Source organism: Simochromis diagramma, unplaced genomic scaffold (genome assembly GCF_900408965.1).
Source record: "Simochromis diagramma unplaced genomic scaffold, fSimDia1.1 OVJJ01000802.1, whole genome shotgun sequence".
In the NCBI taxonomy this organism is placed as follows: Eukaryota; Metazoa; Chordata; class Actinopteri; order Cichliformes; family Cichlidae; genus Simochromis; species Simochromis diagramma.
The window spans coordinates 21,097,454-21,238,187 of NW_024387492.1; the positions used below are offsets into that span (position 1 = coordinate 21,097,454).

General features: G+C 39.7%; 9 protein-coding genes across 15 annotated transcripts; 2 read left to right on the plus strand and 7 right to left on the minus strand.

Annotated features, from left to right (window-relative positions):
* Positions 1 to 12,850: 12,850 nt before the first annotated feature.
* LOC120724572 lies at positions 12,851 to 21,141 on the minus strand. Of its 3 annotated transcripts, XM_040016823.1 has the most exons (10): positions 21,037 to 21,141; positions 16,919 to 19,744; positions 16,356 to 16,452; positions 15,688 to 15,807; positions 15,148 to 15,237; positions 15,016 to 15,044; positions 14,830 to 14,877; positions 13,945 to 14,001; positions 13,338 to 13,397; positions 12,851 to 13,125 (listed from the first exon to the last, which is right to left on the minus strand). In XM_040016823.1, exons 3-10 carry the CDS (start codon positions 16,369 to 16,371, stop codon positions 13,000 to 13,002), a joined length of 546 nt encoding a protein of 181 aa, XP_039872757.1. In that variant the 5' UTR covers positions 16,372 to 16,452; positions 16,919 to 19,744; positions 21,037 to 21,141; the 3' UTR covers positions 12,851 to 12,999. The 3 variants fall into 3 exon arrangements, with proteins under 3 accessions (XP_039872757.1, XP_039872755.1, XP_039872756.1); XM_040016821.1 differs by lacking the exons at positions 16,919 to 19,744; positions 21,037 to 21,141 and having other exon boundaries at positions 16,356 to 16,890; XM_040016822.1 differs by lacking the exons at positions 13,945 to 14,001; positions 16,919 to 19,744; positions 21,037 to 21,141 and having other exon boundaries at positions 16,356 to 16,890.
* Positions 21,142 to 28,568: 7,427 nt separating this feature from the next.
* Positions 28,569 to 36,598, minus strand: LOC120725437. Of its 2 annotated transcripts, XM_040018343.1 has the most exons (5): positions 36,021 to 36,595; positions 35,796 to 35,883; positions 31,811 to 32,128; positions 31,167 to 31,436; positions 28,569 to 30,985 (listed from the first exon to the last, which is right to left on the minus strand). In XM_040018343.1, the coding sequence occupies exons 3-5, from the start codon at positions 31,983 to 31,985 to the stop codon at positions 30,870 to 30,872; spliced, it is 561 nt and encodes a 186-aa protein (XP_039874277.1). In that variant the 5' UTR covers positions 31,986 to 32,128; positions 35,796 to 35,883; positions 36,021 to 36,595; the 3' UTR covers positions 28,569 to 30,869. The 2 variants fall into 2 exon arrangements, with proteins under 2 accessions (XP_039874277.1, XP_039874276.1); XM_040018342.1 differs by lacking the exon at positions 35,796 to 35,883 and having other exon boundaries at positions 36,021 to 36,598.
* Positions 36,599 to 39,153: 2,555 nt separating this feature from the next.
* Positions 39,154 to 41,553, minus strand: LOC120724580. The gene is made up of 3 exons (XM_040016837.1): positions 41,032 to 41,553; positions 40,345 to 40,648; positions 39,154 to 39,343 (listed from the first exon to the last, which is right to left on the minus strand). Exons 1-3 carry the CDS (start codon positions 41,293 to 41,295, stop codon positions 39,192 to 39,194), a joined length of 720 nt encoding a protein of 239 aa, XP_039872771.1. The 5' UTR covers positions 41,296 to 41,553; the 3' UTR covers positions 39,154 to 39,191.
* Positions 41,554 to 41,628: 75 nt separating this feature from the next.
* On the minus strand, positions 41,629 to 48,747 carry LOC120725436. The gene is made up of 9 exons (XM_040018341.1): positions 48,006 to 48,747; positions 46,932 to 47,848; positions 46,269 to 46,577; positions 45,535 to 45,819; positions 45,283 to 45,396; positions 44,993 to 45,021; positions 44,758 to 44,799; positions 43,464 to 43,535; positions 41,629 to 43,243 (listed from the first exon to the last, which is right to left on the minus strand). The coding sequence occupies exons 2-9, from the start codon at positions 46,975 to 46,977 to the stop codon at positions 43,157 to 43,159; spliced, it is 984 nt and encodes a 327-aa protein (XP_039874275.1). The 5' UTR covers positions 46,978 to 47,848; positions 48,006 to 48,747; the 3' UTR covers positions 41,629 to 43,156.
* A 9,799-nt stretch (positions 48,748 to 58,546) lies between these two features.
* Positions 58,547 to 72,628, minus strand: flvcr1 (FLVCR heme transporter 1). Its single transcript, XM_040017710.1, has 10 exons — positions 71,592 to 72,628; positions 70,981 to 71,125; positions 70,097 to 70,237; positions 67,233 to 67,300; positions 65,076 to 65,185; positions 64,047 to 64,157; positions 63,542 to 63,647; positions 63,100 to 63,211; positions 62,917 to 62,984; positions 58,547 to 61,722 (listed from the first exon to the last, which is right to left on the minus strand). The coding sequence occupies exons 1-10, from the start codon at positions 72,288 to 72,290 to the stop codon at positions 61,624 to 61,626; spliced, it is 1,659 nt and encodes a 552-aa protein (XP_039873644.1). The 5' UTR covers positions 72,291 to 72,628; the 3' UTR covers positions 58,547 to 61,623.
* Positions 72,629 to 76,941: 4,313 nt separating this feature from the next.
* On the minus strand, positions 76,942 to 83,920 carry tatdn3 (TatD DNase domain containing 3). 2 transcript variants are annotated; one of them, XM_040017711.1, is made up of 10 exons: positions 83,765 to 83,920; positions 83,585 to 83,617; positions 83,289 to 83,362; positions 82,772 to 82,856; positions 81,650 to 81,712; positions 79,712 to 79,821; positions 77,709 to 77,764; positions 77,528 to 77,640; positions 77,357 to 77,437; positions 76,942 to 77,269 (listed from the first exon to the last, which is right to left on the minus strand). In XM_040017711.1, the coding sequence occupies exons 1-10, from the start codon at positions 83,819 to 83,821 to the stop codon at positions 77,135 to 77,137; spliced, it is 807 nt and encodes a 268-aa protein (XP_039873645.1). In that variant the 5' UTR covers positions 83,822 to 83,920; the 3' UTR covers positions 76,942 to 77,134. The 2 variants fall into 2 exon arrangements, with proteins under 2 accessions (XP_039873645.1, XP_039873646.1); XM_040017712.1 differs by having other exon boundaries at positions 77,152 to 77,269; positions 77,357 to 77,450.
* Positions 83,921 to 83,955: 35 nt separating this feature from the next.
* Positions 83,956 to 90,469, plus strand: nsl1 (NSL1 component of MIS12 kinetochore complex). 2 transcript variants are annotated; one of them, XM_040017713.1, is made up of 6 exons: positions 83,956 to 84,214; positions 87,341 to 87,413; positions 87,518 to 87,651; positions 87,908 to 87,962; positions 89,521 to 89,588; positions 89,685 to 90,469. In XM_040017713.1, the coding sequence occupies exons 1-6, from the start codon at positions 84,023 to 84,025 to the stop codon at positions 89,940 to 89,942; spliced, it is 780 nt and encodes a 259-aa protein (XP_039873647.1). In that variant the 5' UTR covers positions 83,956 to 84,022; the 3' UTR covers positions 89,943 to 90,469. The 2 variants fall into 2 exon arrangements, with proteins under 2 accessions (XP_039873647.1, XP_039873648.1); XM_040017714.1 differs by having other exon boundaries at positions 83,958 to 84,214; positions 87,521 to 87,651.
* Positions 90,470 to 91,118: 649 nt separating this feature from the next.
* batf3 (basic leucine zipper transcription factor, ATF-like 3) lies at positions 91,119 to 102,013 on the plus strand. 2 transcript variants are annotated; one of them, XM_040017716.1, is made up of 4 exons: positions 91,119 to 91,549; positions 91,867 to 91,971; positions 92,970 to 93,014; positions 101,154 to 102,013. In XM_040017716.1, exons 1-4 carry the CDS (start codon positions 91,475 to 91,477, stop codon positions 101,157 to 101,159), a joined length of 231 nt encoding a protein of 76 aa, XP_039873650.1. In that variant the 5' UTR covers positions 91,119 to 91,474; the 3' UTR covers positions 101,160 to 102,013. The 2 variants fall into 2 exon arrangements, with proteins under 2 accessions (XP_039873650.1, XP_039873649.1); XM_040017715.1 differs by lacking the exon at positions 101,154 to 102,013 and adding an exon at positions 93,191 to 97,326.
* Positions 102,014 to 111,890: 9,877 nt separating this feature from the next.
* atf3 (activating transcription factor 3) lies at positions 111,891 to 116,134 on the minus strand. Its single transcript, XM_040017896.1, has 4 exons — positions 116,000 to 116,134; positions 114,553 to 114,811; positions 114,287 to 114,394; positions 111,891 to 114,115 (listed from the first exon to the last, which is right to left on the minus strand). Exons 2-4 carry the CDS (start codon positions 114,808 to 114,810, stop codon positions 113,813 to 113,815), a joined length of 669 nt encoding a protein of 222 aa, XP_039873830.1. The 5' UTR covers position 114,811; positions 116,000 to 116,134; the 3' UTR covers positions 111,891 to 113,812.
* Between the last annotated feature and the right edge of the window lie 24,600 nt (positions 116,135 to 140,734).

Below are 140,734 nucleotides of genomic sequence, written 5' to 3' on the forward strand. Positions count from 1 at the left end.
TTTGCTTTGTTTTAAATAGCATAACAGTAAACAGCTGCGTCAAGACAATAATTAGAAATGACTTTTTCTAATTATTGAAAGCTGATATTATCAGTTCCAAGAGTAAGTTTGGGTGTGTTTTTGTGTGCACTGGTTAGATTAACTAAGGTCGATTCAGAGGATGGTGAGAATGTAGGTAGAAGAGCAGCAGGCCTGTGGTTTTAGTCTCTAACAAAGGCCACATGACTCATTCATGGACATTTGAGGCCAGTCGGTCAGTATAATACACCTTCCTATAATTCACAGCATCTGTGATGTGTGTTTGTTTCTTTGTCCACTAACTCTGGTGCACAACTGGGAGCTGAGAGACAAACTTTGCAGGTACACCAAGACCTCTTAGCGTCCCTGTCTAAATTATACACTGTGATGCCATCATGTTGTCCACAGACTACCTTGCAACACGCTAAATAAAGCTATTTTTAGCATATACTGTACCCACATATACTATGCCTATATGTTTTTCACATTAATGGATTTTACTGATGTTACCAGCTTCATTTTAATTAATATTGTAGTGTCCCTCCAACAGAAGACAGTATTAGGTATTCCGTTTACTGGCTGTTTATTAAGAACAGTAACACAGTCAACTGCGGACCGTAGCCAATGCCAAAACAACAGGGAAAACGCTCTCTCCAGAATCAAAACAAAACAAACAAGTCGCTCTCTCTTCACCTTTTCATGATCCTTTTCCCTGCATAGACCAAAGGCACACTCTAACACCCACCCCCCAAACACTCTCAGCCAACCACACGCATGCTATCCTACAGACTCTCTCTCACGATCTGATTGACAGGCCCAACGGCCTCTAGATTAATCACCCCTGCTGAGATTTTCACAGGTCATCAGCTCGTTTCTCCTCCAGCTTTTGTTGTGCAAACCACCCATTATCCTTGAGGCCTGGCACATTTGCGGAAGAATCATTTCTTGTTCACATTTCTGAGAACGCACATCAGGATAGCCTCCGTATCACTGCCACGCAGGAAGAACCTCTCTGCGCAACAGGCTTTGGCCTTGCTTCAGGAAATGGACGAAGCAGATCTTGATGGAGGAGAGGTTTCATTTGTCCAGCAGGCCACTGATACCTCCTCAGAAGAATCTGAAAAGGAGACGGAACAAGAACCCAACATGCCTCCATGGAAGAGGCACCGTGGTACTGGAAAGCCCTATTTGAGCCACACGGCAAAAGATGGCACTGTGTGGGTGAGGAGGACATTGGAATGCCCAGTGCAGTAGCAAATCGCTCGTGCTTCACTGCGCAAGCTGGACCCACAGAGTCTGCTAAGGTTTGTCACTGCACAGCAAATCCAGCATGTCCAAATTAACACTGTCAGATTAGATTTCAAAACTATTAAAGTGTCTATATGGGTCCACACCAGAGAGTGTAAATTTAACTCTTTTTGGAGAGTTGGTACGTTAACTCTGATTTAGTGTTAAACACCAAATCTATCTGGAGTTGATAATTTAACACTTACTAATGCCAACTAGGTGGTAAGAGTTTATATATTAACTCTCAAAGAGTATTTTAGTTTAACTACATAAGAGTTATCTTCTAATTAATTCTAAAAAGTGGAAATTTTACTGTTCTGAACTTCTAGAAATTCCTTTGGAAATAAACAGTTATTAAAAAGATGCAATGGTTTTTGAAAAACATTTATTCTGAACTGTGCACCACAATTTCAAAACATTTTCTGAAAGATGTAACAGTATACATGTTCTCACTTTCATTAGAATTTTGTTTATCAAAAGGTTTGACATAGATGAGCTGGTAAATGCAAATAACAGCATTCTCATCACTTATTTCTTCAATACAATATGCATGTCCTCCATTCATCACTTTGTGGAACTTCAACGCACTTCTGCTGTCCCCCATATTCCATCTTCATATTCACAGCATATTCTGTGTGGAGATTGATTAAAAATTGATTAAAAATTAGTTGACACTAATTAATTGCACAAATAATCGCAAATAATCATAGTAAAAAAAAAAGGAATAATTTTTGAGCCATTACTTGTGTAAAGTATTTTCCCAAAATACAAGGACACAGACAACAGGTAATACTGAACTAAATTTAAAACCTCAACCTTTTTCATTTTTACCTAAACCGTGTGCACAAAACTCTGGAGGGATCTAGATGCTAACGTAGAATCCAGTCAGGACGTCAGCTACTGCTGTTTGCTCATTTTTTTATGGGAGATCGTTTTCAGGCTTCAAGTAGCACCATTATACCAACATTTCACATTCTAGACATTGTTTTAGGTGTATTTAAGTTGACCAAAAATTTGACTGAAAATTCACATGTAAGCTTTTTTTCAAGGCTGTAGTATTTGCCCGCAAACAATACCTTTCAGCTAGCTAAAACAGAATATTATGCTATCAGCGAGCAACATGGCTAATGCCTTTCACACAGCGTTGTCTAAACTCCAAAGAGCCACAGAAGTAAAAGCTAATAATAATAACTGAAACAATCTTTGAAAGAATGGCTTATCAAGCATGGCAAACAACTCAAATATGTAGAGCAAAATGTTCTGAAACGGCTGAAAACAGACAAATTTGCGGCGATCTCCGACATCTGGACATGCTTCAACAAGAACTGTGCTAAGAGTTTCACTCCAGGAGAACATATGACCATAGATAAACAGCTGTTCCCTACCAAGGTTCGGTGTCCATTCACACAGTGTATCGCAACCAAGCCAGAGAGATTTGGAATCGAGTTCTGGATGGCCACGGATTTGGAGACCAAATATGTCTGCAACGCATATCCTTACTTGGGAAAGGACGCCAGTCGTCAGAAGGGAGAGAGGCTGGCAGAGAACGTGGTCATGAAACTGATGGAGCCGTTTTTGGATGATGGGAGAAACGTCACAACGGACAATTTCTTTACTTCACTGTCACTGTCGCACAGACTACTTCAGCGCAAAACAACATTACTGGGCACGTGAATAAAGTCCGGCGTGAACTTCCTCAACTTGCAAAAGATACTGCAAAGCGAGAGATATTCTCGACTTCAGGGCTTAGAAGTGGCCTGTTTACCTGTGCAACATGTCACAAATTCACCTGTGCCAAATGCAGGGATGATGGACACTGGGTCTGCCAATGCTGTAAAGTTTGAAACACTTTGAAATAAAACAGACTTGTGTACCCATATATTGTGAATGTGTGTCTTTTGTATCGATACAGCAGGAATTTCTGAAGGTTGTAACACAGAGGTTTGGCCTGCCTTGGATCTGAGTAAACAAATGCCAATGTTGCACACACACACACACACACTGCTCTTGCTCTTGACGAAGGCGGTCGCACAGAAGATCTTGGAGAACGCACAGCTGCCTTGAATACTCAGAACAAGACCTCTGAGTGAAAAACTGGATTACATCTGGAGGGGCTAGCTCGAATAACACCTTTGAGCGCAAATTCGATCAGATCTTGGGGAAGTGCACTGCGGTCGTGAGTTCTCAGAACCTGCTCTTTGAGCAAAAAGAAGGAAAACATCACAGAACGTAAGTTTGGATAACATCATAGAAAGCTCACGGCTCTCCAACGGGAGATTGAGAGACCAGTGTTTGACTGTTAGAACAGCTTTGAAATTCATAAGAGTTGTTCGCACTAAAGTAAAAACCATCATCACTTCATGCGGAGACCCCTTCGGCGCCAGCTGTGGTCTCAAGGCTGGAGCTGAACAAAACACCCTAAAAACGACTGTGTTTAGACTGTTCCCCCCATTCCATGCAAGGCCACCTGGGTTGGCTGGAAGACTGTTTACTTAGCCTGGCGGGGCGAAGGACACTGTCTCAGCTGAACTCTGGACACACACACACACACACATACACTGATATGCACACACTGATCCCCCTCCCTTTCCAAACGCCTTCGATGCTTGTGCCCTACCGGGGAAGATGGCAGTCGACTGGACCAGCTCAGACATGCTGCAGGACCGGATGCGCTGTCTACACCGGCTCTCTCTTACCCTTTACCCGCCCCTGTTGCTTGTCTTGTGTTTCTATGGTGTATTGATAGTCATGTGCTTTTTGTGCTGAGGTGTTTTTTCTGTTATCAAACTGTTCTCCCACTAGGAGCTCAGTCTGAGTGAAGTTTTTTTTCTCCTCCTCTTACCTCATGTTATGTATTTTCGTTGTTTTTTTCCTATCAGCCTACCTTTCTGACATGTCTCCCCAATGTGATGTTTGTGTAAAGTTGGTCAGAAGGTTCCTTTGTAAGTGCGCATGCGCCATTAGCGTGCTGCCTGCTGTAACCCTAATTTCCTTCGGGATTAATAAAGTATTCTGATTCTGATTCTGATTGCCTTCTCTTTCTCTTGTCTGTTGTGGTGAAACTTATAAGGCTCAAATTTTCTGTTCACATCCGTTATAAGGCTTGTGCGTAGTATCTGCGTCATTTGAATAATATCGAATCTTGACCAACATCTGCCGTCATGTTAAATGTTGTTGTGTGTTTTTGTCTCCACCCACGCTTATCCTGAGTACTAATGCCATAATATATTATCCTGATTACCTCATCCTCACTTACCAGCTGCAGATACATAAACGACGATTTTATGCCGTTATAAAGATTGTGTTCCTGCTTTGAAATGTAACCCATGGTCTCTATGGCTATTGTTTGAAACTGTATTAAATCAACTTCTTGGTGGTGGTGGTGGTGGGGGGGGGGGGGGGTGTCCTCTGTTGTTTAGATGATGTTTTTTGGGGGCAATATTTTTGTTTGATGTTTCCAGGATGTGCTTCATCATCAGAGAAAAACATAGATAAGCTATTTTAATTGTGTGAGACGTGATGTAATTTTCCCGAGAACTGAGTAAGCGATCGTTCATAAGAACGTAATGACAAAAGAAGCAGAACTTTGTACGTTTCTGCCTGATGTCGGGTTTGATTCATGCCACTTCTTACTATATGGAAACCCATGCGCATTAGACACAAGTGTAGCCGGATGGGCTACTCGCCTTTCTTTTTCTCTCTCTCCCTCGCTCGCTCTCCCGCCCTCGCTCTCTCCTGCATTCGCAACTAGGTTAATTGGGAACCCACCTGCATATTGATTGCAGGGTGGCATCAGTCCATATAAAGTGAAGCCGGTCTTCTCCTGGTTTATTCCTCCCGTGCCTTTCGCGAAAAGCAGCAGTAAATGCTGGCACACCGCTACGGATTGATCAACAATTGAGCAGATCATGTGACAGCTACAGTGCGGCAGGTTCTGTTTTACTCCAGCGTTGCGGAGAGAGGTGCTAGAGTTATCTCCACCAGTGCAGTATAGCGCCTCCGGTCCAGGGGGTTTGATTGCTGCCTTCACCTCTCCGTGGCAAATCGCCCAACCTTAATTGGAGAATCAAGACGCCTGCCTAGTCGCTGGTTGAGGGCTCCTCCTCAGTGCAGCTGCTGTCTTGTCTTGTCTGGTGTCATCTTTTATTTTCCTGGAACTGTTTTTATTAAGTGGGCTTACCTTTCTTTGGTCCACCTGGTTTTATTCTATTTTATTCTGGATTGCTGCTTGTCCCCACGCCTCTGTGATCGGGCTAGAGCGATCCTCTGCCCGAGTGTCGTGTTGGGAACTTTAAACTTTTTTTAACTCCAAAACACATGCAAACTCCAAAACACTTGCAAATTCCAAAACACAACGGAAGTGCTCCAGGATGCTAGGGGCAGTGTTGAGCTTTTGTTACCTAGTAACTACACAAGCCAGGAAGTACCAATGACCAGATTTAGGCTGTATCCCAATTCAGGGTCTGCGGCCTTGAAGGCCGCATTTTAAGGCCGATTACATCACAGCGACACGACGAAGGCTGTCCCAACTCAAAGGCTGCTTGAAATGTGGCCCCCAAATGCGTCCTTAATTTCCCTGAATTTTAAGGATGGGTCGGTGTAGCCTTCATGGCCCAACATATCCCAGATTTCATAGCGCGGCAGTGGTGTGGATAATTTTGCCGAAAAAAATGGCGGAAGCGGAGGCCTGGACAATTACCACCAACACAAGCTGTGGTTTGACTCGTGGGATGTAAGCCGTGTGTGTGTGTGATTTCTTTTATTAAAGCTATTAAAGATGATATGTAGCGAGCCTGATGCTCAGCGTCCTTTTATTCTTTTAACGTGTTGTTCTGTGTTTTATTTCAGTGAACAGAGGACGTGCCAGTGGTCCAGGGACCTCAGGTGGTGGATCGTTTTCACACTTCCTTTTGTACAACACTGGGTGCCAGCTGTAGGGATTTTCTTTTTGTGTGATTTTGTTTTGGGTCCACGGCTGCTGGTTAGTCCAAGTTCCATGATTGTTTTATTGTACTTTTAGGACACTGTCAACTACGATGCTACATTAATGTATTAATTTTATTCTTTATTTTAACTATAAATAAAACTGTATTAATATTGGAGCCAACCTGCCTCGGTGTGCATCCTTGAATATGTGCGGCCTCTTTTATTTATGTTTCTTAAATATATATATTTCCTGGAGGTGAAATTCCTCTTGGTAGCGTTGTCATGTTATTACTACAGTGGGGCAAAAAAGTATTTAGTCAGCCACCGATTGTGCAAGTTCCCCCACTTAAAATGATGACAGAGGTCAGTAATTTGCACCAGAGGTACACTTCAACTGTGAGAGACAGAATGTGAAAAAAAAATCCATGAATTCACATGGTAGGATTTGTAAAGAATTTATTCGTAAATCAGGGTGGAAAATAAGTATTTGGTCACCTCAAACAAGGAAAATCTCTGGCTCTCACAGACCTGTAACGTCTTCTGTAAGAAGCTTTTCTGTCCCCCACTCGTTACCTGTATGAATGGCACCTGTTTGAACTCATCATCTGCATAAAAGACACCTGTCCACAGCCTCAAACAGTCAGACTCCAAACTCCGCCATGGCCAAGACCAAAGAGCTTTCGAAGGACACCAGGAAAAGTATTGTAGACCTGCACCAGACTGGGAAGAGTGAATCTACAATAGGCAAGCAGCTTGGTGTGAAAAAATCAACTGTGGGAGCAATCATCAGAAAATGGAAGACATACAAGACCACTGATAATCTCCCTCGATCTGGGGCTCCACGCAAGATCTCATCCCGTGGGGTCAAAATGATCATGAGAACGGTGAGCAAAGATCCCAGAACCACACGGGGGGACCTGGTGAATGACCTGCAGAGAGCTGGGACCAAAGTAACAAAGGTCACCATCAGTAACACACTACAACGGCAGGGAATCAAATCCCGCAGTGCCAGACGTGTTCCGCTGCTGAAGCCAGTGCATGTCCAGGCCTGTCTGAAGTTTGCCAGAGAGCACATGGATAATACAGCAGAGGATTGGGAGAATGTCATGTGGTCAGATGAAACCAAAGTAGAACTTTTTGGTATAAACTCAACTCGTCGTGTTTGGAGGACGAAGAATACTGAGTTGCATCCCAAGAACACCATACCTACTGTGAAGCATGGGGGTGGAAACATCATGCTATGGGGCTGTTTTTCTGCCAAGGGGACAGGACGACTGATCCGTGTTAAGGACAGAATGAATGGGGCCATGTATCGTGAGATTTTGAGCCAAAACCTCCTTCCATCAGTGAGAACTTTGAAGACGAAACGAGGCTGGGTCTTCCAACATGACAATGATCCAAAACACACCGCCCGAGCAAAAAAAGAGTGGCTCCGTAAGAAGCATTTGAAAGTCCTGGAGTGGCCTAGCCAGTCTCCAGACCTCAACCCCATAGAAAATCTGTGGCGGGAGTTGAAAGTCCGTGTTGCTCGGCGACAGCCCCAAAACATCACTGCTCTCGAGAAGATCTGCATGGAGGAATGGGCCAAAATACCAGCTACTGTGTGTGCAAACCTGGTAAAGACCTATAGTAAACGTTTGACCTCTGTTATTGCCAACAAAGGTTATGTTACAAAGTATTGAGTTGTATTTTTGTTATTGACCAAATACTTATTTTCCACCCTGATTTACGAATAAATTCTTTACAAATCCTACCATGTGGATTCATGGATTTTTTTTTCACATTCTGTCTCTCACAGTTGAAGTGTACCTCTGGTGCAAATTACTGACCTCTGTCATCATTTTAGGTGGGGGAACTTGCACAATCGGTGGCTGACTAAATACTTTTTTGCCCCACTGTATTTCTTTTATAACCCCGCCGACCACTTGGTCACACAAGCATTGCCCTATATGAAATTTTTTTTATCACTCTTTTTTTTTTCATTAGTCAATTCAGTTGTGGTTGTTATGTCTTAGAATTTGCACAATCCAATAGCAGAATTCGCTAAGAATCAGAAAGGCCCAAAAAAGAAAGCATGGAGCATGAAAAATGCAGACAGTGGTGGCAGAGCACACTTTTCATTATTTTGAACACTGGTTTTCACTTCAGCTCTTTGTGTGTTATAGCTTCACTCTTCTTCAACAATAGGGTGATGGATCAACAACAGCACAAACAAGAGTACCCCACAGACCATTGGTATCCCTGGCAGACTGCCTCCACTGGCAGCAGAACTCTCTGTAGGTACATTTGCCATCATTAGATTACCAGCAGACCTCTTCTGTCACCCCTGAACCATAAATTCTAAATATGGTCATGCTTACGACTGCCTGTCAAGAGTTGGGCTGCAGCATCTGAACAAACTGAAGATGAGAGATCAGAGCCTGGCTGATACCAAAATGAAGACTATTACAGTACTCAACCCTGGATTAAATAAATGCACGTATCACTTTCTCGAAGTTAGCAAATGATAAGAATGTTCTTAGTTTTTGCAAGAGCCCTGAACTGGAAGAAGCTGGCTTTTACAACAGAGTTTCTTTGTGTCTTAAATGAAAAAAGATGAAGGACACAATAAGATTTTTTTGAAATGGGAGTTCTGGACTTTTCCAGAGCCTAGGTCACCGTTAAGAGAAAAATGAGGGTCAGAAGGTCCAAATAGTACAATCTCAGTTTTTTGATCGTTTACATTCAAAAAATGTAATGCAAACCACGATTTAATATCAACAAGGCAGTCTAGCAGAACATTTTTAGAGAGTCTTTAGAATTCTTTTTAAGAGGAAAGTAGGTTTGATAGACATTGGCATAACAATGAAATGAGATTTCATGTTTCCTGAAAATAAAGCCTAATGGGAGCATGCAAAGTGAAAAGAGTACTGGGCCACAGATAGATCCTTGGGGGGTACCCCACATGTAAGGGGGTGGATGTGGATAAAGAGCTACCGGACCTGACTGAAAAATTTCTATCAGTTAAATAGGATCGAAACCAGTCAAGTGCAGTTCCTTTAATACCCACACAGACCAGGTCACTTCTTCACATTTGTTATGTCTACTTGAAATATGTCAGATGATAGAAGCTCAACAAATACACACATAAAGAAAAAATATACGAGTGACGAGACATTAGATATCACAAATATACACACCAAATTTTAATCACTATTTTAAAGAGATAGTAAAATGATAATAGGACAGCTTGAGAAAATAAATTTCAGCCATAAATGTCTTTTAAATTTGCATTTGAAAGTTTTTGTTTTCTTGAAATATGCATTAAACTCACCCTATTTAAAGATAAATACCATCAGTAATATCAAAACACATTACTGATCTCTGTGTAAATATGTTTCTTTGACTGGAACACCATGATACAGACAGACCATGAACTCAATGTTAAGAACATCCACCTGAGAGTCTGTAACTGATTGTCCTGATCTGAATCATGGTGTAAGGACCATGATCCTCTGATGTGACCTTTATAACCAGAGAACAGTGTGCTGTAACACTCAGTGTCTGATTTAGATCCAGCTTCTTTCTGAACCGTACTACATTTACGTTGGTAATTGAATTCTTATCTATCTCAGGCAAAGTAACTCCATCTCCAGCTCTAACAGAGAAGCTGGAACTGGATGGTTGAGATGGAACTGCTGAGAAAAAATAAATAAATAAGGAGAGAGAGAGAGAGAGAGCGAGAGAGAGAAATGTAACACCTTTATAGGTTTTTGATAGGTTACTGGTCTGAAAAATACACTAAATTTGCCATGTTAAAAGAATAGGAAGAAAGAAAAGAAAAGGTTCATGCATAATATCAATGATATTCAGCTAGAAATTTACTGGAAGCAATACTGTGTTAAAACCTTTTCTTGCACCTTTTCTTCACTCACCCAGACCCAGCTTAGCCTTCCTCCTCTCACAAACCTCCACCTGCCATTAGGGATGGGTACCGGTATCCGCTGCGTTCTGACATAAACGGTAGTAACCAGACCGAGTTGTCACACACTTTGGATTCTAGCCAATCATTTTACCTTTGCAAGGATAGTAGGCGGGCCCAGGTACGTACGTTCTTTTAGAGCAGACCTACAGATAAAAAATGCCCAAGGCGAAGCGGTCAAAAGTCTGGCTGTACTTCACAGCAAAAGATGCAAACTCAGCAGCCTGCAACAAGTGCTTTAAGGTGATACTGTGCAAAGGAGGTAACACCTCGAATCTGATGAAACACCTGGCGACGCATAGCGTTTTTTTAAAAGCCGAGAAATGCACCGTATTTGATAGCTTGCTGCGAGACCTCACACCGGCACATCTACTGCGGGTGTGGTGCCTGTTATCGAGCCGGAGTTAGCAACATCCCCCAAGACCCGAAGAGGAGAGTCCTGGCCCCTAGCCCTGCCAGTGTAGCAGAATTGATGACGGATGATGATGGCAGCAGCAGCCGTTCTTTTCTGGGTGAGTAGCTTAATGTTGTTCGTGTGTAATTTACATTGAGTAGGCTAACCACGTTATTACATTAATACACGTAAGGTGAACTAGCAAACACCGTCATAGTTACATGTGGCTGTCTTCTTGTTTGATGGCAGATACTCCCTTCACCCTGGCCAAAAAGGCTAAAATGACCAAAGAAAAAGTGGGAAACAGCTAAACATGAGAGGTTTTTGGACAAAGTTGGTGTTTTTTCCAGTGTTTAAGCACTGCTTCCAGCCAAGAGTGATACAATATATGCCCTATAACTGCAAGGCTAATATTGTTATCTTTTTACAAAAAAAAAAAAAACAGCTAACTATGAGAGGTTTTTGGACAAAGTTTGTGTTCTCCATTCTTTAAACACCAGTTCGAGCACTGTTTAAGCACCGGCACCGTTTCAAAAGTACCGGTTTGGTACTGGTATCGGATAAAACCTAAACAATACCCATCCCTACCTGCCATCAATGACCCTGTCCACCAGCTCATTACCTCTGTCCCCTCAGGTTCTAACTCTGTCTCTAGCCCACAGCCTCCATTCCCAGCCCTGATGTAGATGTAGTTTTGTTTCCTATTCAGGGTTATAGTCATAGCGTGTGTATATAGCACTTCATGTTCCTTGTAATAGTGTGTGTAAATAGTGCCTCAATCGTTCTCAGCCATTGATCCCCATGTATTTGTTTATTCTCTAGTTTTGTTCACTGTTGTACTTCCTGTCACATTCTTGTAAATATCTCCACAGTCTCTCACTGTTGTAAATAGTCGCATGTTGCAATCTTCCACTGTTTACCTTGGTATTGTAAATAAACGCTGTGCACATCAACTGCATCTCGGTCTTTATCTGCTTTCTAGGTCCATCTTGGGGTTCAGCTCTTTCAGTCATGGCACAGGGAGCCTATGCTGCCCTCCCTCTTTGTATCTAAACCAGTTTATCCAGTTAACTAAACAACTCTCAGACTGAGAAGTTTGTGCTGCTGTTCTTCCATCATGTATTATAAGCACCCTGCTGTACCATGTGCTCTCTCACTTCTAGTGAGCCCCACCGTTTTACTCCCTGCTTCAATAGGGTGGAAGTATTTCACAAAAAAATAAGGGTTCTCTGAATATATTGCTTGGGCCATGGCATACAGAGGCCATGATAGTACCATTGCCTAGCCCAGGGGTGGGCAACCTGCGGCTCTTTAGTCTTTATGCTGTGGCCCTGTGGTTAGGAAGAATAAATTGTAAAAGTATTTAGCTGAATTGTATTTTATTTGTGTTAGTTCTTTTTTAACTTGTAGTTCTAAATTGAAAGATTATCATGATCTTGAAATATAAAAATAAAATTATATTTTATTATTTTTCGTTGCTCAAAATAAGAGTCACACTCGTGGAAGCCGGTATACCAGCCGAAACCCGCCGTGCATTTATCGAGCCTTTCAACCCCAGGTAGGCCAAGTATGGAGAAATGTAAAAAAAAGAAAAGAAAAATATCTGAAGAAAATAGAAGATGTAATGATGCCTGTGCAGATTTATTTACTTCTGACGAGAGCGGCCTAACAGTATGCCTAATTTGTGGATTGTCGATCTTCGGATCCACATACGTATTTGAGCAGCTATTCCCCACCATGAACAATGATAAAAACAAAAACTGCTCATGCCTTACAGACAACAGCTTACAGTCCTGCGTAAAGATGAAAGTGACATTGTACAGCCCCAGTCTGCAGAAGCTGTGCGCAGAGGTTCAGGAGCAGAAGTCCTATTGTAAAGATATCACGGCAGACCCAACGATGTTTACATGAACATGTTTTACAGCTTCTCTTTGTTGATCAATTTCACACACGTTGCTGTACACATGCAGCTGGGTTTAGCTTTCCAGCACACAGCCCGACACATAACACAACAGCAGAGACAGCACAGACTTTAAGGCAGCGAGGCGTGATTGCGGATGACGCTCAGGTGTGACCACCTCTCTTGCAGCGGCACTGCAGGCCACGCCCCGCCACTGATTAATATAAATATTTATTCAAAATATAGCAAAAAAATTAAAAGTGTAAAATGTTTTGACTGTTAGCAAAGTTTGGAATTCAGATCACGCAAAGTAAATTGACAGATAATATCTCATTTTTTTTTATTAAACATAAGATGTCCGAAAAAGAAAAAATGTTACAATTATAAGTTGTTGTTTTTTGTTTTGATTTTTGAAATTTGTCTTTATGAATCATTTAGGGAAAAAAAGGATTTATGTAGGTTACTAAATGATCATCACAGTAATATCAAATAATATAAAGCATATTCTGATCATTAAAAATAACTGCCCCTGGCTTTTTGTATGCTTTTCATGTTCATGTAGATCCTGTTATCATTATTGGAGGCTTTGCCAAAGGTGGAGAAAGTCAGTGCATCATCTTTATGGTCATTACTCTGAACCTGTAAAATATAGGAAAGCAGCACACACACACACACACACACACACACACACACACACACACACACACACACACACACACACACACTAACATAAATACATAATAAATACACACATAAAAAAACTGCATAATTTTTCAGTCATTGGAAATCAAAAAATATCTATACAAAATTTTTGCTGCTGTGATTTGTTCTTGACCAATACTGGTACTTACCCGGGTTTTATTCCTGGTCTTTTTGATGGAGGAATAAGAAACATCAGCTGCAGGATTAGCCTAGACATTAAAAATAACCAGAGGTGATATGTTAATATTTTTGATATCAAATTTCTTGTGATTAACCTGTGCCTTCTTTTAGTATTTCCTAGTGTGCAGATTCAGAAAGATTTCTAGATTGAATTTACAGACATTTAAATCTCAAAAGTAATGATTGCAGATATATATATATATATATACATATTTATTTATTTTAGAGGGACATACTTAAAAAATTTGGATTTTTTTTTGAGACAATAAACTAGTCTAGTTGAATAGTTGAATAGACCAGACTGGTGAAGTCATTACTTTTTATACTTTTTTTGTTCTTCATGAATTTCAAACATGTGTGAGATGTGTTATTTTTGTTCATTGCACCCTTGCTGCTTTGATTTAATCTTCTGTAGGGGTTTTACACACACACACACACACACACACACACACACACACAACGCATAATGTAAGTTTTTTTTTCATTCAACACAATTATACACAGCAAATTCTAATTGTTGAAATTTGTCTTCATGCAACAAAACTAACATTAAGTATAACCAATGAGACAGCATACTGGGGCTTTGTAGGTCTTGTTTCTGTTACCAATGGTATGATAGTAAGCAGGATCAGCCTACGCAGTAAAGTCAGAAAAATATAGAAAATGAACATAAATACTCAAATACACCTCATTACTCAATTACTAGAGGTACATTTATAGTATATACTTTTTTACCATTTTCAAACTATTTTGTACTTTTACTCCAACACCATTCAAAAAAGGTGACACATTTTTTTAATCATTTGCATTTTTTGTGAAGTTGCATTTAGGCAACAGGAAACTTTTTTTTAAAAAATATATTTGTTCCTAAAGAGTATAGTTCAGTCAAATATAATCTGAGAAAAAATGTCTTTTGATGTCAGTTTTATATAGATTTCAAATTCCTTATAAACATTTATAAGGAATTTGTAAGGAGCGACCGTGGCTCAGGGGGTTGGGAAGCGCATCTGTAACCGGAAGGTCGCTGGTTTGATGCCCGGGCTCTCTATCCTGGTCGTTGTGTCCTTGAGCAAGACACTTTACCCTACCGCCTACTGGTGTTGGCCAGAGGCACCTCTGGTGTCAATCTGCCAGATTCTGTCAATCTGCCCCAGGGCAGCTGTGGCTACAGCTGTAGCTTGACTCCACCAGTGTGTGAATGAATAGTGGCATTGTAAAGCGCTTTGGGTGCCTTGAAAAGCGCTTTATATAAATCCAATCCATTATTATTATACTTTGTATCTGGACACCCAACCATCTACCCCTGACACTAAGGAAAATGGAAATGTAATGAGTACCATTACTTTTAATAATTGGTTCAGTGTATAGTGTGTGTATGTGTGTGTGTGTGTGTGTTAGAGGATAAATATATCATAAGTAAAATATGAAACAGGTGTAATTTGCACTGGTGTGTGATCTCACCCCCTTCTGACTGGTTTGTGGTATACCGCAGTAATTCATGCTCAGTTCCTGAACAAATAGAGGTTGTTAGATATTTTTCATTTAAACCACTGATACTTAAAATAAAGTGATGTTATAGCCACAGAGAAATTAACTATAGAAATCCTCGCTGTATAAACATCTTTGACTATTCAGTTTAAAACTCACAATTTCATCACTCTTCTGTGTTTTGTTCCCTAAAAAGACAAAATAGGGAATTCCAACAACAACAATTTAAGTCCAACAACTTTATTTAAAAAAAATATTTGTGTTTCTCAAATATAAATGGGGTGTTCTCACTTTTATTTCTCTTCCATCCAATGAGTGCCAGGATTATAAAGAGTACTAGAAAACCACCCGCTAAAATGATCAGCATGTGTTTGGTTTGAACTGGAAAAAAAATTTTATTCAGAAATTAACAAAATATAGCTATTAATTATACTATGTATTTAATGAACCAGTTATCAACATGGTAAATGATTTATATCCAGTGTATTTTCACTAAATGGGAGAGCGAGAGAGATACCCTTTCTTATTGCTCTAATTGCACCTGTGCAATATGGCAGCACGTGGCACTGCCTGTCAGTATTTCATAAGATTTGACAAGTGTTGATAGGGCTTGCTGAAAAAAAGACTGCTACTTCCAGCCTATGTAAATTGTGGAAATAATTTATATATTTTTAGTTTTTTTAAAAACATTTTGCCTGATTGAGACAATGTGTTACCAGAGTAATGTTAACCCTGTTTTTGGTGATGGTTTGATCTGTATTATTTACTCAGAAACAGCTTTTTTATTAAATAAACACATACAGTTTTAATTTTTAGATGCTCACACTGTACCTGTTTTTGAGGGTTTCTCTGGTTCTGTGGTTGATGTAGCGCTTTTAGATTTAGGGGCATTTGCTGATATTGCAGTTTTGGTTGTTGTTGATGTAATTATTCCTTTTGTTGTGTCCCCTTCTGAAATGTTAAAAAATCCAGTGAGAAAATATACACATTTACTATCTACAGTCATTAAACAAAACACAATGGGTCTAAAAATTACAAATCTATCAATATAAAAACAAAACAATTCAGTATGAAATCTCTTCAAACTTTTTATCATATTCTCACTTGTATGCAACAGCACTACTGTACTATAAGATATGCAATACTTTGTATATACTGTAAATCACTCAAACAGAACAAATAGACCAAACTGGTGAAATCATCACATTTTTTATTTTAAATCATTTGTAAAGAATAAAAACTAATGTTTTATCTTTATACTGAATCATGGAGGGGAACATATTGAGCTTAATTAGATCAGAAAACTTATCCATGATTATAAATGAGCTATTAGATCCACTCACTGTAGGCGTTAATGTTCAGATTTTTCCTTGATTTTTTTAAGCTCTCATTAAATATACAGGTGTCAGCATAGGCCAAGATAATGTACTTATTTACTGTACTTTGAGTGCGCTGTAACAAAGCAGTTAAAGGTAAAAACAGTAATACTCAATACTCACTGTTAATAACAGACATGTAAACCAAAGAGTCTGTAAATTGCTCTCCTGATTTGAACTGTCTGCAGGTGTAATGACCATCATCCTCTGATGTGACCTGCTTTATAATCAGAGAATAGTCCGGTGTAACACTCAGCCTGTGTGATTTAGCTCTGAGACCACCGTTAAACTGCCCATGTTCAAACAGTGACACTGTTTCATTGCTTCCTGAACCACTGAAGAGCCAAGTAGTACTGTTATAGCTATTGTGAAAATCTTTTCCATTTACACAAGGCAACGTGACTTCACCTCCAACTTTAGAGCTTAATTTGGTCATTTGAGTAACTGCTGGTGACAAAAGTAGATAAATGAAAATGATAACGTTAGACTCAAACACAGCTTTTATATTGTATGTAGGGCATAATTTTATATTCATATATATAAAATGCACATGGTTCAAGAATTTCCTAAACTCATCGTGTTAACTAAAAATAGTAAACAGTTTCAGTTACATGACTATTACGTCCTGAACCATCATTAGCAATGTCAGTATAGGTTTGATACATATTTTAAATATGTTTCTTTACCTGTAAATAGAAGCATCAAAATAAGAAGAATTTTAAATATTGCAAATTCAACCATTGTGCTTCTTTGTCTTCTTCTTTATTATAACCTCAAGTCTCAATGTCGCTGTACTTGTGTCTCAAGACAAGTGTAGAATCCAGCCTACTTCCTGTCTCCACCTCATTGTGACTGGTGGTTTTCAGTCTAGGCAGATCACATTAACGTCTTCATTTTGTTCAGTTTAAACTTATATCCTGTTTAAATCGAGTTCACACTGTATTTTTTTAGCATAATATTGATGAATGAATACATTTTAAGAATATAAATGTTTTGTTTCAGAACTAGTCTCTAATGAATCGACCATGCATTACTTTTATATTTCAAAATTAGCATTACAACACAATATAATGAGGGTATTTTTATCCTTTAACCATATATACTCAACCAGCTAGTACAAAAGCGTGTCACTATACAGTATGTGTGCTTCTTTGGGAAAATTGACATTTGTGCTTTTTAAACAGCAGGATTCATGGCATGATGGACAGCACACGTAACTATGAGGGAGTTGAACTTCTAAACCATATTTGACTCCTGCTGTCCTAGATGTAACACATTAATGTTTTATAGAGGATAACACGGACGAGATATTTTAGTGGTCTGAGAACTGTGGTCATGAGATTATTTTTTTCTGAGAACTAGGGTAGGAGGTGTTTTGATGACATTGTGGTTAATGTCAGCTCTGTTTGCGTGCCATACACATGACAAAAATAAGCATCAGGTTCAACCACACTGTCATATCTAACTCATTTTAAATTGCGTGTAAGTCACAAACCCACAATCCTACTTATTGGAAATGTAAAATGCTATCCCTCTATCTTTTAGCTACAACGGCTTACTTCGTCCCACCTGGGTTATTGCTGGGCAGGGAAGACTTTCCACTATCATTGCTTCAGGAACCTCCTAGAATTTGTCCCTCTACGATCTAACATTTAGCAGATAACATATTGAAACATCATTAAGCATAGCTAAGCATTTTTCACCAGGACATATTGACACACACACACATCCTTCATCTAAGAAATAACTAATTTGTATCCATCAGGGACACCTCTAGGGACGCCTATAGCATCTATATAAGTTGGAGAGTTTTTAGTCAAATCAGAATCTTCTGACATGGTTCTACCAGTTCTACTCACAACAGTCTCTGCAGTAGCATGAGATCCCATTAACACTATAGGGAGCACTAATCTCACAATAGTACAAGTTCCTGACCAACCACTGGGCAGAGTGTCTCTCATGGTCTTGTCTCCACACCACCAGGAGCGGTCAGCACGAGCAACATTAATGCTGCTCATATTTTCCCATTCAGTGACATCTATGACCTCATTGCACCATGCAGCGTCTGAGTTTCCTATAGGGGTGACACTTACCCTGGTTAAACAGGTGTAATTTCCGGCCCTTGGGGAAAACAGAGGAGGAGTGACACCCTTCCTGACTACTGGGAAAAGTGCACTTAAAATTTGGTAGTCATGACCCAACTCCTCCTTCATGTGGAGCTGTAACATGCAGTCAAATCCTGGCCTGTCCTCCCTGAACAATAAAGGGGCAGTCACAGTGAACAGTGTGGGGCGCGCTGTAGAGCAGGCCACACACTCTATAATGTTGTTTGTACTGGCTGTGTATGTTATCCAATCTAGCCAGGTGTTTTTATCTATGTACCCTGTTTCTACTTGTATCATGTCCTCTGGTGAGGATATGTTTACATACCTCACAAATAGGTCTCTGGAGGTCTCGTAGGCCAAATCCATGACATTCACCCCTTAGTCTTTGTGGTGCTGAAGTGCCGTTGACTGGAATGTAACCCCCACCGACAGTTTCCGCCTTAGAGTGAAGAACTACCTTAATTATCCCCATGCTATCTGTGCCTGCCTGGTCTACTCTGATAATCATGTAAAATGAGTCTTCAGACGGATCATAACATCATCCTGAATATGCAATAGACCAGAGATTTTGTTTCAGACCATTTATGGTCAATAGCAAGGGGTTGGATCTGGTCCCAGTCCCAACCCGGCCTCTCTTTAATGAGAAAAGCGCAGATTTCGTACCTTGTTTGGGCCCCAATAATTCGGTTGCAAGTGAGACCACACATCGTCCCAGCTACTGCACCAGCTTCGGTCTCCAGGTTCGGGCCATCCCCTTGGTGGCCTACACAAATACAAATCATACCCTCTCCAACTGTCACCCTTTCCCTTACAATTAATCACATTACACAGATCAAAACTGAAATCTTGAGTGGTTGAGTATACATAGTGTAGTTCAAGGCATCCGCCATACTTAGACATTTGTCTCTCTGCTTGTTGGCAGTTCCTCCTATTGTACGGATGTCTCTGGGCTTTGGCATGGTCTTCAGCTGCAGGTCTTCAGCTGCAGGTCTCCCCAGATGCTCGACCACAAGGCAGCCCTGTGAATAGCACAAGGGCTACCCTGGCAATGAGCTGCTTCTCGGTTTGGCACATCATTGCAGGTAGAGGGTAGCCTACTACCTGGATGAGGTGCAGGGATTATTCTGCCCCATGTGTTTTGTCTGGTTGTACTTTCTGTGTCACAGGCAATTCTCCTGTGAAGAGCTTACAATGGCTGACGTCGATCAACTTGCCTCTTTCCGCGACCTTCACTGCTGTCTGTGTGGTCAGCAGGAATTGGAATGGGCCCAACCAGCGTTTTGCCTTCGAGTGTTTCCTTCTTACGCCTTTCACCAGCAACCAGTCACCTGATTTGAAAGGGTGCAGGGGTTCTTCTGCCATTCTGGGAGGGACTGCCTTCGCTGTCTGGTGTATCTGCGAGAGAGTCTTGGGGAGATTTTGACAATACACAATCAGTTCACTGTTACATAGCTCTGTAGACACGCCTGTCCACTTTGGGGGTTCAGCCCCCATTCTGGCAGCTCATCCATACAACTCTTCATAGGGACTGAGGTGTGCTGGAGGTTTTCAAGGAGTCTTTCGCTATTTCTACAGCCCCTCCATGCACAATGTGTTTGTAATCTAAACCCCACTCTCACACTGATTTCTTTCAGTGCCTGATTTACAAAATGGGTGCCATCATCACTTGTGATTTTCTCCAGGATACCCCATCTGGAAATGATCTCTGATAGGAGGGCTTTTGCCACTGCGCTGCCATCTGCATGCTTATATCTAAATATGAGGATAAACCAAAATTTTCCCCATTACAAAGGTCAACTTAATAATTTATTGGTTGAAAATTGCCAAACAGCCTTATAAACTCAGAAACTAAGATTGTTACTTAGTGTTGTATGTATTAACAACACAATGGAAGTACTATGTGAAGATTTAAAATATCATGTCATGTCACTACTTCTTCAGTCACCTTTCTCACTCACTGTGTTAATAGACCTTTCTGCATTGAATCATACTTGTTATTAATCTCTCCCTATTTTCCACAGCATGTCTTTCATCCTGTCTTCCTTCTCTCATTCCAACCAGTCGCAGCAGATGGCCGCCCCTCCCTGGTTCTGGTTTCTTCGTGTTAAAAGGGAGTTTTTCCTTCCCACTGTCACCAAAGTGCTTGCTCATAAGGGGTCATATGATTGTTGGGTTTCTCTCTGTAAGTGTTATTGTAGGGTCTACCTTACAATATAAAGCGCCTTGAGGCGACTGTTGTTGTGATTTGGCGCTGTATAAATAAAATTAAATTAAATGTTGACCTCTGACCTGATGGTCTGATGACTGTCTGTAGTCATAATGACCATCATCTTCACCTTTGTCCTTTTATAACGTGAGAAAGGTTTTCTGTAACACTCGCGCTGCTTTATTTAGCTCTTTGGCAGCCGGTGCTAAATTCCTGTGTTACAGCAGCATTATTGTTTTATTGTTTCTCTAATCAATTAGAGCCAGGTATTATTGTGACATCTTTCATGAACATCTTTTCCATTTTCACAAGGTAAAGTGACTTCACCTCCAACTATGACAATAAATTTACTTATATCTTCCAGGTGCTGCTGTTGAGGAAACAGCAAACACAGCACTTTCTGTCAGTAATTAATACTTTACAAAGTAAACTGTAATATAAATACAAGTTTTTGATTGTTGTTTAAATATATGTTATATATTTGTTTCCTTACCTTTGAGTAAAAAAAAAATCTAAAATAGAAAGATATTAAAAATCTTTGCTCCAAATTATGAACTTTTTCTTCTTTTATCTCCTGTCCTCAGTCTAGCATCTCTCAAAGGTTTCTGTTGCACTCTGTCATGAGCAGAAATGTGGTATCTACTTCCTGTGGTTAATGTCTCCTCCCCATGAGACTATAGTGTTGTTTATTTTAAGGTAGGTAAGCTCATAGTATCTCTTTCAGATTTGATTCATAACCAAAGACAAAAACAACATTTTTATTTAAAATGTTCTGAAACATAGTACATCCATATGCACTTACGTAATGTGTCGACAGTTGACTTTAGGAGATGGGAATCATGCATATTTTGTGTGGACATATTGCAATTATATTTGCAGCCTCAGACTATGAACACACAGATTCTGATAATTAGACAGCATTACAAAACTGTGCTTCTGCTGTAAGAGTCTATGTCAGTCATATTATTTTACTTCATTGTTTAGTTACCATTTTTTGGATGTTTGATACTTGGCAATGCTGATACTATTTTAGAGGTGTGACAAATGATGCCGCTTCTGTTTTTCTGAGAACTGAGAAGCACTCAGGCAAGTGTGGTCACAAATCACAAGATATTCATCAGGTGTGATCAAAACAATGATGTCAGTCCTAACTGATCTATTATTATTTTGTGAGACTTATTAAATTTAAATGCAAAAAAAATGTTGCTAAACTGTAAATATAATATTTGCTAGAGGCTTTGTACATGTTTATTTGTGTGTGTGTGTGTGTATTGTGTTTAGACATTGGTACAAGGATCCACAACAGCAGAATATCCTTGTCATCTGATCTGGTCTCACACTCGATGTCTGTACAGGGAGTGCAGAATTATTAGGCAAATGAGTATTTTGTCCACATCATCCCCTCCATGCATGTTGTCTTACTCCAAGCTGTATAGGCTCAAAAGCCTACTACCAATTAAGCATATTAGGTGATGTGCATCTCTGTAATGAGAAGGGGTGTGGTCTAATGACATCAACACCCTATATCAGGTGTGCATAATTATTAGGCAACGTCCTTTCCTTTGGCAAAATGGGTCAAAAGAAGGACTTGACAGGCTCAGAAAAGTCAAAAATAGTGAGATATCTTGCAGAGGGATGCAGCAGTCTCAAAATTGCAAAGCTTCTGAAGCTTGATCATCGACCAATCAAGCGTTTCATTCAAAATAGTCAACAGCGTCGCAAGAAGTGTGTGGAAAAACCAAGGCGCAAAATAACTGCCCATGAACTGAGAAAAGTCAAGCGTGCAGCTGCCAAGATGCCACTTGCCACCAGTTTGGCCATATTTCAGAGCTGCAACATCACTGGAGTGCCCAAAAGCACAAGGTGTGCAATACTCAGAGACATGGCCAAGGTAAGAAAGGCTGAAAGACGACCACCACTGAACAAGACACACAAGCTGAAACGTCAAGACTGGGCCAAGAAATATCTCAAGACTGATTTTTCTAAGGTTTTACGGACTGATGAAATGAGAGTGAGTCTTGATGGGCCAGATGGATGGGCCCGTGGCTGGATTGGTAAAGGGCAGAGAGCTCCAGTCCAACTCAGACGCCAGCAAGGTGGAGGTGGAGTACTGGTTTGGGCTGGTATCATCAAAGATGAGCTTGTGGGGCCTTTTCGGGTTGAGGATGGAGTCAAGCTCAACTCCCAGTCCTACTGCCAGTTTCTGGAAGACACCTTCTTCAAGCAGTGGTACAGGAAGAAGTCTGCATCCTTCAAGAAAAACATGATTTTCATGCAGGACAATGCTCCATCACACGCATCCAAGTACTCCACAGCGTGGCTGGCAAGAAAGGGTATAAAAGAAGAAAAACTAATGACATGGCCTCCTTGTTCACCTGATCTGAACCCCATTGAGAACCTGTGGTCCATCATCAAATGGGAGATTTACAAGGAGGGAAAACAGTACACCTCTCTGAACAGTGTCTGGGAGGCTGTGGTTGCTGCTGCACACAATGTTGATGGTGAACAGATCAAAACACTGACAGAATCCATGGATGGCAGGCTTTTGAGTGTCCTTGCAAAGAAAGGTGGCTATATTGGTGGCTGATTTGTTTTTGTTTTGTTTTTGAATGTCAGAAATGTATATTTGTGAATGTGGAGATGTTATATTGGTGTCACTGGTAAAAATAAATAATTGAAATGGGTATATATTTGTTTTTTGTTAAGTTGCCTGATAGTTATGCACAGTAATAGTCACCTGCACACACAGATATCCCCCTAAAATAACTAAAACTAAAAACAAACTAAAAACTACTTCCAAAAACATTCAGCTTTGATATTAATGAGTTTTTTGGGTTCATTGAGAACATGGTTGTTGTTCAATAATAACATTATTCCTCAAAAATACAACTTGCCTAATAATTCTGCACTCCCTGTATAATACTGTTCATGTCAGTTTTATGTATATAGTGCCAATTCACAACAGTCACCTGAAGATAAAGACCCTACAATATCAAAAGAAAACCTTAATAATCAGATGACCCCCTATAAGCAAACACTTAGCGACAGTGGGAAGGGAAAAGCATCCTTTTAACAGTCTTGATGAATGCTCAATCATCCAGGCAAGTAAATCACCAAAAGGTTGATTCTGATCATCTGGACCCTCCAGCCGATCCTCCAGCAGAACCAGTCTCAGGGACGGGCAGCTAGTGGTGGGCAAATGAAGCTTTCTGAAGGATTGAAGTGTGTATTCAAAAGGGGCTCATTACTCTAAACCATAGGTGTCAAACTCTGGCCCGCGGGCCAAATTTGGCCCGCAGCCTACTTACATTTGGCCCGCGAAGCCATACCAAATTACTATTAGAGCTGGCTTACTGGTATTATACAGCTAATATATATATATTGTTTAGTATTAAGCTTTGCTTGTTCCATATTCAGTTTTTCAGCAAAACGTGTTTGAGTCCATAAGAAAAGCTTCATTCTTATATCTGGAGGAATAAATATATTTCAATAAATATTAACGTTAGCCCGCGACTTTGTTCCAGTTTTGAATTTTGGCCCACTGTGTATTTGAGTTTGACACCCCTGCTCTAAACCTTTTAACACAGTCTTCTTTAGTAGCATCTGGTGGTCAGAAATATGAAGTGCGGCTTGCGTCTATAAATTAAAATCAACTTTTTCATTATGATTGTTCACTCTACAAATCTAAGTTGACAGCTTCTTTTAAAATATCACATATAAACAAAATAATGTTATGTCTATTTGAATATTAATTAATAAACCTTCCTTGTTTAAACATGTAAAATGATGTGGTCTCATTTGTACTGTGACTACTTGACATTTGTAAACATGATAAATTAAAAATCAATCAATCAATGATGTATAATAATACACAACACAGTCATATACTAGGTTGGGAGTATGTTTGTGGTGTGAGGTCTCTGCCCCCACATGGTTATGTGATTAACCAGTGGACAGATACATTTATATATAAAATACTATAACTTACATGTATAATGTATTTCTAATTTATTTTTTTGATCTGGGTAAAATAAAAAGTTCAAGTTCAAATTTATTCGCCACATGCAGGTTGCCCTGCAGTGAAATGAACCCGCCCCCCGACCTTACACATACAACACAGACATCACATGGGGATACAAGTCAGAGAACGGTTGCATTGCAGAAAAAAACACTGAAATGTACACTACAATGGGAAAAGTACAAGAGGAAAAAAAGAGACCTCTACTCATGCTGGACTACAGGAGGACAGCATGAGAACAGGAAACAAAAAAACACCTCTGCACAGAAAGCACATAAATGTCCACAGTACAACATTATAGAGCACGTGACCAGCAACAGGGTTGGGTAGGGGATAAGGAGTAATCCCAGGCAACACAGCAGCCATCCTGCCACTGCGCCGACTCACCAGCGCGGGCCCAGACCCGCCTCGTGTTCCCACGAGGCAACAAGCATCGAAGGCATTGGAAGGGGAGGGGGGATGTGTGAGTGCTTATCAGTGTAAGTGTATGTGTGTGCGTGTCCGTAGTTCAGCTGAGACAGTGTCCTTCACCCTATCAGGCTAAGTAAACAGTCTACTAGCCAACCCAGGTGGCCTTGCATGGGATGGGAAGAATAGTCATCACACAGTCGTTATCAGGGAGTTTTTGTTCGGCTCCAGCCTTGGACCCGTGCAGCTGGCGCCGTGGTGTCCGCATGTTGATGTTATTGATTTTTCTTTTATGCGAGCAGCTCAGGAGAATTTCAAAGCTGTTCTTTAACACTCCGACACTGGTCTCTCAATCTCCCGTTGGAGAACCGCGAGCCTCCCCATGATGGTATCAAACTTCTGTCCCATGGTGTTGTCATTCTTGTACAGATACAAACATAACAGATATAAGGTTATTATTTTTGTTGTTTATTTATGAACAGGCCGAAAGTCCTCACTGGCTCCATGTCATTAAGTCACACACTGGTTCGCTATCTCTGGATGGACATACCTAAACACATCACAAATCCGCCAATGATTCACTTCCTCGTAAACCATTGAATCAGGTACTGAAGCAGTGACATACTGAATTGAGCTTTGGATGTCACTGATCACGTGACTTTGACCAGACGAACCGAGCTTCGGCACTGTGCTTCTGAAGTTCGGTGTTGGGTTGTTGTTTTTTGTGGTTGTTTTTTCTGATACCTGGGACAGAAATAATGGGTTTTATGCCTGATCTAAAATGTAGAGATGGTCTGTCTCCTGAATCCTAAAATGGCAGGGGTCTTTTAAAAACTCTAGGAACAGCAAGTAAACCTACAGTCTGAGAGCAAAGTGCTCTACTGGGATAAAAAGGTAGTACCTCCATTGCTGAGGTTGCTGCACTCAGCTGTGGCTGCAAAGTGGTTGGTGCCTGTGGTGGTGCTAAAATCCGAACCAGCATGGGTAGATAGCACTGACATTATAAGAGGTTTTATTCCCTCTGATTTAATTTTGGTAAGCTTAGGAGATGTTACTGTAGATGCTCCTGGGGTCAATTTCTGCCTTCGTCTTCACAGCAGAATAAGTCACCGCCTCCTCGTTTTTGACCTGCTTCACACAACATTTACATAAGTCAGATCGCTACAACGATTTTGCTGTTGAGTTCAGTTTTTTTATTCAGTTTTTAAATAACTCACTGATTGAAATCAGAGGAGTTGAAGAAAAATATATGCTTTGTAATACATCCTATTATATAGCGCTGCAAAGAAAATTTAAGATAAGATCATAATTATTGTAGGAAAAAACTGACAAACTTACCTTTTACTTCAGAGTTTTTTGATTAGAGTGGTCAATTGTGGCGTAGATGATATTCTCCTCTGGCTCGTCCTGATTAGAAACACAGTGGTTTAGATTGCATAAATATCAATACACAGAACTCCGCTCTTGGGCGAGAACTTTGACATCATAAATTCCATTTTAGGTCAACAAAAATACTTTCAGAAACTACAATATGTTGCATTTCTAACAATTATCAGTTTGTGCATTTTCTCTTTACCCTTTTTCTGTTAAAAAAAAACTTTGGGGAATCTATAAAGGTGAAAATTCAATATGAAAGGATCAATGTGAACATAACCATAACCCTCATTTGTCTTTCTGACAGGTCAATGGGTCACTGTCTCCTGGTGGATCTTAATAGGTTAATTTAACTTTAATCTTAATTTGGCTGTACTTTAACAAGTATGATCAGATTATTGCAGTTCAATAATCTGCCACATTAAATAATCAAGAGAATTTTCTTTAAATAGTTATGAGGAGAATCCTGGAAGCATGGTAAGGTGTTGTAAACTAAATCAGAAACTAAATCAATGTCAAAAAACAAGAATTAGAGGTGGGCAAATGCCATTTAATCTTAGAAAATTTCTAGAGTATAGCACTTTTTTTTTTCTCGATGTACATTTTTTTCCAAAAATTTGGAGTTTATCCTCAAAATGATCCATCATATTTTTTAAATACAGATTAATCAGATTAATGTTGATATCTATCTAATATAGATATTACCTAACTAGCTAATATCTACTACAGGGAGTGCAGAATTATTAGGCAAGTTGTATTTTTGAGGAATAATTTTATTATTGAACAACAACCATGTTCTCAATGAACCCAAAAAACTCATTAATATCAAAGCTGAATGTTTTTGGAAGTAGTTTTTAGTTTGTTTTTAGTTTTAGCTATTTTAGGGGGATATCTGTGTGTGCAGGTGACTATTACTGTGCATAATTATTAGGCAACTTAACAAAAAACAAATATATACCCATTTCAATTATTTATTTTTACCAGTGACACCAATATAACATCTCCACATTCACAAATATACATTTCTGACATTCAAAAACAAAACAAAAACAAATCAGCCACCAATATAGCCACCTTTCTTTGCAAGGACACTCAAAAGCCTGCCATCCATGGATTCTGTCAGTGTTTTGATCTGTTCACCATCAACATTGCGTGCAGCAGCAACCACAGCCTCCCAGACACTGTTCAGAGAGGTGTACTGTTTTCCCTCCTTGTAAATCTCCCATTTGATGATGGACCACAGGTTCTCAATGGGGTTCAGATCAGGTGAACAAGGTGGCCATGTCATTAGTTTTTCTTCTTTTATACCCTTTCTTGCCAGCCACGCTGTGGAGTACTTGGACGCGTGTGATGGAGCATTGTCCTGCATGAAAATCATGTTTTTCTTGAAGGATGCAGACTTCTTCCTGTACCACTGCTTGAAGAAGGTGTCTTCCAGAAACTGGCAGTAGGACTGGGAGTTGAGCTTGACTCCATCCTCAACCCAAAAAGGCCCCACAAGCTCATCTTTGATGATACCAGCCCAAACCAGTACTCCACCTCCACCTTGCTGGCGTCTGAGTCGGACTGGAGCTCTCTGCCCTTTACCAATCCAGCCACGGGCCCATCCATCTGGCCCATCAAGACTCACTCTCATTTCATCAGTCCGTAAAACCTTAGAAAAATCAGTCTTGAGATATTTCTTGGCCCAGTCTTGACGTTTCAGCTTGTGTGTCTTGTTCAGTGGTGGTCGTCTTTCAGCCTTTCTTACCTTGGCCATGTCTCTGAGTATTGCACACCTTGTGCTTTTGGGCACTCCAGTGATGTTGTAGCTCTGAAATATGGCCAAACTGGTGGCAAGTGGCATCTTGGCAGCTGCACGCTTGACTTTTCTCAGTTCATGGGCAGTTATTTTGCGCCTTGGTTTTTCCACACACTTCTTGCGACCCTGTTGACTATTTTGAATGAAACGCTTGATTGGTCGGGGATCACGCTTCAGAAGCTTTGCAATTTTGAGACTGCTGCATCCCTCTGCAAGATATCTCACTATTTTTGACTTTTCTGAGCCTGTCAAGTCCTTCTTTTGACCCATTTTGCCAAAGGAAAGGACGTTGCCTAATAATTATGCACACCTGATATAGGGTGTTGATGTCATTAGACCACACCCCTTCTCATTACAGAGATGCACATCACCTAATATGCTTAATTGGTAGTAGGCTTTCGAGCCTATACAGCTTGGAGTAAGACAACATGCATGGAGGGGATGATGTGGACAAAATACTCATTTGCCTAATAATTCTGCACTCCCTGTATATGTTAATTGTAAATTTGATATTTCAAAGCCATAACGTAAAGATTTATCAAGGTAGCAATGTTACCTCACAGCAAGAAGATCCAGGGGAATTATTATGAATTACTTTGCTCAAGTGATGACAAATATTAAAGCTTAAGAATCATAACTTGGCTTTATTGAGTACCGCTGTACTTTTCAGTGCTTTTATTCTACCAACAGCTACTTAATGGGAAACACCTATACTTTAAGCAAGGCAGCCCTAGCAGAAACTAATAGACAGCATATGTGGACTCATTTGAAAACAAGATGTTACACTATAGTCTATAGGTTTAGCCACTAATAATAAACTAATAATTAAATGCAATCATAAATAAACCTGTAGAGCCGGAAAAGGGAGATTTTCTTTTTCATTTTCACCAAGTGTTTAATTGTTGGGGTCTCTGTGTATTTCTAAATGGAAATTATTCAGACATTACAAAAGAAAAAGAACCTAATGATGAAATCAGTATTGCGTTAAAGCTTATGTTCATTGGGCCGCCTACAGTCTTCTATAAAAGGTTGGTGAAGACATTTGTCACTGGATTTCTGTAAACAAGCTTTACATCAGAAAAGGTGACATTTCCTATTTCTTATGAATTAAAAGGCAGAATTTCAGAGGAAGTTATGTAGTTACTATTGCCCAATTACCATTTAAATAACACAAGATCCCAAAATTAGTCATAACATTTTAATTCCTTAATTTGGTATCTTTTGTGTAGATGTTGTTACGAAATCAGTTTCACCCCGGTTCTTTTATTCCTCGGGCATCCAGAGACGGCACCGGACTCAGTAGTCATTTTCACAAAAACCTTTATTCATCTTTATTCATCTTCATTTAAGCATGCACTTCTAGAAGGGGAGATGTGCAAGGCCGGTGTCCCTCTGCAAATCTTCCCTCCTTTGTCTGTGAAACACAGTTTTGTAGAAGCGACCCTATCATAAAACCCCCATGGTGTGCTGCAAACTTGTGTCTGTGTGTGTATACACGAACACGCGAGTGCCTGTGTGTGCGCATACCCGTGTGTCCATGTGAGTGCACGTGAGTGAGTGTGCATGTAGGTGTGGGTGTGTCGTAACAGCCAAAGCACAGTGTGTGTGTCTCTGTGTACGTGACTTCCTGCCGGTCATAAAAGTAATCTCCTCACCCAAGCTAAACCAAATTCCTTTAGACAACATACAAAACAGAGTTAACAGATTACAAACACTGAGACCCCCACCCTGCATCCACTGGGCCATTGGCCCCTTGTTGTCTTACAGTTACAGATAAGCGTGTGGAGAGTCTCCTGCAAACCTACTTCTAAGTTTATAACAATTATGAGTTTTTATTAAAGGTACAAGCATCAGCAATCCCCAACTGTAGCTTCCTGTCTCCTTTTATGACAGGCAGACCCTCAGTGTCCATAAATTCCTGTCCCTCTAAACAATTACACACTCTCAGGCCTACAGCTAAGCCAAACTAAAACACACAGACAAATCCTTCCCTGTTCCTCTCATCTACTGCTGGACCCTCTTATCTAAGCAAATTTAACACATTATATTCTAATAATTATTTTCTTGTACTCACAATGTGCAATGCTGCTACATTTTATTCAGCAAGAAGAACTGAAACTGCAGTGAACAAAAGCCCATATCCTTATCATTGTGGCAGTCCAAAGGCAGGTAACAATACAGGGGTGAATGACTGGATAATTTACCACAGATGGGGAAGAAATGTGGGGGATTATTAAAATGGAAATTCTTATATAGTGAAGCAAGGTCAGGTTTATTTGTCTTAGATGGGTGGGCAAAACCAAAAATCCAAGTCAGAAATAACAGGGATTGAGCATGGTTATTATCTTTATCTGCTAACCCAGGCTCTCAGGCCCTCAGGCTCTGCTCTCATACAAAAGAGCATTTCATCATTTCATTTTCTGACCAGGTGAGTGCAACTCAGTCCTAGTTCAGGGATTATCTGAGAAGTATGATTATCACATTAGAGACAAACAATCTCTAATTTAACTCTGACACAAATAGTAAAGTGCTCATATTGACACAAAGATGTCGTTTGGTGTCCAAAGCTTACTTTGAAATAAGAACACGTGATATAAATTTCAAATTTTTTGAGTTGTTTTTAATTCACTCTTATGTCTTCAAGTGGCTTTTTGCATCCTGAAAAGGCAGAGAGCACAGCAATTAGATTCAAATGTCAGATTGTTTATCAGTGCTCTATCAGGATCTAAATCGTCTCATCTCTGTCTCTGAGGACAAAAACAGTGATTGCAGTCATTAGGATCACTGCTCCAATGCGAAGAGTCCACATGATGTAGCTCACAGGAAACTGATCTGTGTACTCTATGAAAAACAGTACAAAAAAATGTCATGCTTTTGTAACTTTATTATTAAAATCTGGCCAAATTAATGTTTGAACATTTGGAAACTACAGTAAATTACTTCTACAAATAAAACCAAAGCTTTATTTATTGAAGTGCATAATTCAGATTATTTTGAAATTCATTTAAGCTTCTTATCATACCTATAGGTGTGTAGTGAGTTTCTATCTTCACACTGTTGTTCTTGATATACTGGCAGGTGTATGTTTTGTTGTGGGCCATCTGAGGTTTCACAGTCAAAAGAGAAACGCACATCGGTCCAATGTCCCTCGCATCACTGCCGAGCAGCACAGTTCCTGTTTCGTTCAACCAGACGATGCTGTTCTCGCCACACAATTGGGAGTCAGAGTATTTGAAGAGAGTGCACGTTAATGTGATGTATCCATCCCAGTTTTGCGTCTGAGATGCTGCAACTGAGAGAAAACAGGTGAAAAAAGAAATCTAAAACTCTGTAACAGGTCCTCAGAATTTTTCCCACATTTCAAACAAATTTCACTGGATTCACTGGTGAGATTTCACTTTTAATCTGTTGTTTCAGAGGTCGGCATGAATCTGAAACCTTTTAAATTCCCAAACTAAAACTGTTATACGATGTTTAGTCAAATCTTCACCTCTTTCACAGTTTGTTAGTCTGCAGTTACTGCTTGCTGAATGTTCTGTGTACGCAGTTAATTTATTAAGACAAAAATGTAGTGAACATAACTGTAGTGTTTGGGAGGAGAGTCAAAGTGAAGAAAAGGATATGAGATTTGTCCAAGCTCAGAATCATTACAGTCTAAGTACTCACTGTTCAAAATATGCAGACCCACAATTGTATCCTGGGCTGTAGTGTTCCCAGACCAACACCAGTAAAGGCCAGCATCTTCAGCAACAATGTTCCTGATGCCCAGGGAGCAGTTACTGTACAGACTCAGTCTGGCTGCTTGAGCTGAGTTCTCCATAATAGCGCCATTCCAAACCATTTCTATTGTCTCAGAGTTATCTCTGTTATAAAACCACGTAATGATGGAGCATGATGAGTTCAATGAGGATGTGTTATCACAGGGGAGAACGACATCATTTCCTGGTGTGTAATAAACATCGATGTAGGTTTCACTGATGCATGCTGCAAAGAAATAAACATGTTTATTCTACTTTCTTTTTTCTTTGAATCCATGTATTTACCTATCAATCAATATCAAGAAACAGGAAACTTAAATGTTCATTTTTTTGCCCACAGCCTATAAGACTAATAGGAACCTCTCATACTCATGCTAATTTGAACTTTCATTTTTTTTTTTCATAATCATTTCTGTGATGTAGGTTACGTTCCTTCACTTATTTTTCTGACTTTTATTTGAAGGCTTAAGTTAGGGTGGCATGATATTGTGATCATCAGCAATTGCTACATTTCAAATGATGTTATATTGCTAAATTATTTTCAGCCCCTGAAAATAAGGGGACCATGTATATAAAACCTGTATGATGTTGGTATATCTCATAGCAAGAAAGTCCTGGGTTTGAATCTGCTGGCCAGCTCAGGTATTTCTCTGTAGAATTTAAGAATTACAGCCATTTATAAATATGGTCCCCTTATTTTGAGTTAGCGAAAATAATTGAGCAAACTAACATAATTTGAAATATAGCACTTGTTTTTAACATTTAAAAATTCTTTGCAGTCAATGGCTGTCTGAAGTCTAAAGCCCATGGACATCAACAAATGCAGTTTTTGTCACGGTTTGCGGGGCAAGCCGTGTGGATTTGTAGTAAGGACCCAAAAGGCGGCAGCTCTGGTGCAGGTGAGTGTTTATTTACAGCAGTGGGTACAAACAGCAACGGGGTGTGAACATGAAACCGAAAACCTAAACTGGGTAAACTAACAACACAAACCAGGAATGACGGTGCAGGGAGATCCGGGGAAATACACATGAAGAGACGCAGGGAGACCGAGGGGAAACAACACAGACGAACCAGCAACTACCATAACAGAAGACATAACTTAAATACACTCAGAGAACACAGGGAGATTACACACAGGTGGGGAACACAGGTGACACTGATAAACATAACGAGACAGGGCAGGAGTGAACACAACATGACGCATACTGACGAGAGACTGTCAAAGTAAAACAGGAAGTACACAGAGGTTCAGACAGGAGGAGAGAGAGCACAGGGAGAACACAGACATAACAGGCTGGGGGAAACATGGAATAAACACAAAGAGAGATGAGAGCTCATAAATACACAGAGGGGCACACAGGGGGTAAGAGTCACAAAGGGAAAACACTTAGGGAACACCACAACAGGACACCTCAGAAAACATGGCCTAAATAAGGAGCGAAAATACAAGGAACCAAGAATACTGGGCCAACATGGCCCAGGACCATGACAGTTTTTCCTCCTTTGAGATCCTCTGCTAGTCCAGCCTTCAGTTGCTGTTTGTTTGTGGGTCTCTCTGCATTCAGCTTTGTTTTTAATAATGGAAAAATATGCTCTGTTGGGTTGAGATCAGATGGCTGACTTGGCAAATGAATAACGCTACTGTGGCAGGATGTGGTTTGCAGCTCAGCTGCAGGGGAGGGGTGGAGTAGTGCGTTCAATGGACAGTGCCAGGGAAGGCCTGCTGGCGCAGTTGATTTTCATCATCCTAACCACACCTTCCCTATTTCTAGTAGTTGCTGGGGCCTAGAGGAAGAGGCCCCAGAAACTGCTGGGGTTCTGGTAACGAGTGTTACAGTGGTGCCCAACTTCCAGGTGTGACATGTCAAACCCACAGGTACCGCAGCCAGTTCAGGTGGCCCAGATGATGGGCAGATGCAGGCAGCTAGAGGACCTGTAGGTCAAGACTGGGCGTGGACACTTCCACCAGGAGTGCCCATTCATGGAAGCCAGCCAGGTGTTTGGTGTTGCTGAAGTCCCAACAGACTCCCTGGCTCAGGAGGCACGTACAGGGATCCAGTAAGGTCCCAAGGGGGTACACGCCAGGCTATTGTTGACACGGGCTGTACACAGACCCTTGTCTAACAAACGCTGGTTCAGCCAGGGAGGTTGGAGGCTGAGTTGGTGGAAGTTAGATGTGTGACATACCCAAATATCCCATAGTGCCACTGCAAATTAAACATAAGGGCAAAATGCATAGAGGAAAGACTGTGCATCCCTTAATTCTGGGGACAGACTGGCCAGGGTTTAATAACCTGCTGGGGCAGTGTGCAGGGATGCATGACCTTTAACAGTATGTAGCAGCTGTGCTGCACCCAGCAGTGACACGGGCTCGTCCGGGAGAGGAGACAGCAAGGCCCTGCTCGCCCCAGGATTTCACTCCACAGGAGATTTCCTACTAGAACAATTTCATGATGACACCCTGCACTCAGCCTTTGACCAATGGATAAAAATTGATGGTCACATCTCGGTACCTCAGCAGAGCTGGCAATATCATCAAGGACTACTCTCACCCCAGCAATCAACTGTTTGAACTATTACCGTCAGGCCGACGGTACAGGTCACATAAAACCAGGACAAACAGATTCAGGGATAGCTTCTTTCCCAGAGCCATCACCGTAGTAAATAAGCACAAAAACAATTGAACCTGCTTAGCTATACCATACCGTCACTGTCATTATATTAATGCTGCTATCCTGTATATATTGTACTTACTATTGTTTGAGTACTTGTGATTGTTTTATTGTACTTTTTATATTTTGCATTTATATTTATTATTGAATCTTGCACCAAGGGAGTGGCACTCCAATTTCGTTGTACTCTGTACAATGACAATAAAGGCTATTCTATTCTATTCTATTCTATTCTAAAAATTGATGGTCACATGGTACACCCTGATGCAGCGCTGACCTACCAGCATTTTGTACTGATCAGAGATAGACTTCATAGAGTGAGTCATGACACTCCCAGTTGTTGGTTTCTAAAAGCCGTCAGAAAATGATATCGCCGTCGGCTCTAAAACTCCATGGCAAGGCATATGGGATATGAAAAAACTCAGGTGGACTGGCATCTCTACTGCATGTTTTACCATAATTTTGGGTTGGCGCGAGTAATGTACATAAGTTTAAGGATATAATGGTTTCATCTGTTGAAAGGCTTTTTTTTCTGAACTGTGCTTGCCCTTGAAGTTTTTACCAGCTCTCTGACAGGTTTCTGTTTTTCTGCCTAATGATGTCCTCCATCACTTCCATTCTTCTATTTGGGTCTTATATTTAGAAATCCAGTGGAAAGCAACAGTTTGAATCAAATTCATATATATTATCTGTTTTATTTGTCATGAGATACAAAAGAAAGAAAAAAGTCTCCCCCGGCCATGAAACCACTTGCCAGTCAATTGTACAATTGCCTCTACAAAGCCTCTGAAAGTGTAAAACAGCTGTGATTTCTGAACAGTTAATGCACAATTTTTATAAGATGCCTTTAAATTTAAGCCAAAAGTCAGCATTGCAATCACATCTTGATTGTTTGAATTAAAATCCACTGGTACTGATGTACAGAGGCAAAACAACAAAAATCTTATCTGTCCATAAAGTTCTTAACTCTATATCGTCCCTATCAAGACCTGTGAAAAGATCAGTGTTTTTCTAGTAGCTTCTATCCTGTCATTTGCACCTCTCAGCCAACTGAAGATGTAAACATTATTCTAACAATGATACGCAGATTTCATTCTATAATTAATAATTAATAAACAATAGAAAAAAACAGTAATAAACAAGAGAAATATGCTGTATATTCATCTAGAATGAACACTTAATTGATTGCTATGTGCATAGCAGAATCTACAGTAGCCTAACCTGCTTTGTGTGAAGCGCTGGATCATAACCTTTTCAGTTTTCTGTTGCGGTTAAAGTCAATGGAATTGATCAAATTAAGGTCCAAAATCTAAGAATACAAAGATGTTGTCATTTTGTGTTGGCAACTGATGATAATTTTCCTCATGGCTACAACAATTTAAATGTTCATATTTCATAGCAACATAGTCAAGCACAAAAGTAAGAAAAGAAAATCTGAATAATTACCTTCAAACTGAAGCATAAAAATCAGGATTGTTAAAAGTGAAGAAATGTGTTGTTGCATCTCTCTCTACAGGCTCAAATTAGGCTCTCTGGCACAGAAGAACAGAAGTGATAACATTTCCTGTTCCTGGTTTCAGAGAAAAACTTGTGAAATAGTCCCATTCGTCACCCAATGTATCTGCAGTTTGACAGGGTATGTATGAATCTGAATGTGGGTCACAGTCCCTGGCATTGGGCACTTTTTTGTTTGATTTTACTGCTGTTCTTGTGCTCTACATTCATTTATTTTTTTTATTGTTTGAGTTTTGAATTCCCATTTTGATTTTGTTATTTTTGTAAGAGTAATTTCTAATGATACTGTTGAGTCTTTGTCTGTTTTACTGTCCATGTTTTACTCTTCCTGCTCTCTGCCTCATCTTTCTCTGTTCTGTAAAATTAGCTTTGTGTCTCTTTCTTGGTAATGATAACTGGACTTGCTCTCATACTGCTTTTTACTACAAGCCACCAAGGGCGATCGTGGCTCAAGAGTTGGGTGTTCGTCTTGTAGGAAGGTTGCCGGTTCGAGCCCCGGCTCGGACAGTCTCGGTTGTTGTGTCCTTGGGCAAGACACTTCACCTACCGCCTACTGGTGATGGCCAGAGGGGCTGATGGCGCGATATGGCAGCCTCGCCTCTGTCAATCTGCCCCAGGGCAGCTGTGGCTACAACTGTAGCCTGCCTTCAATGTGAGAGTGAATGAATAGTGGTATTGTAAAGCGCTTTGAGGGGTCCTGAAAAGTGCTATATAAATGCAATCTATTATTATTAATTCAAATAGGACTTCAAGCACTTTTTCTAGCAGTCACACGCACTCACGGCTACATCCAGGACAATTAGGAGATCAAGCCTAGTCAAGAAGAGCAGATGGAACCTGGGACTGAACTACTAATCTTAGAGGTCTCTAATTGTTAGAGAACAGGTTCTACTGCCTGAAATCAACAGGTATGTGTGGCGGCGGTGTGATCGCTGGCTAAGCTGCAGGGGAGGACTGGGGCAGTTAAGCTCAAGTGGGTGGTGCAAAGGAGGCTGGAGGGACAGGTGGCGATGATTTGCCTAACAAGGTTTCTCCCTTTTTATATAGTGAAGCTAGAGGGAGGAGTGTTCGCAGATGACTGACTCAAAAGTTGGTAAACAGCGTGCCGAAACATAAAGCCACATGTATGGTGCTTCAATAAACACTCCTCAAGTGAACAGCATCACAGTGTGTCGGGTCAATCTTTACAGTATGATGTCATTACCTACTGACCAATCAGTTATCTGGAAAACAATGTGACCATTCCTGTGAGTACTAGAGTTTGGGGTGGGGGGTTGATGGTATTATAATATCTTTTGTAGCTATTTTCTGTATTCACACAGGGATATGATAGTTTATTAAATAAATTAAAAAATAATCTGTGAATGCTAAAAAAAAATGAGGGCTCATCTCCTGCACTAACATCCTGAGATAACGTCATCAGAGCAAACTTATGTTAAATTGGCTCAACCAAAAAAGCACCCAACACTGGACACACTTAGACAAAGCTACCTCTAAATGCAGAGCATGCCGATGGTAAAAGTGGGATAGCAACCTCCTTATTCATGGGGGTCAAAGAAATGTGATTCAGAAGGAGGTACATTTTTGGATTATTCAATCCTATCTTTAGGGTTTTTTTCTAATTTGCGCAGCTTCATCGCCTTGTTCTACCAGTGACATGGAGATCAGTTTCAGTATCTGTTGTGAATGATATCTCAATTGCTAAAATACATCTGGAGGACAAAGAAGACTGGAGGCTTGCCAGAAAAGCTGTGTTCAATGATGGAGAGGTGCACCCAAGTGTTTTTGCTTTCAGCATATAGCATATTGATTAATGATCTTTGATCAGTGGTTGTTGATCAATCGTCATGGCAATTTGCATATTAATGATCAAGGAACTGACCTCACAACCCATTGTTTATTTAGTTGGCTGGTTTCAGTTATTGTACAAATGCACTGTTTATAAGGTCTCAGCTGAGAGTGATGAGTGACGAAACGTTTCTCCCATTGAAAAGGCTACGTCCACGTGAACAGAATCAACCGTTTGAGATTCAGCATTTAGAGTTTCCAAAAGAAGAATGTGAGGCAGCGCTTTTAGCTGTTGGCCTCTTCTCCTGTGCTGCCAGTTGGGATTTCAGAAGTCAGACGCCATCGCTGCTTTAGGATTAGACTCCTAATTTTCATTTTTGATAAATCTCATAGGGATGATTCAGATGACTCTGAATTATCCTTTAGTTATGCTGCTACAGGCTAAGGCTGCTAATGCACTGAGCATTTCTTCTCCATTCACAGTTTTCAGCTTTATTTATCTTCAGGAATCCAAAGTTATATAAGCAAGAAGCAGCATAACTTCATTCAGGATCACTCTATTACTGCAGTTTCAGTAGGTAGAAAGTAAGATTTGACCGAAAAAGACTAAACCTGGTTACAGGTCTATTTTTTTAGTTGGATGGTGTACATTACATTATTGTTAATATACAAAAGACTTAAAGAGAATCTAAGTAGTTGCAAACGGATTAAGAAAATGTTGAGCTGAAGTATGTGCTCTGAAGTTCAATGCAGTTCAGAGTCAGCCAGACTTGCCACATTTTCATAGATCACTGTGCCATCATCGCAGTCACCAACATAATGGACCTGTAAAAAGCACACAAGCAGATGTTTAAGGGAAACTCAGGTGGCCACTGAAGTAATAACTTGAGGATTCATTATACTTCACATAATTGTTACCAAGGATCTGGCAGGTTAAAGATTAAAGTCCAGTCTAACTGTTTAGGACATTTATGTTTTCACATGCATCTTTATCAGGTAAGTCCTAGAAAAATTCAGTACTGCCATGCAGGTGTGAAAACAGCTTTATATTAATGGCAACTCACGGTGAACCAACTTTCTCATCATCTGTCTTACAAGCTATTTTAGTTCCTCCTAGGTTTCAAACTACCCAGTTCACACTGACAAATTGTGTATACATGAAATCTGCTTATCAGAGCCACTTACTGTGTACTGTTTATTGAAAAAATCCTACATAACATTTAAAACAAGATCGTTTTAAACTCACGTTGCTCTCTTCAAGAAGCTTTTTGTTTCCTTAAAAAAAGAGCAGCAATTTAATTCAAACGTATACTTTCAGTAATTATAGTTATTATGTATAATCTGAATTGGCTCACCTCTGTATCTGATGACTAAAATAGTGATGACAATCATTAGGATCAGTGCTGCCATGCGAAGATGCCACATGGCATAGCTCAGCGGAGACTGGTCCATGGACTCTCTGAAGTCTGCACAAAGCACATGGTTCACAGTATTTCTTCATGCATTTCAGCGTTTGAATATTTGGAAACTAAAGTAGTTATTGTATGCCTTTATTTTCTGTAAGAGTGGAGACTACACTGTAGTCCAGGGGTACATTATAACAGTCAATTTTTCTTGAATGTTCCTAACTGGAATGTGATTATTAGAGCTATTCTATCAATCTGTTTTCTTATCCAAGTCATCATTGTGGCGGGGTTTGAGCCTATCCTAGCTGCCATAGGGTGAGAGGCGGGGTTCATCCTGGACAGGTTAAAAGCTATTTGAATTCTTCAAATACTAAGGAAAGAAGTCTTAAATGCTTTTTTTTAATCACCTCCTATAGCAAGGGATTCACCAGACCAAAACATTAATTAGAGTTTGATTCCGACCTGGTCCTGTATGTTGGTAAGATCTGCCAATGACGTTACAAATTCTTTGAAAATTAGGACACCCTGGAAGGTAAAAAGAAGAGCGTTGTAGAGTTTAGAAGCAGCTGCTTTGAAACCTTGGTTTCAGCTGTGGACCAAAACACTACTATCGTTTTAACCTGGTCTGGCTTCTACTGTCTTTTTGTCTTTTTCTTTGAATCACAATTTTAGTGGTGGCCCACCTGATGGAAGGCAGCAGGCTTGGGTGGGAAAAGACTGACAGTTACACTCCCAGGTCGGAGCATGGAGCCCACTACCACAAGACCTATGACAACCCTGAGTGTGGTGTCCTTGAGCCCTGAACTGGCCAGACTTACATTTCCAACCCACAAGTTACCATGGTGGTTTTCCCCTCGTCACCGATAGAACTTATTGTCTTTTCAAATCTAAGGCAATTTGCCTTTTTAAAAATGTATTTATAGCAGCGACTTGCACATATTAGGTAGAATTAACCAGCTTATTTATTCTACCTAGAGGTGTGTAATGAGCTATGGAATCTGTGGACTCTGTTCATTAGTGTTTAATGGGTAAAAATCATCTAATCGTTATATATAACCTACCTATGAAGACTGGTGTGTAGTGAGTTTCCATCTTCACATTGTTTTCCTCAACAATCTGGCAGGTGTATCGTTTGTTGTGGTCACTGTGAAGCTTCACAGTTAGAAGTGAAATGTATGTGCGTCCAGTGTATCTGACTTTATTAAGCAACACAGTTCCTGTGTCATCCACCCAGCGGATGCTTATCTCGTCACAAGGGAGGCTACTGAGTCTGAACAAAGAGCACTTTAATGTGATGTTTCCATTCATCTGTAGGTCGGGGTTTGATGGAGATGCTGAAACTGAAAATGAGTGACGACAGTTACCTCAGCATTAAGAAAAAAGTGGAATGTGAATTTAAATGCAAGTTCTGTCATTTCTTCTTACTGTCACAGGTTTACTGAGTGATTGTCCTGTAGAAAAAGTACTTTTGCACATTTAATATATGTACCTTTCATCCAGATGTTACTGTAAAATTTTGCTCCTTTTATTGCATAGGCATATCGAGTTAAAGCTCAGACTCCACCAAAACGGATTCATTCAGTTACTCCAAATATGCCTAATTATGGATTAAAATCAAGGCTGGATCCCTCACAGAGCCTGTGGGGATGATGGATGTTTAATCCTTAGTGCGGAGTGTCATGCACAAATTTGTTTTTGAGGGAAAGGGCCTCAGAGATTTTTTATTTTTAAAAAAAGGATATTAATGACCATGATACTCTGCAAAGACCCAAATCATTTATGTCCAAGTACTCACTAGTCAAAATATTTAGATAGACAGTTGTGTCCTGGCCAGTGGTCCCCTCAGGCCGACAGTTGTAAACACCAGCATCCTCAGTAGTGATGTTGTTGATGCACAGAGAGCAGTCACTGTGAAGACTTAGTCTGGCAGCTTGGGTTGAGTTCTTAACATCTCCATGATAAACCACCTGTGTTGTCTGAGATGGCTCTCTGTTGTAAAACCAGGTAACCATGGAGCACGTATCAGGCGCCTTGTCACAGGGCAAAATGACATAATTTCCTGGTCTGTGATAGAGAAAGTATGGTTCACCACTGATTCCTGCTGCAAAGGAAAGGAAAGTTTCTGTGATGAATAACACGCATCATTCATCCTCTTCCCCGCTCACCCGTCCTTTTCAGGGTAGCAGGAGCCCATCCCAGCTGTCTTAGGGTGAGAGGCAGGGTACACCCTGGAGAGGTCACCATCAGGGTTAACACAGAGAGACAGACAACCATTCACACCTATGAGCAATTTAAAGTGACCAGTTAACCTAACTGCATGTCTATGGACTGTGGGAGGAAGCCAGAGTATTCAAACTCCACACAGAAAGACCCCAGCCTGATGGTGGAATTGAACTCAGAACCTTCTTGCTGTGAGGCAACAATGCAAATGCAACTAAACAAATAATGAACGTAGACCTTAACATTTGCAACATGCATACATAGTGCATGAGTTCTTATATGAAGAACTTTCAATGATATCTAACTTTACTGTACATCTCATGTAATCCAAAATCAAGACTAATTAAAAATAAATTCTACATAAAATTGAGAATCACTCCAAATATAACTCAGTCATAATTACTATTCTTTTTTTTCTCCCAAATACTGGCTACTTTTTAAAAACTGTTACTGAAGCTTATGAAAGTGGCATCTCTTTATCATTTCTGCAAAATTATTCAAAGAAATTTAACATAAACTGTCATGGCATTGCAGGATAGAGGACCCAAATGCAGACCCACGGTGACAAACTGAAGAAACACAAAACAACCTTTATTTTTGGCCTAGCATCATGAAAAAAAAGCAGATTTACCTTCAAACTGAAGCACAAAAACCAGAAATAATTTCCAAAGAGCCATTCTGCACCATTCCCTGTCAGCAGGCACACACTGTGAGGTATTTCTCTATCTTTATGTTGCTGCTGTTTTGTCTTTGAGCCCATCACACGCCACCCATTCTGTCATGAGTTTGGATTTCTTCACATCCGTGTTTGCAAATAGACTACACGCAAGTGCTTTAAATGAAAGACACTGCTAACAGGCTGTTTGATTCATTTGCCCTGACAGTCTTCCAAAATTAAAATATACATCAGTATCATTTACCCAGCTGAGTACTGTGTTGTGGCTCAGTTGTGAGGAACTGTTGCTAGTGCGAAGTTTTTCTTTGCATAGTTTGTTATTTCTGTTTCCTTTGTTTATTGCCATTTTGGGACTGCCATCTCCCCTTTTTCTTTTTCCTATATATTTTTATCAGCACCTTAAGCTTAACCTAAAAATAAAATCAGTTGTTTTGAATCTGGACTTGTTGACTTGTTTCCCCATTTGGACATCTAATTGTTATTCCTCCTCATAGTCCTATAATTCTGACATGACTGACTACACACTGTGGACGCTGAGGAGGACAACCCGAGTAAAGACGGAGAGGGAATTAATTTAAACAGGAACTAAGAACTAGAACTTAAGTAACAGAGGCACTCTACACTGAACATCGGAAACTCAATATTCTGCAAAAATCAAGAACAAGTCAACCAAGCTCAAACACCTAGGTCAAATACCCAGGACCATGAGGAGAACAATTTAATTTATGGATGACTTAAACTAAAAAATTAAATAACATGTCAAAAACACTCACACACACAATTATACAAAAAATTTTTTTTACTTCTTTAGTTGAATGAACTCGTGTATTTTACGGTAATGCTGCCATATTTCATGTTTGTATGTATTTGAAGCTGACAAAGATGTAGGGTTATGTTTATCTCTGACAACAGCAAGCTTAAATAAAAGCAGTGACATTATGAGAAGTTTTATTTCCTCTGATTTATTTTTGGTAAGTTTAGCTGATGATACTGTAGAAGCCGCTGGGGTCACTTTCTACCTTTGTCTTCACTGCAGAATAAGTCACCGCTTCCTCCTTTTTAACCTGTATAACAGAAAATTAAAGGCTTTAAATAATTCAGACCATAACAAACACTAGAGAGTAGTTTTTTTTTTTTTTTGCTTATTTTGTTTCTCAAAAAATTCACTGATTCAAATCAAATGGGTTAATGAATAAAATATGAATCTACAACTGTTATATAGCCCAAAAGTAATTTTAAAATGGAATATAAGTAAAAAACAAAAAACAAAAAAACAATAGTTACAGTTTTCCTCAGTGAGGCATTTTGATCAGTGTGGTCAATAGTAGCATAGGTGATGCTGCTCTCTGGCTCATCCTGAAAGCAAACACAGTGGTTCAAAAAGCAAAGACATGAATGAAAACTACTTTAGGTTCTATTTCAGACACATGATGATCAAACATAGTCTCAAAAACTGAATGTTAACTTTCAAATAAAGACTTGATTTTGGCTTTACTCTTATTTTAGTAAAATTCTGTATAAAAGGGTGAAACTAACCAAAAAACCCTTTTAAAACGTCCACTAAAACCAGTGAAGTCAGAGAAGAGGAATTACAAGCAGGCTGAGGTTATTATGCCATTGTGCCAAAAAAAAAGTAATTGTTGTTCCTCAGTTACTCATTGCATCTCAAACCAGCTTTAAACTGCTGCAAAGTGCACCTGTAGTCACAGGTATGTATTTTTCCCCTCTCTATCCATACAGACTTTAAATAACAGATGGATGTAGTGTCCTGGTTTTAATAATTTAATATAATGAAGACAGTACCAAGAGAGGATGCTTTAAATGCATGTGATTATGCATAGCAGATGTTGACAGATGTTTGATATATCTGCCTCTGTCGATTTGACTTTTGCACACATTACATATCGCTTTGGTTTCACCTACAGTACTGACTGTAAAATGTTTCCACAAATGCATAAAATTCGACACAACTACACAAGCATTGTTCTAACCTTTTAACCGAACGTTAACGTTACTCTGTCAACAGCCTATTTGTAAATTACCGGGCTAACAGAGCTACGTAAACAGAACGAAGACTGCAGTCGTCAGTAATGCAGCGTAATGGAATAGTCTCCCAATCTTCGCTAAAGTTATAAACAGCGTCCGGAACCCAGTTAAGGTACAAAAAAATCTATTCAACAAAAATAGTGATGCAGTTCAGTCTTTTTTCGCTCAGCCGAACTGTCTCTGCAGTTGTGTGGAGCAGCCTGTGTCAGTCACCTCTTTCACACGTCACTCACTCATCCAGTCATGCACAGCGGTTTCATAAGGAAACTCAGCTTTTTGATATAAAGTTTTTCTTGTTCCCGAATACAAATATATTTTTAAAGTATTTGTTCGAAATAAGTATTCGTAAAAAACACGTTATTTGTGCCTCTCCGAATACCGTATTCGGGTTCAGCGTACACAGTAATCTGATGAATCCAGGTTTAACTGGAATACTTTAGACAGCAAATTAAGCCAATGAATTATATAACTAATAATTAAATTTATTACTATGTTCATTACTGTATTTATTATAGATACATGAACTATTTACCGAGATTAACTGGCCCAAGACTCCTTGAAGTATTTCCTCATTCTAAACAAGAAAAGGGAAGAACACATTGTCATCATATACTGTGGCACGGTCAGCATGTTGCAATTTTCCGAGTGATCAGTGGCAATAATGTGCAAGAAACAAGTTCATTTGTAAAGGTTATATTAATATTAAACAAAGGTATTTCTGTTATATCTGAAAACATATCATATATAGTGTGTATCAATATACTTACATGTTTGGGTTGGGTGGGTTTTTGAATGTCTGGAAGAAAAAGTAGAATCAATAATCACAATGTAGAGCTTCTTAAATCAATTTTCCAGTGCAAAGTATATTAGACTGAAGTAACCGCAGTGAAAATGTAGCATTTTCACAAGTTAACATTAAGCTGCAATTATTGCAGATTGCTCAAAATGGGATAGAGCTCTTGTAATAATATATAATAGCAATAATAATATTAGATGAACTAGATGATAAGTAGATGACCCAGGAATGACCACATTTATATGTACTATAATTACTAACCCTCTGTCACTTTAGCACGCCTCCTGTATTTGATGAAAACAGCAGCGATGACGGCAACCACCAGCACCAGCATCACAGCACCAATGATGATGAAAGCCTTGTTTGGGGTGGAATCTGTCAGAGGATTCAAAGTAGTCAGCATTAAAAGTCTTTCAAAAGTCATTAAAAAGTATGTAATTCACTTTTTAAAAAGTGACTCACTCTTATATCCCATCTTATCTTAATTTACTTTTCTTATTGATGTTATCCTACCTATGAGGACAGGTGTGTAGTGAGCTTCTATCTTCACAGTATTGTTATCTTCAAACTGGCAGGTGTATTTTTTCTTGTTGCCACTCTGAAGCTTCACAGTCAGAAGAGAAACACACGTGCGTCCAATGTTCTTGACATCTCTGTCCCACAGCACACTTCCTGTCTCATCTAACCAACGCATACTGTTTTGTTTACAAAGAGAGGGAGTATAGTATCTAAACAGAGCACACTCTAACGTGACGTTTCCATCCTCCTTTGGATCAGCGTCTGATGGAAATGCTGAAACTGAGCAGAGAACACGAGTGACAACAGTTATGCAAGTTCAAAACATCTGGATTATCTTCCTAAAAGTGAGAAACCTTATGAGACATTACAAATAAGTTCTATTTTTCTCCTGGTATTTTAATAGCTTAAACAAGTGATTATCTAATAGTAGTTTTACTAATTTAGAATATAAAATTTGAAATGAATACATAAGCCATGGCCAGATTTACTGCTCTCATCCAATGAAATAAAAACTCTTTTCATTTAAAGACCTGTCTCCATGTTTCAACACGAGAATTTTAGTTCCCCAAGAAGGTGATACATTCAGTTACATGACACGTGTAGAGGGAAATCAATGCTGTATCCCTCATAATAGTAAGTGTGGTGATAACGGGTGTGTTTAATGCTTAATGTACGGTGTCATTCACAGATATGGATATATGGAAGTCCATGGAAGTCTAAATACTCACTGGTCAAAATATTTAGGTGCACATTTGTGTCCTGATCAGCGTTCCTCTCAGGCCGACAGAAGTAATGACCGGCATCCTCTGCAGTGATGTTGTTAATACTCAGTGAACAGTTACTGTGCAGACTCAGTCTGGCAGCTTGAGCTGAGTTCTTCTCAACAATTCCATTATGAACCATATTTATTGTCTGAGACCCGTGTTTGCTGTAAGCCCAGATAACCATGGAGCATGTATCAGGCACATTGTCACAGGGCATAATGACATCATTTCCAGGTGTTAGATACAAGACGTGTTTGGTTTCACTGACCCCCACTGCAAAGAAAAGAGCACATTCTGAAAAATGTGTATATAGCATACATGGTCATCTTCAAACAAAAAAAATGAATAAACTGAGTGCAAGAGGTTTGTTTTCTCTCTCCCCCCCCCCTCCTTTTTTTTTTTAGAATTATTCAATGTCCAATGATTTCTTTGTATTATACAGAAATGGCTTTGGATTTGTTAGAAGATCACAAATCAAGTTTAAATTTGTTTCCAAACTGAACTCACGCTCATGCCACAATTCTGTCTTCCGAAATATTGACTAATTTTAACAAGTAACAAAAAAACCTTGTATGAAGCTATCAAAGTGGTTATCAAAGTAAGCAATAAAAATAAAGGAGGCTTTACCTTCACACTGAAGCACAAGAATTAGAATAAATGTAAGCAGGACCATTCTGTGCCGTTCTGTCAGCGCGCAAACGTTATGAGGCTTTTCTCTGCTGACGGTCTGTCTGATGCTTCCGTTTCCTCTTTGACATCATCACAAACCACCAACATTATTTTAAAAGAACTTGGATTATGTCACATCTGTGCCTGCAAACACAGCTTAAAAAATTCACCTTAATTAGATGGATGAAAACTGTACTGGTTTGGCCTTAGATCGGAATAATGTTGAAATAAAAAGTATTGCAATTTCCATTTATTAATGTCAAAAAGAGGAAATGTGATGATTTGGAACTAAAATGCCGATCTAGCAGAAGACAGAAATGACATGATTCAGTTGCTGGTAGCAACAAACAGCTGTTTTGGGGGGGGGGGGGTGTCCCGTTTTTAAGCTGTGGCTGTTGTAAATCAACCTGTCACATAAAACATGTGGCAAACAGGATTATATGGAGGAGATTTCAGATGAGCAACTCTGTGATTAAACTGTCTGACACTGTGTGTATGTGTGTGTGTACCTGTTTAGACATCTTTATGGGGACCAAAAAAAGGGAGTGTTACTACACTTGTGGGGACCAACAGTCACTTGTGAGGACAAAAGTGCCTGTCCTCACGAGTTTCAAGGCATTTTTGAGACTTCAAATGTGGTTTTAGTGTCAGGGTTGCAATTAGGTAATGATTAGGTTTAGGCTGAGGGTTAGGCTTAGGCATTCAGTTTTAATGGTTACCGTTAGGATAAGTGGCTAGGGAAAGCATCATGTCAATTAGACAATATGAGATATCAACACGAGAGTGTGTGTGTGTGTGTGTGTGTGTGTGTGTGTGTGTGTGTGTGTGCGCGCGCACGCGCGCGCAGTTGAGAGGAGGAGACTGATCTGGGGTACCTAGAGAACACACAGTTCAAAATATTTCTTTATAAATTTGATATCTTTTAGTTAAAGTGTTTAAATAATTTAACTGCTGTGAAAATCCAAATGATTATTTATAATAGGAGTTCAAATGTCATGGGTCAAACTGATCTAACTGTTATACAAATCCTACCTATGAGGACAGGTGTGTAGTGAGCTTCTATCTTCACAGTATTGTTATCGTCAAACTGGCAGGTGTATCTTTTCTTGTTGCCACTCTGAAGCTTCACAGTCAGAAGAGAAACACACGTGCGTCCAGTGTTCTTCACATCTCTGTCCCACAAAACACACTTCCTGTCTCATCCACCCAACGCATACCGTTTTGTTTGCAAGGAGGGAGAGTACAGTAGAGATAGAAGTAAAGCATTATTGTAATCTGATTACTTTTTTCAAGTAACTTGACCAACACTGATTAGGACCCAAGATGCAGGCTTCTGCTTCTGATGCAAGATTCATTTTTATGGTGAGGGTAGAAACAGCAGTGGTGATGGCATGTGCAGAACGTAGCCTGGCTAAATTAACCAGCCCAGAACACAGATTATCCTCGGGGTTCTTTTAATCTGAATGATAAAGTAAGCGCTGGAAATAAAAAGGTTGTAAAAATAAATGCATTTATTTCTTATCCAGTAACAGCTTTGTGCACTGGTAACCCACTGCTATTGCAGGTTATTTTCTCAACTTTGTCAGCGTCTGTAACTCAAAGATGTCTAGCGTCAATGTGTTGCTGATATAAACCCATCCAGAAACAAAATCTCAGCAGTGCAAAAATAATTGTAGTGGCTTCTCCTGCTGAAAGACAGAGCCAAGATTAAACAGTTAACAAAGGTACATTTTCCCTCTTACCCACGGAGATATTATAATACAAGTGTGAACTCAAATACATACAGTGCATTAATCCAGTAGAAAAACGGAATACAGATCCCTCTGAGATGAATGGTTGAAGTCGGTTGCAGACACTTCTGGTGCTTTAACTGTTCCACACTTTGCGTTTCAAACAGATCACGCAGCGAAAAACCGTCGTGATTACATTGTGGGCATTACACACCCACATTACACCAATGCAAGCTAGCACTTCCGTGAATGTCTCTGTAGATCCCCATCATCATCTCTTGCGCTCTCAGAGGTACCCCAAAAGAAACAGCGCCATCCAGTGGCATGTCCCATAATACTGACCTTCCACCTGGCTACACTAAGATAACCTAAACTGGAAAAACTAACAAAAACATACCAGAAACCTTTAAACAGAGACGCAGGGAGACTTGGGGAAACAACACAGACGAACCAGCAATGAGCACAAGATGACACACACTGAATACACAGACAGGAACATGAGGGAATGAGGAACAGGTGGCAACACAGCTAGAACTGATTGGGCACAAAGAGACAAGGAAGCAAAGCAGAATACACTAACGTAAGACACAGACTTTCAAAGTAAAACAGGAAATACACAGAGAGGCAGACTGGAGGGGGAGAGAGAACACGGAGGAGCACGAGGGAGAACACAGACATGACGGGTTGGGGAAACATGGAATAAAACACAAGGAGGGAAAATAAGGCACCAGAACTCCAATACACAGAGGGAGACACAGGGGGTAAAGACACAAGGGGAAATCCAATCAACTAAACCGAACAACAAAGAATAACTCCTTAGAATGACAAATGATCTTAGCATGATACAGAAACGCAACAAAACTGAGAGTGCTAGGTCAAAATGACCCAGGACCCCAACATACTCATTGCCATTCATTTACCATGTTACCTGAAGTGTTTCACCCACAAGGTCAATCTTATGTCACAGTAGATGCTAAATCAGCTATGGGGACAGTGCGGTGTATAACTGGCTTTTCAATAGAAGCCCAGGGGCAAGTAAAACAAACAAAAGAAAAAACAGGTCTCGGTTAATTTAACCTGGTAGAGTTTCTAAAAGTCTGTAAAATACATGTCACAAAAGAAGGACAAGAAGGCCAAATTATGTATACTTACTCCTTGTATAGCCCCTTTTTATCTTTTGTCTGACAGAAAACGTCTTCATTTATACCTTTATAAGCTTTCTTCTGATTGGCTGCTCCTCATCAACACATGTACCAAAAGTTGAACGAACAACTGTTGTCACATCCAGAGCTGTGTGCCTGAGGTGAGCTTTGCACATACTCATTATTTCAAACTCTGGGCTGCAATTAAATACATATACAGGATAAGACACAAGGAAAGGCAAAATATGCTGAGAACTCTGTTATTCTCTGTATTAAATTAGATTAAAGTTCTTCCCTGGAAATGCAATACGCCAAACGCATGCATATGCATTTGATAAATTTAATTAATAAATTATCTAAAAAGAAGAGAAAAAAAACACACTAGTGGCACTATAGGTCAGAGCAATGCTTCAGTGATCCTTTGGGATTACTGGTGTTATGTGGGCCACTGATTTATTCATCATCCTTTTATTGTCTTCTTGCCATCTCATTAACCAGCTCTGTTGGTCGCAGAATACTCGTCCACGTATATAAAGCCAGAGAAGTCAGAGCGTGGAAGTTTGCAGTTGACATCTTGTTCCCTTTCTCTTCCTCCCTCACCACGGGTATTACCTTTTTGTTTTATTTGTGTATTTTAATTACAAGTTAATCACAATCTAGTTTTGGTTTTGTTTCCATTAGTTTAGCTAGAAACCTGATTTTGTTGACTGTCTCCCTCCCGTCTCGTTTGGCCCTTTGGGCCATGAATTTAGCAGCTATAACAGTTGTTTAATAGACTCTTTTTTTAGAAGAAAAACAAGCGTGTGAATGGTTGTCTGTCTCTCTGTGTTAGCCCTGTGACAGACTGGTGACCTCTCTAGAGTATACCCGGCCTCTTGCCCTATTGCAGCTGGCACAGGCTTCTGGTGCCCCTGTGACCCTGAATTGGATGAGCAGAAAAGAATAGATAGAATTCTGAACGTTTAAATCTGATCTATTTAAAAAGGTTATTCTTAGTAATAAATGGCCTTCAAATAGACTGTTTAGTTCAGCAGTGTAGTTTGCAGCAAATTAAGTCCAAGGAAAAAATGCAGGTTCTGCCTTATGTCATTTAAGCTTGTTGGAGTGAAAATGCTTTAATGACACAAAAAGCCTCTGACTATATTTTACTTGTGTTATTGGTGGAAAAAACGATTTAGCTGGCCAATGATGTGTTTACATTTTTAAAATTTTTTTTTTTTTAAGTTATTTAAAATTTGACTTGCACCTAGTTTTACTCAAATTAGAGACACATGGTTTTTCAGTGACCATGTGTGCATATGTGTTGATCACTTGTCAACACATATGCACAAGCAGGATCCTGAGGTCTTAACTCTGAGATGGAAATTTCAGAAAGTTTGGTTTCAGAAAAGCTGATCAGGGCATAATTAATGAAAAAAGACTTCCAATATCACTGTTCACCATGAAAAAGGAGCATAAAAAGCACCAAGCCCCCATTTTTTTATCCAGTTGACTGTAGAATACAAATACATATCTCACTGTGAGCAACAAAAATTGCCCTAAAAAAGCAGAGGGAGAAAATTATCCACTTCATTTACCAACCTCATTTTAACATCGGCTACGGGTAACCTCTTCCACATTGTAAACATTTAAAATTTTACTGTGAAGCACAGCAGAAGATGAAGCATTTTCCATTAGATTATTTAATTTTTCTAGAAGTTACACATTGTACAGTGTGTTTCAGTCTTGTTCAGTATCCAAAGGTTTCATGATGTATTTGTGCAGGAACTGAGAAGCCACAAAGCACAAGAAAGAGAAAGTAAACATGATCTTTCTGAAGAATACAAATTATTTATAAAATGATAAAGAACTAAAAAGAATTATGATGACTCTTTGTTCCTGGTGAGATAAAGTTGGTGCTCTGAGCTCAGCACTGCTTTTCAGGGTCACCAAAATCAGCACGTTCACCATCAACCTGTTAAGTACACCGCAAGTAAATCTTCAAAAACAGGTGGTGTATTAGATATTACAGACACATAAAAAATAATGCCTGTGTTGTTAATTTAGACGGTTGCTATGTTTGAACTGATATGCTTTGCTTGTTTTCTGCAAACATGATGATATTCATTGGTGTGTTCAAGTACTACTTTATAAACCTAAACTGTGCTGCCATATTCCTTTAAGAGACAAGAGGCTTTCTCTCCTGGCAGAACCTCCAGTGAAAGCTGTGCTTTTTCATGTTTGCTTATGCAGTTTTGTTTCATTTTTGTTAAATAAAAATGACACAGTATCAATGGCATATGTTGCTGTTCATCTGAGGTTGCACTTATCTAACTTGAAGGCCTTTTAAAGACCAGATTAGTATGCTGCAACAGTCAGTCATGTAAATATACTGCAGTACTGAATGATGCCACAAGGTGGTGCCTCCTCCTTATAGCAAATCCTGCAATAAGACAGGTTTGCATGTCTTTCCTGTACTAACTCATGAGAGTGTTCCTGTAACAGCAAAACTGTGAAATAAAGTCCTAGTTTCATCCAGTATTATGTTTATAGGTTTTCAAAAACTACCAAATTGTTCAAGAGGCACTTTAGATGACTCATACTGCTAACTGCTAACTTAAACTGTAAGCGTTAGCTACATTTTTAAATCGAAAAGCCTACATATTTCAAGCTTCAACTCACTTTGGTGTTTTCAAGCTTTTAAAGTAGCTGGAAAAAGTAACAGAACAGCAATTAAACTGAAACTTCTGATTATTTTTGATCAGCGAACTTTATATGACGCAAATACTGAAATAAATGCTTGATATAGGTAAAAAACATCCAAATCAAAAGGAAAGCCTTCCAAATTGATCCTGTGCTTGAAATTCTGCAGTAAAACTTATATCCTGCAGCTCTGTTATCATTTAAATTGTCTAACCTCTGTTTCTCATAAGAGCAATGATAGCAATTATTAGGATCAGTCCTGCAATACAAAGGGCCAACATGATGTAGCTCAGAGGACACGGATCTGTGGAATCTGTGAAAAACACACGAAGGAAAATATTAATTCCTAAATTTCTTAAATTTCCTTCTTGTAACCTTATAGTCAATGTCCAGCAACATCAATGTTTTGAACATTTAGAAGCTACAGTAACAAACCAAAGCTATATGCCAAAATCAATCTGTTCTTTATCCTACCTGTGAAGACAGGTGTGTACTGAGCTTCTATCTTCACGCTGTTTTCCTTAAAAAACTGGCAGGTGTATGTTTTTCTGTGGCCTCGCTGATGTTTCACGGTCAGAAGTGAAACACACGTCCGTCCAGTGTTTGTGACACCTCTGTCAAGCAGCATCTTTCCCGTCTCGTCCAGCCAGCGGATGCTGTTCTCTTCACAAGGATGGAGGTCAGAGTATCTGAACAGAGCGCACTTTAATGTGAAGTCTCCATCCCCATTTAGTGTCTGAGATGCTGAAACTGAGAGAAATAGGTGATAAACAAAGTAAATGTAATTAGGTCATCACAGCTGCTCCCACATCTCAAACTAATTCTAATGTTTAACAGCTTTATGCACATTTCATTGGATTCATCAGTGAGACTTTATTCTTAAGTTGTTGTTTCTAAGGTCAGCATGAATCTGAAGTGTTAAAATCACTCAAACAAAAGCCTTTAATACATTTCATCATCCATGTTTAGTCAAAACATTGTTTTTTTAGTTTGCTACTTTCCAGTTACTGCATGCTAAAAGTTTTCAATCCATCCAGTTTATTCCACTTTAGGGTCATGGGGACTAAAGCCCATACAATTTTTAATACACTTCAATGTATGCAGCTTCTAACTCTAAATGTTAAACGCTCCACGGCCCATCCCGAGGAAATATTGGACAAATATTGGACAAAGGCTGTTGATTATAGAGCGGCCAGGCTGGAGAAAAAGAGGAAGACCACAGAGAAGATTCATGGATATAGTGAAGGTGGACATGCAGATTGCTGGTATGACAGAGGAGGATGGTAGGGAAAGGGTGAGGCAGATGATTCACTTAGGCAACCCAATTAAGGAATTAAAAGAAAGAAGAAGACACAAATACATGTAGTGTGTTTTACAGCAGAGTGTAAGTACCCACTATTCAAAATATGTAGATACACAACTGTGTCCTGGTCAGTGTTCTTGCCAGGCCGACAGCAGTAACCACCAGCGTCCTCAGCAGTGATGTTCTGGATGCCCAGGTGGCATTTACTGTGCAGACTGAGCCGGGCAGCTCGGGATGAGTTCTTCTCCATGGCCCCATTGTAAACTATGGCAGCAGTCCCAGATCGATCTTTGCTGTAAAGCCAGTGAACGACGGAGCAGCTTGAGTCAAGTGGGGCTGCGTTGTCACAGGGGAGAATGGCATCATGCCCCGATTTGTAATAAAGGTAGAAGTATCTTACACCAATGCCCGCTGTGAAGAAATAAACATGTTTACCTTTCTACTCATTTCTTTTATACTTTAATTCTAATGGAATAATCCATGTAACCTATTCAACCTAATGCTTTGAAACATGTATAATAATCATAAATCAAATTATATTGTGTTCTGTATTTTCGCTATATTTTTATCATTTGGGTTATTTTTTCCTTTTAATTTTAAATGAACAGCCAAATGCCTCAAACTGAATTCTCTACACCAATAAATCATGCTCATATCCTTCTAATGATCTGTCATAATGAAACTGTTTTAAATAAAAACAATAATAATCTTCATATTTTGGCCTAGAAAATTGTTAGAGAATCACACAGACATAAATATGGAGTGTGTTTCATAGGATCAGTTTGGGAAAGAATCAGTCAGTAGGAGGTTCTAAATATCACTAGCAAATCAAGTTCGCTCAGGTCAGTGTACTCACTTGTCAGGATATTTAGATACACAGTTGTAAGCAGTGCATTGTTGTCCCCAGGCCGACAGTAGTAAACACCAGAGTCCTTCAAAGTGATGCTTTTGATGCCCAGGAAGCAGTTACTGTACAGACTCAGCCTGGCGGCTTGGGCTGTTTTCTCAATGATGTTTCCATTGTGAACCACCTCTGTAGTCCAAGGTAGCTCTCGGCTGTGAAACCAGCTAACGATGGAGCATGTTGAATCCAAAGGGGGTGCGTTGTCACAGGGGAGAATGGCATCATCTCCAAGTCGGTAATTAAGAGTGATGTATGCTTGAATGCTTGATGTACTGATGCATACTGCAAAGAAAAAAGATGTGTTTATTCTAGTCTACCCAATTATCAAGATGAGGAAGGCACCATGACTCAATAGTAACGGGACAAAGGAACATAATTTAAAATATATTTTTAACAGTTTCATGAAAGAATTTTGCAGACAGTGACTGGAAAACATGGACATCAGCAAACGTTGTGATTCCCCCCTTGAAGTGTTCTGCTACGTCTTTAATGCAGCTACCTTCAGTTGTGGGTCTCCGCATTCACTTTTGAATTTAATAACTTGAAAATATGCTCTTTTGTGGCTCTTGGCTTTTGAAGAATACTACATTTCTTTGATTTGAGAAACTCTGGGGTTTCCTAAACTTGCACTGAGCCTTATATTTAAGAAAATACGAAAATAAAATACAAATGAATTCATCGGTGTTGGAGTACAGAGCCATAAGTACTAACTTTTTTGTGTCTTTTTCTAAAAAATTGTGAACGAACTGTATTTCTCTCTTAACCTCCTAGAACCTGGCGTCCACATATGTGGACATCACTATTTGGGTTATTTAGACCAAAATACTCAATTTTGCTCTACAAGGGCCTGATATCCACTTACAAGGACATTATACTGCTACTGTTCTATTGAAATTTTAAACGAATATCCTCATATGTGGCTCTCATTTTTCTTAGAAAAAAAAAAATCTGGTAATTCTTGTTTTTACATTCATCGGGTCCCAATCAGCCCAAATATCAAAGAGAAATTAAAAAGCATGCCGTGGAAGAGTTCGGGTCTTAGGAAGTTAAAACAACGTTTAAAAGATCAAAGCTTTGAGTTTTTCTAATAGTTTTTCTTCCTTCAGCTGCTTTATATTCAGCTGGAATGAACAGTCAGTGAAAGAATATGCACTGTAAGATCCAGGGTAAGATCCCTAGTGCACTTTATGCTTTGGGTCAAGTGATCTATGATGGTTTATATGATATCTAAAAACCCTTTACATTCTATTGTCAACCGAATTCAATGGAATTCTTCTAATTATGACCCAAAACCTAAAAATATACTTTACATGTTGGTATTTCTTTTTTTCCACATGGCAACAACAATCAATTAAAATGTATATATTTCACCACAACATAGATAACAGAACCAAGAAAAGAAAATCTGAATAATTACCTTCAAACTGAAGCATAAAAATCAGGATTATTACAGGTTCTTGCATCTCGCAGACTCGAAATGGGCTTCCTGGTACACAAGTGATTGTGTTTCCTGTTGATGGTTGTATTTATGAGTAAAGAATTGTGTAACAGCACCAACTCATCAGCCAAAAATAGGTTGAAAGGGCATGTTATAAGACCACTGACATTGGTCACTTTGGAGTTTTTGGATGCGTTTCCTGTCTTGGTTTGACTTTTATACCTTTCTTGGTAAATACTGATACTGCAAGCCACATTCACCAATACATAAACCAACACCCTCTTTGGAAAATGTACACACATACACAAGGATAGCCCTTCCCAGCTATCGTAGGATGGGGGCCAGGACAGGTCGCCACTCTGACGCAGGGCTATCACAGAGACAGACAACTATTCACGCCTATGGCCTTTTTAAGATCCCCAATTAGCCAAGTACCCAGAGAGAACCCACACAAACATGAGGAGAACAAGTAAACTGCACACAGAAACCAGTGCTAACCACTGCACCACTGTGCTGTTATATGCACCTAATTCTTATTTATTAAAGTCATTAAAGGCTTACGTACTACAATCATGGCATCCTGGAAAGAGAGGAGTTCAAAGAAATTGTTAAAAGTCCAGAATTATCAGGAAATTCTTGCTCAGGATGAGTTTTTATAAACTTGTGACCGCAGCTGTAACCATCTATGGTATAACACAGGTACAAAGTCACCGCCTACTGATCAGTTCTCTGGAAAACAGTGTCACAGTTCCTGGAAGAACCCTCCTACCTCAGTATGCTATTTTTATACAGTATCTTATAAAGTATTTGTCTTTCTCTGGTAAATATCCGTAATACATTCTTACAACCTCATACTATCAAACTGCCCACAGCTTCAAACAACAACTTTCCTCTGTCGCTCGCACGCAACTTTTTTTGTCTGTTACTTTCAGTCTAACTCACTTTCAGGTAAATGAACTTATAGGTAGATCAGCTTGATTGTTCAGTTCTGAGTTTACTTATTGAGTCGAGAAAAAGTCTGTAAGAACAAATATGTTACAGTAAAATGCTTTTATTGAAAGTGAAGAAAAACAAGATATTTTCTTGGTGTTTCTTATTTTAAGTTTCTCTTGTCTGGATAACAAGTTCTTTGAAAATAAAAGCTACTTTCGGCTACTGTGCTATTTCTTTGAAAATATTCAACAATAATTGGCATTGAGATTTACAATATACATCCTTGTTTCACGGGTAAGTGACATTATTCATATTTTTGTTACAGTCAAAACAGAATTCTCTACAAAGACCCAAAACAAGAAAAAATCCAGTTAAAAGTTTTACGTACATCTCTTGTATCCATCCACAGATAAAAAAAATAGTCCTCCACATTTGCAAAAATTCAATTTTTTAACCAGTTTTCTTTATTTTTAACTTTTGGCTGACCATTTGAGAGAATACCAGTGAGCTAGGGGCTCAATGCAGTGCGATGTGCAGCAGCTTGTTTTGGTCTATTTAGCCTTTAAAGATTAAACTTGTGTGGGAGAACAAAAAGTCGCAAACTACCCTCAACTACTTGATTTTTACATGTCAGAAAACAGAAACTGTCAATCATGCAAAAGCATTAAAAACATTTGCTGCATAAAAACTGTTTCTAATGCTGATATAAAATAGCCACTAAATCCAGTGACCCAGTTAATCCAAACAGTATCCCCAAGACAAAGGAAGCATATAATGCTTTACTGATTTCACATAATTTATTTCCATGAAGAAATGTTCAAAACTGGATGTTGACAGTGTAAAATATGGCTGACAAAATATGAAATATTTTTACCCCAGAGGCTGAAGTCATTTCAGACTACAAGGCCATGTTATTCACCACCTCATCATTGTAATTGTTAAGTGCTGTTTTCTGTAACATACTCACAGGAAAATAAATAGACTGAAAATATATTATATTCCAGATAAAACCTTTTAGTAGTTTATAAAAATTACAAACATCAGTGAGTCAGAAAAAGTAAAAAAACAAAACATATCTTGATTAACAAGAAGCCAGAAAACAGGAAAAATGCATAAAATATTCCTAAATGTTTTACACATAAAGTATTTTAAAGATTCTGAGAGAAAAAAAAAGGTTTAACGGAGGATTTAACAGTTGTTTGGAGAAATACCCTACCATCTCAAAGGTAAGGGTAAAAGTAAAATGTTTGAGGTTGTGGTATCAATATGTAATTGTCAATCAATATTTATTTACTTACAAATTCCAGAAAAACAAAGAGACCCTGTCAACTGACATGAATCCTCTTGGAGTGAAGAGTTGGTGAGATTGCAGCAGAAAGCAGAAAAATAAATGTTTATACCAAAAAATCTTGCACAGAGGAAAACAAACGCTCTCTTTCTACATCTTTTCAGTTCTTAGCTGAATTAAAAGAACACAAGAATGGACAGGTAAATGTCTGTGATGGTGAGCCCGATTTTTTTAAGCCCTCCTACCGATCAAGTATGAGGAGTAGCCATAACAAATTAGCCCTAAGGTTGACAAGTGCGGCACATCTACTGAAGAGGCCACCTGGTGCATATGATTTGTTGTGCTTTGTTTCATCCTATTTAGTACATTTGTAATGAAACTTACTCAATAAGTCTGTTATTTATTCTAATTTACAGTTTTTAAGTAAAAATAGAATTGAAGTCTGACCTCATGCATTTCACATTATAGACCAGGACTTATGAGGTCAAAATAAGTGAAAACAAATGTGTTTCTTACAAGGTTTACGAGCTTGGACACAAACATGAAACAAGGCTACGTGTCAGCTAAGACCAAAGTATCTGCGTTTATGCAAGACTTTAAAAGGAAAAAGAAAAACTTTTATGGATACAGTAGGAATATTAAACTGAGAATATTCAGATGTCAAACTTTTGTGCTTCTCCTGTCCACTCTGCTTTCCTCGTCCCACAAACAGCAGCTCGACCAGCCATGACATGCATAACGGACAGAGTTAAAACTGAAATCATGTATTTCAGAAAAAGGCCTAAAGTTGTGCCTGTGTTTAAAATTGTGCGCTGAACTCAGAAAATCTTTACATTCTGTTTGGTCCAAATTTGGAAAACACTGCAGCACATTCCACTTATACACATATTTCCACATTCCACATATTTATGAGTTCCACAATCTGTTTTATTGAGCGATATTACCGCCGAGTTACCATGTCATCAGCTTTCGCCTTCCCTCCAAATGATAACTAAACTATTTGCTCTTTGTGACTGCATGTGTTCACATTAGGATATGATTGTGTGCGTCTCTATAAAAAGAGCTTCTAAGATCAAGTGTTCTGATCCTACACTATCTTTGTGTGTAAACAGAAGAAAGAAGGTACAATGCTCAGGGATTATTCATTTCCTTAACTATTGAACCTTTTTGGGGGGGACGTAGCAAGTAGGTGCATTCAGTCACCATGAAATGTCACTGGAGCTTTAAATGTGTCCAGCAAAACAGCACACATCTATACACAATGCTGCGGTAAAAAGAAACTACAGTTAAACACAATGAGGTCTTCATGGTGATTTTTAGACATCATCTAGCAAAGAAGTGCAATTCCTTGATTGGCCACTTGCCATTGGCGCAAAAAACGAGTCATTTCCCAGAGACGCCCATGTTGAAATGCCCAAATTCAGCACGACATGAAAATAACATATTTACAAGAAACAGCTGGGCGAAGCTAATTTCTCCCACCATGACAACTAAACTAGAGCTGATTTTCTTTTTAGCTATAACCATCCATCTGGATAAAGTTAAAGGCTTAAAGTGAGGGTGTGGTTCCTTTATTTCACAGGTGTGCCACACAGGCATGTAACTTTCTGCCAGGCCCCTCGACTATGGAACCAGCTCTAGTTTGGATTCGGGAGACAGACACTATCTCTACTTTTAAGATCAGGTTTAAAACTCTCCTTTTTGCTAAAGCATATAGTTAGGACTGGACCAGGTGACCCTGAATCCTTACTTACTTATGCTAAAATAGGCATAGGCTACTGGGGGATTCCCATGATGCATTGAGTGTTTCTTCTTCAGTCACCTTTCTCAGTCACTATGTGTTAATAGACTTCTCTGCATTATACTAGTCATCATACTAGTTATTAATCTCTGGCTCGCTTCCACAACATGCTTTTTACCCTGTCTTCCTTCTCTCTCCCCAACCAGCCGCAGCAGATGGCCCCGCCCCTCCTGAGCTTGGTTCTGCTGGAGGTTTCTTCCTGTTAAAAGCAAGTTTTTCCTTCCCACTATCGCCAAAGTGCTTGCTCATAGAGGGTCATATGATTGTTGGGTTTCGCTTTGTATGTATAAATTTAGGGTCTACCTCATAATATAAAGCGCCTTGAGGCGACTGTTGTTGTGATTTAGCACTGTATAAATAAAATGTCATTGAACTGAATCTTTTAAACCAACTTCCCTAAATTGACGTCTCCATTGTGCCGATGCTTTGTGAAAGACTTTTAATGGCTGTCTGTGTGGAAAAGCCCATCCAAGCTGTCCGTGAAGCTTAAATATTCATTATTATTTTCAGAATTTGAAGTCTTTTACTTGGAACTATTTAGGATCAGTGTTTGTGGACCTGTGCACTTTATGGATGCAGTTTGCTAACGAAAGTTAGCTGAGCCCTAGCTAGCACCCCACCCTCTCATCTAAATATGGTCACTTCTGACTCCAAAAGAAACATGGTGTGGCAGCTTCCAAATTGCTAATGCTGAGGTTTCAAACTGTGGGTTGGTGATGTCACAGTACCTACATCCATCCTTTATATACAGTCAATTCATGCTGCTTTATAGAAAACAGTAAACATGTTCCGTATTCTTTGCTGAAGCAGGTTTGAAACAGATTCCAGGAGTTAATCTGAGTCAAAGGACCTTTTGATTACTGCCATGTAAAAAAATGTAATAGATATTTACAGTGAGATTCACATCTAGAGTAGAGCATCAAAGAATAATTCAAGTAAACTCAGGAAATGGTGGCCTAATATCTGTGGCAGTATAAAACTGAACAAGATTGCTCTGCTCGCTTTCTCTTGCAGTGTTACAGGAACCAGTGTCACAGTCGTCTGGGACTGGGGGGGGGGGGTTCCAGCCAGTTTTCCTTCACTAACCAGCTAAGAGTGCCAACCTTTACCTACAGCCAAGTAAAGTGCAATGGAGTGTCTTCTGCATGTCAGTGTACAACAATCTTTCCAGGAGCTTTGAAAGGAGTCAGGCAGCTTGGTTACAACATTAACCAATCCCATCCATGAGACACCTGTCCTAAATCACCTGTAGATTGTGGCTGTCTTTAATTAGACCTGGCTCACGCCCGGCGCCTTCAACTTTCCAAGTTTTAAGGAGGAGATTTTTGGCAACAAAAAGCAGGTACTGCTGTAGGTATTTGATGCCAACTTGTTTCCCACGGGAGCAGGGAGATAGTCTCACTTGTTTGTGATTGTGTGACTTGGCAGGTCACAGTGAGGTTTCACGAGAGAAGCTGACTGAGGGCTCCATCTTGGCTCCATTGGATTTCTTTTCTGAAGGGCAGTCTCCAGGACAATCAGTAGTAAACTGGGACACAAACAAGAAATCAAAATGAACTGTAATGTAATTAATCAGACTTGATGCACACATCTCTTTTTGGGCTTTTTCTAGTAACTGCCAAATAACCCACAAAAGAACAACTCCTGTGACTCTTGTAACTATAAGATATTTCCTTATTTACATCTCTTCTCGTCATGGTTTTAGGTTTTTCTGAGCTGTGGATTTCAGAAATGTGGCAATTCAGGGTTTTATCCAAATCCAGCATTACTCTTTATGTAATTTATTATCTACTATTTGTAGATTTTGTGTGATTAAATCTCTGTTCTGATTGAAGCTGGCACAGTCCTGTGCTCTATTTAGCACCTACTAAAACGTTATTCTTAACACTGCCACCAGATGGCACCAATAAAAACATGCAGGCATTACTTGTGACCCCTGAAGCAAAGGAACAGTTGGACAAATTATTTTTGCTATTTTATTTTTTGCATTTATTAAATTGTGGTAACCTCATAACCTACAAAAGATTGTGTGAACCATTTTTTTTAAAAAACTTCAAACGTGATAAAAGCAACGAAGGAGAGCCTGAATAAACTCGGGTCTCTAAAGGGCGCTTCAACTGTGACTCAGCAGGATGGTGGGAAGGTGGTTTATCAACTGAATGGAGAGTCCTTAAACAGATTTAAAGGCCTGGCTTGTCTAAAGGGTTTTAAGCAAAATCATTAGAAACAACCAGCTGGCAGCAAGATAATGTGCGAAAGATAGGGTTTTAAAGCCTTGTCTGCTTAGAGGACAATTTGCAAGGCTAAATGCCAGAACAGAAACAAAAAGAGACTCAATGTTCAGGGAAAGTAGAGAAAGGTTCAAGAATCTGTCACCTCTGAAGGTCACATTAAAATATCACACAAAGAGACACTCAAACTAAATACAGTCAGCTGTACAGGACACAGAAAGCCAACAACATAATGTAAAAGAGATATTTTGAAAGGTGCCTGTGAATGGTTTCCATTTACTATCAATTATTGCTACTTTTCTGCCATTACAATAAAAATATAATTTTTATTTTCTGTAAGCGTGTGAATTTACATTTGTTTGTTTCCGGATAAAGACTCTACTTTCAAGAGGCAAAGAACTTTATTAGGTTAAATTTTATAATACTAATATTTTATTTTACTGTTTAGCTAAACTGTTTAATCTAGTTGAAACATTCCTGGGAGGACTTACGGCTTGCAGGTGATTGCCGTCTGCTCCCATGTTCACATTGTGTCTTTTCAGTTCTGATTTGATTAAGGCTGAAAACAAAACATCATAAAATATTAGAAATCTAATATTTCATTTAATGAACACATGAACACATAGTGACATCCATATAACCCCCCCCCCCACACACACACACACACTGCTTACCTGTAAGAATTATTCCCAGGAAGATCCAGGCACAGAGAAAGAGATTTCCAGACAGTGGGCCATGGTCTGTGGTCAGTTTTCCCTGAATCAGAGTGAAAATAATCCCAAATATCTGCAAGATAAGTAAACACCCACATAGCATGTTAGCAACAATTGCTAATAAAGTACATTACATCCTTAAAAAACATTCCAGTCTCTGATCACTGGCAAAGTGATAAGAAGATGCGGAAAATTTGTAGCCAAAAGGTATAAAATGAAAAATAATATTTAGCTTCTTTAAATAAATGCTTCAGATAAAAAAAAATGTTTTATTATTAGAGGAATCAAAAGCTGTTTGGAGAAAGAGGTCCAATCTTATGTTTTCTTACTGCAGATGTGGCCCATAGTGCAAATAGAAGGCACTCCTTAAGTATGAGAAAGTGTTGCACAGCTTCTGGAGTACCTGAGCAAAGGCATTGAGGAGTCCTGATGATGTTCCCTCAGACTCAGGGTAGGTGATCTCCACTCCAAACTCAAAGCCCAGTGGCAAGTAACCTGTCATGAAGAACCTGAAACACAGAAGTCACAGAAACAAGGTTTAGAGTCAAAACAAAATCCAATGACCTGATCTACATAATGTGCAAGAATATGTATTTTCATTTGGTATTTACATGTAAACATCGACACTGTATCTCCCTAGGGGTGGGGTGTGTTTCAACAAAAAACACTGAAAGATGTGTGGCCTGCAAACAAGCTAATTTAACGTACTAGCATCAGCAACAGAGCCTGCAAAATGAAAAGCAGCTGATCAGTTTGTAACTGAGATCTGTATACTCAGTTTAAAAGGAAGGTAAAGCCTGTTCTCTGTTGGTTTGTTTGTTGTTGTTATTAAATAATATAACTATAACACTAAATATATTCTATGTATATATATTTCTTTAATGCTTCTTAAGAACAGCTGGACCTACCCCAGGACTCCAGCAGTGACAAAGACCAAGTGGATGTTTTTGAGGTCCAGAGTGAAGGTGAAGACCAACATGCCCACAAACGACAGGATGTACACGATCAGTGTGGTGATCCTGTGAAAAAGCAACAGCGCGAACATGAGAGCCCCCGTACTCATTTGATTATGGTCACCAAGCACAAACACAGCCTTCATACTTCTCAACATATCAAACTGTTTTTCTCCCACACAGACCAAAACAAACTGACAAAAACTATGAGAAAACATTAAAATAGAGCTTTAATTGCAGAAACTGAATCATGGCCAAAGTGGCAGGTGTTTGACCGCTTTAATTTACTGTACCTGCCCTCCTGGCTGAGGGATTACCACTCTTTGTGTCAGACATATGAAACAACTCTGATATCCCTCTATATGATCAAAAGTATGCAGGCTGGTCTTAGCTGTCATGAAGGGGAATCTTACTGCTACAGTTCACAATAATATTTTAGTAATGGTATGTCAGCTCTCTGGGGAGGGTTTTTTCCTGTCTCAACCTTAAAATGCTCCCTCCGTTGGTTCAGAGCCTGTTCTCAAACACATTCAAAAGTGCTGAATGTGAAATAGACCTTATAATTCAAGCAAATGCTGCTGTGGCAGTGTCCAGTGAGCAGAGGAGGCTGCCATAGCATGCCATAGCGGTTATTATACACTGCAGTGTATAATAACCGCTGAAAAAACACTTTTCACTTTTCAGCAATATGTCTCAGTTTTTCTTAAATCAATCAACCTTTTGTAATATCCCTCAGAAACACACTGGCACAGCTCCTCGGTTTAACAGTCTTACTTCAGTGTCCTTTGGCAGACCAAAGGTAATGTCTTTGTTATTAGGAAGTCTTTCTGCCTTTAATGGATCACCGTTCTTAAAGATGTGCAAAATACACTAATATTTCTGCCATCCAGAAACCATCCTGCAGGCTGATGGGTCATATTTTTGACACCAGCCTATAACATAAACTATATCTATAGCTTGTGTAAGTGTGTAAGTGTCGCTTACTTGTACAACTTTGTGCGGTCCAGCCAAAGGCCACAGAGGATAGATCCAACCATCCCAGCAACAACCAAAGTCAAACCGATTCTACCAGCATTCAACTCCTGGTTCTGGTTCTGAGGAGAGGAGAGGAGAGGAGAGGAGAGGTTACACTAAGAGCCACAGTGCAGACAGCTGATTCAAAGGCATTAGCCTCCGTTTAAACTGAGCATATAGTATCTCAGTTGCAGGTGGAGATTAAAAAAAAGTCACATGTTTTGTCAGTATGATGGCTGTTAATTGGAGGCTGGGGGGAGGGGGGTCAGAGGTTTAAAATGCTTCTGGTGGGAGAGGGCTGCAAAGTCATCTAACAGTTTAGCCAAGAGACGGAGAGTTTTTTAAGGTCATGTAAGGTTGAGGATCTCTGTGTGTGTGTGTGTGTGTGTGTGTGTGTGTGTGTGTGTGTGTGTGTGTGTGTGTGTGTGTGTGTGTGTGTGTGTGTGTGTGTGTTTGTATTGCTGAGACAAGCAGCAGCTGAATGAGCATCAGCTTTTCCATCACTCAGTGTGTGTACAGTGTCTGATGGCGACAGAGAAAAAAAGACATGAGTCTTTCAAAGTGACTGAATCAGCCCGCTCTCTGTTGATTTAGCTTTGTGTGTGTGTGTGTGTGTGTGTGTGTGTGTGTGTGTGTGTGTGTGTGTGTGTGTGTGTTATGGTGGGATGCAGGCATGCATGAAAGCAGCTAATGAACTCAGAGCCATAGACAATAACCTCGTGTCTCATCGCAGCCGTCACAAGTTGCTCTGTTCTTTGCTTTCTCAATAACCTCTCTGTATATTTCTCCCTCTCAGCCTCTCCATCCACTCTGCAGTTTTCTAACACCTGTTTTATCTGCATTTTACATTCACCAGAGTAACATAAATGACACAAACATGGTTTACAGTGGTCGAAGTGGAGCAGCTGGTGCACATATGTGCTGACAGAGTAACAATTTTCCACTATGATGACAGTATTTTACCCACATTGCGTCCACACTCACGCTCTTTTCATCATAACCTTTAAGAACATGAGGGTCAAATTAAAGAGAAACAGTGAACTGAAGGCTTCACTTTGCCCTTTGGCTCAAAATACAGTACACACAGAACTGCAGCTGCTGATATTAAAGTGCAATATCAGATGGTTTTATGCGTAATTTAAGCGTTTTTTTATGCTTAAAGAGTCTATTGAGTTCTGTGTTGTAGAGGTTGGAAATCGGTATATATATTAGACACTTGTATGCAAGGAGGAGAGATGTTTAGCTTTGTTGACTGTCACCAGTTATTGTTTGGGTTATTTTTAAAAGCATTTATGTCTCACATTCATGACTCGCCAACTTTGGTCTCTTGGTGGCTTTTACTTGTTTCTTGAAGTCTCAAAAGCATCAAAACAAAAACAGATGCATCACAGTTATTAGCCTAAGTAAAAAAGCCAGATAAACATGAATAAAGTTAGTAGGTTATGTGGTATTACTTAACATCTTGCTATATAAGAAAACTGAGTTATCTTACCAATAAGTAAGTAAGCATGTTGATTGCAAGTTTCCAGCGCTTTTACCAAACGAAAGAGCTTCTTAACATCAAAAGTATCAGAATAAGTAAGATGGAAATTTCAAACCAGTGGGTTTCCAGAGTTATTGGGCTTGATCTTGTGCAAACATTTTGATGTTTGCACAAGATGTATTAATATGTTTATTAGTATATCAAACTAGTGAGCAATCCATTGACCAGTTTAATGACACCAGAACCAATCAACCTGATCAAAATTACAAAACTGTGAATATCGTCATGAGCTAAGAGCTCAGAATAACGATTACTATGTTAATTATTAATAACAACCTCGTCGCAATCAAATCAACTTGATTGTGATGAGTGTTTGTAGTCATGGATGTCTGCTACATTATTGTACTGTAATGTGTAACAGCGGTTAGCACTAACTGCCTCACATGCTCTGTGGGGCCTCTCTGTGTGGAGTCTGTTTGTTCTCCCTATTCCTGCTTTGGTTTGCCTCCGGGTGCTATGGATAACTCCCAGTCCCAAAATATGCATGTTATGTTAACTGGCATTTCTAAAATGACCTCGTGATACTCATAACTTCTCCAGAGTCATCTTGCCCAGTCTCAGCTGGGATGGATGGATGATTTTACCTCATAACAGACCATGATCATCTGGTTGAGAAGTGTTGAGACAGAGTAGAAGGAGCCAGTCATTATACCTGCAGACAGACAGCAAAGGCAAAGGTGAGCACAGTTTTGCATTTATCTTAAAATTGAAATAATCCATGAGGATTATGACTGAGCTAGAATTGGATGTTTATAATTATAAATAATATATAATAAGTATAATTCTGAATGCAAACACCCAAAGCAGACATTAAAATAAGAACCAAACAGTAAAAGTAGCATTAGTAGTAGTGATGTACTGTAAATTGATGTTATAGCTCTTCTTTCATTGAACCTCTGAGACCCAAAACAAAAAGCAAAATATCAAAGTTTTTGATATTTATTTTTTTTATATAATATAAGTATTGTGGTTGAAAGAAATATGTGACAGTAAAATAAAAGAAATATTTATTTTTAGTCCTATGTAAAGGACATCTGGTCTTGCTTGACTGCAGAATGGTTTAATGTAATGATATCGTTTTCATTTTTGTGTGGATTTCTGGTAAAATGTATTTTTATTTCACGGACATCAACAGTTAGGGGAAGGTAACATGTCTGAAGACTAAAACATGATTTTAACAAAGACGTTTTAGCTTAAACTTTGTTCTGCACACCTGATTATCACTAGGGTTGTTAGGTCATATCTCCCACTGATCATGTGTGACATGACAGAGTGATATGAGTGACGCAGAAAGGATTTCACTCAGAATTGTGAAAGGGGACTCAGACTTAGTGCTGTCAGGAGACGAGGTAGAGAAGGGCCAGACAGCAAAACAGGAAAGCTCAGAGGAAATAACTTTTGAGGAAATGACTATACCTGAAGTTTATTACTGATATGAAGTGTTGTGTATGTTAGGCTGAAGTTGTGGGATTTGGTTTCTCTGGCACAAAGTGGAGAACAGGACATCTCCTCAGCTACTGATGTAGCACTGATGTAGTCCTGTTGCAGTCAGTTTAAGAGAGGTCTCACCTTCCAGAGGGCATTATTGTTTTCCCCTTAGAGCCAACCTTTAATGTACTTTTAGCAAATGTATTACTAATGACAGAAATCAAAAAAAGTTTTTAATGTAAGCTAAATTTTAGCTCATTATGCATTCTACATTTATGTGTGTGTGTGTGTGTGTGTGTGTGTGTGTGTGTGTGTGTGTGTGTGTGTGTGTGTGTGTGTGTGTGTGGGTTACAAATTGCTTCTTACCCATAACGGTGCTGTCACTTTTTCTCTGCTCAGGCTCTGCAATAACTTGTACAGCCTCCTCTGCACTTTCACCATCTTGCTCTAATTCCTACCCTCCTCCACTTCCTCTCCTGACTACAATAGCTCTGATTCTCCTTCTACAATTCTGAGCAAAATCCTTTCTACCTCAATCTTTCCTCAGCTTCCTGAAGGAGGGACGTAGGTTGACACCAAGAGTTAGCAAGTCATTTATCCACGTACACTGCCAAGGACACGGAATAAAAGGTTTGTTTTAAAAGGGTAAAACTGATGTATATTTCTGAAATCCTAATAAACTAAACCTACTAAACTTAATTAAGGCACCCCATATCGAAGAAACAATCTGATATGATTTTAGAAAATATGTGATCTGTTAGCCTAACCCTCAGATAGGATGCATCACTACAAAGCCCACAATGTCCTCTTGCCAGTGCAGTAGGACTCATGTAGGGTGCATAATTTGTGCTTGGTGCAGAGGCCTCAGACTGATTTCACTCACAGAGCACAAGAATGAATTGCTGCGACATTAGAAGTTAATGTTTATTTGATGGAAAATTACTAAATGCACAGCTCTGTTTGTCTGCATTGTAATTACTTCCAGTGTGTGTGTGTGTGTGTGTGTGTGTGTGTGTGTGTGTGTGTGTGTGTGTGTGTGTGTATTAGATTAGATTAGCCTTTATTGTCTCCTTGAGGGGAAAACTGTCTTGGACAAATGAGGAAAACACGTCATGTAAGATAACACACAAGTACAAGCACTGATTTATAATTTCACCTGTTACTATGAAAGAATTTGATTAAGAAAGGCACTGAAACATTTTTATCTATTTATGAAAATTCGATCTATTTAAAAGGTACAGTTTGATACCCTGTACCTTTTTCTTGAGGGTTTCAACTCATACTCTTTATAAAGGATGTGATTTATACCCTCAGTGATTTTCAGACAATGTTTTATTAATGACTCTTCAAATATCACCTGGAGAGAAGATGAAGTGAGCATCCCAGTTATCATTAGCATATCCAGTTATTATTATTTAAGTATCCCAGTGCTGCTCTCTTTAGAACAAATCGCCCCAAGCATCTTGAAATTTACACACTAGCAAAAAAAGGTTATGAAATTCAACCTTGGTGCCACAGTGTTTGTTTAATGGAGCTTATCAAAGGTGAGACAGCGGTCAGCTGTTTTCTAAGAATGCAGAAACAGAGGTGTGCATAGAGGAGTAATTCTAGCATAAAAAGAAAGCATACTAAATGAAAGAAAATATGTGTAGCAGTACTGTGGGTAATGCTGCTATCTGGAGTAACTTTATAGTGATAAGGTTGTGACATTGTAATGATAATCTGTATAGGTGATAATGGTGGGTGAGAAGAAGTTGCTACTATTCATCATGATGATAACAGCATAGGCCGTAAGTCAGGATAACATAGGTAATGATCGTAGTATTATGCAATCTTTACTGGACTCCTGCTTCATATCATATCAAATAATTGGAGGAAATATCAGGGCTGAATATGCTGAGTGTGGCCAGGGTTTGTTTTGACTAATGGTAATGTATTAGATCTGCTGACCTGAAAGAGTCTCCAAAATGTTACCAAAAATAAAGACAAACAATGTAAAAGTCAGGTGTTTTACACTTGCCATAGGTGATGAGGAGCAGGACAAAGGCTTTATTCTTCACCAGGTTGAGGATGGACTGTTTGTAAGAGTAATCTTCAGGAGGGGAGTCTGGTAAGACAGCCTGTGCTTGACTGGGAGGGAGAGGAGGTCTGTCTTTTATGACTGTGGAAAAGGCAGAAACAGTGAAGTGATGGACCTTTTATGCGAGAAGAAAATAAATCAGAGCCTCTGTGAGCATACAAGAACCAGAAAAGTTAGGAAATTATTGATATGTGGTATCAAATGTAAATAATACACATCTGCATACATACAGCCCACATTTTGAATTATAAACTATTTATTTAGATTATTTTTGACTCAATTCAAATATGAGGTTAAATCAGAGATTTGTTATAGAGTCTGAGGTAGTTTCAGGAAGTCAGCTGCCAAAACCAGGAGTTCCTGAAATTACTGCAATGGAACTTTGATAATATGTCAACTCTTGATTGGCTCGTTTTAAACCAGCTGCAGTTTCAACACTGTGTGTTTACATACGGTGTCATAGCTATTTAAAGACACCTACTATTAACCCCACTTTACAGAATGATGCAGAATCTTAATCTCAAACCCAATTCATGATCCTGAACTGGATGCTTAGTGTTTTTTAGAATATTTATAATAATCTTAGTCTCAAGAAGACAACCTGGCCCTTAAATGCGCAAAAGCATACTTGCACACCTGTGTACCTGGAAGCAGAGGTGTGCCAGTGTTCTTTGTACCTGCAGGCCTCTGTACACATGTACACAACAGAAGTCTGAGTTTGAGCACCACTCCCTGGCAACTGAAACATTTGGCAGTACCAAGAAAACGTATGCTGCTTTGCATAATGTAAGCCAGCGTGCGACTGTGTGACATTAAATGTGTACCTATCACTGCCAGGACGAAGAGGACCGTGGAGACGGCAGCTGTACCGTAGAACATAATCATGATGTTGTGACCTGTGAGTTCAACATTATCAGGGGTGTTAGGAACCAAAACAGGAGGCAACAAGAAGCCAATGGCTGTCCCCAACTACAAACAAAAGGCACAGGAAGAGAGAGAAGAAGAGATTATTTACTTACACAAATATTACTATTGCTAAACTGAGCATATAAAGAGCTGATAATCTGGTGATGATAGTTTTGTCCATTAGTTGGCTGTGGCTAAGAAATTATTTTTCATCTACTATAGGCCTATTCTTAGGTTTTATTAGTCCTAGTATGTTCCACTGGTCCCAAGTTTTTCTAATTTCTCTATTTCTAGTAAGGAAAATGTTGGAATTTAGACTGTTCGTTCGTGGGTACAATAATTTCTGGGGGGTCAATAATTGTCAGTGAGTTCTTGGCTGTTATTATTGTATTTGTTGTTCATTTGCTGTAAAAACTGTGAATGATCACTAAAATAGAATCACGTCTCTCTTCCCCCCTGACTCGGTCTGCTCACTAAACTCCACACAAACCTAACCTATCAATAATCTGTGACACGCGCACGCGCTGACCTGATTTCCGAGCACTGCCGTGGCGCACGCAGTGGAAACCTCTCGGGGTCCGAACCACACCGAAGCCACGCGGGAAGGCAGGCCGAGGATGAACACCTGCGCCACGGAGCAGATGACCTGCGCGGTGACGGTGACTGCGAACAGCTGGGGGTTCACGCTCGCGCATTTCAGCCAGGCGCCGGCGCAGTTGAGGCCGGCGCCCAGCAGGGCCGTTAAGCGCAGACCCTTTCGGTCCAGCAGCCAGGTGGCGGGGAAGATGAGCGGCACGTAGGCCACCATGTAGACGATGGAGAGCCAGTCCACCTTGTCGTTGGTCACCCCGTAGTACTGCGTGAACACGTTGGTGATAATGCTGTACTGGATCCACTGGAAGGCGTTCACGAGGGAGTACAGGCTGAAAACGGCCAGCACGGCGAACCGGCGGGCGTACACCCTGGTCTCCAGCCTTTTCTCTTCCTCCTCCTCGCCTTCTCCTCCTCCTCCTCCGTTGGGTAGCATCACCTCTCTTTCATCAGGCGGAGCTTCCTTGTCCTCCTCCAGCTCCTGCGCGCGCTTTGAGATTGTCTCCCCGGCCCCGCCCGCGTGCACCGCTTCGTTTGGCCGTTCCTCGTCCTCTGGCTCCTTCCTGCCGACCGTGATGTCGTCAGGTGCGCCGGTACCCGCGCGCAGATGCTCCTGCACGAGCTCACCGGCGACCATGATGCGTGTTCGCAGCCTTTTGCTCTTTTTGCGCGATGCTGAGTCCAGAGATGATCGACTGAGGCGAGCTGAGCAGGAAACAGAGAGGTTTCCTCATTTGGTTACCGGTGAAAAAGAAGGCTGAGCTGCAGATGACTGAAATATGAACAACTGCTGACTACACATCCCTAAATATGAAAATACTCGAACACTCAACACTCCTTAGAAAACAATACCCGGCTTCTGTCAAACAGCGTGCTGCTCCCGGTCTGACACACTTGATTCTCTCTCTCTCTCTCTCCCTGTCTGGTGGTTTCAATACGTCTCTCTACCTTTTAAACCGACTCTGACACAAAGCCTTTCGATAGCGATGAGCCAATAGCAGAGCAGCATGAGCTTGTAGTATCTAGTAGTGCTGCCTGTCTGGGCGTATGTGTGAATGGTAACCGTGGAAGCTCTGATGCACACGTAAAGAAAAGTCTCTGCTAGGAAGTCAAAACGAGTCAGTTTCGTCACTAAATCATCTTCTCTTTAATCTGCTTTCTAATACCAAAAAAGTAACGCGAGATCATTTAAATGTTTGTGGATGTTAGACTGTTTCTAATTTCTACCAAATTAGATGAGTGAGTTATTTTCATATGTAATCTGTGCTTCTTGTGAGATCTCTCGGTACCATAGTCAGTGGTTCCTAGAAACACGGCCTTAAACTGTCAGACTACTCTCCCGTGGAAACAGCTCAGTTTGGGAGCAATAGACACACCCTCTACTTTTAGAGCCCTGCTTTAAACAAAGTAGAGGCTGCTTTGTTTAAAGCAGGGCTGGAGCAGGCACGCTTGACTCACCTGATATTTATGCTGTTGTATGCCCAGGGTGCTGGGAGACTTCCCATGATGCACTGAGCATTTCCTTCTTTTTCTTTTTACTCCTGCTGCTAATATGCCACTACTGTATGCGACTAATGTTTGGCCACTCTCTCGTGGATTTTATGTTTTATCTACACTCCTCTTTCTTTGGTCACAACAGATGGTTGTGCCTCCCTGAGCCTATGGGAGACTTTGATAAAACAGTGTTCTTCCTCACCACAGTCGCCAAGCCCTACCTTAATGGGGATTATCAGATTGCAGGGGTTCTTCCTCTAATACTGTAAATGGTATACAAGTAAAGATGAACAGAACTGATAGAAAAAATATAAAACTAATCAGTACTAATCAAAAACTAATCAGTGTTCCTTTAGTCTGTAGCTACGCTGCCTGTTCCATATACTCAAAGTAGCCTGTCCATATGCTGAGCATTATCTGCTCTAATCCTAGTGTGACCCAGTGAGACTGGATGCCGCAGCAAGTCTGATCCTACAGGTGATTCACACCTACAGTAAAATCTACACGCATCTGATCTCTTTACTGGACTTTAAAATGCAAAGCAAGCAACATTTCACAGCCCTTTCTGTGTTTCTTTTCCAATGAATGGCAGTGCAGTGTTGTTTGACTTCACTGAACAATGTGTAAATATTCAGCTTGCAATCATTTATAAATCTCCAGCTTCTAAATATCCCAGTTATTATTATTAGGTCCTTTTTCAGTGGGCTCAATCAAACTTCTGTCCACTCCGGACGTCACAACTATGTTAATTATACACAGTGGTTGGTTTTATTTATTTTGTTTTTATGCAGCTGGCTTTACAGGTTCTGCAGACTGTAGAATACCTGAGATTGAATATCGTACAAGGCTTGTTTTCTCATATATCAGTGTTTTGTGAAAGCCTGACAACTAAAGAATAAAACAAAACCAAAGGAAACTAAGATCACACCTCGACTAAATTTGAAATTTAATATCTGATGTGGGATTCTTACTCCACATTCTAGTAATCTCGAGGCGAGGGATGTTCTACTTTCGCTCGCACAGAGTGGCTCATCTCCCTTAATAAATTATCTTTGAGACCCCTCTTCCGGTTTCTTGTTGCCCAGGTAACAAGTGCATTCTCACAGCTTACCTTTGGATAATTTATGAAAGGAAATCTAGTCCACATTAGTACTTCCTACAAAGATAAAAAGTGATGTCCGGGTATGAGGATCGGGCTCTGCTGGAGCTGAATCAGAGCAGGGAGACGTGGTGTCAGGTGGAGATGAACCCCCGGCAGGGCTGGGAGAGATCACAGAGGAGACATTACCGGAGTCACTTGAAGACCAGCTCGGTTCTCCTTACAGCTCTGACCGGCGGACCGCAGCGCAGAGAAGCCTGCACCCAGCGGCCTGCCCCCGTCAAGCTCCCGGAGAGAAGGCACTTCGAGGAGGGCTGTAAGAAGGCTTCTCTGAAGATTTTACAGAAATGTTTCTGTAGATCTGATATGGACACAAGAAACTGTGTGTCTGTCCCAAATACTTTAAAGATATTAATATTTAATTAGGTAATTAAATTCTAAAAGGCTGAAAGATTCAATATTTTAAAACTACAGCAAACCTGTATCCACAGTTATTTAGTTTATCAAAGAATCCCACTTTCCAGATATTCCAATTTCCCGTATTACGTTATTAAGGATGAAATTTGTTTAGTACCTTCATTTGCTCCACAGTACAGAGAAATGAAATGTCAGTGATGAGAGTTTGCACACATGCCATTACATTAGGACCCTACAGGTCACCTGTTTTATGACTGCTGTTGTCAAACATGTGGCCCACATGTTTTTGCTGACAGACCCAGCCTCAGTAGGTCCTTTCCACCTCATTGGGTGGTTTTGCAGAAAAGGAGAGCATGGCTGTTTAACGTGCTAAATCTGAGCCTCAAACCTGAATCATGGTCAGTTTCTCAGCCTTCTCATTAAAAGACTTTACCCACAACGTGTCATACAACACCTTACTAATCCACTTACACCTAGGAGCCACGCTGATGCCTTTAACAGTAGACGGGAAAAGTAAAAAACGAGGCGTATTATTATTAGCTTGATGTTAAAAACTTGATGCAGTGGTCTTACCAGTCCAGTCTACTTAAGGTTAAATTGACGGTATGTGGCCCACAAAGTAAAATGAGTTTCACATCACTTACCCAGGCAATCATCTAATGCAAATTTACCACTTGTACTGTAGTTAACTGGCTTAAAGTTTAAAATCTGTAGTGCACCACTTAATTTCTGCATGTCTTGATCAGGCTGACATAAACATACTTATCAAAAACATGAGGTGGAACTATGCTGTATCAATGATTTATGGAGGAAAACAAAACTGATGCTATTCTTCTTGCTTTTATTTAACTGAAATTCTACTTAAGTATTGTTTTGTTAATGTTCAATAGAACTTGTTTGAAAAACAAGTTTGAGAACAGCCGTATTATTTGATTTTCTATAAAGTGATCAAAAAGAAAATGAGCAGCTGTTGACTCCTGAGATCTGTCTCTTCTCTTCCAGATAAAACTCACCTGGTCTAGAGAGCTGCAGCCTTAGAAGATGACCTGAGCTCATACTGCAGATACACCAGGGACCCAGACGTGGGGCAACTTTCAATATTTTATTTTCACAACTAATGACGTGATACAAAACCCCAAATACGCTGGAGATCATGGCACATGAGGTCTTAAAACATTTGATTGTACTTGTTATTGACAGTACTGAAATTAAAAACTCATTTTTAAAAAATAGTTTCCATGCATCACTCGCTTTGGTCAAGAAAGACACATCTCATTAATTATTAAAATTATCTGCAAGACTTTGCAGAAAGCTTCTAGCTTGTGTGAAACTTAAAAAAAACCCTCAAAAGTAAAGAAAAACCTTTCTGATATTCAAACGTTAGCAGTGTTCATCACGTGTTTAAAAAAGTTCACAGCCTCGCAGTGAAACACTGAGGGGCGGACAGTAGTAATAGGGCTGGGTATCGTCACTGATTTCTAGAATCGATTAGATTCCGATTCACAAGGTCCCGAATCGATTCGATTCAATTCGATTCGATTTGAATCTGGGAAATTTTGCCTCAGACAGTCAGAAATATTATATATAGGTGTGCGCATCAGGGCAGATGGCTTTGTGTCAAAGTAGCTGAAGATAAAACACAGAAAAACATGAAGGTGATTTTCCTGGCCTGGGATTTTATAAAAATATTCTGCAGTAGATCAAAAATGAAAGAAAAACATTAATCAACATATGAACATTACCTCTGAAGTTACAGAGGTTTTATTAGAGACACGGCTAAGCGTTTTGCATTTTGCATAATTTAAAAAGTTTAAATTTGTTCAGAAGCCTATTGAACAGCAGAAATTACGTTTTCTTTTCGGAAGTAATTAAAGGGGGAGGGGACATCGGCCGACAGCGCTGTAAACAACGGTAGACTTGTGCATAACAAGCAAGCGACTAATGCAGAAAACAGTACAGAGAGAGAGAGAGAGAGAGCTGTGCATGAAGTGTGATTTTATCGTGGTGGAAGCAAAACAGCAAAAGTCAGAGTGAATTCATGACACTGTTTATGTGTAGGGTAGTTTGGATCTTCTTTTGCTGCAGGTTCAGTCAATATATTTGGAGAGAGATAAAACTAACAGCTTTAGAATCAGCGCAAAAAGGGCGTAAACACAAAGCGCGGACCGCTTTCAGCCCCGACCGTGTCCGTGCAGTCGGGTGAGAAAGGCGACATCTCACTGATTCGTCAGCAGGTCCGCGCTTTGTGTTTATGTCTTTGTGCAGAATCCCTGTTCCTGCTCGCATTTACTGTTTTAGCTGTTTGGTGGTTCTTGAAATTTTGTGAGGTTTAACCTGAGATTCTGGCGTTTTGGGCAAAATAAATTTATATTAAAAAATTGATTCACCCCTAAGTAGTAAAGGGAGTTATCTTTTCCATGACGTCACACACTGGGTGAGCCTTGGATTTCGAAATCACGCTCATGTCACTGTCAGCGTGTTTTAGCTTTGGGGAAGAGTCTGTATGCATTGTGTGCGGTGACCAGCCGAACAGTTTCTGGAGGGAGACCTTTGACATCGGCGATGTAGCGACATGGCAGGATGATGTTAGCGGGCTCATTCCTCACCTGGCAAACAAAAGACAGATTAAACATGTCTGCACTTGTGGCGCTGTGTCTCAATATGATGATGACTTTAAAGCCTTTAAAACTTACATGCTGGTGAAGCCCCAGGGCAGGAGAGTCGGTCTCAAGACAAATGTGCTCCAATGGGATCTGCTTGATTAACTTGTCTCTCTGTGTGGCGGTACTAAAACTGTTTATTCAGGTGACTCAGCAAAAAATGTTAAAAAATGTTTTTCCACAGGACGACATTTTTCATCTCACCTGTTTGCTTCTGCAGACGGCGGGGGGGAAAGAGAAGAGGTAGCCCGCCTTCACACCTTCCAGAGCGACCGATGGCTTCCCCGCAAAGTTATGAAGCAGAGCTCGGCTGATGCCTGACAGAAAAACAGAACATGAGATAACGTTCAGATGTCTGCACGGTTCGCTGGAATCTAACACTCACCTTGTTCCTTCATGGTCTCAATCGTGACCCTAGCAGCTGATCTGGAGTGGACGTTCCTGAACAGAAATTCACAATCGACACGTTACACAGACTTCTATGTGGATTAAAAACCTTCTCTTCGCGACTTGCGCATGCTCGGCAGGCTGACTGTTTGATTATTTCTGGGAAACACAGGCTCGGGGTAAAAAAGCTCAATGTGAGCTTCATATTTTTATTCTTGGACTCTGCGTGATTTGTTCATTCATGTTTACACTGAGTCTTGATGCACTGGAACTTCTTTAAGCTAAATATAAGGTCTTGTTTGGTCCTAAACAATGTTCCCTCTAAACTGCGCACGTGCGCAATTGCGCACTGCTGGCACGGTCTCTGCACACAGAAAATCTGCGTTGCGCACAAAAAAAAATCTAACCTGAATTGAAATTAAGATTAATACTTCAACTATTCTGTTTTGCAGTGTTAGTCAGTGAGTGACTGGCTGCTCCCATATGGGATTAGAACGATGCCACCTTATCCCATAGTTCAGCCAATAATGGGTATATATGCAGCCAATCAACTTCATTGACAGGCTATGACAGCGTCCTTATGTGCCGACACCGGTGTTTTAGCTGGCAAAGCGGCGTGGTTGATGTGAAGTGAAGCCACGTTAATGACAACGTGTACAACCATTGGAGATGTGAGCAGGACAGACGGAACAATTGACGGAAAAAGTGTGGACTTTATACCAGTTTTTAAATTGTGTTGATAGACCACGTAAAACCAGAGTTGTGATAAAAATATCTGCAATGTTTGGTTTTCTTCCTGAATACTGTCGTTGTTTATATTTATTGCGGGAAGAAACGGTTAAAACGGTGTTTTATAAGAAAAAAACCTGTGAGCAAAAACAAACCCCACCCCCCTCTGCCTTTCCTATTCGTCCAAAAAAGTACCATGTCGACCAATCAAAAAACGATATGGCAACGTGGCATCTACTTGTTAAGAAACGGGGGAAGTTTTAGGAGTGACAGCGGTGTTTTGAGATGTGAGAGATTTGCGACGTTTAGCGCAAATCTTGTGTAGTTAGTGTGTAGTGTAGTCAATACTTTTGTTGTGTGTGTCAGAACAATGAGGCGACTGCTGAATGTTACAGGTGTTACAGCAGTGATACATCTCCTGTTGTCAGGGCTGCAGGTATCAGGCTGTTGTTCTCCTTTATCTCATAGTGGACAGAAATTATTTTTTGGAGTGGCACAAATAATTTGTGTGGCATCAGATTTGATACAGAACAGCTGATTGTTCTGTAAATAGTTTGAAATGTTTAGTTAAAAAAAATGCCTTGGCTGCATTTTAAAAAAAAATAGCTGCAAAAAAACTTTGCTGTTTGCAAAACTCAGTTACTTTTTTGAAGAAGTAACTATATAATTAATTGCCCAGCATTGGTCATTATATACTATATTTTGCAGACAGGACTCTCTCCCAGACCACAGACTCATAATACAAGTCAGAGCTTTATAAAAAAAACAACAAAAAACAAAAAACAAAACCAAAGTTGTGTTTTCGAAATTGGAGTTCAAGTTATTTTTACTTCCAATAGTGTTAACACATTACACAGGTCAATGACTAGATTTTTTTTAATTTTCATTGTAAGTGGGCTAAAGCAGTTAATGAAAAGTAGTCTAACATAAATGTAAATGCTGTAATTTGATTATTTTAATAAACCATGTAACTTGGATGGATTAGATGCCGGTGTGACCACAGTGCACACGTCTGATGTCGCTCACAGTGGTCCAAGGGACCGCTCAGGGAGTTTGTGTGTTCGACACGTGAAAAATTAGAGGGAACATTGGTCCTAAAATGTGTTAAATGAAATCCGTCATTTAAAAGTTCAAACACTTTAAAAGTTTAAACCTTAAAACACGGAAACAATGGAATTCAGCACAGTGGAGTAGCCATATAAACCCTGTGTTATATTTGTGAAAAGGGAAAGAACTTGAACTCTAACTATAGCTATTTTAATTAGTCCTCACACAGGTAAGTCCAGCTCCTTGGCGATGCTGAGCTGTTTGATGAAGACGGTCACTTGGTCATCTCTGTCCTGCTGAGTCGGGGCGCACCAGGGAGTGAAGTCTAAACCAATCTGAAAAATTAAAAGAAGGCTGTTATGGCCCTAGCAGGGCCTCCTGTGAAATTGAGCTTGTGTGGGTGTGTCCTGCTCTCTTCTACCTTAGGTGCCACCCTTTTTGCACAGCTGACTCTAATCAGCAATTAGGGCCAGAGACAGGTGAGGTCTAGTGCCAAAGAGCCTTGTTGGGTTTTGTAGGTAGCCTGCTCTGTGGAGAGGAGTGTGTTTTGGGGACTAACCCTTTTTTGACTTACTTTTCAGTTTATTGACCAACTACTGGGTTTTGTTGTTTTCCTTCTTTAAAATGTGGTAGGGCTTGTCCGTCTCTTTTAGTTGAATTACTAATAAAAACATTAATAAAACCCTTTAATTTAACCATTTTGCCTCCCACGTCTCCTTTAGATATTTCCCTCATCCCCTGGACCCTTTAAGAGTACGTAAAAGTTTGGGGCTCATCCGGGATTTGAAAGTAGGACCTTACACACCTCAAGCCCAAATCGTAAAAAATAAATACATTTTTTTTAATCAGTCATCCCATCCCAGACTACTATTAATGTAGGAAAAGTTTTAGAAGACCAGAATCACTTTGCATTTCTTTTTCACTATGATCGTTCCAAATTTTAAGTCGTTTTTAGAACAAATTTAATCAAAATTTCATCTCCTGAAAAGGTACACTCAGACTAGCATCTTAATGCTCACCATTAACATGACATAAACATTTAAAGCACTGATCTACAAGTTCAGTATTCAAAGGGTTTATGCATGCTACGGTAGAAACTAAACCTTGGTCTCAGGTTCGCTCTTTAAACTCTCAACTTTGATCTATGTCAGTGAATCGTTACTGATTAAGTTTCATAAGAGAAGAAACATAAGAAATTTCTATAAGAAACAGAAATGAGGCACACCAAATGCTACATTGGATTTGTGTGTGCCACCTTAAAAACTGACACCTGCTCTGGTGCATGAGCCTCTGGCAAGGAAGAGGTTTAAGTCGCCATCTCTCAAGTGAGTCAGTTCTCACAGAGCTTATGTCCAAATGAAGTCGAGTCAAACTGGTTTGATTGCTCAACCTAAAACCACAAAGTACCCTCAACCACTCAAGCATCCGCAGATTAAAGAAAAAACTGCCAGAACAGATATGAGGGAAAAGGTTACAGATTCAAACTGTAGCTGAACTAAAATGTGCTCGGTGAAGCAGAGGATGGAGCTCTACGTCTCCAACCTAATCCAACAGCTGGAAACAGCAGTAGGAGAGTGTCGATTTAGCCCTGTGACGCCTGAAATGTGCTGAAAAAAAACACACATTCCTCATTGAGACCATGTAGAAATTCCCTGCACCATCAGCGCCTGCTGGAGAGCAGTTAGTGTGTGTGACTGTCTGTGAGCCTGAGAAAGATTGTTACTGACCGTGTGCATTAACCTTTTCTTACAAGCGAGATTAGCAGGTAAATCGGGGCTTTTAACAAGTTTAATCTGCTTTGCTTCAAGACAGGTTACGTTAACAATGTAAAGATTTTTTTAAAATGGGCAGACACAGTGTGTGTTAATGTGTGTGTTTGTAACAGTTGAACCCATGACCACCCTTAAGCCTTCAGAAGCTGATATAACTTAAATTATCTATGAAGTCTTCCAGTCATGGAATTATTTCTTATATAAAACTTTGGTTAAACTTTTTCCTACTGAGCTCCATTTCATGGAGTCTGAGATGCAGCACACTTCTTAGTCAATTTAAAAAGACGTTTAGCTTAGACATATAAACATGTTTTATTAAATCCGCAGTAAAATTAAAAATAGTTTAATAAAAGAGATTATTATAAGGTTCAGTTAGAGGTTAAAAGTCTACCTCTCCAACAGCGACCAGGCGTTCTTTGTGGTTATAGAAGTGTGGAAGGGCGACGTCCAGATCCTGTAGAACATATTTCTTTATTAAAGGAGAGGCTTAAAAAAGAAAAAACATTAAAAAAAACATTTTTCTGGGTATTCAGCAAACACTGATCTACTGGAAATTTCCCACACCATCTTCAGGGTTTACAGAGAATAGTCTGAAAAGGAGAAAACAACCAGTGTGCAGCAGTTCTGTGAGTTTAAATGTGAAGTTAATGACAGTGATCAAAGAAGAATGGCCAGACTGCTTTAAGGCAATAAAAAGGCAACAGTAACTGAAACAACCACTTGTTATAGCTGAAGTGTGCAGAAGAGCATCTCTGAGCACACAGACACGCACTCACAGATACTTGAAGCAAATGCGTAGCAGAAGACCACAATGGTGGTCTGATTACATCATTTCCTTAGGGATTAATAAGCATTCTGTTTCTGATGGGCTGCCGCTCCCGTCAGCTAAGAAAGGAAAACTGACGCTAAAATTAAACAACAATAAATTTGAAAAACAGAAAGCCAGAATTTGGTATAAACAACATGAAATGGATCCTGCCTTGTATTAACTGTTCAAGTCTGCGGTGGTGTAATGGTTTGACACGTTGCACCACCTTAGAACAGACTTGAACATCCTTTAAACATCACAGCCTTTCTGATTACTGTTGCTGACCATTTCCATCCCTTTATGACCACAGTGTGCCTGTCTGTTGATGGTTGCTTCAAGCTGGTTGGTACATCCTTGTCAAACTAGTTTCTTGAACATGTATGCAAATGTCCTCCACAGTCACCAGATCTCAATCCAACAGAGCACTTTAGGGTGTGGTGCGGTGGAACAGGAGATTCATATCATGGATCTGCAGCCAACAAATCTGTACTGGATGGATAATGCTATCATGGACCAAAATCTCTGAGGAATACTTCAAGCACCTGGTTGAATTGCTGCCATGAAGAATTAAAGCAGATTTCTACCGTAGTAAGCAAACTACATGAATCACTGGATACAGTCTGGATACAGATTTCCTTCCCATTTTTTCATGATTATTTAAGTAAAATATTTAAAAGACAGATGCGCTACACATTGGTTCACTACCTGAGGTTTCACGCTGCGCTGCTGAGGGCCCTCGGCAGCCTGCAGCGGATGGATGCCAAAACACGGAGCCACGAGATCTGGATAGCTGTGAGAAAGGAATTCAACATAACATCAAAGATAATAAATGCAATGCTTTCCAGCTGTGAACAGCTTGCAGAACAGTATATACACATTTGTTTTCTTTACACTCTGCATGACTGACTTTAGAGGAAAAGTAACACAAGCTCTGTTCTTACTGTGAGCGCACCTCAGTGTGTCTGTGTACTTTTACTATACAAATATTAGTTCAGAAAACCTAACCTTTAGTTGCACCTAAGTTCCTGGATAGTTGTATTTATTTCATCAGCAAATAACTGAAAGTTTGTCTCTTTTTCTCCTGTCTTAGTTCAGCTTAATGATTCTTTTAGGCTTTATGCTGTTGATGTCGTTTTTCTTCAATTTGGTGTCCTCTCAATAAAAAGCAAGCAGCATAATATATGTTTGTGAGACAGACAATGTGCTTTGCAGACGTGCAGACCTTTCCTGCAGCTGGAGAACTCGGGCAAACTCTCCGACTTCTTCTGTAACTGCAACCAGAGTCTTCACACCAGCCTACACATAGACACACATAACTGCATGCTTACTATTTTAAATATTATATTAAACTGCACTTATTGTACTTGTGTGAACCAAGATGAAACATACAACTACATGTTTTCTTCATTTGTAGTTTCAGGCTGTATTTCCAAATGGCTCTGAAAATATCTACAGGTTTCAAATGGCCAAGATCTGTAAGGCATATGTGAAGGTATAAAAGGAATTCATTATGCTTACCTCCCTCGTCCTCAGGATCACATCCTCGAAATCCTAAAATTAAAAGAAAGGCTATATTTGAGTAGTATATATAAAGCTAGGAGCTGTAATCAGACTGTAAATAAAAAGAGTAAGTAATGCTGTAAATTTCTTGCAGTTCATGAAGAGGTGACGGATAATTTCCAACATGTGACAATTTACCTCTTCAAACTCATGAGCCGAGATATGACAGTGACAATCAACGAAGCCATTCTCCATTGAAAATCAACAAATAAAAGCTAAGAGACCACATAATATTAGAATAATTTCTCTGCGTTAGTAGCATAGCTAACAACCATCCCGGAACACTCCTCCAGAAATAAACGTTGTTCCTTCACGGTCATCTATGGTAGTAGGACCGGTTCGTTTCTGTTCAGTTCCGGGTTGCGTTAAAAAAATATAAACAAGTTGGCGGTAAAGATGGAGGCCGTAGAGAGTGAAATCTTACCAAGTGAGGTAACAAATCCAGAGTACAGAGTCCAGGTAACCTCGAAGAAAGTAGTAAGTGAGCAGGTGAACAAATACAAACAACTTTTAAAGACGGCTCTGGACGGGCAGCCGGAGGACTTTCCGGAGGAGACGAAGCGAGTTTTACTGCAGGAGCTGCTGGCAGTGAGTCCGAGTCCTTTCTCACATTTTGGGATTGACTGTAACTGAACATGATGTGGGCAATGCTAAACTGTAGATGCCAGGCCGCTAATAGTTGTTTTAATGAAGGCGTATTTATAAAATCTTTGCATATATACTTTACAGCTTGATATTAATAAGCCACATCTGTTAAGCTCACCAGTAATAGTTATGAGGTCAGGCATTAGTGTCTGTGGGCTGTGATATTAGCAGACCACACTGAGAGTAGGTGGAAAAGAGGAGATGGAGGTATGCTCTAGAAAGTCAGTTGAAGCAAGACAGGATAGATATGTGTGGATGAGAGGAAGGCAGGTGTAGCAGCGAAGATGCAAGGAGCGGATGTAGCGAAGGTAGAGGAGCCTAAATACCTGGGGTCACCTTCCAAAGAAATGGACAGTGCACAAGAGAGGTGGAAAAAGATGATAGTTGAACGTGATGAGACAAAATTAGAAATAAGTACATCAGAAGGACAGCTCAGGTTGAGCATTTTGAGACAAAGTTGGAAAGGTGAGGTACAGATGATGTGGAAAAGTGCAGAGGAGGGATAATGGCTCTATTGGACAATGGATGTTGAAGATGGAGTTGAAGAGAAGATGAGGATGATGGGTTAGGATGAGATGGAGACAGATGATCTGCTGTGATGACCCCATTTTTTGATCTAGTTATTTTTACAAATCCTTTATGCACCTATGATTACAGACTGTCTGTGCCAAAAAGAGACAACAGACAGACAGCTGAAAAAATGCAACTATAGTGAATTTTTTTTTTTTTAATTACATAGAGGAAATCTGATATGGTGACAGTACTAAATTTAACTTAGGAGTAGTCTAAATGCTCTGGGATGGAGAATAATTAAATGGAGAGTGTGTAAATACTGTGTGTTTGTTTGTTTTGTGTTTTAAGTTGTGCTGACTGCTGTGTGGATACTTGCGTTATAAACTTACAATCTACAGATATTGCCGGCTGTCAGTCTTCTAACAAATGATTTTATTGTAACCGACGCAGCGTTTGAAGTTTATGTTGTGACTCGTGTCAGTTGTTGCACTGACTAAATCCTCAAAGACAGGCATGACTGTTTTAGAGTCTTTTTGTCACACTATCATTGCTTAATATAAAACCATATTTTAAGTACACAGTAAGTGCATCCCACGTATTTTGAGCTGTGTGCTTCATACTGAATCATCATCACGCTGCAGCAGAAGAAACCAAAAGTTTTCATGGAAATTTGGGGAAAACAGTGTTTCAGTTGTGCAGATTATTTGTAGCCCACTTTAAGCTTCATGTGAACTAAGTACAGAAACAACTGTGATCAACGTTTGACCTTTGTATGGAGGACTGTACAGTGTTCATATAATAACAGTTTCCTGAAAATGATCCTGGTAGTCTTCTTTACAGGGAGTGCAGAATTATTAGGCAAGTTGTATTTTTGAGGAATAATTTTATTATTGAACAACAACCATGTTCTCAATGAACCCAAAAAACTCATTAATATCAAAGCTGAATGTTTTTGGAAGTAGTTTTTAGTTTGGTTTTAGTTTTAGCTATTTTAGGGGGATATCTGTGTGTGCAGGTGACTATTACTGTGCATAACTATCAGGCAACTTAACAAAAAACAAATATATACCCATTTCAATTATTTATTTTTACCAGTGAAACCAATATAACATCTCCACATTCACAAATATACATTTCTGACATTCAAAAACAAAACAAAAACAAATCAGCGACCAATATAGCCACCTTTCTTTGCAAGGACACTCAAAAGCCTGCCATCCATGGATTCTGTCAGTGTTTTGATCTGTTCACCATCAACATTGCGTGCAGCAGCAACCACAGCCTCCCAGACACTGTTCAGAGAGGTGTACTGTTTTCCCTCCTTGTAAATCTCACATTTGATGGACCACAGGTTCTCAATGGGGTTCAGATCAGGTGAACAAGGAGGCCATGTCATTAGTTTTTCTTCTTTTATACCCTTTCTTGCCAGCCACGCTGTGGAGTACTTGGACGCGTGTGATGGAGCATTGTCCTGCATGAAAATCATGTTTTTCTTGAAGGATGCAGACTTCTTCCTGTACCACTGCTTGAAGAAGGTGTCTTCCAGAAACTGGCAGTAGGACTGGGAGTTGAGCTTGACTCCATCCTCAACCCGAAAAGGCCCCACAAGCTCATCTTTGATGATACCAGCCCAAACCAGTACTCCACCTCCACCTTGCTGGCGTCTGAGTTGGACTGGAGCTCTCTGCCCTTTACCAATCCAGCCACGGGCCCATCCATCTGGCCCATCAAGACTCACTCTCATTTCATCAGTCCATAAAACCTTAGAAAAACCAGTCTTGAGATATTTCTTGGCCCAGTCTTGACGTTTCAGCTTGTGTGTCTTGTTCAGTGGTGGTCGTCTTTCAGCCTTTCTTACCTTGGCCATGTCTCTGAGTATTGCACACCTTGTGCTTTTGGGCACTCCAGTGATGTTGCAGCTCTGAAATATGGCCAAACTGGTGGCAAGTGGCATCTTGGCAGCTGCACGCTTGACTTTTCTCAGTTCATGGGCAGTTATTTTGCACCTTGGTTTTTCCACACGCTTCTTGCGACCCTGTTGACTATTTTGAATGAAACGCTTGATTGTTCGATGATCACGCTTCAGAAGCTTTGCAATTTTGAGACTGCTGCATCCCTCTGCAAGATATCTCACTATTTCTGACTTTTCTGTGCCTGTCAAGTCCTTCTTTTGACCCATTTTGCCAAAGGAAAGGACGTTGCCTAATAATTATGCACACCTGATATAGGGTGTTGATGTCATTAGACCACACCCCTTCTCATTACAGAGATGCACATCACCTAATATGCTTAATTGGTAGTAGGCTTTCGAGCCTATACAGCTTGGAGTAAGACAACATGCATGAAGAGGATGATGTGGACAAAATACTCATTTGCCTAATAATTCTGCACTCCCTGTAGGACAGTCCTGCAAAATAAAGTGTAATATGGCTTCCTGTGTTGACCAAAATAGAAACGTTATCAAATTGATCTGATCCTACTGCAGTTGAACCGCTGACATCATATTTTAATGTGTGTTGCCACTGATTGTGTGTTTGTTTATTTGAAACTGTGCAGAATTTTGAGGCTGCTGTTCAGGCTAACGTGTTGGTGAATGGACGGCCTTGGGAGGAGGCACCTGATGATGAAGGTGATCCTTTGCCCTTTTCATACTCTTGTTTCAATTATTATATTTTAAGGAAAGCTTTATTTAGTCAACTATGCTGTCTGTTTCTCTACCACCAACACCCTCAGCAGAGGATGAAGCTGTAGATCTGGAAAGCCTCCTGGACGATACTATTGTTGAGACCACAAGAAGGCGCCGTACATTCCCCAAAAAGATCCTTCCTCATGTGGTGCATGCCCTCAAGGCTGAACGGAAAATCATGGTGGGGCTTTTTTTTTCTCCTTGTTTATTTTTTGATTTACCAGCTCTGATTATTGTGCATTACTCTCAATTTGAGTTTTTTGTATAAAAATAAACAAATATATTGAATAACTAAAGTGCAAAAGTGCCAAGTGTTTTTCAAAGCAAAGAGTATTTTCTATCTTTGAGAAAATGTTTATTGCTAATTATAGATTTCACAGAATCTTTCATGAACAGATATTTGTCTAAAGATTGAAACAAACTGTTTCATGTTTCAGGGGCTGTATGAGCAGGCCATCAAACCTCAAGAGGTGGTCAAAGATCCTGATCAAGGTAGTAGCCTCTGATCATTTCTATAGACACAGACATTTTTTATTTTAGCTTCTTCCCCAAATCTTTACAGGTATACCAGTGACTGTTCACCTGCAGCTGACTTGAAATGCTGAGCACCAGCTACAGAGTGCTGTACTGCTTACTGTCTTACTTTGGAGAGTAAATTTAGACATCTTATGGTTACGTGTAGAGTCAAAAAGAAAAACACATAAAGCGCCCTTTGTTCAGTGAGGGGGTGTTTGCTATTTTAAAGTGCATTTAGGAAGAACTGGTTCTTTTTCAAGGCAGACATGAAAGTTTCAGCATCACTGAAGTGAAATACCTAAACACATCAGTACTTCTTGTTCACCGTTTTTAGTAGAATGAAGCAAAGGCTGTGAATAAAAACATATCGGCAGGTTGTAAATGACTCATGAAGCGATAACAATAGTTTTACTGTAGTATCGCAGGTCACACAGTCATTCATACAGTTGCCATGAAAAATGTTTATATATATATATATATACATGTATATATTTTAAACTTAAGGAGTAATTTGCACAGATGTTGGTGAGCAGAGCAGAGCTGCATTACTTTCATAAGCGTGTTACTAAAGAGCAGTGAGTAGGACCCAGTGAAATGCTGGCAGTTTGCCACTTTAAATGGTAAACGCACAGAATTTTCTACCTTATTTTGCCACTCAAAATGCTTTGTCAGTCATACATATATAAGGTATCACTCATTTACACACTTTCACTTTTTCCTACGTCTTAGTGCATTTTATCATTCTGTGAAACTTGAGATTCAGTATATTTCCCATTGATTCTTGGAGATGAAGACTGGAGCCTTCCAATTAGTACATGACCTGCTCTACTTCTTGAGCCACAGCCGCCGAATCAATCGCTTTAAAATAAATTTGAATCAACATTAGCTTGAAAACGATAAATGATGCTTGAGGAGCAAATGGCTCAAGCAGATATGTTTATATGGTGTATAAATAGATGAGTTCTTCCACCAGTTTACTTTTAATCATTAGTTGTTATTCATCAATGGCTGCCTTCCACAGTGTGTCCTGTCTTCTTACCTTCACCCCCAACCGGTCGCAGCAGATGGCCACCTCTCCCTGAGCCTTGTTTTGCTGGCAGTTTCTTCTTGTTAAAAGGGAGTTTTTCCTTCCCACTGTCACTAAGTGCTTACTTGTAGGTGGTTGTTTGATTGTTGGGTTTTCTCTGTATTATTGTAGGGTCTTTAACTCGAGGTAACTGTTGTTTCGATCCAGTCCTATATAAATAAAACCGCAGTAATATTTGTCCAGATATAGTCACTGTTTCCTTACAAATTTTATACCAGACAGTATTCCCTTCTGCACACGCCTAGAGTGAGTTTAGTTTCAGTATTTCCAATGATTCTGTGACTATTTTGTGATATTCTTTGTGTTAAATTAGTGTGGACAGTTCTTTTTATTTTGCAGCAAATCTCCACAATGCCTAAGCAGACAGACAAGACTAACTGTAGACACAGCTGACACCGATGTGCAGTTTACCCTCGATAACAGAGCCGTTCTTGTGTGTTTTACCAGAGAACATCATGAATGATTTGACAGCAGCCGCTCCTAGTGTGGTAAAGCAGGCCATCCAGGTCATAAAGGTAACACACTGAAAGCTCTTAGCAAGTTGTCCTTCATGTATAGAGTCACACCTTCATGTATGGAGTCATTACTCACACATATTTTTTTTTCTACAGTCAATCAACACTCTGCAAACACAAGTTGAAGGCCTATGCGAAATCCTCAAAATGAAACCCAGCCAAGCCTCTCTGGAGATACACAGAGAAGTGTTTGGTTTTAATGACCAATCAGAGGCTCCTTTTCCTCCTGCGAAAAGAGCCATGGGAAACAAGCAACCAATCAAGAGAGCTGTAGAGGAAGCAGCAGCCGCAGAGGGCTATGTGCCCCAAGCCAAGAAACCAGAGTGCTGCGTGGGAGAGGACAAGCTCGAGTGACACTTCAAGAAACATTAAACCAGTGTGAAATTCCCAAACACTGCAGTTCCTCTAATGGCCACTTGGCTGATCCCAAGAGCCAGCACATCCATAGACTCCCACATTAAAATGTCTAACTTTACAGCGGAAATAAATGTGCTTTACAAGCTGCTACAAAAATGTTTTGCTCTCTGTAACCTGCTCCACCCTCTTTAACAATTGTACAAGGTTTAGCTTTAGTATGATCTGGTCTGTGTCTGTATGCAGCTTGCCGTCCAAACTTAGCCAAAAACGTTTCACTGCTCTCTCTGTGAGCACTTCACCAGCACTGTGGTGGCCAAAATAGCAACACCGGGGCCTTAAAATATACCAGATTGTGTCAAAGTGGATACATCCCTTTTTAATATCCAGTCTGTGGCTGAAATTAATAAGTGTAAACATGATCATTCTTTTCCATGAAGCCAAGCAGAAGTTTCAGTTCCATGTGTGGGCGGCAACAGAGATACTGTTTGGCAAGTCAAAAGCACAAATAAAAATACCCCAAACTGGCTGATTTGTTTGTCCACTTGCAAGGACTAAAGTAGCATCAGAGGTTTAATCTTGTGGAGTTACGTGCAGCATGTTTTTGCATATTATCTCAACTTGATCAGCATCAGATTTGTTCATTTGTTAGTCTAAATTGATTTTTGTAAAGGGAAAACTGTGATTAGTGTTGAGGATTTGAGTGAATCAAATGAAATGATTTATGTCATTTCTGTTATCTTGTGCATGATGTATATAATACAATTCCAGGGGCTTTGCTTGTACTTGTACTTGTAACCTTCTTTCTCATATTGGTCACTTTGTGGTCACTTTAATCCACTTTAAAGAGATTCATAAACCTTAAATTTATGGTTAAAACTCCGTAAAAGCTGTCGGCTTAGTTAAATATATTGTTATGTCACAACTCTTTAAATCCCTTTTCTGTTTTTCAAAACTTTAACTGAGAGAAACTGTAAGTAGTGGATTTATAGTTGTCACCTGCAGAATATGGGAATGATCTGTGCGCACAGTAAAAACAGAAACTTTAAAACATGTTTATGAATGGAAGAAGTGTGTATTTTAATGCAAAACATTTCATTCTGTAAATCTAACCAAATAGTTTTGGTGCATAAATCTAATGTGTGAGTGTAAACAGTAGCTGAACCCTAACCTCCAGGGTGAAAGTCCTGCGTCTCACCAGTTTGTTGTTTTTAAATAGAATCTGCTTCGTCTGTTGATTATCTCAGTGGGCTGTCTGGTAGTCCTGAAGACAGACTTCTTCCATATGCTAAATACAGGTTAACCATGGGGCCCCCCAAGTCACGTGACTTACATTAACTGTGCTCGCCACTTCTTTAAAAAAGGCAGCGAAATTGAAAAGTAAGCTGAAGTGAAACTCGAGCTAGTTTTCTACCCGGTGTGTTTGAACTTGACTGGACTCAGTGCCCAGCACACACACACACACCTATCAGTCTCCTGACAGAACCAGTGTTCGTCGTCTTTCCTTTTAGGTTTTGATTTTAAAGCCTGTGATGTCAGTCTCTGGTTTTTCATGCCAGTCTCAACAGAATAACATCAGCACCAACCAGCTCTGTGAAGGATGGGAGGTAAGAAAGATCACGTCATCGTGTTTTTTCTTAACACGTGTACATTTAGGTTTTTTTTTTTTACTGTTTACCTTCCTATTAATCCACGGGGAGGTCAAGGGTCAACATCATCTTGTGTATATAGGCTGATATCGCTATGGTCGCCTTCGGTGCTTCACATGGAGGTTGTGTGAGAAATAGGCAGATATGTGATGTAACGCTGCCAGTGTCCTCACATGAATCTGCACAAACAAACTCTGGTTAAGCAGTAAAAAACGAGACGTAAAATATCACAATTGTAGAACGTGTCAACGGATTATAGTGTTTGTTTGTGTCAGTGTTCGGAGGATGAGGGACGGAGGATGAAGAGGAGAGAGAAGAACAGAGTTGCAGCTCAGAAGAGCCGCAAAAGACAAACTCAGAGAGCCGACCTGCTGCACGAGGTGGGTGAACGTATTTCTGCTGATCAGATTCTGATATATGCATTAAGTTGGTGTGTCAAACATATGGCACTTGGGCCCAAAGTGGCCCACCAAAAGATCTATTTTTGGGTTCTTAACAGGTTTGCAAAATGTTGCAAATATTTTTGGCACTGTATTTTTTTCCTCCATGAAGGTTTATTTTGCAAGTCACAGAGAACAGATTGTGTCTTTGAGACTGGTTGTCTGAGACGTTAATTTCATCACAGCCAGCTGACCGCCCGCTCACCTTTACAGACTTGTTACTGACCATAACACATCGGCTAAAGTGAGGTGGTTAAACTAACGACCATGCCAACACGTTTCTTTGATTTACAGCTGGAGTGTTTCTGGCTGGCTGTTTTGTTTCTCAAACTGTTTTAGGTTTTACTACAGTAAAGATCAAAGATCAAATTGGGCTGTATGTGGCTGATAAACTAGAGTGAGTATTTTGACAGGTCCTTTCTTGCTTGAGGCTGCTGGTTTAAAGCAAACTGTCAGTTAAAGAGCAACTAGCATTTACATGTGGACCACCGGGATAAAAATATGAAGTGAAATGGAGTTAATTAATATTACTTTTATAGCTTTTTTTTTTTTTTTTTTTAAGTTTACTATTAATTTTAAAAATGTGATGTGTGGCTCCTGACTGTTTGTTGGCTTTTGAAATAGGGCAAGGAGAGTGCTCTCTGATTTCTCTGTCTCCATATTCTCAAATCCAGAGATGACTGAGTGCTTACAAGCTGGGACTGCAGCAATAAAAATCCTATTGTGCACTTATGCAATGAATGTGTAGCAGCCACATTTATGTGTCTATGCAAAAATCACATTTCCAAAGTTACAATCCCAATCAAAATACCCCAAAGATGAAATGTTCAGTCTAGCTTTTGTTTTCAAATAAATATTGTTTTTTTTATTCATATGAAAGCTTTTGTTTTTTAATGTAACATGTATTTCCCACTTTGTTTCCCCCTCTTCACCTCCAGGCCTGTGAGCTGCTAGAGCAGAGGAACAGGAAGTTGAGGAGAGAGGTAAACACACTGCTAATTCTGTCTCTGTTCGTCTTTTACAGACAATTTTATTTTATACAAACAGCAGCAAGTCCTGTTTGTATGAAATGCATAAAACACAGCAGAAATGAAAGCAAATAGTTCTGGTGTACCTCCATTGCTTTTACACAGCAGTAACAGAGTGAATTCATCTCCAGGTGGATTCTCTGTCAGAGGAGCAGCACCTGCTGACCGAAGCTCTTAGAGCCCACGAGCCCTTCTGTCCCATCATGCACTGCTCCTTTGCCTCCTCCACCTCTTCCACCCTGCAGCCCGAGAACATGGCAGCCCGTTCTGTTTGAGGCAGGGAACAAAGTTTCTGAAGACGAGTTAAACTTCTGAATGTGTCTGAGAGTTGGTGTCTCTGTAATGCTGCAGTGAACCTCTAGAGAGCGCTGTTCACCACGCTTACACACAGTGACGATGCAACAGGTTCGAGCTGCTGCTGATCTGAAATCCAGGTGAAGAGCGCCCTCTGGTGGTGCTGTTATAGAGCTAATCATGTTACTGAGAGCAGACCTGAGCTGCAGCAAATACGAAGCTATCAGTCGGAAAGCAACGTCAGTGTAATATTGTTATCTTTGTTGTGATCAGAATAAAATACTGACTCATTCGTATGTGGACATATGTTTAACAAAAAGGATCTGGTTATACATTTTCAGTGTTCCTAAATGATGAAAGATGGGCCATTACTATTATCTCCTTCTTCTTCTCATAGAAGCTAGTCTGAAGCCTTTGCTCATAAAACAACATTAGTTTAATCAGCTTTAATCAGGGATAGGGATTGAAAGAAATTACACATTAAGTAGCCACTTTATTAGGTACACCTCACTAGTACAAGACTGGACCCTATTTTAACCCACAGAGCTGCTATAATTCTTCATAGCGTAGCGTAGCTTCAGCGAGGTGCTGGAAAGTTGATGTGATAGCCTCACACAGGTCCTGCACATCCGTGATGAGAATCTCTTGTTTCATGACATTCCAAAGATGCTCTATTGGATTGACATCTGGTGACTGTGGACGTCATCCATGTATAGCGAACTCCCTGTCATGTTTTAGAAACCCGGTGGACATCATTTGAGTTTTGTGACAGGGTGTGTTATCCTGCTAGATCGTGACACACCCTACTCATCAATAATCACTGCTCAGGCTGTTTAAACATTGCTCATTTGGTACTAAGGGGCCCAAAGTGTGCTATGGAAATATCTCCAACACCAGCAGCAGCCTGAACTGCTGTTACAACGCTAGATGGATCCATGCTTTATGTTGTTTTCAACAAATACTGATTCTACAATACAATACCAGCCCAGTGAGCCAGTGTGAACGGTAGCCTCAGTTTCCCGTTCTTAGCTGACAGGAGTGGTAGCTGGTGTGGCCTTCTGCTGCTGGAGCACATTTGCTTCAAGATTGGACCTGTTGCGCATTCAGATATTGCCTTCTTTGGTTGTAATGAGTAATTATTTGAGTTCCTGTTTCTTTCCTGTCTGCTCAAAGCAGTCTGCCATTCCCCTAAGACCTCTGACATCAACAAGGCATTTTTGCCCAGAGGACTGCATATTTTCTCTTGTTCAGACCATCCTCTGTGAACCTTAGAAATGGCCTTAGAAAAATCCCAGCAGATCAGCAGTTTCTGTAATGTCCAGACCAGCCTATCTGGCACTAACAACCATACTGAGTGCAATGTAGTGTAAATCAGATTTCTTTCCTCCTCCGATGCTTGGCTTGAACTTCAGCAGGTTTTTCGGACTGTGTCTACATGGTGTGGCAATACAGTTTCCGAAAGCACAAGACATATTAAAAACCCCGTTAATAACCTGTTTATTAACTTTAATTCAGAGACAGACAGTTTCTGTGAGAATGCTTCTTCCAGTAGCTGTTTCACTCTGCCAGTGATTAAAAAAAGTCAAATCTTAAAACCTAATTTTATGATAATCCCTAAAGAAGCTGACACTGAAGTAAAATGTTCCTTTAGCATTATTTTGTGCTGCTATATGCTAATACGCCATGAGCCCTGGTTGAAAGAAAAGCACAGCAATGCACTTTATTTTGCACTTAAGAGACACATGAAATGTTAGCATGTCAAGTACTAAACCCACAGACCACACTTTGAATCAAAGCTTTGTTTTCTAATGCACGGTGGTGCAGCGGTTAGCACACCGTCTCCCCACAACATAAAGGTCCTGGTTTTAAATCTCCTGGTCACATGGGGCCTTTCTGTGTGGAGTTTCCATGTTCTTCCCATGCTTGCCTCGGATTCCTCTCAAAGTCCCACAGTGACACCACACCAAACAACCAGAACGTTAAAACTGCTCACCGTGAATTGTGTGTGTTTGTGTGGGTCAAAATCACAAAAGGTCAAGCTCACCAGACCTGCATGATGTATGAAAACTGCAAAATCTCTCAATTGTGTCACGGGCTACTTGCGAAGCTAATGCTCACCATCATCAGTTTAAGTAACAGAAACGTCTTTGAGGACATCACATCCTTTTACTAGAAGTCTTGAGGTCATTTTGAGCATATGAATAGAAATCTATAAGTTGGTAAATGCTACCAGTTCTCCATTTTGACCGCAACTGCATCAGAGTTTAAGACAGCACAGTACAGAGCCCACTTCAGTTTTCCTTCCTCCTTCCTTCCTTCCCCCTTCACATGAAGAGGTGAGTGGATCATTTCGACACAGAATATGATGAAACAAACCACTGGAGACCAACCATTTCATAGCAAAAGATTTCAGGGAAGCCAAACGGATGCTTTTTTTCCACAAACCTGCTGATGAATTCTTTGAAGACAAAAAGAAACAAAGTGGGAAGATGAGCTGTTTTCAGCGTGTTAGTGTAGAATTACAGCTGGCAGTAGGCGGCTCCATGGAAAATCAGTCAAAACAACATTAATGATGTCTACATAATGAATAAATTATAATAATATGTATTATAAAAGAGGTGTGATGAACAGTAGGTTTTAAACTTCTTTAAAACTTTAAATCTACTTAGATTCTGGATATTTTTTAACATTGGTGGAATTTTTTAAATAAACACTTAAAGAGATATGTCACTTCACAGCAAAAAGGTCCTGGTCAAATTCACATTTGGGCCTTTCTATGTGAAATTTGCATGTTCTCCCTCTTTCTGAGGAAGTTCTTTCCAAGTACTCCCACTTCCTCCCATAGCATGCTTTCACAGTTTCAGGATTCCCTGAAACTTTCCCTCTAAAATCCATCTAACCACATACAGGTCAAATTTGATCCGGAAAAGCCTCTTTGCACACTTTAAGAGAAGTCATTAATTTTCAGATTAAAAGAATTTATGGTAGTGGGGATAGGCTGCAGCAGGTCAAATTTAACCCATACTCTATGTATAGTGGCAGAAATAATTATTTGAGCCCACGTAAAACATGTTGTAGTACTTAGTGGAGAAAACCTTGTTGGCAAAGCCAGCAATAAGATGTTTCCAGTAGTTGGCACTGAGGTATGCCTTCGGGACCCTAATGTGCTTCTTCTTTAACCACTCCTTTGTTGCCTTGGTGATATGTTTTGGGTCACTGTCATGCTGGAAAACACGTCCATGACCCATCTTCAGTGTTCTTGCTGAGGGAAGGAGGTTGTGGTTCAAGAATTTACGATACACGCCCCTGTCCATTGATCCCGGCGAAGTTCTGTACCTCTAAAAGATAAACAGCCCCAAAGCATAATGTTTTCACCTTCGTGCTTGGCTGTGGGGATGGTGCTCTTTGGGTCATTCTCACCTTGCGGGGCGCTGCAAGACTTCAATCTATTACGATGTAGCGTGCTACCAATGGTGGTCCCGATTGTGGTCCCGACTGCCTTCAGATCATTAAAAAACTCCATGTAATTTTGGGCTGATCCCCCCCCCCATTTCTGCATGCGTGGAGCTCCAGACCGAGGGTTATTTTATATCACACCAACAGCTATCACCTTCTCACTTGCCTTCTTGCTGATGGTCATATTGTCAAACCGAGCCATGTGCGGATTGTCCCTGATGTCCTTTGACGCCTCCTCTGGTCTTGTCCATGGTGATAGACAGGTTGGAATGGAAGAAACCTATTCTGTGGACAGGTGTGCTTTGTACACATAACAAGTTTAGATCATGAGTATCTGATTTACTGATTGGAATCTGTGTGTCACATGGGCACACTGCACCTGTGTGAACCAGAATTCTAGCTGTGTCGTAGGGGATCACACACTTATTTCACTAAATGACACAGAAATCAATTTATAACTTCGATGTAATGTGTTTTTTCCTGGAGTTTTGGTTGATATTTTCTCTTTTCATTAAAATAAAACTACCGTAAAAATGAGAAACTGGTCATTTCTGCCAAATTCAGTTGGGATCAAATAATTGCTTCCCCCAGCGTGAAGGTTAAAATATTCGACAAGTGTTTTTAAATTATTTCTAATGTTCATTTTATTGTCCATGTGTCTGAATACTTTGGAAAATGAGGAAGTTTTACCTTTTACAGCCTGAAGAAACGAATCATGTTAAGCTGTTGAATATAAGAGAAAATATTTTGCAAGGATATTAGAAAAAAAATTCTTAGGACCCAGAAAAAGCTGACCTACCGTACATCCACTCATTAATCTGCTGCGATGTAAACACCACTGGCCAAAAAACAGTACAAAATGTTTTCTAATGAAACACAGATCAACAGTTTCAGGGAAAAAAATTGAAATGAACTTGCACAACTCCCAGTTGCCTTACTGTGCTGAACTCCACCCATCAAGGTCTCCTAGTTACACAAATTAAACCATATTTGGCCTGGCTTCTCCAGTTCCTCAGACATCCTCAGGAAACTGGCAGCACAGACTCTATGAAACTGAGCCAAGACCAACGTATAAGTGAACCATTCTCTAAAACAACTCACGGTGCACAACAAGTAAGGAAACGCTGCCCAGGCGGAAACGAATATGTCACTGACTTATTCAGAGGAATCCAGTAGGCAGCCTGCTGAGACAGATAATTAAGCTACAAATATATGCTCAATCACACAGAACAAAGATAAAGGCATTCAGGCACCTACACAGCTGTCAAGTAACACCACACACACAAATATCCACAGAGTTCTGCTGAAATTCTGATACAATCTTTCATTCTGTGTACAGATAAAGAATGATGAGAACAGGGCTGTAGGAAATGTTTTAGAAATGCTGAGATCATAAATCATTTTGAGTCCCTGAGATGAAATTCCATAGTAAAATTTCAGCATCTTGGCTCCGTTTTTCAGGAAATGTAGCCTGTAATGGAAAAGTTTATCCAGTGACAGAGGTGACCGATATTAAATTGCAAACAAACTCTTCATGGGAATGGGATCAAGTGTTTGTTTTAAAGGAGGACATTTACTCAGGAGAGTACAGTTTGAGTCCCATTGTTGCTTTTTAGCTTGACAATGTTTAGACAGTATGATGTTGTACAGTATCCCCACACTAAACTTTTCAAATTCTACCAAATTTATAGCTGTTTGTTTGTATTTGTTAAATGTTTTTTAGCCTAGGGGTTGTTATATTTTAAACCAAGTCTCTCACAGACTACAGTTTATTTCCCTTTGTGTTGGTATCCTGCTACAAACTGTGATTGGTTATTCTTGGGACAGCCGTGACCTGATTAACTGATTTTAAAAGATCGAAGTGGCTTCACAAAGCACGACATGATAAAAAAAACAGGAAACCTTCATGGTTAAAAGGTGAAGCCAGTGCAGAAATGCCAAAACTGCAGTTCCACCAATGGTCACATGAGGCTGTCTCCAAAAGTGAGTCAGTCACCATAGTCTCTCATGTTAAAATGTCCATCTTCAGCTGTGAAACAAACATATCTACAGTGTTTCTATAACTATATGCAATACACTAAGATGTTCGGGCTTGCCAGAAAAAAGCATTGTTGCTGTTTACTGACTACTAAGCTTTACTTTTGGCAACACAAGTCTTTGAATTATATGAATTGACTGATTTTTAATTATCTGACATATAATTTGGCTCTTTGTGAATGAAAGTCTATTTGAAAAGCTTGCACTTCAGTTTTGTGGGTGAAATGAAAGTTCTTTATTATGTGTCTCTGTGAGCTGCACTCATAAAATAGATGATTATGATACTAAATTACAGCACTACCGTATTTTCCGTACCATAAGGCACAGTGCACCTTATAATCCAGTGCACCTTATGTATGAATTCTGGTTATACTTACTGTCCTCAAACCAATTTTATGTGGTACGCGGCGTTCAAAAAAATGTTTTAGTACGACTTTGGTAAGCTACGAAGCTGCACTGCTTGATGGATTGTCAGAGCATTACGGCTACTGTAGTCAGGCGCCTCGCGGTGTAATCTGGGTCCAAAACTCCATCCGCTTCAGGTTCCAAAGTCAAACAAACACTGCGGCATCACTGAGAGTTAAAAACTGTCTAAATTGTTTCTAAATTCTTTCTTTAATAAAATGGTCAGCGTTGCTGCTTTACCAGGTGTAACAATTAAGTTTCACATCCAGGCAACCACGAAAACAGAATTTATTACATTTAACGGAGTTCACAGTTAGCAGGAAGTTAGCTCGCTAGTTTCCACGTAAACAGGATATACCATGTTCTGACTGAGAGATTTCTGAAATAATTAAAACTTACAGCTCTGCTATCACTTTCAACATAAATGAAGACAGATAACTAAACAGCAGTTACTTTTGTAGGGCTGCTGAAGTTGGACTAGCTGGTATATAATGATGTGCCATGTGATCGCTAGCAGCACAGCTATGTTAGCACAACATAAACACAGTGAAGCTGGAAGATGAATGCTAACGGTTTTTCCACTAGGGTGGAAACCCAAGGGTTCCCGATGGTTAAGGACAAATGCAATCGCATGGCAGGATGCTATAAACGGACCAAACTTCAGTCAGGAGAACAAGTGAGGTAATGTATCCACAATACGAGGTTAGTCATTCATATACTGCAACAACACGGGAACAGAGCAGCTGCGAAAGAATTCAACATTAATGAATCAATGGTACGGATGTAGAGGAAGCAAGAGTTGAGTAAAGTTTGACTTATCTGTTTTCTTTCATTTAATGCGCCTTATAATCCGGTGTGTCTTATGCATGAAAACAGACGTGTTCATCAATAGTGCGCCTTAAAATCTGGTGCGCCTCATGGTCCGAAAAATTCAGTAAGCTAATGGGTGACCTCAGTGACCATAGCTCACAAGTTCCTAGGCGAATTATAAAATGTATTCATAAATGTTAATGAGATCAAATTAAATCAAATTACAACTTCTCTGTCTTTTTTAAAGTTGACTTACACCATAACGTTTCTAGCAATTACTCAGTTGCATAATTCAGGGATAGAAAGGGAGATCGTGAACATATTACAAATTTAAAATGATTTATTTTATCAGTTTATTGGTGACCATCTATTTAATAAAGCTTTCACTAGATTTATTATGAGACATTAAAGTAAAGTGCTAACTTGCTGAGTGGTGGGGGCATGAAATAGCACTGGAGTAATTCCAGTTTCCTTTAGAAACTTCTCAAAAACTGATGGAAAGCTGAGGGAAAATAGAAATATAAAATAAAATAAATAAAAAAATAAAAAATGTTATCTCACACACAGACGCAATGCACCCACATGCTGTCATAAAAATTCCATTCACCTCCAACGCATCTACACAGACACACACACACACACACACTTCTGCTGAAATATGAACTGCATTCTCAGTAAGTTCCCTAGAAGAGTAGTGGTTGTGCCAATGGACAGATCATCTGTTTCTGCAGTAGTTTAAGTGTCTAAGGTTTTGGTCTGCATCTCACAAATAGATTTAATTTAGTGCAAGCAGCACTATATAATTATAAACACTTTGAAAGCTTTTTGAATGCCTTTTTCATCACACAGTTTACTCAAATCCTCTTTTAACTCTGGAATTATAAGTGAGGGCTTGTTTTGCTGCTTCTAGCAACGTGTTTACAAAGCCAAAGCAAAATGGTGTCTCTGTCTTTGCACTGGAACCTCTTGCACTTTATGACTTGTTTCCTTTTATTCTAGGAAATGCAATGTTAACCTTCCACGTAAAGGCCATCACAGACAGGTGCTCTCATTTTTTATATGCGGTATTTCCTTTTTTTTTTTTTTTTACAGGTCTGATGCTGGACGTCATTGACACCATGAGAAACCATGCTTCCTGTAACTACCTAAGCAACTACAGTGGATTCATGTGGCGTAGAGCACAAAAGAGTCTTTCCCAATTTTTTCCAGGAAGGTTAATACATCCGTTATTTAGAGAGATAGCAAATTAAAAACAATACATCCTACAACCAGTCATGTAATGTAATAGCCACACGTCCCTTCAGGCATCATCTTTTTGAACACCACAGTCAAACTGTATATTGTAATACTACTGTTTTTAGAGCTAAACTTTATTGGATTTCAGTAGTTTTTTTGGTTTTTAAACTGTTCCCAGCGCATTCGCCCACAACTTGACTTGGTCCCCTCACAAATAAATAAGGTCAGGTCGAGTTGATTTGACACATCTCGGAAATTAAAGCTACATGCCTGCAATGTTAAATTTGCCTTGGGGTGAAGACTGAAACAAATATGTGAACAATCCACCCTGTAGCTGTTTGTTTACTAGGAACAGGAATGTAGAACCACCCTTCGTAACAAGAATCTGAGTAAGTAAGTAATACATTTCTGTGTAATTTTATCTTATTATTTCATCTGTGTAATTTCACATCTTTTTCTCTTACATTTCAGTGGGGGGGAATTTTGGCCCTCCCTTCTTGATAATATTGCGTCAGTTCATTGAGGACTACAGGCATTTATTTGTACGCGGCATTTCAATCAGTTCAAGATGTGGACTTTGCCTGGGCCATTGCCAAATCAGACCGTTTATCTACACTCTCCTTCTGTATTTTGACAAATAAAGAAATAATGACACAGGTTGTAATTTTTAAAACCTCATAATGACCAATATTTTTTGTGCTGTTAAATCAAACCTTATAAGAAGATGTGCTGTGTTTTTACCACAAAATACGAAATACACAATCAAAACTGTTGAAACTGGTTTTGACACCAGGATGACTATATTAATTAAATCAAATGTTTTGACAGGATACTCCCACATTAATAATGCAATACATTCCAGTGTTACCAAATCATTTCCCAGATGTTAGCGGATACTTACCCAGACAGATTCTTTGAAAAATGGAGCCCTTTGGACGCCAGATTTTCCTCATATTTCACACTCATCTTTCTCATATTCTGTTAATGCATCAGTAGCTAAGTAAGCAGCTGTGATGATTAGAACAGCGAATGCACTGAATGTAGTTTCGTTAACCGTGAACTGCTCCCTTAATGACCTTTTAGTCTTCATTGGACCTTTTGACCACACAGGGTGACATTGGTTAGAGATTATGACACTGCTGTTTCATCAGTTGTCTTTCCTCTGCTTGTCACTGAATTGCCTCAGTTTCCCTCTCATTTAAGCAAGTGACCAACCATCTTTCCTCTCCATTACAACCCCCCTTCTTCCTGCCTGTGTGTACTTTGGCTCCATATTAGCCAACAACTCATGGGACACACTCAAGACAAACAACCAGCAGTTGAGACCACAGGCAGCAATACGTGTTTGCCAGTGAAACAACCAAGCTGTATGATCAAACATAGAGGTAGAAACTGAGTTCGCCCTCTGGAATGACTTAACATGATGTCACCTTTTGACCCCAAAAAGACCCAAGGATAAACTGTCCTCTGATTTCGCAGCACTCAGGGTGTGTCAAAGCATGCACTTCCCACTTCTACTTCCGCTTGAAATTTGAGAAACAAAGTTACTTTTTAAAAAAGAAAAAAAAAGAATTTAAAGGGAAACAACCCATAAAGGATGTTAATTTGTGTTTCAATTATTTTTGAGTTAAGTTAAGTTACAGATTGATTGCTGTTGAAAATATAAAACTTTATTTCAGCAGCTTATTTTTTTAACTTAATTATTTATCATTAATGAATTTAAAATCAATCAATCAATCAATCAATCAATCTTTATTTATAAAGCACTTTTCATACAGAAAAAATGTAGCACAAAGTGCTTTACATAGTTAAAAGCAGCCCACCCCACCCTCCAACGCACTCCCCACACTCTCAATACACATATATCCCCCCACCCCCACCCACACACACATACACACACGCGCACACTTAAAGAGTAAAAATTGGGCTGGGCTCGCATGAGCCAAGTGAGGAAACATTATAACAGAGAGCCATCTGCACCGGGAGCCGGTCACAGACCGCAGCCTCCGGGCTGGGCACACAGCAGGAGGGAGGCCAAGGAGCCCCCCAACCAGGCTAAGAGGACCCCAGAGACCCAGCAGCCACGGTCAATAACAGCCCCGGTGCAGAGAGCGCCCTCCAAGGAAACACTGGAGATATGGGTAAAATGATAAAATAAATAAGAACAGGATACAATATAAATATAAATATAAATATAAATAGAGTAAGAAGATTAAAAAATGAATAAGAATAAAATCAATAAATATTAGGTAAATCCTAAATTAATAATAGAATAACAGGATAGAATAAATAAGCATAAAAAATAAATAAACGCTAAGTAAAAGCTAAATTAAAAAGGTGGGTCTTGAGCCTGTTCTTAAAAACATGCACGTTCTCTGCGGCCCTGAGCTCCTCCGGCAGGCTGTTCCACAGACGAGGACCGTACCACTGAAAAGCTGCCTCTCCGTGAGTATGTGTCCTGACTTTAGGGACAATCAAAAGGCCAGTACCAGAGGACCTCAGGATCCGCGAGGGTTCGTATGGTAAAAGCAGATCTGAGAGATAAGAAGGCCCAAGACCATTAAGACATTTAAAAACCAATAAAAGAACTTTAAAATCGATCCTGAAACACACGGGGAGCCAGTGCAGCGATTCTAAAACCGGTGTAATGTGGGCCCGCCCTCTGGTCTTCATCAGCACACGAGCTGCCGAGTTTTGCAAAAGTTGTAAAGTTGAAATATTCTTCTTAGGAAGACCAGAGAGCAGGGCATTACAGTAATCAATGCGACTGGTAATAAAAGCATGCATCAGCATCTCTGTGTTGGCCCGAGAGAGAATAGGGCGGACTCTGGCTATATTTTTTAGATGATAAAATCCAATTTTGGTTACATGTTTAACATGTGGGATAAAACCAAGCTCAGAGTCAAAAATAACACCCAGGTTTTTCACTTGTAGCGAAGGACATAGTGAAAATGCCTCTAATTTAGACAAGAGTTTCTCTCTCTGAGCCTCAGGACCGACAATTAAAACTTCAGTTTTGTCCTGGTTAAGCTGTAAAAAGTTTTCTGCCATCCAAGATCTTATATCCAAGATACAGTTAAAAAGGGCATCCATCCAAAATGATATTAAACTGAGCAATGAAGCAGAACAGTTCTCATCAGGTTGAAAACATCAGCCATTTTCACTTCTTGTAAATAAACTTTAATTCATAGACTAATGTTCAACCAAACTATAATGATTACAGAAGGAAAATATTCTTAAATCTCCAGCATTATTGGTGTCTGACATTTCCTAAAACATGGCCAAACATCACTGTAATCAACAGGTCACAGGCACTATAGAGCAATGAACTTTAGGATTGGTAGAGGAGGGGAAGTACAAATTCAAACAAACTGATTATTATGTCACATAGTGTCAAATGAATTGAGCCTGTCTGGAAACAGAGCCAGGGACAAGTAGTTGTCTATTTTTAAAGTCTGTTTAGAATCAGGCTGAAGGACGGACGCACAATTTGTCGTAACTTGTCTCAGAGCACAACTCAGACCCAAACAGATGCGTGCATACTTATAAAACCATAACACTTATGTAAGCCACCCTGCCCCTAATGGTGTTGCCATTAAGCCTGTCCCAACAACTTTGTTGACCTGCCAAAAGTAAACATTCCTGCATGGCAACAAGCAACATAAAAACTCAACTTAAAAGTTATGGGCCAGAAATAATGTTATCTGCCACATATTATGTCCTTACACTATAACGGTTTAGCGATGTTTGTTAATTTTGTGATTGTGTGCAATGAGATTGCGGGGCGATCATGGCTCAAGAGTTGGGAGTTCGCCTTAGTTACCATTACTAACACTTTTATGAGTTTGAAAACTATTGTCATATCAGTGCATAACGACACTCCCCATGCCTGCATACTGTGAAGTAGTGCAATCTTAGTTCCTTTTTAACGAGCGCACAAAAAGATTGACCAAATAGTTGGCACTGTTTTTTTTCTCAAAAGCAAAGGAGAAATCCCATTTGCATTACAAACGCCTTCATGTGAGATGCTGTTCTGCTGATGTATCTCCTCCTGACATTCCCATTGAACCTGTTAATTACAGCCTGCAGCTGAAGAACGCTGAACCTTGGCTCACCTCTGAAAAGATCCCATAAGCAGTTTTGAACTTTTTATTGTAGTTTTTTATGACACAGGAGTATACCTTAAGCCAATCTGAAGTCATCTCTTTACAAGATGATAATAATGAAACTAAGGTGTTTATACAGATGTGATAAATTGGTCACAGCCCTGTTGTTGTTCATCCCAGCGTTCTAATAAACTGAATAATGAGGAGTGGAGCCCTCTTTTATTCTATTTGTTGCACTCATCATTCACTAGCAAGTACCAAAACCCCACATGTGAATGTTTTATAATAATGAAGCAACAAAGCTTGGAGCCTTATGAAGTATTGGCAGCAGCTCCCTGACTGATACCTTTGACAAAGTGGGTGTGAGAGAGGGTAGGGCATAGAAACAATGAGAAACGTGTGTGGACACAGAGGCATTTATAGACAGGAGTGTTTAGGGTGTGGATTCAATTCTGGACTTAAGATAAATTCTTCTTCTTCCAGTCGCTCCCTTTAGGGGTCTTCCCAACAGATCATCTGCCTCCATCTAACTCTATCCCTATCATCCTCCTCTGTCAAACCAAGTCTTTGCACGTCCTCCTTCACTGCATCCACAAATCCTCCGTGGTCTTCCTCTTTTCCTCCGTGGTCTTCCTCTTTTCCTCCTTCTGTCTGGGAGCTCCATCTGTAAAAAATAAAAAACTACATCCAAAATCCAAGCCTCAATTGTACTCTGCTGCCGGAGCTGGAGAAGTAGTTCCTTTGAAGTCAAAAAAGTTGTCATATAAAGCAATAGGGCTGGGCGATATGACCCAAAATTCATATCTCGATATTTTCTTAGCTGGATGGCGATATACGATATATATCTCGATATTTTTTTAAAGCCAGAAGGTAAGAACAAAAAGAGAGTTCTTAGTCAAAGCTGTGTCCCAGATGTCACACGGGCACTTTTATTAACATACAGCATAGATGTACATGAAAAAAACTACTCAAAAATAAATTATGAGCATTTATTAAATAATAATGCTCCATAAATAAAAGAAAACTATGTTGTTTTTGTGCATAACAAAGAGCTCACAATTGTGCAGTCAAAATGTAAACTAAAAGACGCTGAGCATAATAACAAGGGCAGATTTCACAGCTGCTCTGTTCCCAAGTTCGTGACTGACAGCCTGGAGTTTGAAATCCGCTTCATAACCGTGTCTCTTAACAGGTGCCATTTATGGTCCTTATACACACACAATACGGTAATATTACGTTGAAGCACAGTACGTATCACTCCGCGAGGCTCCTCGGTAGCCGTAATGCTCCGACAAGCCGGTGCAGCTCCGTAGCTTAGCAAAGTCGTACTAAAACATTTTTTGACAGATTGCTGAGCGCCGTGTAGCACATAAAATCGGTTCGCGGTCATCAAGCACAACCAGATTCATACATAATGCGCGCTGTCGATTTTTGAGAAAATGAAAGGATTTCAGGCCGTGCATGGCGTTAGCGTGGTTAGCTCGTTAGCGTGGTTAGCTCGTTAACACGTTGACGCCGTCCAGCCCCACGCACGGGGCGATGCGCAGTAACTCGTTAACGGAGATTTGCTGTGTCCATCTTGTCGCTGCCTGCAGGTGAAGCAATGGGGGAGGGGGAGCTGTGTTCAGTGAAGGAGAGGCAAGGCCGAGTAATGTTGCGTAAAGACAAAAGCGGATGAAAGAGAGGCAAACTTGTGGCTCCACAACTATAATTATAACGTAACATAGACTATATCGATATAAAAGATATTGTCACATCTTATATCTCGTATAAAAATATATCGATATTTTTAAAAAACTCGATATATCGCCCAGCCCTATAAAGCAGTCGTATGGTCGGTACATTGTAACGCGATGTAAATGATCTGTCACAAGTCTGTGCAGTCACGAAAATTGGCAAGCATGCAGACATCCACATGGACCTTCGGTCTCAATGTCTGATGACTCAGAGCCAAGCAGATCCCAGTGGTCTCATTTTTTTTTTTTTTTTTGTGTCCCGTTTGGATCTTTAGCCATCAGAATTGTTGTCTTAAGGCCAAGAAAGATGCCAAGCGGATTTATTTTACCAAGTGGATCATCATGGCCTTGCCATATTGGTCCATTTGATTGACCTTTATTATAATTATGAATTTATTTTATTTTCAGTTGCTACAAACGGGACAGACATGACTGGGGGATAGGACAGGGAGAGAGAATGAAAGAAAGAGAGGGAGAGAAAGAAAACCAAAGGGGAGAAGAGACGGTGAGAAGGGGGGGAAGAAAGAAAAAAAACAAAACAAAAAAAACAAAACACCTGGGTCACCTGTATGGAGAAAAAAAACAGAAGAGAAAGCAAACAACAAAGAGCAACATAATAAAAAAAACGGCACCATCACAATAAACTAGCTAGCAGTAGATATCAGTAGATACTAAATAATAAACGATATTGTGCAGCACGCAAGATAGACAGCGCACAATGTGCTTTGAGGCAGCAGCCAAGAAAGCTGTAGTCCGCGTCTGTGAATACCCGTGTGTACACCTGTGTGCATACCTGTGTGGATCAGCATGCTTGCATTCCAAAGGTTTCTCCATGTAACGATCTGCTAGGGAGTGTGGGGAGCCACAGCCCCGTCCTCCAGGGCATGAAGCAGGTATGGAGGAGATCAAAACTCCAGACATCCAGAGGCCCCCAGAACACAAGAGACCAAGGAAGACCACCAGAGGGGCAGCCGCGCCACTGTCCCAGTAAGAGCTGAGGAGAGTCCCAGATGAGGGCTCACTCAGCAGCCGCGGAGCAGAAGCCAGGGGGAGTTGCAGTGACGCGCCCGTGAGCTCCGCCGGCAGCCAGCTGTGCCTGAGTGACCGAGCCCCAGGCCGAGAGGCCGGGGGCACCCCACCTCTGAAGTGGCCCGAGCGAGCCCCAGGCTCCAGGCCCCGATAAGCGGCCGCCAAGGAGTGAGCCGGTGTGTACCTGGACGCCCATCCCCGGACACAAAGAACCACCAACGCACCGACACCTGAGGGAGTCCGCCACTGGCAGGGGAAGTGGTGGTGGGTGGAGATGGGCCTCCAAACCTTGGAGGGCCTGAGATGTCCCCAGAGAGGTGGCGTCTGATACCCAACCTGACATATAGACACAGAAATACAGGCACACACAGACACAAACATCCATTCCCACCCTCATGCTCTCATATGCACTTACTCCACACTCAACCAACGTGGAGACAGACATAAAGAGACGCTGTACACACGATCACACTCCCCAAGCGTACTCTACGAACCGGGTCTAGGTACCCTTGCCCCTGGAGGGGGGAACTGCACCCAGACCCAGGTGGTGTTACCCTTTTCCCTGCGGTGGGGAGAGGCAGACCGCCCCGACTCCGCAGCAGCAGGGAGGCCCCACACTCCAGACCGCAGTCGGACGGCCAACTCCTCCTAGCCCCCCCGCTCCAGCAGGTCGCAGAGAATGGGGGTGAGAGAAGACTCCAAACCTCCCTCCACCCGCTCATTGTAGTGTTGATGCATGTGGGTTCTAAGGTGCATTTAAAAACCAGGAGGGCATGGAGCTACCTGCCAGAGAGCAGCAGGTAAGCGCATAGTCCCTCCTGCTAGCCCTCAATGTCTACGTGTATTCAAAATTGAGAGACCCAGTGGTCTCATGAACAACTCTGAATGTCAGCAGAGACAGGTATCAACAGAAGTGAGTGTCAGTGAACCTGGACTAGCCGGCAGATATGATCTGTGAGCTATTTTTTTTACAGGAAATTGTAGAAGGATACATTTCTCTAAAATGTCAACAAGTTGAAAGTCTCTCGTGTTCAAACATCATTTGAGAGCATAAAAACATCAAAAATGGACTAAAAGCCAGCCAAGAAATGCCTGAGATGAGCCCACACACAGCACAAGGTTAGAGATTTATATATGGGCGCAAAATTTGGATTATTTGCAGTGAAAAGATCCTGAACCTGACCTTAATATCCACTGAAATCTTAGGCAACCCAAGACTGATACTACTGATGTCCACATATATCTGGAGGCTGGGACACCACCTGTAGGGCTGCAGTGTACAATAGACTCAAAGAGTGTCGTTATTTCATCACTTCAACAACTAGATTGATAAACGATAAGAGCTGTTGCGAAAGGCCTTGAATAACTGACATGTGAACACAAAAAATGCCACCGAGCTCAACATCAAAAAGGTTTGCTTCTCCCTATTAGGAGAAGTATTTGGGGAAATTATTAAAATGTCAATATGGAAACAGAGCGGGAAGAAACTCGAGAGTAACTGGAATGTTATTTTTGGTTTGTGATGAGTTGTAATTAACATACCAGTTGTGTAAATTAAACTGATGGGCAGGTTTAGACATCACCTTCGGTAAACTGCTGCCCCACCCACTTTTTCTCACGCTGCTTGGTTTATGAGAATCTTACTCACAGGATTCTTCTGAAAATATCAGCACAATTGTGAACTGAACTCTTTCTTTATTGATTGTTTTCACTCTTTTATTCCATGCATGGTTTCCTGAAATGAGATGACTTGCTCTTTAAGGAGTTTAACAGGAAATCAGAATACTTGTGATAGGAAAGAGGCGGAACGTCATGTGTTCTCTAGGTTCTGGGCAGCTTACCGGAATACTAACTATTGGTACCGTGAAACTCACTAGGACAGGTGCAAAGTATTGATTACAGTGATTGTATACCTGGATGTTTGCTTTCATCCACTTTCAGTGACAGCTAGGTGGGGTCAAACCATAGCAGATCTCAGGCTGGCAGACCTGGAACAAGTTATTTTCTGTGTGAGTTTTAACGTCCTGGTGCAGGTGGGTGAGATTTGATGCTTGAGGGCATGAAGCTTCTCGTGTAATCACATAATTATCTGTTTATACACTTTCAGTTTGCCGGGATTGTTTAGAACACGTATGTCACGTTTCATCAGAAAGCTCATTTGAATGGTTTCATCGGATTAATTCCCTATCACATCATTCACATCATTCTATGTTGCAACTTAGGCATAACTATGTATAATAAAAAAAGACGGGAAACAAATGGATTTGATTTTGCACATTCCACAAATTGGCTCGTGTTTGAACACGCTTGTTTACGGTGTGATGTACCGCACATCTCTTGAGGTCTGGTTGCGATTGGCCAGTGGCCTTATTGGGCGGGTTTGTTGTTATTTGAACTGCATATCAGAGCCTTCTTGGACAGATACTGTAGAAAACATCCAGTCATATCTAACAAGGCAGTGTTACCTCACCCTTCTGCCTGCCTCTACCTCTTTGAACAGAACATGTTCAGTCTTGTCCTTCAGCTCCATCACATGCACAGTTGCTCTGTGCTTACATGTAGGAATTCTGTCGGAGATTTTTGTAAGCAAACGTTTATGTTGTGAAATTGTTCCACTTGTGGAAAAAAAACACGGTGATAGAAGTACAGCAGCTTCCTAGTACCCATCTGGGAATGTAAGCTTTTAAAACCGAGTATCCTTCAAGGAAACTGTGTTATTTTTCCTGATATTCATAACACACTCTTTATTTTAATGAGAGAGGGCCCGGTGCTGATGTAACTGTGTTCCTAAAGTAAAGCAGAAGACCACAGTTGCAGAGTTAGTTTTCTAAAGATCAAGCATGAGTTTTGTTAGTTCTGCTGTTGTCATTTTCAGACATGGAGAACATGAGACATACGCGAGCGGGTTAATGGCTACAAAATGAAAATCATTGTTTCAAAACTGATCTGATGCAATCCAAAGCAACTGACCGGTCAACTGCATTATCAGAAAGTGGTGATTATTGATGATAAGCATTGCAAACATTTGTTTTACAATGTGTTGCATCAGATGGCACATGTTTTCATAAGTGCAGAAAGTCTATAGGTATATGATATTGTACAGCTCCAACAGCGAAGAGCAAGGCACTAATATTTCTGTGTTTCTGCTCTGTTTAGTGTTATCAACGTACTATCACAGCTTTTTTTTCCACCAGCATCATGTGAGCTCACTGTAGCAATAATCATATCATAATTTAATTTAAGATTATCATAAGAAATCAGCTACTCAGCCCACTTCCACTGAGCTTCAGGGAGCTTGTTTTTGGTTCTACAATCATTGCTGCACATTTATTAAGCTCTAATCATTATTATTATGTACTACTGATATTTTAATAACAATTTTTTTTTTGCATTTTTGTCCCAGTTACATGTTTCAGATCATCAAACAAAATATAATATTAGAAAGAGATAACTAGTCGCTAACATCTATCAGTCTGGACAGGGTGACAAAGCCAAATGTTTTCAATAATGAGTCCTGTTACATCTGGTGTGAAACTAACACAGCATTTCATTAAACAACAGCCAAACATGGTGGTGTCAGGGTGACGGTCTGGGACTGCTGTCCTGTTTCAGGACCTCAATGGTTGCTGTAATTGATGGAAACATGAATTCTGCTCTCTACCAGAAACTCCTGATGTCACATCTGCCCGTCCGTTTCCAGAAAAGGCATCTCACAGGTCGCATTTTCAGTTCACATCTTTAATTATCAAAGTATCAAAATCAAAACAGAGATGGAAGTAGTTACACAGTGATAGTAGCAGTGCAGTTGTACCTGACATCCTTTATTTATTTCTGCTATGACACAGCTATAGAGAAAAAAAAAGTCTTCAGTAGTAGAAATAGGCACAATATGAATACATGCACTCAGTGCTCAGTGACTATCTAGTAATGACTAGCATCGGGACAACAGGTGACAAAAGTACTATGACCACAAAGACGCCTGCGTCCCTTTAACAATGTGACTCTCGCACAACACATACAACAATATAAACCTTCTAACAGAGGAATACAACTTCAGTCTACAAAATTCATTATTATTCTGTCAAAGGAAACCCCTTCTGGTATGTACTCATCCTTCGCTTTGTGCGTCAGAGTTTCAGTTTGATTGAGAATGAGAAGTTAGAGTGTCGCTCAGGAATAAAGGGCTTCTGATCTCATGTTTGGCTTTATTTTACTGCCAATAAACAACAAACAGCAATCATCGTGCTTGTCAAATTTCTGTTTGAGCAATAAACTGCTTTTTTTGGGCTATTTTTTTTTTTCAATGGAAAAGGGTGTGCAAGTGAACAACAACTATTTTGGCAGTTCGTTTTCAAACAGTGGAAGTTCACGACACACTTAGATTCTAACGTGTCAACAAATCTTACATAACTTCAGAGTAAACTGATGCAGCGCTTCTGATACCTAGCTAACGATATCTAATGAACACAACATCCGGACCAAATGTTTTCAATAAATACATTTTTAAAAAAATAACTTTTGGTTTTGCTCTGTTGAGACCAAAGGAGGCATTGGTGTTTACATACAGCAGCACATAGTTAATATGCATTTGATACTTTATACAAGACACTGGGTAGAAAACACATCTGTAAAATAACACTTATGTAGCTTCATTGTCACAGAACAGGTTGAAAAAAAAAATCCCCTTTGCTTTAAGAGAGAACACAGTGATAAATAAAGTGTCCATTGGGCAACTGTGAGTGCCATAAAATATTGAATTCTTAAGAAAAAACCCCACAACAAAACACTTATCTATACATGTGATTACACTGTCTTTTGTACTAGGCTTTTTTCATTAAGTGCAGAATTAGAAACCCTGCCTGCAACGTACATTTCCCTTTTGTGTCTGCTACACTCACAGCAAGGAACCTGACCCGTACTCATGCTTTTGGACGAGTCATCTCATATTATGTATAACAAAACTGACGTCTATAGCATACCTAGGTCCTGAGTGGTTAGTAGTAGCAGCGTTTTTAGTAATTCACTTTGTATACAGGACAAGCAGACAGGGTTAAAACAGCAACATCCTAACATACAGTAATCATTTAATAAATATGTCATCTTTGCTGTACACTAAACAGAGACCGCTTCTTTTTAAAGTCAGTGACTTGCATCTGTACACACTCACACAGTCATTCTGAATCTCCTTACTGTCGGGGTGAACTCTTAAATAATGTGCCTTGATCACCTTGAAATCGTGCTTTGGTACAAAAATCAGACCATCAACTATTCAAAATACTAATAAATCAAGAAAAGCTGTTGAACTTTGTTTAAGTGCTTTAGCATCTGTTCTTGGCCCTGACTGTTTAAAATGTTTAAAAAAAAAGAAACACAATGCAAGTCAAAGTGCTGTCCATCATTTCTCACTCCTGTCCAATCAGCAGCTACGGGTTCAGGGAGCGGAAGGTGCTGAGGTCACTTTACACCGCTCTCTTTTTCTCTAGCAGCATTATGGACAGCAGGTGGGCGTGAGGAGTCATAGGTGGCGTTTCATTCTCAGGTCATAAGTCTGTATGTGGCAACTCCACCTCCTGCGAAACCAGTCAGTCCTACATCAGCAGCAGGAGATGGAAGAATTGCAAGCCCTAGATAACACTCTGGGCGATCATAAGTGACTGGGGCACTGGACATGATCGAGAGTCAGAAGTCCTCCGCCGAGAGGCGCTGCTGTGGACGTGGATGCGGATGAGGTGGTGGTGGAGGTGAGGTTGTGGAGTTGTAAGGTGCTCTCCTGGATGTGCTGGATGAAAAGGTTTCGCTCGTCCTCGGGCGTCTGGGGGTTCTGGGCTCGGACGATGCACGTCGGCCGGTGCAGGTTGAGCATGTAGACCAGCTGCTGCTTCTGCTGCTTAAGCTCCTCAATCTGAGCTTTTAAGTCGGCATTGATGCTCTCCAGCTTTTCAGACTCCTGCAGAGAAGGATGGAAGAAGAAGACTGTTATTCACCCGAGAAACATAAGCTACTTCTCACCGCAAGCTGTGAATGTCATGCTTTATAAATTGTCTAACTGTGAGGGTGCAAAAAGCTAAGAGTAGGTGCAGAATAACCAATGCTCAAATTGATGAAAGTGGAAAACTACCTTCTGGAGTGATTCAGTCTTTTCCTTCTTCTTGTTGCGGCACTTGGCGGCAGCGATTTTGTTTCTCTCCCTCCTCCTTTTCCTTCTTTCATGCTCCTCAGATGTCAACTAAAAAAAAAGTGAGAAATATAGACCATTAAGAAAAAAATACTCTCTCTCTCTGTGTATGTATGTATGTATGTATGTATGTATGTATGTGTATATATATATATATATAACAGACACATTACAGATAACTACATGCTGTAATTCCCCCTCTGCCTTACCTCTCGCTTGACCCCGTTCCTGTATGAAGTTAGCTCAGAGGCTCGATCTGAGCTGGAGCTGGCACCATCGGAGCTCATGTCGGTGCTAAGCCCGTTGGACAGTCGCTTGCTCTGGATTGCCAGCCGGAGCTCCTCTTTCACGATGGGTGTGAAGTTGGTGAAGTCGTCCAGGGTGAGTGTGCCTTGAGGGGAGAAGCAAGGAACCAAGGCGGAGCAGCTGATGTCAGCCAGAGAAGGACCCGAGTGCTGAAGCATCATTCTGTAAACGCAAGAGATGAAAATCGTCAGGTGGGTTAGAAACACTTAATATAATTCAAAAGAAACTGAGCTAAAGTCATTATGAACCCAACGCTGAAAGTCACAAGATAAATAATGTCGCAAGAATAATAAAGGAATGTTCAACTTTTTGCTGAGTAACAATGACACAAATGTCAGAAGGAAGTCCAAAGCTAAGATCGGTTTGAAAGGTCAACATGGCATGTTAAGGAGGACAAACAGATTGTGATGACAAGACAAATAGATGTGTCATTCAAAACTAAGCAAATATTTGCTTTGTGGAAAACATGCTGTAAAAAAGGCTCATTAATTGGGGAGGTGTGGATGTTTGTTATCTAAACGGAGAGGTGAAAAGAGTTGAATTATGGCCATCAGCCAGATAAGAAGGTGTTTACATCAGCTCTGAGACCAAAACCAAAACAAGCACATTTATATTATATTCTTATGTTCTCCAGTAATAAATCATTTGCAACGAAGTCATTAATGATATGGTTTGTATTAGTCTGCACACAGCTGCACCTTCTTAGAATTAAAAAAAAAAAAGTTTTAAAAAGTCTTGTTAGCTCTACAAATATTTTACCACCGCCTCCCTCTGTTCCCTTCAGTTTCGTTATTATGTGTTCAGGTAATTATAAAAGAGAATTGTGCTATTCATATGTTTGTTTTGGTTTTGTTATTATAAAGTTAACTCAAAAGAAAGAAGAAGAAAAAAGCAGCAACAATATTAAAAGTCTCGTCAAAAGTGAGGAAACAAGTGCAAAAATCCGAAATACCTGATTATAAATAAGTTACAAAAAAAAGTGTAACAAAATGCATTCAAGCAGAATCCAAGCAAAACGTCGCATGATGTCATATTTGAAACAAAAACATCTCAAAAGTTTTTATAAATACAAAATACGCTAAAATAAAATTAAAAAAAAAAAAAGAAAAATCGTTAGTGCAAACTGCTCCAAAAAGATGTGCTTGTTTATATATTTTGTTTATATATTTTATATTTTCACGCAAAAACACGCGCGGAAGTTTTCGCAGTGTCCCGGGACGGAGCGCACGGAGACACCGGCTCTCTGCGCTTCTCACCGGGATCAAAGAGCGACAACACCGCTTCTCTGCCCCTCACACACACGCTCAAACACCCCCGTCCTCCTCCACGGGAAACAGATCTCCAGCCTACCTGTTAAAGCTGTGAGTGTCCGGATCGGATGAAGTGCGCCGTGAAGAAAATAAACCTTCTCTTATGTCTGTGCGTTCCGCTCTTCCTGTGTCTGCTTCCTGCTCGTTGGCTACGGTTGCTCTTGTGGCCTTTACGTTGCGTCACCTCGCGCTTTTAAATTGGTTGAAGGGGCGGGACACATGACGCAACGCAACGCTACTAGAGAGCGAGAGAGGGAGCGCGCTAGGGTTGGGAGCCTGAGAGTAGGGGGGGTGACGTCATCCTATTTTTAGAAGGCTGATCCGGCGATGATGCAATCTAGCAACCCCGAGTGTTCTTCTCTGCCATAACAGGACAGGCGTCCCCTCCCTCCTCCTCCTCATGTTTTTTCCTCCTCTGCCTATCCTCCCGCAGATTTTCAGCTCTTCCTCATTCTCCTCCTCCTCCTCTCTGCTTCCTACCCTCTTCCCACCAACGCGTTATTCCTTTCCCAATCTTTTAATGTTTTTTTTCCTTTTTTGTTTTTATATTTGTCTCTTTTTTCAACACTTCATTCATCATCTCCAATCCTCTTTTTTTGGTATAGTTTCTATCCCCCTCCTTTTTTAATCCCCCCCATCAGCTTTGGCCTTTTTCACAAATTTCCATGGTTTATGTCCCAAAATCCCTCTATTCTTTGCCACTCTCATAACATGTTTTTCTCTTATCTTCCCTCCCATCTAATCTCTGTCATCCTATTTCCAGTTGTCTCTTCTCCACCCTTTGCTGTACCTCCTGGACACGCATCTCCACTAATCACTTGAATCTTTTTTTGTTATTGTCTCGTAAATTTACCAAATTTAGAAATACGGGCTAATTTTCCTCTGCGACACCTGGTAGGTTGATGGTATTTACAGATAACCAGTTTAACCTGTTTGATCTTTTTCTTTTTAAAATTGCAGTTTCTTTTATTCCCTTTTTACTTTGTCTCCTGTTTTCTACTAAAAACCTTCACGTCTTTTCCTTTTTCACTCCTCCATCATTATATTTCCAAGTTCTTTCTGCTCACTTTTTCCCAGTATTTACTTTGATACTTTTTTCTTAATTATCCATGTTTTTATATTCCTTCATCATAGTACTTGTACATCTTTCCTTCTTCTATTCACCTGAAGTCTTTTGCCCTCGTTCTTCTACTTCTTTTATCTTATTTCTCTTCTCTCTCTTTCCTCCACTTTTTTCACCCCCATACACTTGTCCCGTCTTGTACTAATCAGCCTCATTTTATTATTCCTCTTTCCCCTCCATTATTGTTTCCATAAGCATCACCTCTTCACACGCTTCCCTTCCCTCTCTGTCATCTCTCCCTGTTTTGACACTGACATGGATTTCCATTCCAGGCATTCCACACTAACGAGTGAATAAGGCCGTTCAGGCTGAGTGACAGTGGACGGTTATTTATTGTGCGGTTACACCACACTCACCAGCTGGGGTATAAAAGAGGTTAGACAGACATGCAGACAGATATGGATCTTTGCATGGATGGATGGATGGAAGGATTATAATGATCTTCCTTTTCCTGTCTGATGATATGATGATATATACCTGTGATGTGAGGACAGGTAAAGAAAACTTTCTGCATGTTTTCATTTCTGAACTACGTGTGCTTTTACATGTGTGTGTGTGTCACAGATTTGTAGACTGCCAGTAAATGTAATCTACACGCAGGGATTTTCTTGATTAGTCGTAATCAGATGATCTTGTTTACTCGACTGCTGACACAGATTTCCTGTGAGAATGTTGGTTTTTGGCTTCAGAATACAAAAATATGTGCGAATTTTCACTATTTAACATCTAAATTTAAATTGTAAGTCATGGCAGCTGTGGAAATACACAACTAGTAAGCATCTATATGTTAATAATATTCAGACATAATAATCGATATTATTAGCAGTCTTTCACACCAGTTTTTATGTATTATTATTGATAATAGTTTCAAAGTTACACCTGCAACTTCAGCGCTAGCAGTAATGTCCTCGTCCTAGCAGTCAGATTAAAGGAAAATACATTTTAAAGGGTTTTACCTTAGCTATAAAACTCTGCTACTGTAACATAATGTTTATTTTATGCTTACTGAATTGTCCAAAACTGCAAAAGAAGATGGTTCATGAAACGCACGTTTATTTTATTTTATTTTTTTCCATATGGGCTGACCCACATCAGGTGCAGCTGTTTATGTTGGGCTGTTTTAATGTGCAGCCATAAAGCAGAAAGCAGCATGGCTTTAAAGTGCACACATATCTAGCAAAGACAAGCAGAGCATGCTGACGTCATCCTGATTCAGAATCATTCCAAAAAAGAAACGAAAAGAAAAGAAACAGATTGTTTTGTCTCAAATATTTCTGTCAGAAAACAGAACAACGTTATTATTTTGTGTGTGTGTCTGTTATGATGCCTACATATCCTGTCAAAGCAGAAAACTCGGCTCAACTTTGTCCGGAATGCGTACATGATACAATAATTTCCTGATAGATTGTTATCTAACACGAACCATGCAACAACAGCTCTGCAGTTTTGTAAAATCCTGCTTCCACTAGATTACTCCTACTAGATTTTAAGTGACCTGATTCATGAGGATGTTTTAATTCTGATTAAAAGATGCAAGCTTTTGGGCATCTTGTTGACCTCTACTGCAGTTTATGTGCTTAACTTGTAAGTGTCATAGGTTTTTTTTTATTTGTTCGAGTGATTTCACACACTGAAGAAAAGGTTCTTTCCCTCCTATTTCCTTGTAGTCTTTCTATCTTTTCCTTCCTTTTCTCATTTCCTGCCATTTTCAGTATAATGCCCTCTCAGTTTTGTAATTTTGAAACTCCCAGTTTCTCTGAATGTACCAACAAAATTGACTTTCAGTTTTGCCAACTCAAGACTTTCTTGGAAACAATATTGCTTCACTATTTCATGAAATTATGAAATGTCAAAATCGAGTGATCATCAAGTGGTCACTATGTTTGCATCTCATCTTTTCTTAACTTTACTTGAAATGAAGCCAAGGAGACATGACTTGCCACATGAACGATGACTGCCATGACTGATCTAGAAATTCATGTAACTATGAATCCCACCCAGTTGTAAAGGCCATAAAATGGTTAATAATTAAACAAATGAGTTTCCACTGCTAAGGAAAACATCTGGCCTTATGTGAACCTCTGAAAAAACACTCCCTGACAAAGAAGGTTATGTAGTGGTGACCTGCTGAGGTGTTTTCTCCATTTTTAGACGGTGAGTTTGAAGGCCGAGTTGAACAAGGGAAATATTTCTCTTTGCCAGGAACTGAAAGAAAAGAACTGCTGTTTCCCCAAGCTGTAAATCTGAAACCCTGAAATAGGTTAAAATAAATTCTAATAAAAATTATTTTAATATAATTTAACCCAGCATAAATATTCTTATAAATAAAAACATACCACAGATGCTTTTGTCGGCCTCAGACTAAATGAAAGTGACTTCATTGACTTATGCCCTTGAATTCTTCAATGCATTGTCTACATTTCCTGTGCATGTGACATGTAATGTATGTGCTAACTCACAGTCACATGGCTTGATTTTGTGCTTTTAGTTTTGGTCCAGATGGAAAACATAAATGCAGAGTGACTGCTGTTTGGAAAGTTAAGAAAATGCTCCGACTCAGAACTCCTGCTCAATCAGACATCACAGAGGATTGGGGAGGGGGTTTCCAAAGCAAACTTAGGATCCTAAAAAGCTCTTCCAACGAAGAATGCTCACTCACTCAAAGAAAGAAAACGTAAATTGTTCCAGACAAATCAGAGGCAGGCTAAATAAAAATGAAAGTAAGAAGAGTAATATATTAATAAGAACACTTTTAGGGGCAAATTAAATGAAGGGACTGAGTCTGAGCTGCTCAGCTGCTCTACTGGGAGCAGGAAGAGCCTCAAAAGTAATCAAAATGACAAATCTAGACTATTCCAGAACATACTGGGAGCCAGTTTAAAAATGCCAAAATGGGAGTGATGGGAGGCTGCTGACTTCTTTATAGTCTACAGTTGTTCAAATAGAGTTTTAGTTCAGGAAAGAAAAAAAGGCTGACACATGTAAAAGCACACTTTTAAATCTTAAATGACATCTTTTTTTAATTTCTAAGATGATAAAAGCATGACTGCATTAGTCTCACAATGTGGTGCTCGAAATTTAGGTTTTAATTAAATCAGATTTCAAGATAATTTGCAACCAGCTTGAAATTTTCAGGCCGAGAAGCAGCCGGTGGGAGAATCTGTTCAGCGTGACCTACGACCTGGTGGCAAGTTTCGTCTGAATTTAGCTGAAGGAAATGAAATGACGTCCAGTTCTGAACCTCATAAAGAGTCACATGATCTGAATTAGCCATCACTTACATTTATAACAGTGAGTCATGCAGAGACTCAATGTATGCTTTGATTCAATGTAGTTTCAGTTAACTCATAGAGTAGGTACACTGGTTTCAGTTTACTTTTCCCCATTTAACTGGTTATATTAATACTGTTTAGATGGTTTTAAAACATTAAGCTTGTAGTGATGATTTCATTTCATTGGGAAATTTATTTATATATTTTTATTCTTAATTCAGAACAACTCTTATGATAAAAAGCACAGATGTGTAACCAACAAAACCTATAAATAAAGATGATTTTTATCTTGACAAAAGCAAAAAAATAGAAAAGAAAAGTGTTTTCGCACATTTTGAGTTTGTTGCTATCAAAGTGAATACATTCAGTGGAATGTGGGGCCTTGACTTTTGCAACACATTTTGCAAACTCCCACCAGCTCTGGTTATCCACCTGTCAAAATATGTTTATGTCCTATAGTATGTGATGTCTCATAGCTCAGAGCCCCAGATGGAGAACTTCAGGCCCGGGTGTGCACGCTGTTCTGGAAAGTTACAGTACTCCCCTTCCTCAGCCTGACGTTGGAAAGGTGCTCGGGAGGAGGGAGGTGTTTCCAACATAAATGCGCCAGAGTTTTCCAAAGAAACATATTTAATCTTTTACAGCTGACAACTTCCTTTAAAAGGTCACCAGCCCAGACAACTAACGTAAGAGCAGAACATCACAGTCATTCACAATAATATATACAAACATTATGAATAGAAATGTAATAGGTTTTACTAAAATATTTTTAGTTGAGCTATTTTCACATCTAGTTTAGTTGAATTTCTGTCAACTTGTCTTGAATCTGCCAGAGAAATACTCGACATATAAAGTCCAGTGTCGTTTGTTCCCAGCTCTGATTTTAAACCGTATCATTAGTTAACTGTGCCTTTTAGAAATGCTACCTGTGCTGATTATCACTTCACAGATCTACTGTGGCGCATGCTTGACCTCGCCTCAAAATACATCCATGTTACACTGCATCTAATTAAAAGCTGACACGCTTGGAGTTGTAGTTTTTATTTTTAGGATGCCAGACAATCGTCAAAATGCTCGAGCTGAATGGCACAAATGCTCACGCTCGCATTTCCACTCCTCTGTCTTTCTCCGCGAGCAGCCAGACGAGTGTTGAAAAGTTTATGAGGTCAGTGTGGTCATCCAGATTGATGCTGCGACATGAAGTCATTGCTGACACTGTCGCTTATTAATACCATATGATCGGAGTGCTAACCCTCCTCAGCTAAATATTGCATTCTCTATTTTTATGTTTCAAGTGTTTCATGCCAAAGAGCTACGTGTGCTCATATCCACATACAGTATGGAGGAGCAGGCTCTTTGGGCAGCTTTTAAAAAGGAAAATACAGTCTATCAGATTAACTTTCTTAATGTCAAACTTTAAAAAATTCATACCTTTTTAAAATATAAAATCCAATAATGGAAACAGGTGGACTTTAAAAAGCTAAAGTAAAAGATAAACAGTGAATTTTAGCTGATTTCTAAATAAATCTGGTGTAAACACATTACAAAAACATATGAAAACAAATACATTAATCCCAGAAAGTACATAGGGTGACGTATAATATGTAAGTGGGTCTTTGGCCAGTTAACCATAACTTTCCCTTGTGATAATAAATCATTTTGTTTCTATTCAGTTTAACCTAAAAGAAAAAAACCCCAGTTCTTCTTACAAGTTGTAAATAAGGGCACCGCAGGATTTCGCCACAAAACTCTCACTTTCACCTGCTATTCTGCTTACAGTTCACATCCTGGACTCCTACGTAATCTCCAAAACAGTTCCTGATGTGAGCTGATAAAGAAAACAGGACAGAGGACGGGTTTCACTATGACAGAAAGGAATGTGAATAAGAGCGAGTTTCTCATTCTGAGAGTTTGCTCTCAGTGGAAGAGAAAGTGAAAACCAAAGAAGAATTCGTAAGCCCATGTGCAGCAGTCTAGAGAAGCAAAGCCTACTTTTTAAACCCTCAGTTAAACACTAAACACCCTGCAATTCGTGGTTCAGGCTGCACATTAACTCACACCTCATTCATGCTTCTGTTTAGTAAAAGCTTCCCTACTGCAACTGTGTCTTATTAAAAAAGTTACCTTCTTGCCTCCAGCCAGTTCTAAATGCAGCAGCAGCAGCTTCTTAATGGTTTTAGCACATGCTGTCACATGTCCTGGCTCTTGTCCATTGGCACCCTGTACGTTTTGGAATTGATTTTAAGATTTAGTGTTAAAGTGTGTCAGTGTCTGCGTTCAAGCTACATGACAGAAATACTGACCTCCGCGTGAGCAGGTTAACAGCCTCAGATCCTTAACTGGGGTTGTAGGGCAGTGAGTAGAACTGGGGCAATGGCTGCACAGACAAAGTAAACAAAGGGCTACATGTTGGATTAACTTAATCAAAATGTAAGCAAATGTTACAAAGAAAGGGATCAAACCCACTGCACTGGAATCAAGTTAAATAGCAGTAAAAACTCACTGCAGCCCTAATAATGATTCAAAGGGGGTTCCTTTTAGGACTTTACAGGCTGGATTTGCTTTTGCTGCTGTGTGACAGCACGCCGCGTACCGAGACAATGTCCCGCATGTTCAGTGGCTCTATATTTTACCAACATGAGTGCACGTGTCACAAGAAACTTGTGGCTGAAAATGTGATTTATGGCTATTGAAACTCAAAGGCGGTTAGCAAACAGAAAAGTAACTGACCGTTAACGGTTGTCACAGTTACTGTAACAGAAAAAAGGAATAGAAAAAGGGAATAAACCACTTTAGCTTTCCTTTTCTGAGTGTAGGAGATGGGAAAATTCAATTAAAATAAAAAGCTTCACATGCTTGATGGCATACTTTTTTTCTGAAACAGGGTTGTTTTGTTTGGGCATTTTTATTTTCATTTTAGTTTTTTTTTATTTACCCCCATTTTATTTATTTATTTTTTTTATTTATTATTTTTTTCCTTGTTTTGTTTGTTTTTTGGTCTCATGGTCTGGATTTTTGCTTTTCGTTGTCTTGTTATTAGTATAACTTCAATAGACATGGAGAACAGATCAATAAAACAATAGTTCTGGCTCTAATCTGAACTGTATGAAGAATGAAATCTTCTTCAGATCCTATCTCGACCCTTACATGTGTAATTTTAGCTCAGACAGAAAACTCATGGACACGCCTGATATTCAGCACCATCTATATATCCATGTGGTGATACTCATTTATAAATTCTTTGTTTTTTTCCTCCGCATTCACCGGACAATGCTGCAGTGTTTTTTTTTAAAAAACTCTTTGAGATCAATACTTGGATTGAACATATGGTAGCTTCATAGTCTTACAATTTGGAATTTCACAAGACCCAGTGAGGCATGGGAAAATTGTCATAATCAATAACTAATATAAGTAGCAGTGTTGCAACAATCAAAGGAAAAGATCCATGATCTACAGTTTTCAGGCCCCTCTTATGTGGAACCAGCTTCCAGTTTGGATTCAGGAGACAGACACAATCTCTACATTTAAGATTTGGCTTAAAACTTCCTTGTTGCTAAAGAATATAGTTAGGGCTCAATCAGTTATGTTCCCCTCACTCCCAATAGATCACAGTAGATGGCCGCCCTTCTGTGAGCCTGGTTCTGCAGGTGGTTTCGTCCTGTTAAAGGGAGTTTTTCCCAAGTGCTTGCTCAGAGGAGGTCATCTGATTGTTGGAGGGTCTTTAGCTTACAGTACAAAGCACCTTGAGGCAACTGTCGTTGTGATTTGGTGGTATATAAATAAAATTAAATGGAACTGTCTGTAACAGCAACACTAAGAGGTTATGTTAAATTCAGTTCCTTAACATTTGATTTAGATTTATAGATGATACTAGAAAAAAATAATTTAAATGATTTTGAGGTTTTGGGGAAAAGGAGCTCCCAGACTTAAATGATGCATAATATAAACTAGAAATGAGGAAAATAAACTAATCATCTGCCCTCAAAAAGAAAGAAACTAAAGAAAAAAGAAGAAGAATGGGGGAGAGTTTCTTTATCTGGAAGGGAGAGCCTAGTTTTCCAGCCTCCTTCATACAGAGGACGATCCACCCACCAGTTATTCCAGGCTGAATTTGTTCAACTGGAACCAGAAACCCACCGGCCCACTTGCAGCTGCTGAAAGACACAGTCCACCAACAGCAAACACTGTTCTCAGAGAAAAGATGAATATGTTGTATTCAGGACCGAAATCATGGAGCCTGACGTTCCTCCCAACTTCAAATGTCCAGTTGTGAAGCAATAAATAGTGAGTTCACTGCCTGGTACAGAAGACAGTTTGCGCATCATTGGAAAGTTCGATGACAACTACACAGATATTGTTTTGAACACATCAATGTGTCACTGCTTTGACAGACAGGTGTGTTGATCAGGAAGCTGTGAGCATACCTGCCGTGGTTTACCTGTGCTGAATGGAGTCACTGAACATGCACCACTTTTAATTTAATTATCTGACAAATTTCTGTGTTAACTGATATCTTAGCACCCATTTGTCTAGATATGATTAATTCTCACTTCGAAAGATGCAAAATTATGAAATTATTTGGTAACATCACTTGGTGACATCCATCCTTTATTTACAGGGTATTTTACAAGCACAAACCCATGATTGGCGTTTAATGATGCTGTGATATATGTGGTGGATTGTGTCTGTATAGTATGCTTGTCCACAAGAAAGTTACCAATAAACAGAAAGGTTTTGTAATTATTTTATAAAGTTAAATGAGGTGCAAAAGCTAAAATGAGCCCATAACTTCTATATAGCGATATCACATAGAATGCTTATTACATTTATAACAGTGGGATGAGAAAATCCCTTTGTTCCAACAACAGGCCACGTTCAGTTATGTGAACACTTTTCAGAGACACTTACAACTCACGAGAGTCCCGCACTGTTTAATTGAATCATGGAGCATGATCGGACATCGAACTCTGTCCTTATGGCTCAGTTTTCATCTTTGCATCAGTGCACATGTATCAGAGAAATCTATCCATACAAACCTGCAGTTTTAAAGCTCAATTTAAACAAACAAACAAACAAAAAAATCTATATTAAAACAGTAACATATATAGCAATTATAACGTAATATACACCTCCTCACTCAAATTTCCAGATTAGGAACAAATGATTTGGTTTTTGGGAAGATCAGCCTTCCTGTTTCCTGTTTCACCTTTAAAATGTTCCGATAATGATATAAAAGTATTTATGGTGAAAACGATAAGTGTTGGAACAGGAGGAGGCTGTTTATCCTGCCGGTGTCTCTTCCCGGTTCCCAGCTGGTTGCCTGGTAAAGCCACCGGGAGGATAAGGGGCATTATTTCCCGGAAAGGGTGACGTAATCCTGGAGGGAATAAAAGATGAGGAGGCGGAGGAGGAGCTTTTGTTTACAGTTTTTACACCACAAGGGGGAAATAAATAAATAATTAAATATTCTGAATAAAACACAAAAACAAGCACAATACATTTTATTGTATTTTATAAAGCCTTATTTAGCTGTTCTAAAAATTGTACTCTATTTATTTATTTATCTTTAAAGAAACATGAACTACTTTTTGTGTATTATTTATAATTTAACAATATTAATTTATACAAGATTTCCACTGGAGTCATTTTCATCAACTTGCTTGCGTTGTATTTATTTGCATTTATTTTTTATTTATAATCATTACTATAATTTAACGGAAAGGATACAGTAGAATCCCTAATATTTAAAGAAACACAATAGACTTACATATGCAGCTCATAGTAGAGATTCGTACCATTTTTAGCACACAACAATATATTTTATCATAATTCATGACATTTTATATTCTTAGTGAATTAAAATGAAGAACAAAAAAAACCAAAAAAAAACCAACCCAACTTTATTTTGTGTTATTAATCTGCTTAATTTAATTCTTCATCATGTCCTCATTTTGCCCTTCCCTTTCTTTCCGGGAAGCTGCAGTTCTTCCTCGCCCTCCTCCTCCCCGTCTTTTGTTTCGTCTTCTTCATCATCTTCACGGGGTATCCGGGAAATCCCCCCCGCCCTTCTGGTCTCCTCTTCCTCCTCCCACTGATGAGAATCTGGGCGTGAAACACGGCGGTTGGGTGGATGCTTAATGCGAGGCTTACAGTATATTGTTAATGTGGTAAACGGGTTTTCGAGTTTACGGCAGCCGGCCGGGATCATTTGCACTTTCGATCTGAGTGATTCAACGCATTCTGGTAAATCTGCATTTCGCTGAAATGGAACTGCAGCACCAGCGGATGCCCGAGAGCTACATCACGAACCGTGCAGATTCATGCTTATTTCTAGAAACAGGCATGGATATAACATCATCTGACATCAGCTGTCCTACTTTCCTGTTAAACGGAAGATCGTTCACTTTATTTTCTTAATAAGGGATTTCAGCCAATTTACATTATCCTGTAATATTAGCCTGTGGCCACATGCTAGGTAACCACGAAGAGATATACAGTGTAATATTATTTCCACAATAGTATCTCATTCATGCTTTGAAAATAACCGTAAGCTGATAAGAGCGTCTTTTTTTGTTATGCTGATGTGATTAGTCATTAAATTAGCTGAGAGACAGAAAACTACTAACTTTGGTATTAAATCGATTGACTGTTGTTAACCTTACTAAACCTTATTTTGTAGGGAAACAGGAAAGGTTTGCATGCAAACATAAAAGGAATTATATAAAGCAAAAACGGGTTATTTAAAATGTGATTTGTGTAAAATCCAAGTTTCTTCCTTTATTGTGGTGATTTTGCTCACACGTTTACTGCCCCTCCATCTGCAGGCCTCTTGGTGCCAATTATGACCATGCATTGCATTTTACAGATGAGAGTTTTAACCCTCATCACTGTATCATAAATTAAAAGTTGGGGCAAGTACAAAGGATGGCCCAGTATCATTTTCATTTACTTACTTTAAAAGAAGAAAAGAAAACTATGTCTACTCCACCGGAGAGTTTTTAACATGGGCTCTCTATGCACATGAATTCATTTTTTTTTTATATCATCTGCCAGTCTAGTCACAGTTTCTATATAATTATGCAAACCTGTGTGTTTGTAACATTTAAGTGATGGATTTAAGAGTATGTTTTGTTGCCCGAACATTGAATTTATTACTCTGTCATTACTCTGTTAGACACGCCACACTATTTTGTGCCACCTGTTGAAGAGCGTTAATGAAAGCGTTACAAAAACAAGACTTTCACAAAATATTCACACCTCTGTCTTGTAGATTTTGTCCATCAAGCTACACGAACATTGGAGTTAAAATACTGCAAGTTTCTTAAACATTAAAAAGAACATTTAGACCTTTAATTCGTGCCACAGCTGCACGGCAGAAGTACAGCTGTGGCAGTTGTTTCGCTATGTTTATTCCCTTTTCTTTGGAATACATTGAGAAGTGGAACCACATGTGAACTTCTGGCTATGGTCTCTGAGCTGAACATCATTCTAGGGATTCGTGCAACAGGTTTTGAGATGTGTTTTCTCTTATCAAAGTTCTTAATCAGCATTAACTTGTATGTAAAACACCCTGTTGAACATCCTATTTTCTCAGGGCTGACTGCAGCTCAGGGCTCTGTGAGGTTTTAACCCAGTTGATGGCATGCTGCTTGGAGGGACTGCTGGGTTGGTCACGTCACTCACCAAGCCCCTTCCAAGTAAGCTAGTCAGTGTGGCCAGATGCTCGACTCTAAGTAAAGTCCTGGTTGTTCCAAACTTCTTTCATGTCACATTTTTTCTTACCCTTGCCCTCACTAAATTTTATGCTGGGGTATGCAGAAAGTTTATTTATCTTCACAGCTTAGATTTTTGTCCTGACATGTAATGAGAATATTTAAAAACTTGCCCAATACCTTCACTTTCCCACAGGTTGTTCTAAACAAGTGACTCCAATTTGAATTGCAAAATGTTATTTTAGCAAATGTTTTGTAAGTAAAAGTTTTTGAAAACCCCGTCAGTGCTCTCATGTTGTCATGATGTGTGACCAAGTGTAGACTGATAGAGCACCTACCCCAAAATCTATAAACACAAGATTGCAGAACATTCGGCAGAGACTCTGGGTATAAATGAAGGACCTGCCTTGATGTTATACTATGCGGCAGACTTATTTGCAGTTATTAAAACAGATCAAAATAACCTGATTATGCAGTAAATTTGATTTTTGGAGTGATTCTGTGGCTCTAGGCCAACTGTGCATTTACTGTATGGATTGAAAAATATGCAAAGTTTCTTATTCTTAAAAAAGTTGAAAAGAAACCAAAGACTTGTGTGTGTATATGTGTAATCATTCATTTTTTATGGTCCTATAGTCCGACTGTTATTTGCTATCACAGTGTTTATAATTCGGTTTGAAATTCAGTAATAAAAGTACAGTGATATCATACCCTTGCGCATACGTCATTCCTTTGTCTGAGTTTCACTGAATTTTACTCTCGGTTGTTCTTAAACTATCTTTCCGTTGAGATTCAATGATCATTCTGTCGTTCAGGTTTTGAACTGATATCTGTGGAGATTTCTTTCTGTGGTGAACGGTGACATTCACCACAGAAAGCAGAGACAAAGATCAGGCCCTATGTGAAACTGTATTGTGGTTATGATTCGTCATGATTACACTGCATTAAGGCAAAAAGCAGGCTGATGATTCAGTTTTTATGGTGCTAACGTGAGCAGCTTCACGTGACAAGAGATGACAAGCAGTGTTTTGTGAACTTTAACCTTGATGTCTGACTTATTTGTAGCACTTTCTTCAAAAGGACTTTGTAGGTGTTGCATGCTTGGCATTCTTTTAGAACATGTCACAACCGTTCTGTGGATTTATTCAGTTTGACTCTCTTCTGTCTCCTGATGTAATCACAAATTGACTGTATGATGTTTAAGACTAGGTCCATGTGAGCAGTCACACAATCTGATTGGGGATTCTTTGTGTTTCTTTGTTGTTGGCATTTTCTTTTAGATCTTTATGGTCATGCTCTGACTCTCTGTGGCCATTTTTCGTCTCTGGGTGTGCTGCATGGTCTTTGTTCTCTTTTTAGTCATTTGTCCAGTCTTTGTAGCCATTGTTTTATTCTACATGGTCATTTTTGCCTTGTGGTCATTGTCAGTCTCTTTCTGGTAATTTCATGCTTTGTTTTGCTCGGTCAATTAGTCTGTGGATGTTTTTTTTTTGTCTTTTATTTAAATTTTGCGCCTATGTGGGATTTTTTCTGTCTCTTTGAAGTCACTCTCAGTTTTTTGTGTGGTCATTTAGAGTCTCTGTCATCACTTTTCTAAAATTGTGTGTCATTTGTCTCTTTGTGGTAATTTTATATGTGACCATTTTTTTAAGTCTTTTTGAGCCCTTCATCTCCTTCCAGACATTTTTTTAAGTCTGTATGATCATTTATCACTTTTTGTGATCAGCCTGCGTCTTAAGTTATTTTATGTCTCTCAGTCTGTGACAGGCTGGAGACATGTCCGGGGTTTAATCAAAGCCAGCTGAGGTTTTAGCCCCTGTGGAGCCTTAGTTAAAAAGATGTTTAAGAAGCTGGATGGACGATTGGACATATTTATAATTTTGACATTATTAAGGGCGGCAGCGTTGCTTGTTCAGATTCCAGAGGTAACTGTGCAATCCCGAGCCAATGCACTCTAACGAACTGTCCTTGTACTAGTTCTTTACTTCCCTGCTTACAGCATGTGTTTGATCTATCCAATTAATTATTATTGTTTTCTATTTTATAAATACTTTTTGCTACCTTGAGGCATTCTTTCATGCAGTAAACAAACCCCAGTTGCCCGAAAACATTAGATCAGAAGTAAAGGTTTTCCTTTAGAGGTTGTTGTCCTGCTCCTGAACTTGAAGCCGTGGGTGGTTATGGTTGCGAAGGCGTCGTTTGTGGGATGAATAGAGTTGAATGGGTCAAAGGTACAGTCTGTTATCATTATAGAGCAACCACATTGCACAGACTAATGTAAGCTTAAGGTCATGGAGGACAAGCAGTGTGATTCATTGTTTGTGAATTTATCCCGGTTCAGTTCACTGCCCAGACTGGTTCAACTGTTTGAGTTTCTCTTTATCAAACCACACCTGAACAGGTCGTGTGAGGTGTGTTCCTGGTCTTCTCCCAGTGTTTCTAACACCTCTTCAAAAGTTCATGAAACAAAAACACCAACCTCCCTGTGCTGCCGTGTGCCGTAGTTTAATCTTTCCATTCGGCAGCAAAGATAAGAAGAGTGATTTATCACACTCAGGAAGCTTGTGCGCAATTCATGTTTACTGTAATGCCCTTGCTGACTTGGACTCATGCCTGTAACTAATAAAAATTCAGCACATAGAAGTCCATAGAGGCCAACGCAAAGGAAATCTAAATGTTTTGCAAGTTAAAAGTCAGGAGTCATTTGTGTTGTTTCTGTTAAGCATAATTACTCCATGTTATATCCAATTTCCCAAATCTACTCAGACTCAGGCTCTATAAAAGTTATTTTAAGACTTTGTTCGTGGCTTATATGATTTCAATGCAAATTTAATGATTCCACCCATTAAAAAAATCTAAAATCTTAACTGATTTAAATTTGCACAAAGTCTCAAGAGGCTGAAACACCCGCTACATCCGTTCTATATACTCCACTTGTAGTACATAGAGCAACTTTATTGATAGACTAACAAGTTTTGTCTGGAAGGCTGCTTTTCAGACAAAAAAATCTGGCCTGATATGAAGCTGCCAAATACTACTTATTGCCAAATTACAAGAGAGCCTTTCAGCTTGTTTCCTTCATGCCGAACACAAACATCAAACAAAAGGAAACTATTCATTTTGGCCTCTTCAGACATTCTCACTGCAAATCATGAACACTTGTCCAGTTTCTTCCTATAGGTACTATTGTGGCAGCACAGTAACACTTCAAGTATTGAAGCATTACTACATCTATGGTTCAAAATAGCAAACCTTTAGTTTCATTTAGGGGTAGAGGACAAAGTCACAAATAAGTAAGTCTGGTAGAGAGCAAAGGTTGTGTTAGCATGGCCAATGAACTAGTTTTCAAGTGTGAATGTCCCCTTTCAGACACATCAGGGTATTCTGACCCTGAGGTGATGATACATTCATTGTGAGCATGCTGGTAAATGTGAAAAAAAAAAAAAAATGACATGCACTGCAGTCATGCTCCGAAACTGACGTGTTGAGTTTGACATTTATGTACTATTTACATCCTCTCACCCCCTACCGGTCGCGGCAGATGACTGCCCCTACCTGAGCCTGGTTCTGCTAAAGGTTTCTTCCTGTTAAAAGAGAGTTTTTCCTTTCCACTGTCGCCAAAGTGCTTGCTCATAGGGGGTTTTCACTGTTGTTGGTGTTTTCTCACTTTTCTTGTGTTATTTTAGGGTATTTGTCTTAAAATATAATCCATTTTGAGGCAACTGTTGTTGTGATTTGGCATTATATGAATTAAAGAGATGACCATGAAGGAGCAATTAGCCACATATAAAGTGGGTATGTTTATTTGATTTTATTGGGCAGAATTGCAGATCATCATACCCTCCTCAAATTACCTATATTACCTATTGCCTATACTTATAAATACAACATTACTGAACATTACTCCTCAAACTTTCCATTATGAAATCCTTTTATGACCTTCTCTCTCTCAGTCTTAACCTTTGTTCTTGGTTTTCATCATTGTTTCCTTCTCCTTGCCAGTCTTTCCTCCTACATCTCTTTGTTGTTCCTCATTTTCTGCCTTTTTCATTATGGTGAAAACACTGTGTTTCTGTGACAGAGCTGACCGCGGATGTTAAGGTAACGTGACTGTGAGTTGGGCGTCAGCAAAGGTCAGCCATGCTCTGATGAGTCTTAAGTTTGAATGTAAGGTCGGCATTTGATGTAAACACCACGAAGGCATGAATCCATCCAACCTTGTAATAACACTTGGTGGTGTAATGGCGTCTTAATTTTTCTTGGCACACTTTGGGCCCCTTAGTACGAATTGAGCATCATTTAACCACCTTGCAGTCCACCACAGTATTGTTGCAGACCGTGTCCATCCCTTTATGACCACAGTGCGCCCATTTTCCGATGGATGCTTCCAACAGGCTAGCAGGCCATGTCACAAAACTCAAATCATCTCAAAGTGGTTTCTTGAATATGACAGTGAGTTCACTGTACTCAAATGGCCTCCAGAGTCATCAGATCTTAATCCAGTAAATCAACTTGTTTTTAATTACTTTAATACAAAGTGTTGGCAGAATCTGCTTCACAGTGAAGTGGTGCTCTTGAATTCTATAAAATCAATTAAAAAAAGCTGCTCTTTTAGACTTTTACTGACGTGCAAATGACTAAATCAGTGTTCCCAGGTTGAGCTGTAGTGTTTTTGCCCATTTTTTTATATTTTATTGCATATTTTTTCCCTTTAGTATTCAGTCTTCAAGAACAACATGGATCTCTATTCTATCAGAGACGTGTCCTACATGATTTGTTTAGAAGTAATTTGTCTCTTCAATGTCCCAGAGAGGAAGTAAAAACCAAACCAGTTTCTGCAGCTTGGATGTGAAAGACCTCTCTTTGTTTGAGGTGCATTCTGCAATAGTGACACCGTTTCCCCTGAGGGCTGATTAAAGTTTCATGTATGTTTCACCTCTCACTCTTCTCATCCCCTCTCTATCCATGCATTACCAATCAGGCAAAAAATAAAATAAAATTCCAAACAGGAAGTTCCTGATGTTCATATTTCATGTCAGTTGATTAAACGGAAACACCATCTTCCTGCTGGAGACACTTTTGTTGCGATCGCCTCTGGGCCCGAAACTTCTCGTTAGACTTGTTCCTGCATCTGCTTATTTTTTTATTAAACCAACAGGTGGATTCAGTGATTTATGACAGAGCGTAGGTGAACTCACCTGCGGTGTTTTAACTGATGCCAGTCACTGTTAATTGTGTTTTCCTTGCTTTTATTTCAGTGGAAGGTTATGCCAAGGGAAGTTTTGACATTTCATGTTGAGCAATGTTAATGAGGAAAACAACTGTCATTTTAATGATGATATACATGTGGTAACATGCCATTGCTCGTAAAAAACATTTTCAACAAACTATTTCAAGGACATTTTGATGCTGTATTTAAATCTTTCACACCTTATTTATTATTGTTGAAAATATGGCAGGAATAATCCTGGACAGATTAGATGCTCGGCACAAGAATTCAAATGTGGCTCGACTGCTGGCAAATAAAGAACCTTGAACTTTGAGGTTAATGAATACATGACATAACATGCAGTATAGCTGTTAAGTAGAATAACTTAAGGAATTTGCTAATAAAGTTTTGTTTTTGGTTATACATACATATCAAGTTAAAATAATGACTTACATGACTTATATTTACCTGTTAACAGCATACAAAAGATATATAAGATCTTTATCAAATCAATATTCTTTTACCTTCAACTTCAAGGTATGCATAAATGTCTACAATCATGCGTACACTTGCATGCTTACATATTATTATGTGTTAACATGCACTGATTGACAAAAAACGACTTCATCCATTTAGAATTGAATATACAAGTTGATTAATGGACTGAATACTCTCTGAGTCAATATAAAATGCAAATGACCTTTGATGTGATTTGCTATGGTTTCTTTCTGTTATTGTAGAGTCTTTGCCTCACAGTGTGACAAGGTGGCTGTTGTTATGAACTGGATCTATATAAATACAACTGAACTGAGTTGGAGTGGAAGCTGGCAGTAAAATATTTCAAGTGACAAGTGCTGACTTGTAATCAGAATTGAACTCATCTGGCCTAATTTCTCAACAGTGAAAACTCCGTGCTTACAGACATGCAATTATGTGTAACACAGTAAAATCATGTATGCCTCTGTGTGTAAGCTTGTGTGTTTGTGGGCAGCAGCGGCAGAGACAGGAACCAGCATTGCACGGGCATGAACCTTCTTATGCTCATAATGTGGTTTATGTCAGTTACATCAGTTTGGTGAGTTATGCAGCATAACTAAAGTTATTTGATGTTTCACTGCTTTTTAAAATTAAAAAAATCCAAAGGGAAAGACAAGGAAATATTCGATTTTTAAAAACTTTTTTCCTTAGATCCCCATTTGTGTCCATTTGTTTTGTTTTTTGTTTTGTTTTTTAAATCCATCTGATGCCATTTTTTGAAGGGATATTTGCTGAAAAGGAAACCTGCAACTGTGTGGGTCATTTGTGTTTCATCAGTTCTAGATGAGATACAGCTAAAACATTTTATAAAGGGTCACAGATAAAAAAAATTTTATTATTATTATTATTTATTTTAATTAAAGTGAAAGTGAAGTTTTTCAAATCACACTCCCAACAAGCAAAATGAAAACATTGTCCGTACATAAAGAGCTCAAGCAGGACTTGGAGTAGAGCCGCTGCTCCTCCACATCAAATAGAGCCAGTTGAGGTGGTTTGGGCATCTGACTGGGATGCCTCCTGGATGCCTCCTGTGTGAGGTATTCTGAGCATGCTCTACTGGGAGGAGGCCCCAGGGCAGACTCAGAACTCGCTGGAATTATTATATTTCTCAGCTGGCGAAAGGCTCCCTCCAGTTGAGATGGATGGATAAGAACCCATTTGCAAAGGCCTAGAGACTGGCCACTGACTCCACTGACAATCCCTAGTTGCTCTGGAAATCTGTGTAGTCCCCAACCAGTCAGTGAGTGGTTGCTGAAGGTTGCTGAAGGCTGTCATTGGTTGTAATCAGTCCCAAAGCAGTCGTGCTAATGCACTGAAAGTCTTCTAGTGATTTCTTTGATTGCTAGCAGCTTGCAGCTGTCAGCAGTAGATTGCATGGAACTCACAAACTTGTCTGCAGGCAACTATTTTTACACTATTTTTTTGTGGTTGCTAAGGAGTCTGAAGGCTGATCTCTAGGCTTGTGTGGTTTGAGCCAAGTCTCTCTTTTCCACAGAGGCTGACCTTACAGCAGTGAAGCTGTGATTGACTTAATTTGGTAGGTTAATAGGTTAATTAAAAACAGCTGAGGAGTCAGAAATAATTTAGTTAAAAAAACACAGACACACACATATACACAAAGCCACAAGCATACATCTTCAGTTATGCATAAACATCCTGAGGGCAGGAAATACCTGGATCATTCTCTCCATTTTGGCTCAATGTTTTCTGCTAACGTGACAGTATGAAGCCACAGAAGAAGAGCAGGATGTGGCAGTGACATTTACTGACTGTCCATGCAAAGTATGCAAGATTCCTAGCAGGAACTGCAAAGTCATAATTTATCCACGTGTTAACTGTTCACCAGCAAGTTGTTAAAGCTAGATTTGTCTCTCTGGCTTTATTCACTTATTTACTTAACTGGTGCAAGTATCAGAACATGAAATGAAGAAATTACATATTTTAAGAAGTAAAAGTAAAACATGATGATGGGGAGCAGAGGTCAGGGTCTCTCAGATATGCTGTATAGTGTGTTATAAAAGATGGGAGGTGTGTTTAGTGACATAATTTCACAGGGGAAGGAGATTTTTTCCCCCCCAGACTATTAAAGATGGGGAAAAAGTATTTATATTGTAATAGTAGGGTTCATTTAATTTATCATTACCAAGAAAATATTAAACTATTCATAAATAACCACATTTTTCTGCAATTGTTTTGTTTCCTCACCATATTAACACTTCCTATTGTGTAATCACCACCTTTTATTTTCATTATTTTAAATGTATTTAACAGCACTCACTGATCAGCAGTCAGACAGGTTATACTTTGTCATTCCTATCCGTTCTTTCAAAGGCAGTCTAAATCTGAAACGCTGGACCTTAAAGAAAGCGTAATCATTAACAAAGCTTTAAACTGTATAATCTGAAAGTGTTTTAGCTGTTGAACTGCTGAAAAAATAATAATTTTAATCAAAACCAAGTAAAAGCTGATAAACATGGAGTAAAAACATTATTTTCTCCTATTAGGGACATCTTTTTTTAAATTTCTGTAATAATCAGCGTACTAATTCAGTGAGAAAGTTCAGCAGTAAACCAAAAACAAGTGACTGCAGTGTCCTTCTGGCTTCTTTATGTTTGCTTATTTTTGCATGAAAGTCATTTCTTGCACATGTTGCCGTCGTTATGTGTGTTTTTGAGCTCAGTCGGATAATTGTGACATTTGCACTCTGTCTTTGTGTCTTCGTATATGAAAACACAAACACTGGCACAACGATGTAAGTATAGTTTGTTGGTAATGCTGTCGGTGACTTTGTGGTTTTGAGACTCTAAACTTGGCGAGCTGACTTCATGTCAGTGCCACACAGAAAGGTTTAGAGTACTTCAACAGTACTTCCCTTTCTTCCTTCCCAGTGTGTGATTCCTCCTTTTATTTCCTTTCATTTCTTATTCATGTTTTTCCTTTGTACTCCTAAATTTTCCTCTTTTTTTCTTCCCAGCAGTCGTGATCTGCTCCAATGATAGGAATATATAATATATATAAAAGTAAATCTAGGATTTTTATTTTTAACTATTTCGTTATTTTTATTTTATTTTATAAACTCCACCCTGCTGATGTAGGTGAAGGTAAAAGATTCTCCAAGACACCTGATTGAACTTTACTCCTTTTTTAGAAGATTACATAATACAAGGAATCATATGACCCCCTGTTGTTTTAACAGCATGTCCTGAACCCGCATGCTTGCTGTTTTACGCAGTACAGCCGGAAGCCATTATGGAAATTACGTGAAAAGTCCACAGACTTGATTTTGTTTCCTTTCCTTATATAGGCATGCAAAGTGAAAGTTAGGTGATCTACGTAAATATTTAAATTTCAAAGACTTGCTGTGAAAAAATGGAAGTTCCCTCTGAGTTTGCTCTGATGGTGCAACTTTTGTCACCTTGACGCTAACGTGAGAATGAAATATGGCAGGTATCCATTCCACGAATGCTTTGCAAGCTGCTTCTTTTGTCGGCACTTAACTTGAGAAAAACAAAAGGTGTTTGTGAGTTTAAAAAAAAGACCCGTCATGAGCTGAGAAAAGCATTGATGCCTTTGAAATCTTTGTCAAAACTCATAAAAATGATTTTTGTTTCAAGGCAATTTCCTGGCACGGCACATTTTTTAACAGTTCTTCATGATGAAAACACTCGACTGATGAATGAGTTTGGCTTTGTCTATCTTGTATTGATGTCTTATTGTTAATGTGAGTTCAAGATATGGTTAATTTATGATGCTGTGATTGTGTCTATTTGTACTGTACTGCTTTAGAAAGGGTTTTTTTTAAACCAAGCTGCTCCCGTGCACTCCTCCAAAATCCCAACTGCACATTGGTCGATGTGTTCACTGCTGACTGCTCATAAAGTGGACCGGAATCGGTAAGGGAGCACCAGTGGGGCGTATTAGGAATGAAAGAAGTACAAAAAAACATTAGAAAGATTAAAAAGATTTATTAAAAAAACAGTTTGCAAAGTGCAGACAGTGGCTGCAGTGGATACTTGTTCATTGTTTTTAACACTCCATTTTACTTCAGCTCTTTGTGCGTTTGCTCTTCTCCACAGCTGGCTGATGGAAAAACAACAGCGCAAGCAAGAGTGGCCCACAGACCGGTTGTACCACATATTTTTGACAACACCCTCATGTGACAGAAAATGATCTCTGCAGGTACACGGGCAGTCCGGAGCTGCCCGTGGAGAGCCAATGCACTTCCACTGCTTGTTCCTAATTTGCCTCTTTACTCCTTCTTTCCTTTCCTTGTGCATTTGTACATTCTTGTTTCCTTTCCTCATCCCTTTACCAAATGTGTTAGTTCAGGACAGGAACCAAGGAAGAGACACAAAAAGAGAGGAGTCAAGGAAACAGGCATTTAGGAAAATAAGACAATTATTTAATGTGTCACTTAAAAATATCACAGCTCCATTGTCTGTCTATTATTTTGTTTAGTGTACTTATGATCTCAGAGGTCACACGAGCAGTGGTTGTGACACATTTGATTTGTATGCTGACAGTCATTAAAGTTCTTTTATTTATCCAGGTGAAACTCTCATTGAGATGAAATTTTCTTTTCCAAGAGAGACTTGGCCAAGAGGGCAGCGGAGGAATACCACTATGTTCACACAGTTATCATCTTAAATGACTCCAGCATTTTATGAATATAAAGAAAAAGATCATACACCACCACAGTAAGGTGCTCGGATTAAGCCAAGGAAGACAGAGATGGTGTGGAAGCACAAAAGAGAGAGATATGAAAGGCCTTGTAGTTTCCAACATGTCCTTGAAAGCAGCAGAGGAAAACAGACTCGGTATTTACCTAGATTTGATGAACCTGTAACCAGTGACCTTGAAAATAAGAGCCCAGTGTAGCACTTTACAACACTTTGCACCTCACTCTGGTCATCCAACCACATCTACACCACCATGCAGGCCCTGAACACAACAACTTTTCAAACTTTTTCAGTGACGCAGAAAAATGTCAGAGTAAAACAGCTTTGATAAAACTATAGTGAACTTCTGCTATCTCAGTTATTTGGTGTAAGGTGGTCACAAGTCTTTGTCTTATCTTGACGTGCCAATAGAATCCAACTTTTTTGCTTTTTGGAAATTTCCACATGCAAGATCATGGGAAATAATTCCAAAATAAATCTACTTGTAGTCTTGTAAATAGTGAACCTGTGAGATCCCCAGTGTGGATCAGTTCAATTCAATTTTATTTAGTGGAGATATCATCTGAATTCCAGGAGCAGGACCACTCCTCCTTCACACACCTTCCGACCTCAGACTATAAATGCCCCCTTCTCCAATACCCGCTGTTCTCATTCCCATGCCCCCCCCCCCCTTTTCCCTCTCTTCTCCTCTTTCTCCTCTTCTCTCCTCCTCCCTTCTTTCATTCACCTCTCGTTAGTACATGGGGTTCTGCCCGGCCCGGGAGCCGTCGCCAGTCCCCTTCGAGGCCTTCCCCAAACCGCAGCACCAGTTCATACACCCTCATCCCTCTCCGCTCATCGTTCAGAGGATGTGGTCCCAGCTAGTGAATACATTACCAAATTATAACAGTCACTTCAACATTTTTTTATATTGTAAGGCAAAGGTCCTGAAAAATGATACAGAGAAAACCCCAACAATCAAGCACTTATTGGCAGTGGGAAGCAAAAACTCCCTGAAGAAACCTCCAGCAGAACCAGGCTCAGGGAGGGTCAGCCATCTGCCACGACTGGCTGGGAGTGAGAGGAGAAAGACAAAAGACACACTCTGGAAGAGAGCCACAGGTTAATAGTAACTCATGATTAAGTGCTGAGTGGTGTATAAACAGACAGTGAGGAAAGGAGAAATACTCAATCCATCAAGGGAAGCCTGCAGGAGCCTACACCTATTGCAGCTTGACTAAGGGAGGATTCAGAGTCACCTCATTCAGCCCTAACTCTATGCTTTAGCAAAAATGAAAGTATTAAACTTAATCTTAAAAGTAGAGAGGATGTCTGTCTCCCAAACAGACATGATTCGGGAGACGGTTTAGATGAGTTTATGACTTACTTCAGAGGAAGACACACTTTAGATATTTGTCTTTATTTTAAAATGGTCTAGTGGATAGTAAGCATAACCAACTCTGATCACAGTTTGTAGCTCTTCATTAGCTGTTGCAGTCTTGGAGCCAGATCACGACGGTATCTACTACTTTTATTCAGATAGTTCATTAACCAGTGATGGATAAAATTTTGTCCCCCTTAATTTTTTCAGGGACTTTTGGAGTTGTTGGAGCTGAGTAGACTAATAAAATAAAAGAGGAACAAACTTTTAGACGAATAAAATGTATCCATTTTGTAACTTACTGTTGCAGGTAGGAGGAGCCTGTTCCAGCTTCATGATGCAAGAGTCAGAGTGCTCCCTTGATAGGTCACCAGTCTAACAGAGAGACAGCTAACCATTCACTCTGTCACAACAAACACCTACAGCTCATATAATCACCAATGCAAGTCTTTGGACTGTGGGAGGAAGTTGGAGTAGCTGGAGCACCTCAGCCCGAATCTTCTTGCTGGGAGGCGACAGTGCTGACTGCTGCACAAATCTCAAATTATAATCTTGTAAATCAAATTTCTTTCTCTGTATACAGAAACTGAAAACTCTTCCTCGGTTGCCAAAAAAACACCCAATCAAATGTTTGCTTGTGTTTCAGCTTTGTGTTTCTCAATAACACAAAAATAATGAGAGCCTGTTTGGGGAGAGCGTAACCCAGGTTACTTTTTATGGTGAGACTATAATTTACAGATGCTCCCCTGCAGGCAATTACTGAAGTGTTTTGGAGTGGGAACATATAAGGATACACTCACTGAGTGTGTGTGTGTGTGTGTGTGTGTATGCATTAAACGGTGTTTGTTCAAAACTTGTCTGAGCAGACTGCAGGTTTCGGCTT

Excerpts from the sequence above, each read along its gene's own strand:
- LOC120724572 (XM_040016821.1), bottom strand. The coding sequence starts at position 16,767 with ATGAATATAAAATTATGCCCTACATACAATATAAAAGCTGTGTTTGAG. Across the intron at positions 15,808-16,355 it reads TTACATGTCTGTTATTAACA|AAGGGGACACAACAAAAGGA; the intron begins GTGAGTATTGAG and ends TTAACATTTCAG. Across the intron at positions 13,126-13,337 it reads AGACCAGGAATAAAACCCGG|GTTCAGAGTAATGACCATAA; the intron begins GTAAGTACCAGT and ends TATATTTTACAG.
- LOC120725437 (XM_040018342.1), bottom strand. The coding sequence starts at position 36,078 with ATGCAACAACACATTTCTTCACTTTTAACAATCCTGATTTTTATGCTT. Across the intron at positions 32,129-36,020 it reads TTTTATGCTTCAGTTTGAAG|CATGCATCAGTGAAACCTAC; the intron begins GTAATTATTCAG and ends ATTTCTTTGCAG. Across the intron at positions 30,986-31,166 it reads AACTCACTACACACCTATAG|AGTACACAGATCAGTTTCCT; the intron begins GTATGATAAGAA and ends TGTTTTTCATAG.
- LOC120724580 (XM_040016837.1), bottom strand. The coding sequence starts at position 41,295 with ATGGTTACCTGGTTTTACAACAGAGAGCCATCTCAGACAACACAGGTG. Across the intron at positions 40,649-41,031 it reads GTCTTTGCAGAGTATCATGG|GGTAACTGTCGTCACTCATT; the intron begins TCATTAATATCC and ends TCTTAATGCTGA. Across the intron at positions 39,344-40,344 it reads CTACACACCAGTCTTCATAG|ACTTCAGAGAGTCCATGGAC; the intron begins GTAGGTTATATA and ends TGCTTTGTGCAG.
- LOC120725436 (XM_040018341.1), bottom strand. The coding sequence starts at position 46,977 with ATGGTCCTGCTTACATTTATTCTAATTCTTGTGCTTCAGTGTGAAG. Across the intron at positions 45,820-46,268 it reads GCACCTAAATATTTTGACCA|TTTCAGCATTTCCATCAGAC; the intron begins GTGAGTATTTAG and ends TTCTCTGCTCAG. Across the intron at positions 43,536-44,757 it reads TCTTGGGCCAGTTAATCTCG|GATGAGCCAGAGAGCAGCAT; the intron begins GTAAATAGTTCA and ends GTTTGCTTTCAG.
- flvcr1 (XM_040017710.1), bottom strand. The coding sequence starts at position 72,290 with ATGGTCGCCGGTGAGCTCGTGCAGGAGCATCTGCGCGCGGGTACCGGC. Across the intron at positions 70,238-70,980 it reads CTTCGTCCTGGCAGTGATAG|TCATAAAAGACAGACCTCCT; the intron begins GTACACATTTAA and ends CCTTTTCCACAG. Across the intron at positions 64,158-65,075 it reads GACCGCACAAAGTTGTACAA|GATCACCACACTGATCGTGT; the intron begins GTAAGCGACACT and ends GCTTTTTCACAG.
- tatdn3 (XM_040017711.1), bottom strand. The coding sequence starts at position 83,821 with ATGGAGAATGGCTTCGTTGATTGTCACTGTCATATCTCGGCTCATGAG. Across the intron at positions 82,857-83,288 it reads GTTCTCCAGCTGCAGGAAAG|CTATCCAGATCTCGTGGCTC; the intron begins GTCTGCACGTCT and ends CCTTTCTCACAG. Across the intron at positions 77,438-77,527 it reads CCGTCTGCAGAAGCAAACAG|AGAGACAAGTTAATCAAGCA; the intron begins GTGAGATGAAAA and ends ACCGCCACACAG.
- nsl1 (XM_040017713.1), top strand. The coding sequence starts at position 84,023 with ATGGAGGCCGTAGAGAGTGAAATCTTACCAAGTGAGGTAACAAATCCA. Across the intron at positions 87,652-87,907 it reads AGGCTGAACGGAAAATCATG|GGGCTGTATGAGCAGGCCAT; the intron begins GTGGGGCTTTTT and ends TTCATGTTTCAG. Across the intron at positions 89,589-89,684 it reads AGGCCATCCAGGTCATAAAG|TCAATCAACACTCTGCAAAC; the intron begins GTAACACACTGA and ends TTTTTTCTACAG.
- batf3 (XM_040017715.1), top strand. The coding sequence starts at position 91,475 with ATGTCAGTCTCTGGTTTTTCATGCCAGTCTCAACAGAATAACATCAGC. Across the intron at positions 91,972-92,969 it reads GAGCCGACCTGCTGCACGAG|GCCTGTGAGCTGCTAGAGCA; the intron begins GTGGGTGAACGT and ends CTTCACCTCCAG. Across the intron at positions 93,015-93,190 it reads ACAGGAAGTTGAGGAGAGAG|GTGGATTCTCTGTCAGAGGA; the intron begins GTAAACACACTG and ends ATTCATCTCCAG.
- atf3 (XM_040017896.1), bottom strand. The coding sequence starts at position 114,810 with ATGATGCTTCAGCACTCGGGTCCTTCTCTGGCTGACATCAGCTGCTCC. Across the intron at positions 114,395-114,552 it reads GGAACGGGGTCAAGCGAGAG|TTGACATCTGAGGAGCATGA; the intron begins GTAAGGCAGAGG and ends CTTTTTTTTTAG. Across the intron at positions 114,116-114,286 it reads AGACTGAATCACTCCAGAAG|GAGTCTGAAAAGCTGGAGAG; the intron begins GTAGTTTTCCAC and ends CCTTCTCTGCAG.